This window comes from Salmo salar, chromosome 12 (assembly GCF_965601325.2).
Source record: "Salmo salar chromosome 12, fSalSal1, whole genome shotgun sequence".
Lineage (NCBI taxonomy): Eukaryota > Metazoa > Chordata > Actinopteri > Salmoniformes > Salmonidae > Salmo > Salmo salar.
In genome coordinates, this window is record NC_138302.1 from 61,437,313 (window position 1) to 61,574,058 (window position 136,746).

The 136,746-nt window shown below is 43.8% G+C and overlaps 4 protein-coding genes across 7 annotated transcripts in view; 3 read left to right on the top strand and 1 right to left on the bottom strand.

Annotated features, from left to right (window-relative positions):
- Window positions 1-978, bottom strand: part of LOC106565506 (uncharacterized) — a 3,557-nt gene extending 2,579 nt beyond the window's left edge. Inside the window, exon 1 of the mRNA XM_014132724.3 lies at window positions 796-978. Within this exon, the coding sequence (XP_013988199.2) occupies window positions 796-915 (120 nt within the window). The 5' untranslated portion in view covers window positions 916-978. The remainder of the gene's footprint in view (window positions 1-795) is intronic.
- A 48,147-nt stretch (window positions 979-49,125) lies between these two features.
- Window positions 49,126-51,768, top strand: LOC106565372 (cysteinyl leukotriene receptor 1; the record flags this gene model as incomplete). Its single annotated transcript, XM_014132408.3, has 1 exon — window positions 49,126-51,768. A coding segment is annotated over one exon (798 nt), but the record flags the coding sequence as incomplete, so codon positions are not given.
- Window positions 51,769-60,753: 8,985 nt separating this feature from the next.
- Window positions 60,754-112,487, top strand: cita (citron rho-interacting serine/threonine kinase a). 3 transcript variants are annotated; one of them, XM_082959174.1, is made up of 47 exons: window positions 60,754-61,197; window positions 61,467-61,608; window positions 63,074-63,249; window positions 63,536-63,634; window positions 65,609-65,751; window positions 66,033-66,126; window positions 66,390-66,596; window positions 66,864-67,017; window positions 69,044-69,233; window positions 75,525-75,630; window positions 76,218-76,361; window positions 76,705-76,824; window positions 83,021-83,191; window positions 83,275-83,328; window positions 83,545-83,598; window positions 84,347-84,487; window positions 84,817-84,942; window positions 85,390-85,485; window positions 85,737-85,853; window positions 87,411-87,520; window positions 89,019-89,193; window positions 91,554-91,751; window positions 91,905-91,958; window positions 92,089-92,286; window positions 93,616-93,809; window positions 94,058-94,193; window positions 94,382-94,486; window positions 94,750-94,890; window positions 95,161-95,268; window positions 95,480-95,678; window positions 96,515-96,679; window positions 96,776-96,799; window positions 100,516-100,653; window positions 100,947-101,127; window positions 101,346-101,437; window positions 101,641-101,745; window positions 102,269-102,438; window positions 103,501-103,581; window positions 103,884-104,019; window positions 104,487-104,626; window positions 104,855-105,056; window positions 105,228-105,356; window positions 106,883-106,963; window positions 107,102-107,180; window positions 107,277-107,447; window positions 109,384-109,774; window positions 110,486-112,487. In XM_082959174.1, exons 1-47 carry the CDS (start codon window positions 61,105-61,107, stop codon window positions 110,507-110,509), a joined length of 6,354 nt encoding a protein of 2,117 aa, XP_082815300.1. In that variant the 5' UTR covers window positions 60,754-61,104; the 3' UTR covers window positions 110,510-112,487. The 3 variants fall into 3 exon arrangements, with proteins under 3 accessions (XP_082815300.1, XP_082815301.1, XP_082815302.1); XM_082959175.1 differs by lacking the exon at window positions 96,776-96,799; XM_082959176.1 differs by lacking the exons at window positions 109,384-109,774; window positions 110,486-112,487 and adding an exon at window positions 107,631-108,044.
- A 4,104-nt stretch (window positions 112,488-116,591) lies between these two features.
- mlrv (Myosin regulatory light chain 2, ventricular/cardiac muscle isoform) lies at window positions 116,592-119,859 on the top strand. Of its 2 annotated transcripts, NM_001141371.1 has the most exon segments (8): window positions 116,637-116,697; window positions 117,225-117,314; window positions 118,121-118,196; window positions 118,321-118,425; window positions 118,647-118,725; window positions 118,834-118,882; window positions 119,147-119,278; window positions 119,334-119,858. In NM_001141371.1, coding segments are annotated over 7 exon segments (507 nt in total). In that variant the 5' UTR covers window positions 116,637-116,694; the 3' UTR covers window positions 119,252-119,278; window positions 119,334-119,858.
- The last annotated feature ends 16,887 nt before the right edge of the window (window positions 119,860-136,746 follow it).

Consider the following 136,746-nt stretch of genomic DNA (forward strand, 5'->3'; position numbering starts at 1 on the left):
AAGCATTACAGAAAATTGTTACACTTGCTTTTTGTGTATGTTCTGTGTGTCTCTACTGTCCCGGGCCAAAAACACATCCGGTACTCTATCTAGTATCTATGTGTTACTGTATACACACAATCATTAAGCATTATGTTATGGGTAGGAAAGGTAAAGCTTCCTCGTGATTCTATTTACATGCCATCTCAACAGGGGAGAGAGGGAAGCATTGAATAATAGATGACATGCAGCTTTCACCCTGTAGAGATGTATGTAAACAATGGCCCTCCAATTAGCGTAAGAGGATTTAGGCCTCATTCCGGGTTAATGAAGAGAGGAAGTGTATAGGGGACAAAGGAGGCAAGAGGAAAAAGTAGCAAACCCACAGGGGGATTTGTGGTCATCTGAAACATCATCCAATCAATTAGAAAACTACTGATACAATTCAGACATCGAGCATGTGCCATTCTCAGTGTTAACCAGGCAGATGTGTGTAGAATGTAGACAGTTGCAATTAAATATGGGTATCAGAGTATTTGAAGGGAACCTGCACAAGGACTTCATAACACAACATTCATAATATAAACAGAATGCATTCATAAGTAGAAGATATTACACAAAATATAGTGAAATATACCGGTACATCAACTTTTAATGCTTATGTCAACAACTGCAAGTTGATATTTCTGTTATGTCGGAGTAATATCACTAATACTGCAATTAGCATCCACTTCAACTCCACTACATTACTCTTAACCTGTCTATGTGGTTTGTCCCGGCTGTTACCAGTATATTACTATATGTCCTGGTTCTTACCGGTCTGGGGTGGGGGTTATTTCTGCGGTGGGCTGAGGTTGGTCTTGGTCGAGTTGGTTTCCCTCGTCCAGGTGAGCTGAACTCCTCTGTGTATGTGCTGATTTGGAGCTGGAGAGACATGATCTCCCCGGGAGCCCCAGTTGCAATACAGTACCTCTCCTACAAAGAGCTATCTGAATCTCAACCTTTCCAACCCAAGCTGAATCCTCCCTCTCTCTGTCATCTGCTTACTCCTCCCTTGCATTATTTCTTTCCATTACCTCTATCCCTCTACCTCCCTCTCTAGTTTGCCCTCTTTTCATTTATCTTCAAGATATACTGTTGTAGTATGTCTCTGTCATGAACAATCCTTTTAACTGCACTCAATGCTGAGATCATTTGCAACAGGACAATAGTTGGAAAGGAGCAATACAAATGTAGGATCTTAATTTGAGCCAGTTTGCTGCAGCATGAAAATAATCCTGCAGCAACAGGAAATGTGAATTATTATGTGGATTATAATTCATGGACATTTTTGTAGGGGTTGAAAATCAAGTATGAAATCTCAGTGGAAATGACCATTTTTTAAACCTCAAATACACTACAAGTTTAAAATGTCCTGCATTGCAGGAAAGTTATCCTGCAACATGGTGATCAAATTCAGTGGTGGAAAAAGTACCTAATTGTCATACTTGAGTAGAATTGAAGATACCTTAATAGAAAATGACTTTGTGTTTAGTGAGTCTGTCAGATCAGAGGCAGTAGGGATGACCAGGGATGTTCTCTTGAGAAGTGCGTGAATTGGATGATTTGACCTGTCCTGCTAAGCATTCTAAATTAAATGACTACTTTTGGATGTCAGGGAAAATGTATGGAGTAAAAATTACATTATTTTCTTCAGGATTGTAGTGAAGTAAAAGTAAAAGTTGTCCAAAATCAAATAGTAAAGTACAGATACCCCAAAACACAACTTAAGTAGTACTTGAAAGTAGTTTTACTTAAGTACTTTACACCACTGATGAAAGTAAGATCCTGCCTCTGTAGGCTAATGTGTTGGGTTAGATATTCAGTAAAAAAAAATCTAACACGCGGTCATGTGTTGAATCCTTTGAATCCTTTCAACTTTCTACTGCAAGCACATTGTAGAGTTGGTGCCTCAACCTCCCTTATACTGTATGTGGCAGTTGTGAGATGAGCAGCACCCAAGCCAGGAGGAACCAAAGCACTTCTCTCTCTCTCTTTCTCTCTCTCTCTCTCTGAAATCTGAGCAGCCTTCCTTCAACTCTCACAGCTCACTGGCGTTGTCTGTCACCCAATGGTCTCTCACCCAATGGCCTGTCACTCAATGGCCCCTGCTTAGATCTCAACCAAGGTTCACCTCTCTACAGTCACCGTTCTTCACATTCATCTATTATTCAGCCAGCGGCTGCAGGGTGTCTTTGTGTCCCCACTGCACCCCTCTGACATGGTCTTTCCAGGTCATTTTCCCCAGAGTGACAGGATCGGGGTAGCCAATTACAATCCAGTCAAAGCAGACAGGTGCACAATGGTGCCAGAACCCGGAAGGTAGTCATGATGAATCTGTTGGACTCTTACAAACAAATTTCAGTTCAATGTACTCTAAAAGCATGAGGATCCACTCAGGTTATATCTCAAATGTAGTGACCCAAGATTTTTCAGAGATATACGGTGACTTCAGAAAGTATTCGTACCCCTTTACTTATTCCACATTTTGTTGTGTTACAGCCTGAATTCAAAAAGGATAAATATACAGTACCAGTCAAAAGTTTGGACACACCTACTCATTCAAGGATTTTTCTTAAATTTTACTATTTTATACATTGTAGAATAATAGTGAAGACATCAAAACTATGAAATAACAAAATACTTTATTTTATATTTGAGATTCTTCAAAGTAGCCACCCTTTGCCTTGATGACAGCTCTGCACACTCTTGGCATTCTCTCAACCAGCTTCACATGGAATGCTTTTCCAACAGTTTTGAAGGAGTTCCCACATATGCTGAGCACTTGTTGGCTGCTTTTCCTTCACTCTGCGGCCTCCCATAGTACAAAAGTCTATCCTATTATATTCTGTGCAATAAATAAATATTCCAAACATAGTCTGGGACAGTTGTGGGATGCGATAGATCCCAAATTAATACAACCACTAGCATCAAAAAAACTTTTTTACGCAATGTGGCTGACGCAACAGATCAGAACGTTTAGCTTAAAATGTTGATAAACAATTAGGCTATTTCTTCACATTATAAGTGCATTAATGCACACATGGTCAAATCAAATCAAATGTATTTGTCACATACACATGGTTAGCAGGTGTTAATGCAAGTGTAGCGAAATGCTTGTGCTTCTAGTTCCGACTATGCAGTAATATCTAACAAGTAATCTACCAATTCCACAACAACTACCTTGTACACACAAGTGTAAAGGAATGAATACGAATATGTACATAAAAATATATAAATGTGTGATGGCCGAACGGCATAGGCAAGATGTAATAGATGGTATGGAGTACAGTATATACATATGAGATGAATATTTTAGGGTATGAAAACATATAAAGCAGCATTGTTTAAGGTGGCTAGTGATACCTTACATCAGGATGGCAAGATGCAGTAGATGGTATAGAGTACAGTATATACATATGAGATGAGTAATGTAGGTTATGAAAACATTATATAAAGTGGCATTGTTTAAAGTGGCTAGTGATACATCTAATTACATCAAGATGGCAAGATGCAGTAGATGGTATGGCGTACAGTATATACATATGAGATGAATAATGTAGGTTATGTAAACATTATCTAATATAAATATAATAAAGTGGCAAGTGATAAATTGATTACATCAATTTCCCATTATTAAAGTGGCTTGAGTTGAGTCAGTATGTTGGCAGCAGCCACTCAATGTTAGTGATGGCTGTTTAACAGTCTGATGGCCTTGAGATAGAAGTTGTTTTTCAGTCTCTCGGTTCCAGCTTTGATGCACCTCTACTGACCTCGCCTTCTGGATGTTAGCGGGGTGAACTGGCAGTGGCTCGGGTGGTTGCTGTCCTCGATGATCTTTTTGGCCTTCCTGTGACATCGGGTGGTGTAGGTGTCCTGGAGGGCAGGTAGTTTGCACCCGGTGATGCGTTGTGCAGACCTCACTACCCTCTGGAGAGCCTTCCGGTTATGGGCGGAGCAGCTGCCGTACCAGGCGGTGATACAGCCCGACAGGATGCTCTCGATTGTGCATCTGTAAAAGTTTGAGTGTTTTTGGTGACAAGCCGAATTTCTTCAGCCTCCTGAGGTTGAAGAGGCGCTGCTGCGCCTTCTTCACCACGCTGTCTGTGTGGGTGGACCATTTCAGTTTGTCCGTGATGTGTACGCTGAGGAACTTAAAACTCTCCATCCTCTCCACTACTGTCCCGTTGATGTGGATAGGGGGGTGCTCCCTCTGCTGTTTCCTGAAGTCCACGATCATCTCTTTTGTTTTGTTGACATTGAGTGCGAGGTTATTTTCCTGACACCATACTCCGAGGCCCCTCACCTCCTCCCTGTAGGCCGTCTGGTCGTTGTTGGTAATCAAGCCTACCACTGTAGTGTCATCTGCAAACTTGATGATTGAGTTGGACGCGTGGCCACGCAGTCGTGGGTGAACAGGGAGTACAGAAGAGGGCTGAGAACGCACCCTTTTGGGGACCCAGTGTTGAGGATCAGCGGGGTGGAGATGTTGTTACCTACCCTCACCACCTGGGGGCGGCCCGTCAGGAAGTCCAGGACCCAGTTGCACAGGGCGGGGTCGAGACCCAGGGTCTCGAGCTTAATGACGAGTTTGGAGGGTACTATGGTGTTAAATGCTGAGCTGTAATCGATGAACAACATTCTTACATAGGTATTCCTCTTGTCCAGATGGGTTAGGGTAGTGTGCAGTGTGATGGCAATTGCGTCGTCTGTGGACCTATTGGGTCGGTAAGCAAATTGGAGTGGGTCTAGGGTGTCAGGTAGGGTGGAGGTGATATGGTCCTTGACTAGTCTCTCAAAGCACTTCATGATGACGGAAGTGAGTGCTACAGGGCCGTAGTCATTTAGCTCAGTTACCTTAGCTTTCTTGGGAACAGGAACAATGGTGGCCCTCTTGAAGCATGTGGGGACAGCAGACTGGGATAAGGATTGATTGAATATGTCTGTAAACACACCAGCCAGCTGGTCTGCGCATGCTCTGAGGATGCGGCCGTGGATGCCGTCTGGGCCTGCAGCCTTGCGAGGGTTAACACGTTTAAATGTTTTACTCACGTTGGCTGCAGTGAAGGAGAGCCCGCAGGTTTTGATAGTGGGCCATGTTAGTGGCACTGTATTGTCCTCAAAGCGAGAAAAAAAGTTGTTTAGTCTGTCTGGGAGCAAGGCATTGTGATCCGCGACGGGTCAGATTTTTCTTTTGTAGTCCGTGATTGACTGTAGACCCTGCCACATACCTCTCGTGCCTGAGCCGTTGAATTGCGACTCCATTTTGTCTCTGTACTGACGCTTAGCTTGTTTGATTGCCTTGCGGAGGGAATAGCTACACTGTTTATATTCGGTCATGTTTCCGGTCACTTTGCCCTGATTAAAAGCAGTGGTTCGCGCGTTCAGTTTTGCTCGAATGCTGCCATCAATCCATGGTTTCTGGTTGGGGAATGTTTTAATAGACGCTGTTGGTACGACATCACCGATGCACTTGTTAATGATCTCGCACACCGAGTCAGCGTATTCGTCAATGTTGTTGTTCGCAGCAATGCGGAACATATCCCAGTCCACGTGATCAAAGCAATCTTGAAGCGTCGAATCCTATTGGTCAGACCAGCGTTGAACGGACCTGAGGGCGGGAGCTTCCTGTTTTAGCTTCTGTCTATAGGCTGGGAGCAACAAAATGGAGTCGTGGTCAGCTTTTCCAAAGGGAGGGCGGGGGAGGGCCTTATATGCGTCGCGGAAGTTTGAATAACAGTGGTCTAGGGTTTTGCTCGCCCTGGTAGCACATCCGGTATGCTGATAGAATTTGGGGAGCCTTGTTTTCAGATTAGCTTTGTTAAAATCCCCGGCTACAATAAATGCAGCCTCAGGATATGTGCTTTCCAGTTTACATAGAGTCCAATGAAGTTCTTTCAGGGCCGTCGATGTGTCTGCTTGGGGGAGGATATACACGGCTGTGATTATGATCGAAGAGAATTATCTTGGTAGATAATGTGGTCGGCATTTGATAGTGAGGAATTCTAAATCAGGTGAACAAAATGAGTTGAGTTCCTGTATGTTGTTATGATCATGCCACGTCTCGTTAATCATAAGGCATTCACCCCCACCCTTCTTCTACCAGAGAGATGCTTGTTTCTGTCGGCGCGATGCGTGAAGAAACCAGGTGGCTGTACCGACTCAGATAGCGTGTCTCGAGTGAGCCATATTTCCGTGAAACAAAGAACGTTACAGTCTCGGATGTCTCTCTGGAATGCTACCCTTGCTCGGATTTCGTCTACCTTGTTGTCAAGAGACTGGACATTGCCGAGTAGTATGCTCAGGAGCAGTGCGCGATGTGCCCGTCTACGGAGCCTGACCAGAAGACCGCTCCATCTGCCCCTTCTTCTACGACGTCGTTTTTGGTCGCCTGCTGGGATCCGATCCATTGTCCTGGGTGGTGGGCCAAACAGAGGATCCGCTTCGGGAAAGCCGTATTTCTGGTCGTAATGTTGGTGAGTTGACATTGCTCTTATATCCAATAGTAGTAAGCTATAAGCGTAAATGTTCCATTAGCGGAGAACACCATTATCAAAAGTGACCGAAATTAACAATTATGCTGATTAATGTGCTTAATTTTAAGAAGTTATTTGGCCACTTTAGTTGTGATACAAACCTTATAAAACATAAAAGCCTATGGGCTAGGCTACATGAGGTGTGCGACAATAATTTGAAAAAGTTGCCCAAAAAAAGGCATTGTTTCTTATGCTGGGTATCATTCATGGGTATCATGCTGGGTATCATGGGCAGCAGGAAGCCTAGTGGTTAGAGCGTTGGACTTGCAAGATCAAATCGCCGAGCTAACCAGGTAAATATCTGTCATTCTGCCACTGAACAAGGCAGTTAACCCACTGTTCCAAGGCTGTCATTGAAAATAAGAATTTGCTCTTAACTGACTTGCCTAGTTAAATAAAGGTAAAAAAATAAAAGTTCACAAGTGAGAATATATACAGTTGAAGTCAGAAGTTTACATACACTTAGGTTGGGTCATTAAAACTTGTTTTTCAACCACTCCACAAATTTCTTGTAAACAAACTATAGTTTTGGCAAGTCAGTTAGGACATCTACTTTGTGCATGACACAAGTAATTTTTCCAACAATTGTTTACAGACAGATTATTTCACTTATAATTCACTGTATCACAATTCCATTGGGTCAGAAATGTACATACACTAAGTTGATTGTGCCTTTAAACAGCTTGGAAAATTACAGAAAATGATGTCATGGCTTTAGAAGCTTCTGATAGGCTAATTGACATCCTTTGAGTCAATTGGACGTGTACATGTGGATCTATTTCAAGGCCTACCTTCAAACTCAGTGCCTCTTTGCTTGACATCATGGGAAAATCAAAATAAAATCAGCCAAGTCCTCAGACAAACATTGTAGACCTCCACACATCTGGTTCATCCTTGGGAGCAATTTCCAAACGCCTGAAGGTACCACGTTCATCTGTACAAACAATAGTATGCAAGTATAAACACCATGGGACCACGCAGCCGTCACACCACTCAGGAAGGAGATGCGTTCTGTCTCCTAGAAATGAAGGTACTTTGTTGCGAAAAGTGCAAATCAATCCCAAAACTACAGCAAAGGACCTTGTGAAGATGCTGGAGGAAACAGGTTCAAAAGTATCTATATCCACAGTACAATGAGTCCTATATCGACATAACCTGAAAGGCCGCTCAGCAAGGAAGAAGCCACTGCTCCAAATCTGCCATAAAAAAGCCAGACCACGGTTTGCAACTGCACATGGGGACAAAGATTGTACTTTTTGGAGAAATGTCCTCTGGTCTGATGAAACAAAAATAGAACTGTTTGGCCATAATGACCATCATTGTGTTTGGAGGGGAAAAGGAGGAAGCTTGCAAGCCGAAGAACACCATCCCAACTGTGAAGCACGGGGGTGGCAGCATCATGTTGTGGGGGTGCTTTGCTTGCATGGCTGTGTGCTCGATTGTATACACCGGTCAGCAACGGGTGTGGCTGAAATAGCCGAACCCACTACTCTGAAGGGGTGTGTATATATATATATATATATATATATATATATATATATATATATATATATATATATATATATATATATACAGTGCCTTGCGAAAGTATTCGCCCCCCTTGAACTTTTCGACCTTTTGCCACATTTCAGGCTTCAAACATAAAGATATAAAACTGTAATTTTTTGTGAAGAATCAACAACAAGTGGGACACAATCATGAAGTGGAACGAAATTTATTGGATATTTCAAACTTTTTTAACAAATAAAAAACTGAAAAATTGGCCGTGCAAAATTATTCATCCCCCTTAAGTTAATACTTTGTAGCGCCACCTTTTGCTGCGATTACAACTGTAAGTCGCTTGGGGTATGTCTCTATATGTTTTGCACATCGAGAGACTGACATTTTTGCCCATTCCTCCTTGCAAAACAGCTCGAGCTCAGTGAGGTTGAAAATTTAACCAGGCACAGCTCATCACCCATCTAATACCATCCCTACCGTGAAGCATGGTGGTGGCAGTATCTTGGACAGCTCAAAACAGATTCTGAGACAGTTCTGGGAGGATAGATCCAAAATTCATACAACCACTATACCTTTTTTTGTATACGTTTTTTTTTTAGCAAGGCTGATGCAACAGATCAGAATGTTTAGCTTAAAATGTTGATTGACTATTATTTCTTCACACGGCAGTAGGCTACCTGCGAATGTTCCAAAATGCATTTAGAGGAACACACCATTCTAAAAAGCGCATTGCAAATGCGAACTGTTTCATTTGACAGAGATGAAAAAAATCTGTTCGAATTTTAGAAAGACGGGAGCTCGAAAGATGCAACAACTAGCATGGGTTGCTAATATAACTGGGATTGTGTTTTGGCTGTTAGACAATGAAAGAAAGTTTATTTGAAAACCAATAGTCCTGTGTCATGCCAACAGTAAAGCATCCTGAGACCATTCAGGATGCTTTACTGTTGGCATGACACAGGACTGATGGTAGCGCTCACCTTGTCTTCTCCAGACAATCTTTTTTCCGGATGCCCCAAACAATCAGAAAGGGGATTCATCAGAGAAAATGACTTTACCCCAGTCCTCAGCAGTCCAATCCCTGTACCTTTTGCAGAATATCAGTCTGTCCCTGATGTTTTTCCTGGAGAGAAGTGGCTTCTTTGCTGCCCTTCTTGACACCAGGCCATCCTCCAAAAGTATTTTCCTCACTGTGCGTGCAGATGCACTCACACCTGCCTGCTGCCATTCCTGAGCAAGCTCTGTACTGGTGGTGCCCCAATCCCGCAGCTGAATTAACTTTAGGAGGCGGTTCTGGCGCTTGCTGGACTTTCTTGGGCGCCCTGAAGCCTTCTTCACAACCATTGAACCACTCTCCTTGAAGTTCTTGATGATCCAATAAATGGTTGATTTAGGTGCAATCTTACTGCCAGCAATATCCTTGCCTGTGAAGCCCTTTTTGTGCAAAGCAATGATGACGGCACGTGTTTCCTTGCAGGTAACCATGGTTGACAGAGGAAGAACAATGATTCCAAGCACCACCCTCATTTTGAAGCTTCCAGTCTGTTGTTCAAACTCAATCAGCATGACAGAGTGCTCTTCAGCCTTGTCCTCGTCAACACTCACCTGTGTTAACGAGAGAATCACTGACATGATGTCAGCTGGTCCTTTTGTGGCAGGGCTGAAATGCAGTGGAAATGTTTTTGGGGGATTCAGTTCATTTGCATGGCAAAGAGGGACTTTGCAATTAATTGCAATTCATCTGATCACTCTTCATAACATTCTGGAGTATATGCAAGTTGCCATCATAGTGTCATTCTCCAAACCTTTGGCCACGACTGTACATACACATATGCATACATATACACATATATACATACACATACCTATATAGATATAGATACTTTTTTTAGAATATACCTTTATTATTCCCAGCAAACCCTACCACCCAATTGGAGAAAACTTATTAACAATAACACTTAGGCTTCTACCTTCAGTTTATACATCTGATACACATTTTACAGACACAAGCTATTTTACAATAGTTAGATTTTGTTTGTTTTTAGTCCTTCCTCTATTTCTGATGTCCATCCAGTTTGATTTATATTTGTAACTGTGCTATTTCACAAAATTTCTGAACCTATATACATTTTACAGACCCCGTATGTTTTACATTGGTTATCTTATTAGTCCCACCCTTCAGCTCCATTCAATCCCTCCCATCTATCTCTCAACACCATCCATTTTGGATTTCTATTTGCCATATATTTTTCAACTGTGCTGTGATGCTTCACAAAAGTACTGAACCTTTCTATTCTCATAGCTTCTACAGATTGTAAACTAAAAATAAACATTTTTGCTAAAATAATTATTAGTTCTGCTATCTGCAGCGTTAGTTCTAGGCAAATGTTGCAATTCTTCAGCCATTCCTGGACCTGTGACCAAAAACGAGCTACATATGTACAATACCAAAATAAATGATCTAATGACTCTGCCTCCTCACAGCAAAATCTGCTGAGCTGGGAAGATTGAATCTCCCATATATATAACATTCTATTGGTTGCAAGAATTTTGTATAGTAATTTCAATTGAAAAATTTGACGTTTTGAATCCGGCGTTGTTTTGCGTATCAATTCATAAACCATGTGCCATGGAATGGGTACATCAAAAATCTCTTCCCAACTATTTTGCAATTTATATGACACATCTGTCAGTTTTTTGGTCATTAAATGAAATTGGTATATGTTTTTATTTATCACACTTTTCTTTAACCATTTATGTTCTTTATTACAGGGCCAACATACAAGTTCCTTACTTTTTTCCCCTTCTACTTACCTCTTCCATTTTTGTGGTAATGCTGCAATTAGTTGGTTGTAATTTTTGGTAGAGCAGACATTTCCATATGTCTGTGTTAGCTGCATGTGTGACATAACTCCACCAGTCCTATTTATGATATCATTCACAAAAATTATACCTTTTTTAAACATTTCTTTGAAAAATCCGTTTTTTAGCAATTAGCATATTTGAGTTTAAACACAATATTTGTTGTATTATTTGTTCTGTCTTTTCAGGTGAATTAAACTGAAATTGCAACCAACTTTCTAAGGCTTGTTTAAAAAATAACAATATTTTGGAAATTATTTCCTTTTCAAACAACTGAAAGTGAGCAGGTGTAATCTGAATAAAGGGAAAAAGGCCATTCTTCAACATAGGATGAGACATTCCTACCAATTTACTAGAGAACAATTTTATATTTTTGTTCATATAATTTAAAAAGCAGGTCACTAGGTGTAGGCAAAACCATAAGCAAATAGGTAAACTGTGATATGACTAAAGAGTTAATCAGGGTGATTTTTCCACAAATAGACAGGTACTTTCCATGGTAGCAAGATCTTGTCTATTTTTGCTAACCTTCTATAGAAATGTATTGGAGTGAGATCATTTCTTTCTTTTGGGATTTGTATACCGAGTATGTCCAGATCTCCATCAGACCATTTAATTGGTAAACTACACAGTAATGTAAAATATGCATTTTTTTGTGATCCAATACGTAAAATACACACTTATCATAATTTGGTTTTAATCCAGAGAGGATAGCAAAAGTATCTAGATCCTCTATGAGGCCGTGGAGAGATTCTAATTGTGGTTTTAAAAGAAAACATGAATCATCAGCGTACAATGACGCCTTCGTTTTTAAGTCACGGATTTCTAATCCCTTAATATTATTGTTTGATCTAATTTTAACAGCTAACTTGTCGATGGCAATAATAAATAGATATGCCGATAGTGGACAACCTTGTTTTACTCCTCTAGATAGTTTAAAACTTTCTGAGATGTAGCCATTATTTACTATTTTACACCTAGGGTTACTATACATAACTTTAACCCATTTTATAAGAGATTCCCCAAAATTGAAATATTCTAGGCATTTATATATAAACTCCAGTCGTACTTTATCAAAAGCCTTTTCAAAATCAGCTATGAAAACCAGGCCTGGTGTCCCCAATATTTCATAGTATTCTATTGTTTCCAGTACTTGTCTTATATTATCTCCAATGTATCGTCCATGTAAAAAACCTGTCTGATTAGGATGAATAATATTTGACAATACTTTTTTAATTCTATGCGCCAAGCATTTTGCTAGGATTTTTGCATCACAACACTGAAGTGTAAGAGGTCTCCAATTTTTTTAATGGACTGGATCTTTATATATACCACTTGGGTCCTGTTTCAGTAATAATGATATCAGACCTTGTTGCGTGTCTGATAATCTACCATTTATATAGGAGTGGTTAAAACATGCTAATAATGGTGTGGCCGCTGCCACTCTAACCTGGTGGTCCCAGCGCGCACGACCCACGTGGAGTTCCAGGTCTCCGGCAGCCTCTGGAACTGCCGGTCTGCGGCCAACAAGGCAGAGTTCATCTCAGCCTATGCTACCCTCCAGTCCCTCGACTTCTTGGCGCTGACGGAAACATGGATTACCACAGATAACACTGCTACTCCTACTGCTCTCTCCTCGTCTGCCCACGTGTTCTCGCACACCCCGAGAGATTCTGGTCAGCGGGGTGGTGGCACTGAGATCCTCATCTCTCCCAAGTGGACATTCTCTCTTTCTCCCCTGACCCATCTGTCTATCGCCTCCTTTGAACTCCATGCTGTCACAGTTACCAGCCCATTCAAGCTTAACATCCGCCCTCCAGGTTCCCTTGGAGAGTTCATCAATGAGCTTGACGCCTTGATAAGCTCCTTTCCTGAGGATGGCTCACCTCTCACAGTTCTGGGTGACTTTAACCTCCCCACGTCTACCTTTGACTCATTCCTCTCTGCCACCTTCTTTCCACTCCTCTCCTCTTTTGACCTCACCCTCTCACCTTCCCCCCTACTCACAAGGCAGGCAATACGCTTGACCTCATCTTTACTAGATGCTGTTCTTCCACTAATCTCATTGCAACTCCCCTCCAAGTCTCCGACCACTACCTTGTATCCTTTTCCCTCTCGCTCTCATCCAACACTTCTCACTCTGCCCCTACTCGGATGGTATTGCGCCGTCCCAACCTTCGCTCTCTCTCTCCCGCTACTCTCTCCTCTTCCATCCTATCATCTCTTCCCTCTGCTCAAACCTTCTCCAACCTATCTCCTGATTCTGCCTCCTCAACCCTCCTCTCCTCCCTTTCTGCATCCTTTGACTCTCTATGTCCCCTATCCTCCAGGCCGGCTCGGTCCTCCCCTCCTGCTCCGTGGCTCGACGACTCATTGCGAGCTCACAGAACAGGGCTCCGGGCAGCCGAGCGGAAATGGAGGAAAACTCGCCTCCCTGCGGACCTGGCATCCTTTCACTCCCTCCTCTCTACATTTTCCTCTTCTGTCTCTGCTGCTAAAGCCACTTTCTACCACTCTAAATTCCAAGCATCTGCCTCTAACCCTAGGAAGCTCTTTGCCACCTTCTCCTCCCTCCTGAATCCTCCTCCCCCTCCCCCCCTCCTCCCTCTCTGCGGATGACTTCATCAACCATTTTGAAAAGAAGGTCGACGACATCCGATCCTCGTTTGCTAAGTCAAACGACACCGCTGGTCCTGCTCACACTTCCCTACCCTGTGCTTTGACCTCTTTCTCCCCTCTCTCTCCAGATGAAATCTTGCGTCTTGTGACGGCCGGCCACCCAACAACCTGCCCGCTTGACCCTATCCCCTCCTCTCTTCTCCAGACCATTTCCGGAGACCTTCTCCCTTACCTCACCTCGCTCATCAACTCATCCTTGACCGCTGGCTACGTCCCTTCCATCTTCAAGAGAGCGAGAGTTGCACCCCTTCTGAAAAAACCTACACTCGATCCCTCCGATGTCAACAACTACAGACCAGTATTCCTTCTTTCTTTTCTCTCCAAAACTCTTGAACGTGCCGTCCTTGGCCAGCTCTCCTGCCATCTCTCTCAGAATGACCTTCTTGATCCAAATCAGTCAGGTTTCAAGACTGGTCATTCAACTGAGACTGCTCTTCTCTGTGTCACGGAGGCTCTCCGCACTGCTAAAGCTAACTCTCTCTCCTCTGCTCTCATCCTTCTAGACCTATCTGCTGCCTTTGATACTGTGAACCATCAGATCCTCCTCTCCACCCTCTCCGACTTGGGCATCTCCGGCGCGGCCCACGCTTGGATTGCGTCCTACCTGACAGGTCGCTCCTACCAGGTGGCGTGGCGAGAATCTGTCTCCGCACCACGTGCTCTCACCACTGGTGTCCCCCAGGGCTCTGTTCTAGGCCCTCTCCTATTCTCGCTATACACCAAGTCATTTGGCTCTGTCATATCCTCACATGGTCTCTCCTATCATTGCTATGCAGACGACACACAATTCATCTTCTCCTTTCCCCCTTCTGATAACCAGGTGGCGAATCGCATCTCTGCATGTCTGGCAGACATATCAGTGTGGATGACGGATCACCACCTCAAGCTGAACCTCAGCAAGACGGAGCTGCTCTTCCTCCCGGGGAAGGACTGCCCGTTCCATGATCTCGCCATCACGGTTGACAACTCCATTGTGTCCTCCTCCCAGAGTGCTAAGAACCTTGGCGTGACCCTGGACAACACCCTGTCGTTCTCCACTAACATCAAGGCGGTGACCCGATCCTGTAGGTTCATGCTCTACAACATTCGCAGAGTACGACCCTGCCTCACACAGGAAGCGGCGCAGGTCCTAATCCAGGCACTTGTCATCTCCCGTCTGGATTACTGCAACTCGCTGTTGGCTGGGCTCCCTGCCTGTGCTACAACTCATCCAGAACGCCGCAGCCCGTCTGGTGTTCAACCTTCCCAAGTTTTCTCACGTCACCCCGCTCCTCCGCTCTCTCCACTGGCTTCCAGTTGAAGCTCGCATCCGCTACAAGATCATGGTGCTTGCCTACGGAGCTGTGAGGGGAACGGCACCTCCGTACCTTCAGGCTCTGATCAGGCCCTACACCCAAACAAGGGCACTGCGTTCATCCACCTCTGGCCTGCTCGCCTCCCTACCTCTGAGGAAGCACAGTTCCCGCTCAGCCCAGTCAAAACTGTTTGCTGCTCTGGCACCCCAATGGTGGAACAAGCTCCCTCACGACGCCAGGACAGCGGAGTCAATCACCACCTTCCGGAGACACCTGAAACCCCACCTCTTCAAGGAATACCTAGGATAGCATAAAGTAATCCTTCTAACCCCCCCCCCCCCCCCCCCTTAAAAGATTTAGATGCACTATTGTAAAGTGGTTGTTCCACTGGATATCATAAGGTGAATGCACCAATTTGTAAGTCGCTCTGGATAAGAGCGTCTGCTAAATGACTTAAATGTAAATGTAATGGTCCTCTGAGTATATCAAAAAAAGTTTTGTATACTTCCACTGGTATGCCATCCAGCCCTGGAGTTTTCCCAGCCTTAAAGGCTTTAATTGCATCAAGAAGTTCCTCCTCTGTAATTTGGTCTTCACATGAGTCTTTCTGTAAGGATGTTAATTTTACATTATTATTAGGAAAAACATCCATACAATTAGTTTCAGTTAGTGGAGATGGAGGAGACTGAAATGAAAACATATTCTTAAAGTTCTTTACTCTCTTTCAAAATATCATTTGGTGAATCATGCATGACTGCATCATTTGTAACAAGTTTCAATACATTTTTTGGTAGCATTTCTATATTGAAAATTGAAAAAGAATTTGGTGCATTTTTCCCCATATTCCATCCAGTTCGCTTTATTTTTATAATATATTACACTGGATCTTTCTTGAATAAGTTCCTCCATTTCTTTTTGTTTTTCCTCTAAATTATTCTGTGCCTCTATGGTACAGTTTGTATTGCTATCTAACTGTACTGTTAGTCCTTCAATTTCCTTTGTTAATATGGACTCTTGATCTAAATTGCTTTTGTTTTATAGATGAGTACTGAATTGCATGGCCTCTAAAGGCACATTTAAAAGTGTCCCATACAATAAGGGGATCTGCTGTACCTATGTTATGTCTGAAAAAGTCAGTTATAAATTCTTCTGTCCTAGTTCTAAACAATGTATCATCTAGTAGGCTTTGATTCAATTTCAAATATCCTCACCCACGTGAAAATTCTGGAATAGTAATATATATGCCAATTATGTGATGATCTGACCACATTCTGTCCCCTATCAACACTTTTTAAACTTTTGGTGCCAGAGAGAATGGCATAAGAAAGTAGTCAAGACAATTAACTTGATTAAGCCTCCGCCATGTATATCTCATTGGCTCAGGGTATTTAAGTCCCCATATATCCACTAATTCCAATATATCCATGACATTCATGATTTCCTTAAGTGCCTGAGGGTGATAGTTTGTAGTGTGATTTCCTTTCCGGTCCACAGAGGTATTTAAGACCATATTAAAATCTCCCACCATAATAATAGAGTCTAGTGTTGCTTGTAGAGTTGATACATTCTTATATATATTTTCAAAGAAGCTTGGATCATCACTATTTGGACCGTATAGGTTAATAAGCCATATCTGTTTGTCCAATAACATATTTAAAATAATCCATCTACCTTGATGATCTGTTTGGACAATTTGCACATTTGGATCAAAATTACTGTTAATTAAAACCATCACCCCTTTTGAATTTCTTTGCCCATGGGAGAAATATATTTCACCCCCCTCCTCAGTCCTTTTTCCACAAAACTTCATCTAAAATTGTTGAATGAGTTTCCTGTAAACAATATATATTACATTCCTTCTCTTTTAGCCAGGTAAATACTGATCTTATTATCTGCTAAGCCATTACAATTGTAACTGGCTATACTTATTCCACCACTTACCATAATGAGAAACAACTTTCAATTCTATTTATCAAAATGTATGTTTGTAAATGTACCATTAAAAAGTAACATGATGATTGAGTGTCTCTATAGCTGTACCCTGATATTTGTAAACCTCCAATTGGTCCCCACTATTCCACCCGCTAAAAGCCCTCCTCATCCCGAGTTGGGTTGTCATCCCAATGCCTGGCAGATCACCCCCGACCCCCCGTATCCCATAGCCCTGAAAAGACTGGGATCCATTCTTCGAAAAGAGCACACAGTGCCATTTACAGAACAGAAGTAGATCAACCGCCAAATGCATTTCCATCACCCTCAGCTCGATTTGTATTATATGTAGCCATCAAAATATATATATATATATTTTTTAAATCCTGTATCTTATTTTCCATAATTAGGTATTCATAATTGTAGTAATGTAGGCAATTTATGCAAAGGATTTGACATTTTTCTATTGATGAACCACCAACTGAATTTTGCTCTGCCCGGACTACCCATGAAGTACCCAGTTATGTGCATTTTACCAGTAGGCCTATGGTCTCATGAGTCTTCTCACATACCCCCTGTGGATAGGCCAAGTGTCACAGGCATCATAGAGAACAGACCAAGGCGTAGCGTGTTGAGTGCTCATCCTTTTATTTTAAATGGAAGCACTTCACAAAGAAAAAAACAGACGACAGCCAAACAGTTCTGTCAGGTATACAAACATACTAAACAGAAAGCAACCACCCACAAAACCCAAAGGAAAACAGGCTGCCTAAGTATGGCTTCCAATCAGAGACAACGAAAGACACCTGCCTCTGATTGGAAACCATACTCGGCCACACATGGAAAATGAAACATAGAAACAGAAAACTAGAACAAATTCCCCTAGCAACAAACCAACCCCAAAACACACAAAACAACCCCCCTGCCACGCCCTGACCATTCTACTATGGCAAAATGACCCTTTTCACTGGTCAGGACATGACACCAAGTCACCTCACGGTCCTGGGAACCACTGACCTAGGCTACACTTTGAGATGTAGACTAATTATTTATGTACAGGTAACTGTCAAAATAAAGGAAACACCATAATTAGCTATTAATATTTGTAGTAATGGCAGGCAATTTATGCAAAGGATTTTACCTCTCACCAGTCTCGCCATTAGCAAAATTACATTATCGCAAGCAATTATTATATTAGCAAACAATTATTGTGAATCATCCTATATTGTCCCCAACATCTTTTACTCCTTCGCAACAGTTGTGGGATATGCACATACACCCACACACTCATACACACTCAACCCTTTCCCCCCACACAACCATAGGCTCACATTCTCAACAGTTGCACCATTCCAGAGCCCAACTCAAGAAAGGTCTTGATTTACGAATGCATATACAGTTGCAGCTGTATGAGAAGGCCTGCAAGACTGTGCAAAAAAATGGCCAGAAATGGAGAGATTTTATTAACCATTGTCACGTCCTAGATGATGGAGGTCAAATGTACACCTTTTCCCTGAAACACCCACAACACGGTCCCCTGTATTGACCATATCCCAAGCATCTCCATGCAGTCAGACTTTGATTTTGTGCCACCAGGGCCACCATAATATACCCCTCTCTGAATGTCTGAGTGTGACCCCCTCCGCATGGGTTACTGCAGCTAGTGTTGCCAGCACGGCCACTGCCTGGGTGGGGGAGCAGCTTTGAGAATTTCCTTGTATAGTATGCTCTCCCTTTAGGGGGCTTTGGCTTTGCAGGACCAACCCTGCCAAGCAGGCTCAGAATCTTGACGGGGCAGTGCTGCTCTAGGTCTCTGACCGCATTTTGGCTGCATACAGACCGCTTACAGCAGGTTCATAAAACAGTTAGGGACTTCTCCTTAGTATCTGGGTCTTTCAGGTGGGTGTCTAGGGTATAGGGTTGTGGACCGTTCCATCAATATAGGATCATAAATAAATACATTCAATACATAATTGATTTAAAAAATGTAGTTCCCCATGATAGGACAATAAATAAATAAAATGTATAATTTATTTTAAAACAGTTCCATCATGATAGGACAATAAATAAATAAATAAATAAATAAATAAATAAGACGTAGAATTCATTTTAAAAAAGTATATCCATCATCTGAACTACATTGAAAGCTCTCTCACACCCCCGCTCACAGCAATACATTGGTTCTGGGATATGCAACCATTTCCTTTCTCACTCAACGCCACACTTTCCCAAACATAAAAAAACACACACCACACATACTGTGCCTTCTGTTTACTGAGTTTTTATTTTCACCATGTTGGATTAGTGCTTTTGTGTTTCAATTAGTTATATTTGAAGATATATAGAAAAGCTATATTTTTTATTGTATTATTACAATCCATAACCGGGCTAGAATTGTGTTTCATTATTTTCCTCGTCTATAAGAACTTTGTAATTTTTAAAATAGCCATGGAGTAGTCTTTTTGTCTCTGAACAATGGTTATCAATATATAGTTTATCGACGACGAGAGCTACTCATTTACCTTTTAATCTATTTTCCTTGAAAATTGGATACAGAACTTTACGCCGTTCTGCAATTTCCTTCGGGAACTGGTCATTTATGCCAATTTTGATCCCAGCAAGTCTTTTACCGAGGCTTTTAACCATTATTTTATCTTTAAAGGAAGCAAATTTGGCAACGATTGGGCATTCATACCTCTGCCCTCTCTGTCCGAAGCGGTAAACACGTTCGAGTTGAATTTTGTCGATAGCTTCGCGTGGAATCAGAAGCGCTGTAAGGAGGAACTCTCTAACTACAGATTCAGGAACTTCTCCTTCTTTCTCTTGGATATCTGTAAGTACCAGATTCTCTCTTATGGATCTAGTCTGTATGTCAAGTAAGGCTTCTCTCAGAATGGTGTTCTCCTTTTTAAGTTCATTCACTTCGGTTTCAATCTTATTGACTATCCCTTTTAGCTTGTTTGTTTCTTTCTCCAATGTCGCAGCTTTTTCATCACTCATCTCGAGGCTTGCCTTCAACTCTTTTATATCCTTACTGACTAATTCAAGAATACCCAGTTTGTTATTTATTGATTTTAAGAGATCGGTGTTGACCTTCACCATTCCCGGTGGTGAAAATATTAAATCGTCTTCGTCACATTTTCGTTTTGAAATCGGTTCCCCTGTCTTACTCTCCGTCATGTTTGGGTGTTGCTTATTTTCGTAATATTTGTCGATAAATTTCTCTAGTCTTAACTTTTTTGGATGGGGCAGCATTCTGAATTTTGGATGAAAAGTGTGCCCAAAGTAAACTGTCTGCTACTCAGGCCCAGAAGCTAGGATATGGTAGATTTGGATAGAAAACACTCAAAGGTTTCTAGAACTGTTAAAATAATGTCTGTGAGGATAACAGAACTTATTTGGCAGGCGAAACCCCGAGGACAAACCATCCAGGAATTTCTTCTTTGAGGTAACTTTGTTTTCAATAGGTTTTCTATGGGAACCTAGATTTCAGTTCCTATTGCTTCCACTAGATGTCAACACTCTTTAGAAATTGGTTGATGTTTTTCTTTAGAGAAATGAAGAAGTACGGCTGTTCAGAACGAGGGTCCAGCCTAGTGCTCTCTAATGTTTTGATGCGCGCTCCAGGTCACGCGCTTCACGTTGTTTTTATCGGTATTGAACACAGTTTATCCCGTCTTAAATTTGATCGATTATTTACGTTTTAAAATACCTAAAGGTGGATTAGGAAAGTTGTTTGAAATGTTTGGACAGCATTTACAGGTAACTTATTAGATATTTTGTAGTCATGCTGGGCGAGTTGGAACCGGTGTTTTTCTGAATCAAACGCGCCAAATAAATTGACATTTTGGAGATATAACGAAGGAATTAATCGAACAAAAGGACCATTTGTGATGTTTATGGGACATATTGGAGTGCCAACAGAAGAAGTTCTTCAAAGGTAAGGCATGAATTATATTGTTATTTCTGAGTTTTGTGTTGCGCCTGGCTGGTTGAAATCTAATTTTCATGTGTTGGTATGCTGGGCACTGTCCTCAGATAATCGCATGGTTTGCTTTCGCCGTAAAGCCTTTTTGAAATCTGACACAGTGGCTAGATTAACAAGAAGTTAAGCTTTAATTTGGTGCATTGCACTTGTGAATGTATGAAAGTTAAATATTTAGAATAATTTTGGGGGAATTTCACGCTCTGCAATTTCACCGGATGTTGTCGAAACGTTCCGCTAGTGGAACCCCTATCCGTAACAGGTTTTAAGATTTGTTTTGTGTTATTATCCAGATTGAAGGTTATCACCCACCAGATTGTGTAGTGCTAATATATAGTCTAACTTGCCGATATTGAATATTACGTTTTTATCTTGAGGTGCTCTACATAACTACGTTCAGCCCGCCATTACCTGCACACCATTTTTGAGAAATAAGGTTTTTGTGCCTATGGAACATATCAGGGATTTATTTTTCTTCATGAAATATGGGGCCAACACTTTACATGTTGCATTTATATTTTCGTTCAGTGTACTTTTCATCCCTCATTTACTCAAGTGTTTCCTTTATTTTGTCAGTTACCTGAACATTTATGCAAAATAGATTATTATTCCAATGTTGGCCTTTTAAAATTTCTGGCTCAGTTGACAGACCCATTTATATATTTCAGTAGTACTATTATTAGCCTTTTAAAACACTGTGAATGACCTAGGTCCTAGAGTAGACATGTTGGCATATCAACAAATATTGTGTGTGTAGGGGGTGTGTGTGTGTGTGTGTGTGTGTGTGCATGTGTTTGTGCCTATGTTTGTGTTGCTTTACAGTTCCCGCTGTTCCATAACGTGTTTTTTTAATCTTTTTTTCAAATCTAATTTCACTGCTTGCATCAATTACATAGAGTTCCATGTGGTCATTGCTCTATGTATACTGTACGCCTCCCATAGTCTGGTCGTGACAGCACGCCGCCCCCCCCCCCCCCCCCCAAAGGTGCGGACTCCGGCCGCAAAACCGGAAAACAAATGGTGAGGGTGGGGGGGGGGGGGTGATTAGTGTTGGTGGTGGCCATGGACCCAGGCTGAACACTGTGCCTGGGCTGGACCTCGGTGTCAAGGAAGGCTCCTGCCATGGAGCGGGACTGGACACCAGATCTGGACTGGACATCAGTGCAGAGGAAGGCTCCTGCCATGGAGTAGGACTGGACGCCGTATCTGGACTGAGCACCGGTGCAGGAGAATGCTCCGGCCTTGGAGCTGGACTGGATGCCGTGCCTGGACTGGGCATCGGCGCAGGCTCCCACCATGGGCGGGACTGGACGCTGTGCCTGGACTGGGCACCAACACAGAAGAAGACTCTGGCCTTGGAGCTGGACTGGACGCCGTGCTTAGACTGGGCATCAGCGCAGGGGAAGGCTCCAGCCATGGAGCTGGTGGTTCCGGAACGTTGACCGTCGCAGGAGGTTCCGGACTGTGGACCGTCTCAGGAGGTTCCAGACTGTGGACCGTCTCAGGAGGTTCCGGACTGTGGACCGTCTCAGGAGGTTCCGGACTGTGGACCGTCTCAGGAGGTTCCGGACTGTGGACCGTCGCCGGAAGCTCTGGACTGGGGACCGTCGCCGGAAGCTCTGGACTGGGGACCGTCGCCTGAAGCTCTGGACTGGGAAGGCGCACTGGAGGCCTGATGCGTGTGGCCGGCACAGGTGGCACCGGACTGGTGACACGCACCTCAGGGCGAGTGCGAGGAGCAGGCACAGGACGCACCGGACTGGGAAGGCGCACTGGAGGCCTAGTGCGTGGAGCCGGCACAGGTGGCACCGGACTGGTGACACGCACCTCAGGGCGAGTGCGGGGAGCAGGCACAGGACGCACCGGACTGGGGACAGGCACTTTAGGGAGAGTGCGAGGAGGAGACATATGACGTACCGGACTGGAGAGGCACACTTGAGGCCAGAAGCGTGGAACCGGCACAGGTTGCACCAGACTGCTAACCGGATCCTCTGGTCGGATGTTGAGCAGAACACACTTGCACAACATCTCTCTCATCTCACTCTCTCCCAACTTCGCCATTGCCTCCCTGACGGTCTCTGGCTCTTCCCTCTGCTCAGTCGCCAGCTCCATGTGCCCCCCCCCCCCCAAAAAAAAAACCTTGGGGTTGTCCTTGTGCTTTCTGTAGCCTTGAACCCTGTCGTCGTCGCTGTCCTCCATTATCTCCTTCCGATGTCCAGAAATCCTTCACCTGGTGAACACGCTGCTTGGTCCTGGTTAGATGGGATATTCTGCCACGTTCGTTGGAATAAATATCGGACCAAGGTGCAGCGTGATATGGTTTCCATATATTTAATATTAGAAATGCACAAAACAACAAATAAAGAACAAAACAAACAACGAACCGTAACTAAGAGGTGCTACGTGCACTAACTCAAAACAATATCCCATAAAACACAGGTGGAAAAATTGCGTCTTAAATATGATTCCCAATTAGAGACAATGATAACCAGCTGCCTCTAATTGGGAACCATATCAAGCACACCAACCTAGAAATATAAAAACTAGAATACCCACATAGAAATAATAAACTAGAATACAACATAGACATCCATAGACTAAATCACCCCCTAGTCACACCCTGACCTACTATACCATAGAGAAACAATGGTTCTCTATGGTCAGGGCGTGACACCTGTAGGACCTGCCTTGTTGATAGTGTGTTAAGAAGGCAGAGTAGCGCTTTATTATGGACATAATTCTCCTCATCTTAGCTACTATTGTATCAATATGTTTTGACCATGACAGTTTATAATCCAGGGTTACTCCAAGAAGTTTAGCCATCTGAACTTGCTCAATTTCCACATTATTTATTACAAGATTTAGTTGAGGTTTAGGGTTAAGTGAATGTTTTGTCCCAAATACAATGCTTTTAGTTTTAGAAATATTTAGGTCTAAATTATTCCTTGCCACCCACTCTAAACTAACTGCAACTCTTTGTTAAGTGTTGCAGTCATTTCAGTCGCTATAGTAGCTGATGTGTATATTGTTGAGTCATCCGCATACATAGACACTCTGGCTTTACTCAAAGTGGACCTTCTTTCTCAGGCTGCATATGTTAATATGGGCTATTTTTAGCACTTTTCTGGGTTGCTTGATTGTTTTTAATGCTTTACTGGGAAGCGTATCAGAAGTAGACTTACTCATGTTATTTATATTGGCGCTGATAGCACAGGGTGAGCTAGACAAGTGGTCTTCCTACTAGGGCACACTGCCTCAGTGCTAACAGTGTAACTCTGGTTCATAGGCTCATGATTACTGCATACAATAGTGTTTCCCAGAGTTACACTGTTAGCACAGAGGCGGTGTGCCCTAGTAGGAAGATCACTTTGTGCAGCTCACCCTGCACTATCAGCAGAAGTATTCAATGCAATTAGGGGAACATAAATTAAGTTACTTACATTGTGTTTGCCAATGCCCCTAGGATCATGTACATTTGATGCAGCATCATGACGACTCATTGTCACAATGGTAGGGATTAAGTTCGCTGGTCTTGGATCATTGAACAGTCATTGTTTCAACTCAGCCTTGAAATACGTGGACAGAGTCCAGGAGCCAAGATGATTTGGATTGACCCTGTCAGTATCTTCTGTTTCCAGAAGGTGTCAACCTTATCTATACAAGTGTGTTGATGGGTGAGAGATGGGTGAGAGAGAGAATTTTTATTTAATACATTTTGACTAACACAACAAAATGTGGAATAAGTTAAGGGGAATGAATACTTTCTGAATGCACTGTGCTGTACATAGAGAGATAGTTACACACCCGGGTTAATTTGACCTCTCTTTTATGGATCATTTGTCCTTTAATGCACAATACTCTCACAAACTCCCGATCTCTTGCACTCTAGCACCCATCTCATGCTGGAGCCTACAAGTCTGGAGTCATAGCCTATGATATCTTGATCATTATCTCACCTAGGCGTTATTACCCCTAATTAGTTGCCAGCTGCCCAATAACAATGGCACAGGGCTCAGCTCAATAGTAAGTCCTTAGCCCAAGGGTTCACATTAAATAAACACCAAAACACACTTATCTTACTTTTCCAAAGAACACTGACACATTTCCCACCAACTGGCCAGAGGCAGGAATGACAGTCAAAAATTGTTAAGTCAGTATCTTTACACGTCTCCCTCGCTCTCCCTCTCTCTGTATATATTTGCATATGACAAACAAAGCACAGATGGTTTCTAATATCTTATCTGCATACTTTGTTATTTGACAAACAGGGCAGACTGAACAGAGAGAGGTGTGTCGGTGAGTTGGTAATCAGCCCAGTAGTTATACTGGTTTGGTTCCATGGAACTCATGCAAGAACAAAGAATCACTTGAAATGTGCATGAACAGTGCACAAACTATTTAAACCCACACTAACCCAACCCCCAACGTGTCTAGTGAGAGGAGAATTTTAATGGCGACATCATTTCTACTACTGGACTCCGAAGACTCCAAATGTGTGTAGTGAGAGGAAAGGGACTTGTAACATTAATCCAGTACTGTAAGATCTAATAACACAGCAAAGATCAACATAACTTTTTTCTGATGTCCCGCAGAGGGTGTACAGCAGAATCCAGCAGCATGCGATACTGACAGAATGACAGGTGAGTGAGTGAAACTCCTTCACACAGAACTGTTTAAAAACAGAAGCCACAGGGAATCAGGGGCTGGTGCAGACCTGACCTGACAAGCTCATACCTGCTTCTGCATCAATGGAAGCTGGGTGCATTTTTATCCAATTATGGACCAGTTAGGGAATTTTGACTGATTGTGAAATGTTCAATGTGCTTCCCGGCAAGAGCTGTGTCAGTCAAATCAAATCAAAGTTTATTTGTCACGTGCGCTGAATACAACAGACAGGCTATATACAGTGGCGAGGCTATAAAAGTAGCGAGGCTACATACAGACACCGGTTAGTCAGGCTGATTGAGGTAGTATGTACATGTAGATATGGTTAAAGTGACTATGCATATATGATGAACAGAGAGTAGCAGTAGCGTAAAAGAGGGGTTGGCGGGTGGTGGGTGGCGGGACACAATGCAGATAGCCCGGTTAGCCAATGTGCGGGAGCATTGGTTGGTCGGCCCAATTGAGGTAGTATGTACATGAATGTAAAGTTAAAGTGACTATGCATATATGATAAACAGAGAGTAGCAGGAGCGTAAAAAGAGGGGTTGGGGGGGCACACAATGCAAATAGCCACTTGATTACCTGTTCAGGAGTCTTATGGCTTGGGGGTAAAGTTAAACCCTATGCAACCTGGCCTCAGGGCAATTTGTATGTTTTGGAACGTAAATGTGTGTCCCTTCAATTCGTATGATGTATTACATTACCAGACGGAGGTACACAACTTTACACTCCAAAGGGTACATCTGTTTAAAACTTCTTCAGGATCGGTGTCCCGTCCACGGGACGGTTGAGCTAACGTAGGCTAATGCGATCAGCATGAGGTGGTAAGAAACAAGAACATTTCCCAGGAAATAGACATCTCATATTCGCAGAAAGCTTCAATTATTGTTAATCTAACTGCACTGTCCAATTTACAGTAGCTATTACAGTGAAATAACATCATGCTATTGTTTGAGGAGAGTGCACAGTTTTGAGCTTGAAAAGTTATTAATAAACCAATTAGGCACATTAGGCAGTCTTGACCCAAAATTTTGAACAGCAATGCAATGGTTCATTGGATCAGTCAAAAAAAAATGCACATACATTGCTGCTATCTAGTGGCCAAAATCTAAATTGCAACTGGCCTGGAATAATACATTATGGCCTTTCTCTTGCATTTCAAAGACGATGTCATTTTAGGCGAAAATTGAAAAGACAGGGCGAATCCTTAATGTGGCCAGCTTGGCCTATGGCAGGGGTCCCCACCTACAGTACATCCAGCCACAGGACAATTTTTTCTTGAGCGTATGGTCGGTGCCGGAACATAATAAATAATTTGTGCACTGAAAATTGATCGCAAAAAGTCAGATAATGTATTTGACAAAAACATTGAAACATAATTTCAAATCTTGATTAAATTACATCTCTTTTTAGGCGTGGGAATACTGGGATCACTTTGAGCTGATTTCCCAGATAAGTATTTATTTTTGCTCTAACATTTTTTTATTTAACCTTTATTGAACTAGGCAAGTCAGTTAAGAACAAATTCTTATTTTCAATGACATCCTAGGAACAATGGGTTAACTGCCTTGTTCAGGGGCAGAAATACAGATTTTTACTTTGTCAGCTCGGGAATTCGATCTAGCAACCTTTCGGTTACTGGCCAAACGCTCTCACCACTAGGCTACCTACCTCCTGACTTGTGGGACCAAATAAAATCACCCGCGGTCCACCTGTTGAAAACCCCTGCCCTATGGGCTGGTACTACAATGAATTAGCTCTTGTGAAATTTAGGGACAGTTTCCCTGACACAGATTAAAGGGGAGTGTCACGCCCTGATCTGTTTCACATATGTTGTGCTCGTCTCCACCCCCACCAGGTGTCTCCCATTTGTCCCCTGTGTATTTATACCGGTGTTTTCTGTTTGTCTGTTGCCAGTTCGTTTTGTCCCATCAAGTTCTACCAGCGTGTTCCCGTGTTTCCTGTGCTCTAGTTTTTGCTTTTTCTAGTCTTCCCAGTTCTGACCTTTCTGCCTGTCTTGGCCCTGAACCTGCCTGCCGTCCTGTATCTACCTGACTCTGATTTGGATTATGGCCCTTTGCCTGCCTTGACCTACTGATTGCCTGCCCATTCTACTGTAATAAACTCTGAGACTCATACTATCCGCCTCCTGTGTCTGCATCTGAGTCTTAGCCTGAGCCGTGATAGTACAAACTGGCCATGACTGAGCCAGCAGACTCGGACCAGCTCCGCATCGCTATCACCATCATCTCCTCCCATGGAGCCACCATTGGAAGACACGAGGAGTTACTTCACAACCTTATGGAAGGATTCCAGACATTGGTGGAATGCCACAACGTGCTGTCCATACATTGCTGGAGCAAGTCCAGGGATTGTCTACTAGGCACCCAGCCACTACCGTAATTCCCCTGACTCTCAGCAACCCTGCCACCAGGCTTCTTCCCAGCCTATCCCGGTGTCCCGAGAACCTCGCTTACTTCCTCCGGAGTGCTACACTGGAGATTCTGGAACCTGCCAGGCTTTTCTCTCCTAGTGCTGCCTCCTCATTGATCTGCAGCCTTCTTCGTTCCCCTCGGACCAATCGAAGATAGTGTAACTCATAACGCTGATGTCCGGGAGGGCTCTTGCCTGGACTACGACGGTGTGGTAGCAACAATCCACCGTTTGCCTCAGTCTGGAGGAGTTTGTGGCGGAGGTACAAAAAGTGTTCGATTTTCCATTGTCTGGGAGAGAGGCTGCTTGTAAGCTACTCCAAATACGTCAAGACTCCTGTAGTGTGGCAGACTACATGGTGGATTTTCGCACGTTGACATCTGAGAGTGCCTGGAACCCAGAAGCCCTGTTCGACACATTTTTCTTAGATTATCAGAGGTGATTAAAGACGAGCTCGCCCATGGAGGGAGCGGCCCATGGACCTTAAAGGGAGCTGCCCATGGACCTCGACTCCCTCATAACCTTGACCAACCAGATCGATGGCCGGCTACGGGAACGTAGGAGGGAGAGGGAGTCTGTTCCTCGATTTCCACCTTGTCTCTGCGGAATCGCGGAAATCCCAGAAGTTTACACTTCCGAGTGAATCCAATGTCTCCCGAGTTCTCTCGGAAATCACAGAGGGTGCCGACTCGCCTCCTCTGGAGCCAATGCAACTTGGCAGAGCTAGATTGTCTGAACACCAAGAGCTGTCTATATTGTGGGACTACAGATCATTACGTTTCTATCTGTCCTGTAAAAATACCCGGCTCATCAGGAGGTATGAGTATGCTGGTGGGCATTACGGAGAATGTCCAGTCTCCCCTTACTTGTAACACTCCATGCCATCCTGCTGTGGGGTGAACAGTCCAAATCTCTCCGGGTACTCATTGACTCTGGGGCCGAGAACAGTTTTATGGATGCTACCCTGGTGTCAGAGTTGGGAATCCCCACTCAAACCCTCTCCATTCCCATGGACGTCAGAGCGCTGGATGGGCGTTCTATTGGCAGAATCACCCACAACATGGTTCCTATCAACCTGTGAGTGTCAGGCAACCACAGCAAGTCAATCCAGTTTCTACTTATCGAATCCCCTCAGGTACCCGTTGTGTTGGGGTTTTCATGGCTCCAGAGACACAATCCCCTTGTGGACTGGACTGGAGCCCATTCTGCCACGCGCATTGAATGAAGTAGGCGCAACCTGTCCCGGGACATCTTGCTGCGAGCTCGGGTAAAGCCTCTGGTGTCACTGCCATTCCCGCAGAATACCAGGACCTCCAGGAGGTTTTCAGCAAGGTCCGTAACACCTCACTTCCTCCGCATCGGCCCTATGACTGCGCCATCGACCTTTTCACGGGCATTACACCACCGGGGGGGGGGGGGGGATTTATTCACTGTTGGGTCCGGAGTCCACCTGTGGTAAATTCAATTGATTGGACATGATTTGGAAAGGCACACACCTGTCTATATAAGGTCCCACAATTGACAGTGCATGTCAGAGCATAAACCAAGCCATGAGGTCAAAGGAATTGTCCGTATAGCTCCTCCGAGACAGGATTGTGTCGAGGCACAGATCTGGGGAAGGGTACCAAAGACTTTCTGCAGCCTTGAAGGTCCCCAAGAACACAGTGGCCTCCATCATTCTTAAGTGGAAGAAGTTTGGAACCACCAATACTCTTCCTAGAGCTGGCTGCCCGGCCAAACTGAGCAATCGGAGGAGAAGGGCCTTGGTCAGGGAGGTGACCAAGAACTCGATGGTCACTCTGACAGAGCACCAGAGTTCCTCTGTGGAGATGGGAGAACCTTCCAGAAGGACAACCATCTCTGCAGCACGCCACCAATCAGGCCTTTATGGTAGAGTGGCCAGACGGAATCCACTCCTCAGTTAAAGGCACATGACAGCCTGCTTGGAGTTTGCCAAAAGGCACCTAAAGGACTCTCAGACCATGAGAAACAAGATTCTCTGGTCTGATGAAACCAAGATTGAAGTCTTTGACCTGAATGCCAAGCGTCACATCTGGAGGAAACCTGGCACCATCCCTACGGGGAAGCATGGTGGTGGCAGCATCCGATGTGGGAATGTTTTTCAGCAGCAGGGACTGGGAGAATAGTCAGGATCTAGGCAAAGATGAACGGAGCAAAGTACAGAGAGATCCTTGATGAAAACCTGCTCCAGAGCGCTCAGGAAATCAGACTGGGGCAAAGGTTCACCTTCCAACAGGACAATGACCCTAAGCACACAGCTAAGACAATACAGGAGTGGTTTTGGAACAAGTCTCTGAATGTCTTTGAGTGGCCCAATCAAAGCCCGGACTCGAACCCGATCAAACATCTTTGGAGAGACCTGAAAATAGCTGTGCAGCAATGCTCCACAGCCAACCTGACAGAGCTTGAGGGAATCTGCAGAGCGGAATGGGAGAAACTCCCCAAATACAGGTGTGCCAAGCTTGTAGCGTCATACCCAAGAAGAATCCAGGTTTTAATCGCTGCCAAAGGTTCTTCAACAATGTACTGAGTAAAGGGTCTGAATACTTATGTAAATTGATATTCCGTTGTTTGTTTTTTTTTGCTTAAATTTATGGAGTATTGTGTGTAGATTTAGTGGGGGGGAAATAATTTAATACATTTTAGAATAAGGCTGTAACGTAAAATAAAATGTGGGAAAAGTCAAGGGGTCTGAATACTTTCCGAATGCACTTTATAGGCTGTAGTATTTCTTTTCAGCAGAGTGCTGTTTGACTGTCGTACTGCATATAGTGTGTTCTTGTTATTGTTAACATAGCATTTGGCTCAGGCAGGCAGGTATAACCACTCATTTGCCCGTGGTTTGTAACATTTGCATGAGCGAACGCCTGCCTGACCAAAACAACATAACTCCTGTTCACCTGAGGAAGCTTATTCCAAAGTAACTGTCTAGTGCAATTTTGGACTGTACCTATAATCTGGTTTATTTAGGTAGGTAGACTATGGCCCTGTCATGAAAATAACACATTCAGTACCTTTACTGTGGCCTAGGCACGTGTGGAAATCTGCAAGAATTGGAGAGATGTAAGCATTTTGGTAATAACTCCACGTTTCTCTAACAGTTAAATAACATAACAGTTAATAACATAGAAATGATGATGATTTCAAATTGTGGTCAATGGTCATGACACCAATGACGAAGATTGTGATGATGGTGATCGCAATGATGATAATGGGGCGATGGTGGTGATGAAGATGGTGATAATGATGATGATGAGGATTATGGTTAAAATCAGGGCTCAATATGAGCGGGTATGTGGAGGGATGCCATAATAAAAAGGGGGAAAAGCATACCTCTTGTTTTGAAGTGGAAAAAATTTATCCTTATTATATACTGAACAAAAATATTAACACAACATGCAACAATTTCAAAGATTTTACAAAGTTACAGTTCATAGAAGGAAATCAGTCAATTGAAATGGATTCATTAGGCCCTAATCTATGGATTTCACATGACTGGGCAGGGGTGCAGCCATGGGTGGGCCTGGGAGAGCATAGGCCCACCATCTTGGGGGCCAGATCCACCCACTGGGGAGCCAGGCCCAACCAATCAGAATGAGTGTTTTCCCACCAAAGGGCTTTATTTCGTGACAATATTTATAGAATAAAGTGGCAATATTTAGAGAATAAAGTCTAAATTACAAAAATAAAGTGCCAATATTTCTAAAATAAAGATGAAATTTAATTTTGAGAATTACCTAAACATTTTGAGAATAAAGTTGCAGTTATATTTCAAGATTAAAGTAGGGGGTTTGGTTAATTAAGGATCGGACCCTTTTTTTAAATGTTCTCCTAAAATGAAATACCAAAATCTAATTGCCTGTAGCTCAGGACCTGAAGCAAGGATATGCATGTTCTTGATATCATTTGAAACTAAATTCTTAGAATTTTGTGGAAATGTGAAATTAATGTAGGAGAATATAACACATCAAATCTGGTAAAAGATAATACAAACAAAAAACATGCGTTTGGAATTGTATTTATTTTTCATCTGCTGCCATCTGCTGCCATAATGTATTATTGCAGTTTAGGCACAATTTAGATTTTGGTCACTAGATGGCAGCAGTGTGTGCGCAAAGTTTCAGATTGATCCAATGAAGCATTTTAATACCGGACAATATTTTGTATCAAGTATGCCCAAATGTGCCAAATTGGTAAATTGATACATTTTCAAGTACATAACTATAGAGAACATGCCAAAATTATATGGTAATACAACATTTAAGTTGACATACTCCCAGGAATGTCATACATGATGGATCATTAGCTTATACACTAACTTTCACACATCTAGATGGACGGGTGTGATGGGTGTGGAGCCAGACACAGCAGGGGTCAAACTTTGGAACCAAGTTCCTACATTTGAATAAAAACATTTATTTTATCAAACAAACTATAATACATTTTATCTCTGGGACACTAAGGATGACAAATCAGAGCAAGATTACTGAATGTAAGTTCATTCAGTACAGAAATAAAGGTGAAATAAATAAAAAATTAAGTTAAAAACATGATTTACCTTCAGAGGTGAATGTACCAAACCAATTGCCGTGATAAAAGTGTTTTGTTGTTGTGCACTTTCCTCAAACAATAGCATTGTATTTTTTCACTGTAATAGCTACTGGAAATTGGACAGTGCCGTTAGATTAACAAGAATGTAAGCTTTCTGCCCATATAAGACATGTCTACAGTTAAAGTCGGAACTTTACATACACCTTAGCCAAATACATTTAAAACCTCTTGCATCTAGACGTTCCGCTAGCGGAACACCTCGCCAAATATCCAATGGAAGAACGTGGCGCGAAATACAAATACCTCAAAAATGCAATAATTTAAATTTTTCAACCATACGACTATTTTACACCATTTGAAAGATAAGACTCTCGTTAATCCAACCACATTGTCCGATTTCAAAAAGGCTTTACAGCGAAAGCAAAACATTAGATTATGTTAGGAGAGTACACAACCAAAAATAATCACACAGCCATTTTCAAAGCAAGCATATATGTCACAAAAACCCAAAACACAGCTAAATTCAGCACTAACCTTTGATGATCTTCATCAGATGACACTCCTAGGACATTATGTTATACAATACATGCATGTTTTGTTCAATCAAGTTCATATTTATATAAAAAAACAGCTTTTTACATTAGCATGTGATGTTCAGAACTAGCATTCCCACCCAAAACTTCCGGTGAATTTACTAAATTACTCATCATAAACGTTGACAAAATACATAACAATTCTTTTAAGAATTATAGATACAGAACTCCTTTATGCATTCGCTATGTCAGATAAAAAAAATAGCTTTTTGGCAAAAGCACATTTTGCAATATTCTGAGTACATAGCTCAGCCATCACAGGCTAGCTATTCAGACACCCGCCAACTTCGGGGCTCATTAAAGTCAGAATTACTATTAGAAAAATTGTATTACCTTTGCTGTTCTTCGTCAGAATGCACTCCCAGGACTGCTACTTCCACAACAAACGTTGTTTTTGTTCCAAATAATCCATAGTTATGTCCAAATACCCCCGTTTTGTTTGTGCGTTCAGGTCACTATCCAAAGGGTAATGCACGAGTGCATTTCCAGACAAAAAAATTCAAAATGTTCCATTACTGTACTTAGAAGCATGTCAAACGCTGTTTAAAAACAATTTTTATGCTATGTTTCTCTTAAAATAGTGATAATATTCCAACCGGACAATGCTGTATTCATTCAAAGAGGAAAATAAAAAATGACGTGATCTCGTGACTGCGCATCTCCAATCTCTTTGTCACCAGGCAGTCCACTGACAAACTATGCTCCTGTTATCTGCCCAGAGACAGGAGACGCCTCAATCCACTTTCTGAACGCTTTAGAGAGCCAATGGAAGCCTTAGAAAGTGTCACGTAACAGCTCAGATTCTGTAGTTTTGATAGAGAAGCAACAAAAGGACTACAAATTCGCAGACAGGCCACTTCCTGCTTGGAATCTTCTCAGGTTTTTGCCTGCCATATGAGTTCTGTTATACTCACAGACACCATTCAAACAGTTTTAGAAACGTTAGAGTGTTTTATAGAGTAGTAACCAGTTTAAATCGGGTACGGTTTTTATCCGGCCGTGAAAATACTGCCCCTTATCCCAGACAGGTTAAACTCAGTTTTTCACAATTCCTGACATTTAATCCTAGTAAAACTTCCCTGTCTTAGATCAGTTAGGATCACCACTTTATTTTAGGAATGTGAAATATCAGAATAATAGTTGAGAGAATGATTTATTTCAGCTTTTATTTCTATCACATTCCCAGTGGGTCAGAAGTTTACATACACTCAATTAGTATTTGGTAGCATTGCCTTTAAATTGCTTAACTTGGGTCAAAAGTTTTGGGTAGCCTTCCACAAGCTTCCCACAATAAGTTGGGTGAATTTTGGCCTATTCCTCCTGACAGAGCTGGTGTAACTGAGTTAGGTTTGTAAGCCTCCTTGCTCGCACACGCCTTTTCAGTTCTGCCCACAATTGTTCTATAGGATTGAGGTCAGGGCTTTGTGATGGCGACTCCAATACCTTGACTTTGTTGTCCTTAAGCCATTTTGCCACAACTTTGGAATTATGCTTGGGGTCATTGTCCATTTGGAAGACCCATTTGCGACCAAGCTTTAACTTCCTGACTGATGTCTTGATATGTTGCTTCAATATATCCACATAATTTTCCTTCCTCATGATGTAGTCTATTTTGTGAAGTGCACCAGTCCCTCCTGCAGCAAAGCACCCCCACAACATGATGCTGCCACCCCCGTGCTTCACAGTTGGGATGGTGTTCTTCGGCTCCCCCTTTTTCCTCCAAACATAATGATGATCATTATGGCCAAACAGTTCTATTTTGGTTTCATCAGACCAGAGGACATTTCTCCAAAAAGTACAATCTTTGTCCCCATGTGCAGTTGCAAACCGTAGTCTGGCTTTTTTATGGCGGTTTTAGAGCAGTGGTTTCTTCCATGCTGAGCATCCTTTCAGGTTATGTCGGTATAGAACTCGTTTTACTGTGTCTATAGATAGGTACTTTTGTACCCGTTTCCTCCAGCATCTTCACAAGGTCCTTTGCTGTTGTTCTGGGATTGATTTGCACTTTTCGCACCAAAGTACGTTCATCTGTAGGAGCGGTATGACGGCTGCGGGGTCCCATGGTATTTATACTTGTGCACTATTGTTTGTACAGATGAACGTGGTACCTTCAGGCATTTGGAAATTGCTCCCAAGGATGAACCAGACTTGTGGAGGTATACAATTGTTTTTCTGAGGTCTTGGCTGATTTCCTTTGATTTTCCCATGATGTCAAGCAACGAGGCACTGAGTTTGAAGGTAGGCCTTGACATACATCTACAGGTACACCTCCAATTGACTCAAAGGATTTGTAAGTCGCTCTGGATAAGAGCGTCTGCTAAATGACTTAAATGTAAATGTAAAAAATTAGCCTATCAGAAGCTTCTAAAGCATGACATCATTTTCTGGAATTTTCAAGCTGGTTAGAGGTACAGTCAACTTAGTGTATGTAAACTTCTGTCCCACTGGAATTGTGATACAGTGAATAATTAGTGAAATAATCTGTCTGTAAAGAATTGTTGGAAAAATTACTTGTGTCATGCACAAAGTAAATGTCCTAAACGACTTGCCAAAACTATAGTTTATTAACAAGACATTTGCGGAGTGGTTGAAAAATGAGTTTTTATGACTCCAACTTAAGTGTATGTAAACTTCCAACTTCAACTGTACATGATAAGTCTATAGCTGTAAGGCACCAGTTTCGGGCAATCTACTGGGATGACCTATGGACCTCTGTGAAGAAACTGGTGAGTACTGTAGCTGTAGAGTCAAAATGCCTAAGAGTACCTTTTCAACTTTACTAAGGCTGGTATTTTGTTCGGGCCCTTAAGTGATCCGAGCATAAATCCTTATTAAATGTTCCGTTGTACGTGTGTGTTTGTGCTTACACAAGCGCACATACCAAGGGAAGGAAACCAAGTATCCGGGTAGGCTGCAACTTGTTCAGAATGACTCTGTAAGAATTTGAGGTCAGTAAGAATTTAGAATTTATGTCGACCTCAAGACGTGTTAAGGGGACCTGTAGTAGTTTTAGAACACGTCAATGTGTCTTACACCATTGTAGTGGTGATAGGTATGAAGGAGTTTATTTCATAGCTATGTCATCCACAGAGGAGCTAACTTCACAACGGAAGTACTCTATAAGCACTGAACCAGTCATACGTGGTGTGATCATGGTTCATGACTAATAACTTTCCTCCTGAATGGAGGGTTCCATTTATTAGTGGCATGTGTGTTGACCATCAGAAGAGTGTTCTGGAGATTCCCTTACACGTGTTGCAATCTGAGTGACTACTAACTCTGTCACTGTTATCAATAGCAATTTGACTTGTGAGGTCTCTAACCTTCTTTCTGATTGTGGCTGGACTGACTGTGCTGGCATTGGTACTGGTACTCAAGGGGACAAGTTGTCCTACCGATTTTTCAAAACCCTTTATTAGATCATCAAACAATGAATCAATTAGTGCATGACAAGTTAAGCATTCCTCCAGGACTATTTCCAAGTATGGCAGTTTAGAGTTGCGTTTAGTGGACATATTCCCCACAAAGTGGAGTGGTTGTTCGCAACGACGTGATGTGCCATTTCCCTTTTCTCAAAATGTTTCTCGCTTTAGTTCTTCATGTAGTGGAACTTCTAGAGAACATTGGTCTACGTTTTGATCATCCTTTAACCCTTTGTTACCCTTGTGCTCTGACAGTGTGTGGGTTGGGTGGAGGAACGTTGCGAACCGGTCATTTGCAGCGGTAGTCGTTTCGATGGCTTCGTACTTTACAGTTATTTCGACCGCAGTGGTTATTGGAGTCATGGTTTCGTGGTAGAAACCATTGTTGTGCATCATCCCTCAACACTCCAATACCTGATAATGCACCCTCTAACTGGAGTGAGTGCTCCTGGTCAAACTTCAAAACCGAGATGTCAGGGCACTTAGCGTGCCGATCTTTTGATGCCTCAGTGTGGGTTGTAGGGCCCAAGTAATTAATGAAGGTAGGATACATGTTCAACAGAAACATTTGTTTGAATGGTAACAGCTGTTCCATTCCTGTTTCAGTGAGTAGGCCAAAGTAAGCTGAACAAAGCCTATGATAGTAAGCTTATGGGTGTTCATTCCGAGCTTGTTTGACAGTGTTAGCCAGTGAGCTATCGTGTTTGCGAGTCGCAGAACCACTGAATTCTAATTTCAATGCTGTGGCAAGGTTAGCGTAGTCGTTTAGCATGTGTTGCTGTTGTAGACGAACTAACCTCGTCATGTGTCTATTCGACTTTCACTTCAACAGGTAAACCCTGTCAGAACCCGTAGCGTTCGGGTATCCAATGCCTCCTCTATGTCAGCTAGGAACGTCTCAGTATCGTTTGGCTGACCTGGAATGGGGTCAAAGGTGGGGAAATTTTTGACGAGTTTATCAAGGCATTCTGCGACAAGCGGGTGGAAAGGGTTGGCTTCATCCGGTGGGGAAATTGGGGACGAAAAGCCAAGAGGAGAAGCCAAGCTTTGGCTTTGTTGGCAAAAATGTGCCATATTACTCAGTGCCGAATGGCCAAGAGGAGAAGACTGAGGGACACGAGGGAGGCAAAATATGAAACCTTCTATCGTCTTCACTCCTTTGAATACCGGGCTCTGATTGCTTGGTTGGGTAGTCACGCTGCAGCATGTGACCATTCTGGAATTCCACCAGATTGTACCTAAGGGTGGTATTCTGCTGCATTGCATTAGAGTACTGATTTTGGACACGTGAGTGTCGCAATTGCTCCTTTCGGTCTCATACTTATCTGTCATGGTTTGCAGATAGAGGTCTTGAGTACGGAGCGAGAGATTCAGTGATGAGATTTTCTCCCTTTGCTTAGAAATAAATATTTCCATCTTCATCACTTAAGTTCTCTCCTCATTCATTTGGTTAGCGACTTCAATGAGTCCTGCTGTTTTGTCATCCAACTTAGTTATTGTGTTCATTAACTGACCGTCTTTGCTTTGCAGCATTTGGAGTAGAACATTGTTACTTTGAGTAACGTTCAACAAAACTGCCTGCATGTTATCACATTTCGTGCTCCTCTTTGTAGATAACTCGACAGATTTATCTAGTTTGGAGTAGACTACATCGTATTTAGTTTTGGCTAAATCGAGTTATTCCTATAGAAAACTATTTTGTTGAAGATTTTGTGCTCGTTCATCATCATAAGTATTTGCAGTTACTTTTAATTGTTCCGATTTCAAACGCAGTTCCTCCGCTTGCAGAATGTTTTAATTTCCTGCTTTTGTCAATAGTTGCTCGGTTCTCTCCACCTGTCCCTTCATGTCAGCCATGTCTTGCATGTGTTTCTGCTGAGCACTGCGGTACTGGACCAATGCCAATCTGTGATGGCGATACACAAGGGCTAAAGTGGAGAGAACCGTTACAAAGCCTGCGTTTGATGGTTGATTTTGGAGAACGTTGTTCGCAATTTCTGCTGTTTTTCCACTAATGGCATAATTAGGCTTTGTATCGCTGCTGAGGTCAGAGATCAATCCATTTATGGGTGAGGGTTCACTAATTAGCGGGGGAGTGGGGACTACCCCCTCTGATAGCTTGCACATTATTAGAACATTAAAAAAAAAATTGGGTTTTAGAATACGATACAAAGACAATTTTAATCTCTTTATAGACGTTAATGAACTATCACTACTGTATCCGTAATGTGGGAGTTGAACGTGAATGAATTTGCAAAAGCAAATTGAATTGATTAATCAATGATAATGGTTAATCATACCTGGATAGGCTATCTGGGAATTCAACTTTAATTAACCTGAAAGCGTTGCTTCATCTAGGTTAATATGGAAAAGTTTAAAATGTCTCATTTACTTGGAAGAACCCGAAAAGGTATTTGACAATTTAACTTATTAAAATAAATGAGAAGATTACATACAATCAATTGAGATTGGCTGAATTATCATAAGTGTAAATCGTAGTTCAAACGTTAGGGTACATTCACCACTAGGGTTACTTATTCATAAAGCCAAAGCCACATGGGATTCCCGTGAAGGCGGGACTTCCTTCAGTACTGGGTAGTACTGAATAAGCTTTGCAAAAGCAAATTTGATTGATTAATCAATGTTAATGATAAATCAAACCTGTATAGGCTATTTGGGAATTAAACTTGAATTAACCTGATAGCGTTGCTGCATCAAGGTTAATGTGGAAAAGTTTAAATTGTCTCATTTGTAGAAACCAATCAATTTGGATAATATTTCAAATGTCCATTTGAAAAAGGTAAGTCTGGCAATTTTACTTATTAGTTCAATTGAATGAGACATCGATATCCAATCAGTTGAGACTGGCTGGATATCATAAGTAACCACTTGTTAAATGTGATACACATTGGGTGTCACCTAAATAAGTGTGTAAAAAAAATGTACTGGCGATTCTTCACCCCCAGGGGTCACTGATCGCAGAAAGCTGAAATCAAACGGAAGTACAAAGGGGCGGGACTTCCGTCGCCCAAGACGGAGGAATTTCAACATGACACAGGAAAAACAAAATGGCTGCTCTTCCTTTAATAGCTTAGCATCTCGTGTAAGCTAATTCTACTTTGTACACTTTCAAGCATAACATAGGACCCCCTTAAACAAGGAAACAGTTTTACTATTAATCATCTTACGTTCAAACCTTTTTCGGCATTCTTCTTTGCTAGCACTAAGTTACCGGAACTCACTGTAATTTTAGGAAAAAGATACGCCTGTGTCCTACCCACGATACTGAAAACGTGGGGAACTGAGAATTATCGCTTGGTCAGCTAATATCTCCTCAAATTTCAATCAGCTGGCTCTGTGTCCTTGCTTGAGAAATTAATAATGACCGAGTATACCCGGTTCTGAAACGCGGGAGACAGAAATAGTACGTTTGGCCCAACGCGTCTATTTCTCAAATTTCTATAATTATCTAGACTGTTATCCAAGTACCAGAAATGTAATCACTAACTTTATCAACTCATAAAACACTCTGATGTCATCAGATACGCGACACCGGGACAATTTCTATGGTCAAACACACACAACCAATAATTCCTGTCTAAAACTCCAATGCTGTATCACATAATCTGGGTGTATAATGCAATCTGCTTTTCAATTTTATATTTACATTTAAGTAATTTAGCAGACGCTCTTATCCAGAGCGACTTACAAATTGGTGCATTCACCTTATGATATCCAGTGGAACAACCACTTTACAATAGTGCATGTAAATCTTTTAGGGGGGGGGGGGGGTTAGAAGGATTACTATATCCTATCCTAGGTATTCCTTAAAGAGGTGGGGTTTCAGGTGTCTCTGGAAGGTGGCGATTGACTCCACTGTCCTGGCGTCGTGAGGGAGCTTGTTCCACCATAGGGGTGCCAGAGCAGCGAACAGTTTTGACTGGGCTGAGCAGGAACTGTGCTTCCTCAGAGGTAGGGGGGCCAGCAGGCCAGAGGTGGATGAACACAGTGCCCTCGTTTGGGTGTAGGGACTGATCAGAGCCTGGAGGTACGGAGGTGCCGTTCCCCTCACAGCTCCGTAGGCAAGCACCATGGTCTTGTAGCGGATGCGAGCTTCAACTGGAAGCCAGTGGAGAGAGCGGAGGAGCGGGGTGACGTGAGAGAACTTGGGACGGTTGAACACCAGACGGGCTGCGGCGTTCTGGATGAGTTGTAGGGGTTTAATGGCACAGGCAGGGAGCCCAGGCTGAATCAAAATAAATGCCTCATTCCATCTGTCACGCCCTGACCTGAGAGAGATGTTTTATTTCTCTATTTTGTTAGGTCAGGGTGTGGGGTGGGCATTCTAGGTGTTATATTTCTATGTTGTCTTTTTCTTTGATTGGCCTAGTATGGTTTCCAATCAGAGGCAGCTGTCTATTGTTGTCTCTGATTGGGAATCATACTTAGGCAGCCCTTTTTCCCTCCTTCAGTGTGGGATCTTGTTTTTGTACAGCTCAGTTTAGCCTGCAGAACGTGACGTTCGTTTTCTGTTGTTTATTGTTTTGATTTAGTGTTCTGAGTTCAAATACATTTATCATGAGCACTCACCACGCTGCACCTTGGTCTCCTCATTACGACGATCATCAGAGAAGATCCCACCACCAAGAGACCAAGCAGCGTGGTCTGGAGCAATGGACCTGGGAAGACACCCAGGAGGTAATGGCATCCTGGTCTATTGAGGAGATGAGGAGGAGTATATGCAGGGTTTTGGAGGAATTAGTGGCAGGAGAAAAGCGCCTCCCATGGGAACAGGTGGAGGCAGCGAGAGCACGGCAACGAGGGAAGCACGAGAGGCAGCCCCCCCAAAAATGTTTGGGGGGGCACACGGGGAGATTGGCAGAGGCAGGTTGGAGACCTGAGCCAACTCCTCATGCTTACCATGGGGAGCGAGTGACTGAGCAAGCACCGTGTTATGCGGTGATGCGCACTGTGTCGCCAGTGCACATTCACAGCCCGGTGCGCTCTGTGCCTGCCCCACGTACCAGGCCTCCAGTGAGTCTATCCAGCCTGGTACGCCCTGTGCCTGCTCCTCGCACTTGCCCTGAGGTGCGTGTCACCAGTCTGGTGCCACCTGTGCCAGCCCCACGCATCAGGTCTCTAGTGCGCCAGCCCAGTCCGGTGTCTCCTGTTCCTGCTCCTCACACTGAGGTGCGTGTTACCAGTCTGGTGCCACCTGTGCCAGCCCCACGCATCAGGTCTCTAGTGTGCCTGCCCAGTCCGGTGTGTCCTGTTCCTGCTCCTCGCACTCGCCCTGAGGTGCGTGTTACCAGTCTGGTGCCACCTGTGCCAGCCCCACGCATCAGGCCTCCAGTGCGCCTTCCCAGTCCAGAGCTTCCGGCGACAGTTCCCAGTCCAGAGCTTCTGGCGACGTCCCCCAGTCCGGAGCCTCCAGCGACGTTCCCCAGTCCGGTGAAACATTTACATTTACATTTACGTCATTTAGCAGACACCTGTTCCAGCTCCACGTAAGAAGCCTCCAGTGATGATCCATGGTCCGAAGCCTCCAGTGATGATCCATGGCACGAAGCCTCCAGTGATGATCCATGGCCCGGAGCCTGTAGTGATGATCCATAGCACGGAGCCTGTAGTGATGATCCATGGCACAAAGCCTCCAGTGATAATCCATGGCCCGGAGCCTGTAGGGATGATCCATGGCCCGGAGCCTGTAGGGATGATCCATGGCCCGGAGCCTGTAGGGATAATCCATGGCCCGAAGCCTCCAGTGATGATCCATGGCGCGGAGCCTGCATCGACGGTCCCCAGCCCGGAACCTCCTGAGGCGGCCCGCAGTCCGGAACCTCCTGAGGCGGCCCGCAGTCCGGAACCTCCTGAGGCGGCCCGCAGTCCGGAACCTCCTGAGGCGGCCCGCAGTCCGGAACCTCCTGAGGCGGCCCGCAGTCCGGAGCCTCCTGAGACGGCCCAGAGCCTCCTGAGACGGCCCGCAGCCCGGAGCCGCCTGAGACGGCCCGCAGCCCAGAGCCTCCAGCAGCGGCCCGCAGTACAGAGCCTCCGGCGATGATCTACGGTCTAGTTCCTCTGACAACGATCCACGGTCCGGTGGCACAAAAGTGGAGGGATCAGTGGGCGGAGCGGGGGCTACGCCCCGAACCGGAGCCGCCACCATGGGTAGATGCCCACCCAGACCCTCCCCTATAGGTTCAGGTTTGCGGCCGGGAGTCCGCACCTTTGGGGGGGGTACTGTCACGCCCTGACCTGAGAGAGACGTTTTATTTCTCTATTTTGTTAGGTCAGGGTAGGCATTCTAGGTGTTATATTTCTATGTTGTCTTTTTCTTTGATTGGCCTAGTATGGTTTCCATTCAGAGGCAGCTGTCTATCGTTGTCTCTGATTGGGAATCATACTTAGGCAGCCCTTTTTCCCTCCTTCAGTGTGGGATCTTGTTTTTGTACAGCTCAGTTTAGCCTGCAGAACGTGACGTTTGTTTTCTGTTTATTGTTTTGATTTAGTGTTCTGAGTTCAAATAAATGTATCATGAGCACTCACCACACTGCACCTTGGTCTCCTCATTACGACGATCGTCACACTATCTTAGATTCCTCGCACGGGGCGTCAAAATGTCGTGTCTGTGAGTATCATTAAATGTGAAGACTGTTATTTTATAAAATCAATTCTCTGTGTAATTATTATTACATGAATAAACTAATCATGCAAACTCTAATTAACTAGGAAGTTGGGGCATCATGGGAAAATGTTTATAGAGACTTTATTTCCCGAATTGACTTTTCAGATATTTCCATATCTCATCGAGTCCAGTCTTGTATTAATGTATTATTACCTCATCAGTTCTCATTACTGAATGTCGCAATGGTTATCTGCACAAACCCGAGCATAAATTATGAATCAGCGATATACGAATTGGCTTAATTATTTATTTACTAACTAAATCACAGAAATACAGGAAACACACACACACAATTAGTTCATACATTGAGCATTACATGATACAAAGAAAAGGTCCCTAGTGGATGAAACCGATATGACGGCTTGGTAGACAAAGGAAGAGGGGTGTGGAGCGCTCAAGAGCGGGAAACTCATAGCTGATAACTACACTCATAGACATTGCTAATACCTTACATGAACGACCACTCATTCGAGAAAAAAAATGACATTCACTTGTCTATGTCTTGTCTCTCTCTGGTCACCGGTCCGTCTGCTGGAGAGTCAGTCGACAGAAAGTCTCTGGTTGCGTTCCCCAGGAGTCACAGTCCGTCATAGTTGTTATAATGGATACTTCAGAGTACCATTCGGAACTGTTCTTAGATCGGATACCAGACTAAAGTACTTAAACAGCTGCAGTCTGCATAATTGTTCTTTAGTTTGTAGATTTCTTTGCCATTTCAACGTGGGAATGATCTCCACGTTCGCTGTCTTGTCCTTTGGTAGAGTTGTTGTGCCAAGCATTCCAACATGTAGCTACCGCTTCATATTTTCTTGTCTTAGAAATTAACCCATTTGCAACTGTAGCTTACACCGTGGTCTGGTGTGAATTGAGTCACGGGGGCTTTTATACTTTGGTAGAAAAGGGCAGTCTCATGTTTGTGCCCACCTGGGCGTGGCTACTGTGCATAAGTTACCATAAAACAATCAATTCTCATTTAGAAGACTAAATCACATTGTTATCTTTTCAAAAGTATTCTTATACTTATTCATCTTATACAACCTTCAGATGTAAACCTGACAGCTGGGAAATGTACACTTTAAAATATATAGTTATGCGTGTTTCCTGTCCTTCATGAGATCACCAAATGAAACACACTCAACATGATTGTCACTTAAGTGTCCACGGACCCTTCCCACATTCTCAAAAATATAAATATTGTTTAATTCTCCAATTATGGGGATCAGGAGTTTTGGGAAGAAGACTGTCTTGGGAAGAAGACCTTCCCTGTGGCTCAGTTGGTAGAGCATGGTGTTTGCAACGCCAGCATGGTGTGTGCAACGCCAGGGTTGTGGATTCGATTCCCACGGGGGGCCAGTATAATTTTTTTTATTTTTTATTAATTAATAAAAAATGCATGAAATGAAAATGAAATGTATGCATTCACTACTGTAAGTCGCTCTGGATAAGAGCGTCTGCTAAATGACTAAAATGTAAATGTAAATGTCTTTGTTCTCCATAGGCTCTCTCCCTCCATACTCCAAGGCAGCGAAGAGAGAGAGTTTATAGAAGGAATTTATGACCGTTGTAAAACCTGAGGGGGAGGCACAATATACACCCCAAAAGGGCCACGTTGTGATACCTGTTTGAACGAGTGTATTAGATAATTAAATTGACCCTTACAAAAAAGATTGCGGTTTTGAAACCGCAGTGAAAGTGCAGTAACGGCAGTCGACGGCGCTATTTAATTAATAACTGCAGTTATACTGCACTCGAACTGCAGTTATACTGCACTCGAACTGCAGTTATACTGCACTCGAACTGCAGTTATGTTGCACTGCAAAATTACTGCAGTAAAAAAACAGTATTGTTTTGGACACAGTATTTGCACCATACTGCAGTTATACTGCACTCTAACTGCAGTTATACTGTAGTGTACTGCAGTTCCTATATACTGCACTCTGACAGCAATCTTTTTCATAAGGGTATGGACATTTGTTTGTTTTGACCCTACTTTTTACAATCCACACACACTGCTGCATGAATACACACGCAATCTGCCCATCTCTACCTATGTATGTAAGCACGGTTCCTCCTGAAAATAATCTGTGGACCTTTTCCAGGTCCTAATACTTATAATAATATAGTTATTATTTGCTAAAAGAGCAACGATTTCCTTCTTACTAAAGCCAAGTATAGTTTAACCCGGTCATCATTCAAACTCTGACAGAGCTCCAGAATTTCTCTGTGGAGATGGGAGAAACTTCCAGATGGACAACCATCTCTGCATCACGCCACCAAACAGGCCATTATGGTAAAGTGGCCAGACGGAAGCCACTCATCAGTAAAAAGCACATGACAGTCCGCTTGGAGTTTGCTAAAAGACACCTAAAGGACTCTCAGAAACATGATTCTCTGGTCTGATGAAACCAAGATTGAACTCTTTGGCCTGAAAGCCAAGCGTCACGTCTGGAGGAAACCTGGCACCATCCCTACGGTGAAGCATGGTGGTGGCAGCATCCGATGTGGGAATGTTTTTCAGCAGCAGAGGCTGGGTGACTAGTCAGGATCGAGGGAAAGATGAACGAAGCAAAGTACAGAGAGATCCTTGATGAAAACCTGCTCCAGAGGGCATAGGACCTCAGACTGGGGTGAAGGTTCACCTCCAACAGGAAAACGACCCTAAGCACACAGCCAAGACAACGCAGGAGTGGCTTTGGGACAAGTCTCTGAATGTCCCTTAGTGGCCCAGCCAGAGCCCGGACTTGAACCCGATCAAACATCTCTGGAGAGACCTGAAAATGGCTGTGCAGCAACGCTCCCCATCCAACCTGACAGAGCTTGAGAGGATCTGCAGAGAAGAATGGGAGAAACTCCCCAAATACAGGTATGCCAAGCTGGTAGCATCAAACCAAAGAAGACTCCAGGCTGTAAACACTGCAAAAGGTGCTTAAACAAAGTACTGAGTAAAGGGTCTGAATACTTATGTAAATGTGATAGATTTTTTTTATATACATTTGCAAAAAGTTCTAAACAGTTTTTGTTTTGTCATTATGGAGTATTGCGTATAGATTGATGAGGGGGAAAACAATTTAGTACGTTTTAGAATAAGGCTGTAATGTAACAAAATGTGGAAAAAGTCAAGTGGTTGCATGTCATTATTCTCAAAATATTACCACTTTATTCTTTAAATATTGCCACTTTATTCTGTAAATATTGCCCCTTTATTCAGCAAATTTTATTTCGACCTTATTGTCGAAATATTGCCACTTTATTCTCAAAATATTGCCACTTTTTGAAAGTATTGGCATGCAAAAAATTATCATCCTTGTACCACCATCCCTCGCTGTTTTTTGTTTTTTCACTTGGCCCTAATACTCTTCTGCAGACCAACACTTTCCATATTTTTGTAGAGTTTATGAAGCAATCTATAATGACGTTGTAACGACTGTCGTAGAGAAAGGACCAAGATGCAGCGTGGCACGTGTTCATGATTTTTTATTTGAATCCAACAAACACTCGAACAAAAATAACAAAGGGAAAACGAAAGCGCACAGTTCTGTCAGGTACAGAAAACTAAACAGAAAACAACTACCCACAAACACAGGTGGGAAAAGGCTGCCTAAGTATGATTCCTAATCTGAGACAACGATAGACAGCTGCCTCTGATTAGGAACCATACTCGGCCCAAAACAAAGAAATACAAAACATAGAATGCCCACCCCACACCCTGACCTAACAAAATAGAGAAATAAACCATCTCTCTCAGGTCAGGGCGTGACAGACGTGTAACTCCGCAACACTTTGGGCTAAAAACGAGCTTTACATTTCACAAGAAAGACAGGATTCCGATGCACATGTGGATATATTTGGTTCATTGACATTGAGGCTGAGCTACGACCTTCTAAAGTCGAGGAGACAAAACAATTGACTGTGCGCGGGAAGTAATCTAATGCGTGACTGTCGCCATCAATTGAGCTAATCACTTTTTGAAAAAGATGTTTAACTAAATTAATACTTGACGGTTGAAATAAATTAGGCTAAAATATATTTGTTAGTGAAATAACATTTGTAAAAAATAGTATAGACTTTTTCCCCCATACTTATTGTCATGAAATTACTTACCTAACTGAAAAGATTTGGCGTGGGTCCTCAGATCCTCAAAAAGTTCCACAGCTGCACGATCGAGAGCATCACGACTGGTTGCATCACTGCCTGGTATGGCAACTGCTTGGCCTCCGACCACAAGGCACTACAGAGCATAGTACATCACCGGGGCCAAGCTTCCTGCCATCCAGGACCTCTATACCAGGCGGTGTCAGAGGAAGGCCCTAAAAATGGTCAAAGATTCCAGCCACAGTCATAGACTGTTTTCTCTGCTACCGCACGGCAAACGGTACCGGAGCACCAAGTATAGGTCTAAAATGGCTTCTTAACAGCTTCAAATGTCTACCCAGACCATTTCCATTGCCCCCCCCACCCCCTTTTTTACGCTGCTGCTACTCTCTGTTTATTAACTATGCATAGTCACTTTAATAACTCTACCTACATGTACATATTACCTCAATTACCTCGACTAACCGGTGCCCCCGCACATTTACTCTGTACCGGTACCCCTGTATATAGCCTCGGTACTGTTATTTTACTGCTGCTCTTCAATTATTTGTAACTTTTTTACTTATCTATTTTTAACTTAATTTTCTTAAAACTGCATTGTTGTTTAAGGGCTTGTAAGTAAGAATTTCACTGTCAGGTCTACACCTGTTGTATTCGACACGTGACAAATACAGTTTGATTTGAAAAGATGTTATGAGTCATGTTACACTACGTAGAATTACAGGAAAGTTTCTTCAAAACAACAAAGAATTTCTACATATTTCTACAATAATTAAAGCAGGCCCAAATACAGGCTCCGGTCAACATTCATGCCTCCAACCTTGACCATGCAACAGCAGTCTTGCCCCCAACCTTGAGTTCACACACACATCTTTAACTTATTTGGTCTTTCACACTAGCTAGTGTAAGTCAGTGGAACAATTCTTATTCCCTACAATGGGCTAAATATAGGGTAATTAGTGTGTTTGTGTTCTGGAAGAACACTACTGTTGTTTTCCATACATCTTTTATTCCACTTCTTCACAGTTTTGCCGGTGCAACTAGGCCTACTTATTTGAAGTCTGATATGCCAGTAGTTGTCTTTGAAAAAACATTTAATGACGGTATGCATTTTTGTAGGCATTTTCATATCAGCTATGTCCTGGACATTGTTGATTGTAAGTCATAAAACATTTGAAAAGAACATATTGAAATTCCCCTTGCCTCAAGTATCTTTTTTTGTGGCTTTGCTATTTTCTAACACTGAACATAGCATACCCCTTCTTAACATTTAACAAGTTGACCCCTGGTTATGATAGTGATAATAATGTGTCTGTGTCTCTCCCCAGCTCCGTGTCTTGAAACTTCCCACTGGCTTGACTCCACCCTTCCACCAGTGACCCTTTCCCTTAGCAACCACACGGCAACGGCATTGACTAGCAACCAGTCCTGTAGCGGTGATGATGAGGTCTTTAAGTACAGAGCCTACACCGTCACCTATCTACTTGTGTTCCCTATAGCATTGCTTTTCAACAGCGGAGCGCTGTTCGTGTTCCTGCGACTGAAGCCCAAACGCTCTCCCTCTTCCATTTTCATGACCAACCTTGCCCTATCAGACGCATGCTTCTCCCTTACCCTGCCGTTTCGATTGGCCTACTACCTCAGGGGCGCTCACTGGGACCTCCCTGATTGGCTGTGCCGACTCTGTGTGTTCTGCTTCTACCTCAACCTCTACACCAGGTACGCATGTGCACACACTGCAAAACAGCTGTTCACTAAAAAACACAAACACACACACACACAGTTATTATAATGTGAGGTGACCCTGCTTGCCTAGAAAGGCACCTAACTAATAAGCTATATTATTATTTCCTTATAGCATTCTCTTCCTGACTGGACTGAGCGTGCTCCGTTGGTTGGCCGTGCTGAAGCCTCTTCATCATCGAGCCTTGACCACGCCCCACCGAGCTTCATTGGCCTGTTTGGGCATCTGGCTGTTTGTGGGTGGAACTTCGGTACCCTTCCTATTTTCGGGGACCAGGGTGAGGGCTGGACTAACACGCTGTTTCGAGCCCCATAACTCCGCCTCCTGGAAGAGGATCTTCATTCTCAACTACGTGGGCGTGACATTCGGCTTCCTGATCCCATTCGTCACCATCCTTGGTTGCTACGGCAGCATCATCCGCCGACTGACAGCTACAGCCATAAGCCAGAAGCTACAGACAGGGAGCCTGAAGCGTAGCCAGGGGAGACGTCGTCGCCAGTCTCTGCGTCTAGTCGCCATGGTGATCTGCACATTTCTGCTGTGCTTCCTGCCCTATCACGTGGCTCGCTCGATGCACCTGCACGCGGTGGTGAGCGGGTGGGGCTGCGTTGTTACTGCAACACAGCAGCGGGTGTTGGTGGTGACGCTGTGTCTGGCAGCGGCCAACAGCGTGCTGAACCCTCTGTTGTACTACTGTGCCGGGGAGTCCTTCAGAATGACCATACGCAACGCCTCGTCACAACGACGGTTCCGCTCCTCCCTCACTCAGGGCAGCTTGCTGTACTCTCACAGGAAGAGGAGTATTCCATCAATGACTTCAAAACCCACAATGCTAGACACACCCCTCGCTCAACCCCTAACCCTTCCTGAGTCCATACCAGACACACTCAGCCCTGTGAACGACAGTCCATAAAGGGTTCAAAACCTCCCCAGAATCAGAGACACTTTTCTGCATGTGTAAAATGGAGCCCTGAGGCCTGAACCAGAAACACACACACACCGAAGACTGAACCCTAACATCCTCTAGGAACATAAGACACTAAAGGTTGCTACTGTACAAGCTCCACTCTGTTGATCTACATGCGTGCATGCACGTGGGTGGAGTTGGATTCTTGGAGTGGCAGAAACATTTTGGTAACATGATATCCTCGCCGGTCCCAATTACATTCACAAGGGGACGATAGAAACGTTTTTTTATTTGTGTATTTTAATTTTGTAAACAACAAGGAAGAGTCACCTTCCCTTGCTAATAGTAGCCACCCATTACCTAGCTGGCAGCCTGGCTGGCTGGCTTTAGCCTGGCTAAAAACATAGCAAGCTAGCCTTTTTAGCTTTCTCATCTTCATGTGAAATAAATCAGAAAAAGTCACATGGCTAGCTAGTTGGCTACTGTCATGACTGTCCTGTGAGGATCACAAAGGGTCAGATCAGCTTGGCAATGGTTGACAATAACCAGACATTATCTCACCCACAGAAGAGGTGAGGAGGGAACTGGGCCGGTTTGACAGTTCACAACCTGTTGTAAATTACAGGAGAAGGGGGGGGGGGCTCGTTCTCCCCCTCCAGTAAAATCCACGAGAGGAATGTCTTTGTTAACAGGCTTTTCCTGCAGAAACTCTAACAGGGTCAAAAGTGGATATGGGAACAATAATTCTAACATAAGAATGTGGGGAATGGTCAGTGGGGAGCTATAGGAAACTAATGTCATATTGGTTTTGATTTTGTGATGTAGTTAAAAATGATATGGACGAAATACTGTAACTTGGAAAGTATATCCCCTTTATCTGTCAAGTTTCCATCCAATACGTTGTGCAAATAATATGAAAAGATGAAAGTATTTTTGTTAAGATAGGGACATGATTTTAAGAGCGATAATAGAAAATAGTTTTACATAACTTTGTGCATAGTAAGTAGCCACGCCCCAAGTGAGGTCAGAGAGCATGTCAGACTGACAGAACCGTCCACTTTGGCCAGAGGGCATAAAAGGACTGCCAACAGAGATTAACATTAGACTAGGAAAGACAGGGAGTTGCAGGCCACATCTAAAGTGGTTTAAACGTTGAATCTCAGAGACCAGGAAATGTGAGGCGGGAGCTACATGTTTGAAATGGTTGCAACTTTGAACCTCAATACGAGGTGAAGAAATAAACTCACCTTCCTTTAGACCAGAGAGATGGCGTGCTGCAGCTCATTTCTATTGTGGTGCGAATCCTGAATACCATCACGAGGGGGAAAACAAACTCCCCTCTCAGACAATCACTGAGACAGCTGATTAGCTATCTTGAGTCAAATATCTAGAAAAGCAAATCTAAGTGAGACTATCCTACTACGCTCATCACCAATGGGACCTGTCAACATGGCTGGCTAGCTATCTTCCAGAGTGAACAACAGTAGAAGAGGGGGAAAGGGGAAATCCCTTTCGGACAATCAGAGCCATACAGCTTGCAGCTGAAAAACCAACAACCTTCCTAAGGAAGGCTGGTTCCGACCGAACAAAGGCTCTCACATGTAAATACATTCACGATTTCTTGTTCAAAATGGGCAGCGGTTCGTGTGCAAACTATATTATTGCTGTGAGAATAGTTCTGAAATGTATCGACGATATGTGTCTTTTTCTCTCCCTCTCTCTCCCTCTCCATGTCGCTGTGTAAAAAGCCACCATATTGTAAAAGTCCACTAGGGACCTTTGTCTCATGTATTAAGTGTGTATGTTATCCTGTTATTATTTAGTTAACTAGTAAATAAATAATTAAACCAATTTGTGTAGTACTGAATCATGAGTAAGGCTGGGGTTTTTGCAGTTGCATGAGCTTACGAATTATGATATGATAAGATGCCCTGCTCTGTTTCACCTGTCTTTATGATTGTCTCCACCCCCCCTCCAGGTGTCGCCCATATTCCCCATTATCCCCTGTGTTCGTCTTGTTTATTCAAGCCTACCAGCGTTTTGTGTCTCAGCTCCTGCTTTTCCAGTTTCTCTTTTTTTCGTCCTCCTGGTTTTTGACCCTTGCCTGTCCTGACTCTGTACCCGCCCGCCTGACCACTCTGCCTGTCCCTGACCCTGAGCCTGCCTGTCGTCCTGTACCTTGGCCTCTACTCTGGATTTTCAAACCCCTGCCTGCCTTGACCTGTCGTTTGCCTGCCCCTGTTACAATAAACATTGTTACTTCACACAGTCTGCACTTGGGTCTTACCTTGGTACCTGATATATACCTTAGAGTTGAATTGTGGAGATGGTAACTGTTTAAACAACCTCTTCTGTGGTGCCTCAAATCCTAATGAGTTCGTTGTTACATGATTCACTTAATCGGGTAACAATTAAACATAGTTAGTGGATTAAATAAATAAATCATCAGATTAATGAACGTATAGTCACAACACTACAGCAGGTTCTACCATTTCACAATAGCCTGTAATCACTAGTTATTACTTCTAAACAAAATACATTTTTGGGTGGATTCTTGTTATCTTCTCATTTGTGGTGAAAGCAAAAGAAGGGTCTCTTGTCCTCCCTTGCTTGCAAGTTTGCTAAACACTGCAAGCTAGCTAACCTTTTAACTTCCCATATATCCATGTGAAATAACCAGATTTATAATGAAACATATGCCCTGGCAAATATTCTTATACAATGAGTGTACAAAATACCTGCTTTTTCCATGACATAGACTGACCAGGGGAATCCAGGTGAAACTATGATCCCTTATTGATGTAATTTGTTAAATCCACTTCAATCAGTGTAGATGAAGGGGAGGAGACAGGTTAATGAAAGATTTTTAGGCCTTGAGACAATTGAGACATGGATTGTGTATGTTTGCCATTCAGGGGGTGAATGTGGAAGACCAAATATTTAAGTGTCTTTGAACGGGGTATGGCAGCAGGTGCCAGGTGCACCGGTTTGTGTCAAGAAATGCAGCGCAGGGGCCTCTAGCGTAGCACAGTGGTCTAAGGTACTGCATCGCAGTGCTAGAGGCGTCACTACAGACCCGGGTTTGATCCCAGGCTGTGTCACAACCGGACGTGATCGGGAGTCCCATAGGGCGGGTCACAACTGGCCCAGTGTCGTCCTGGTTAGGGGAGGGTTTGGCCGGGGGGGGGGGCTCATCGCTCATCGCACTCTAGCGACTCCTTGCGGCGGGCCGGGCGCCTGCAGACTGATTTTGGTTGTCAGTTGAACGGTATTTCCTCAGACACATTGGTGCGTCTGGCTTCCGGATTAAGCGGGCGGTTTTTAGGAAGTGCAGTTTGGCGGGTCATGTTTCGGAGGACTAATGATTCAACCTTTGCCTCCAGAGCCTGCTGGAGAGTTGCAGAGATTTGCAGAGAGTTGCAGAGTATTCACACTCATCAGTTTCCCATGTGTATCAAGAATAGATATTCTAAAATCTGCTTAAAACAATATGAGCATTTTCCCACCTGAGACGTGTTTCCATCAAACAGATTTTTGTGGATAAAAAGTTGTGTACGCGTGATGGTAGTGCAGATAAAAATAACTTTTGCTGTTAAATTCCCATGTACCGAATGAAAAATTCTAGTTAAATGGCTTTCCATTGCATTTTCAACTATACTGATGGTCACAGAAACTGTTGCGTTATATAGCAAATGTGCCCACTTTGGTCTTGGAACATGCGCTTTAGTCAACAGCTCGCAGATACAGTGCGGGTAGACTACCTATATAATAAGATTATTATGGATAAGAGTGATATTATTTGCATTTGTCAAACTTTAGCCAAGCATCAATCATCATGACACCAGAATAGGAGCATCAAGCTCATCACCTTGCACATTCACTACCCTCTGAAGTTCATCATAACTTATTTAATCTGTAACCTACATACAATTAGGTTGAAGTCATTCAAATTTGTTTTCCAACCACTCCACACATTTCTTGTAAACAAACTATAGTTTTGGCAAGTCAGTTAGGACATCTACTTTGTGCATGACACAAGTAATTTTTCCAAAAATTGTTTACAGGCAGATTATTTCACTTATAATTCACTGTATCACAATTCCAGTGGGTCAGAAGTTTCCATACACTAGGTTGACTGTGCCTTTAAACAGCTTGGAAAATTCCAGAAAATTATGTCATGACTTCAGAAGCTTCTGATAGGCTAATCGACATCATTTGAGTCAATTGGAGGTGTACCTGTAGATGTATTTCAAGGCCTACCTTCAAACTCAGTGCCTCTTTGCTTGACATCATGGGAAAATCAAAATAAATCAGCCAAGACCTCAGAAACAAAATTGTAGACCTCCACAAGTCTGGTTCATCCTTGGGAGCAATTTCCAAACGCCTGAAGGTACCACGTTCATCTGTACAAACAATAGTACGCAAGTATAAACACCATGGGACCACGCAGCCGTCATACATCAGCTGATATCTCAAAGTGCTGTACAGAAACCCAGCCTAAAACCCCAAACAGCAAGCAAAGCATGTGAAAGAAGCACGGTGGCTAGGAAAAACTCCCTAGGGAAAACTCCCTAGAAAGGCCAAAAACCTAGGAAGAAACCTAGAGAGGAACCAGGCTATGAGGGGTGGCCAGTCCCCTTCTGGCTGTGCAGGGTGGATATTATAACAGAACATGGTCAAGATGTTAAAATGTTCATAAATGACCAGCATGGTCAAATAATAATAATCATAGTAGTTGTCGAGGGTGCAACAAGCACGTCCGGTGAACAGGTCAGGGTTCCATAGCCGCAGGCAGAACAGTTGAAGCTGGAGCAGCAGCACGGCCAGGTGGACTGGGGACAGCAAGGAGTCATCATACCAGGTAGTCCTGAGGCATGGAGATGAACGTACTTTGGTGTGAAAAGTGCAAATCAATCCCAGAACAACAGCAAAGGACCCTTTGAAGATGCTGGAGGAAACAGGTGCAAAAGTGTCTATATCCACAGTAAAACGAGTCCTATATCAACATAACCTGAAAGGTCGCTCAGCAAGGGAGAAGCCACTGCTCCAAAACCGACATAAAAAAGCCAGACTACAGATTGCAGCTGCACATGGGGACAAAGATCGTACTTTTTGGAGAAATGTCCACTGGACTGATGAAACAAAAATAGAACTGTTTGGCCATAATGACCATCTTTATGTTTGGAGGAAAAAGGGGGAGGCTTGCAAGCCGAAGAACACCATCCCAACTGTGAAGCACGGGGGTGGCAGCATCAGGATGTGGGGGTGCTTTGCTGCAGGAGGGGCTGGTGCACTTCACAAAGTAGATGGCATCATGAAGAAAGAAAATTATGTGGATATGTTGAAGCAACATCTCAAGACATAGGTCAGGAAGTTAAAGCTTGGTCGCAAATGGGGCTTCCAAATGGACAATGACTTAAGCATATTTCCAAAGTTGTGGCAAAATGGCTTAAGGACAACAAAGTCAAGGTATTGGAGTGGCCAAGCCCTGACCTCAGTCCTATAGAAATTTTGTGGACAGAACTGAAAAAGTGTGTGCGAACAAGGAGGCCTACAATCCTGACTCAGTTACACCAGCTCTGTCAGGAGGAATGGGCCAAAATTCACCCAACTTATTGTGGGAAGCTTGTGGAAGGTTCCCAAAATGTTTGACCCAAGTTAAACAATTTAAAGGCGATGCTACCAAATACTAATTGAGTGTATGTAAACTTCTGACCCACTGGGAATCTAATGAAATAAATAATTCTCTCTACTATTATTCTGACATTTCACATTCTTAAAATAAAGTGGTGATCCTAACTGACCTAATAACCGACCTAAAATGGGGAATTTTTACTAGGATTAAATGTCAGGAATTGTGAAAAACTGAGTTTAAATGTATTTGGCTAAGGTGTATGTAAACTTCCAACTTCAACTGTACATGCAGCTTCTCTTCTGTCATTATATGTAGCCCTAGAAGACTAAATAAACCCTTGCTCACCAGAATAATATCATAAATCGATCAAATTAATGCTTAAATTACAGTTTTTTTTTCATGTTTTTGATTTAACCTTTATTTAACTAGGCAAGTCAGTTAAGAACAAATTCTTATTTACAATGACGGGCTACCAAAAGACAAAATGCCTCCTGCAGAGACGGCGGCTGGTATTAAAAATAAAAATGTACGACAAAACACACATTATGACAAGAGAGACCACAGCACTACATAAAGACAGACCTAAGTCAACAACATCGCATGGCAGCAACACATGACAACACAGCATGGTAGCAACAACACATGACAACAACATGGTAGCAACACAACATAGCAGCAGCACAACATAGTAGCAGCACAAAGCATGGTACAAACATTATTGGGCACAGACAACAGTGCAAAGGCAAGAAGGTAGAGACAACAATACATCACACGAAGCAGCCTCAACTGTCAGTAAGAGTGTCCATGATTGAGTCTTTGAATGAAGAGATCTTTAGTAACCACAGAGAGTCAGGACACCAGTTTTAACGTCCCATCCAAAAGTCAGCACCGTATACGGCCAGTGCAATGTCCCCTTAACTGTCCTGGGATCTCCTTAGACCAAAAGAGAGTGCCCCCTCCTGGACCTCCAACACACTTGCAGCAGCATCTGGTCTTTCATCCTGGGACCGACCAGGAGAGACTCTGCTTAGCTTCAGAGGTAAGACAGCAGTGGGATGCAGCATCCCTTCAACAGGTGATTGATGCATTCATATGCCGCAGATTGTGGCATTGTTGACAAGTTAGCTATTTTAATGTGGGGATATCGTTTGTTCCTGATTCACTTACATTACTCTAAGCTCCGAAAAAAAATCTGTAAAGTTCTGTCATCTCTGCTTTTTTCGTGGAGCAAAGACGTTTAGGGAGCAAGGAGAAAATGTGCAAAATGTCAGTTTGACCAGTTGTAAGGAAATAGAAAGCTGTGAAAACAACCCAACATGTTTCTGATGAGATTTTAGTTTGGCTTGGATGCATATTTTATGTGATTGAAAAACTATCAGCTTTTATGATGCTGATCAAGGTGACACATTTACAGATGGTACCTAATTGCTAATTCGCATGAAATAAATACAATTTCTCCAATCCTGTTCCCGCGTCAAAATGTAGCCTACATTTGGTGTGTGATTTTACCGCAATGAATGCTTAATTCTGCATGAGTTAATATTAAGGCTATGTGAGAGGTTATAGACCTAGAGTCAGTGTCCAGATTTCAGTTTCCATTTAACCCATCTGAACAGTAGGCTACAGTTCCCTTGACGTGCCATAGGCCTATTTGAAGTGACTGTCAAATTTGTATAGCACCTCATCACACATAACATAGCCTGCACTGCTATCATCCCATTTTACCACTTCACCAAATTATTTCACCCAAACATTACTTTTCTGGCCCTCCCTTCTCTTTATTTTTTCAGTGTGTCAAATCGGAGGGCCTGTTGTTCGGACCTCTGGCAGTCTCTATGAGGGTGCCACAGGGTTGTATCCTCAGGCCGACTCTTTTCTCTGTATACATCAATGATGTCGCTCTTGCTGCTGGTGATTCTCTGATCCACTACGCAGACGACACCATTCTGTATACTTCTGGCCATTCTTTGGACACTGTGTTAACTAACCTCCAGACGAGCTTCAATGCCATACAACTCTCCCTCCGTGGCCTCCAACTGCTCTTAAATGCAAGTAAAACTAAATCCATGCTCTTCAACCGATCACTGCCCACACCTGCCTGCCCGCCCAGCATCACTACTGTGGACGGTTCTGACTTAGGTATTTGTAGTTGTCCACATATTCTAGGTGTCTGGTTGGACTGTAAACTCTCCTTGCAGACTCACATTAAGCATCTCCAATCCAAAATTACATCTAAAATCAGCTTCCTATTTCACAACAAAGCATCCTTCACTCACGCTGCCAAACATATCCTTGTAAAACTGACTATCCTACTGATCCTCGACTTCGGCGATGTCATTTACAAAATAGCCTCCAACACTCTACTCAGCAAATTGGATGCAGTCTATCACAGTGCCATCCATTTTGTCACCAAAGCCCCATATACTACCCACCACTGCGACCTGTATGCTCTCGTTGTCTGGCCCTCGCTTCATATTCCTCGCCAAACCCACTGGCTCCAGGTCATCTATAAGTCACTAGGTAAAGCCCCGCCTTATCTCAGCTCACTGGTCACAATAGCAGCATCCACCCGTAGCACGCGCTCCAGCAAGTATATTTCACTGATCACCCCCAAAGCCAATTCCTACTTCGGCCGCCTTTTCTTCCAGTTCTCTGATGCCAATGACTAGAACGAACTGCACAAATCACTGAAGCTGGAGACTCATATCTCCCTCACTAACTTTAAGCACCAGCTGTCAGAGCAGCTCACAGATCACTGCACCTGTACTTAGCCCATCTGTAAATAGCCCATCCAACTACCTCCTTCCCACACTGTTATCTATTTATTTGTTTTTGATCCTTTGCACCCAAGTATCTCTACTTGTACACTCATCTTCTGCACATCTATCACTCCAGTGTATAATTGCTATATTGTAATTATTTCCCCACTATGGCCTATTTATTGCCTTACCTCCGTTATCCTACCTCATTTGTACACACTGTATATAGACTATGTTTGTTTATTCCATGTGTAACTCTGTTGTTGTTTGTGTTGCACTGCTTTGCTTTATCTTGGCCAGGTCGCAGTTGTAAATGAGAACTTGTTCTTAACTAGCCTACCTGGTTGAATAAAGGTGAAATAAATAACGCAAAAAAATATATATAAAATAAATAAATCAACTCTCCATTTCGCAGCTTTCCTCTTATTGAATTCAACTCCGACATTGTTATTTTTGCCTTCGTGAATCAACGTTAACTTTTTCCACACCAGTTAAACATTAGTAATTGAGTATTCGAACAGACGTCAAAGCTCAATCTTTAACCAGAGATCATTTTTTGGATAGCATATCCTAGCTTCTGTGCCCGAGTAGCAGGCAGTTTAATTTGGGCATGTTATTCATCTGAATTTCCGAATACTGCCCCCTGTCACCAAGAAGTTAATTGGGATTGAGAATTTTGATAACAAGAGACAATTACAGTATTTTCTTTGTCTTCTCTTTTCAGCAATAACCATTTTCTTTCTAAACCATGTTTTTCCTACGATTGTATTTTGAAATATTGCAATAGGCCTAGCCTAGACCAATTTAATTGTTTTTCACTGACCTCTGCAACTCAACAATCAACTATTTGGTTGGCTATTTGCCGTGCGCTGCCCAAATTCCTCGTTTAAAACAATCCACACCTAATTTTTTTGAAGATGCTACTGATCCTGTGGCCAAATCATGCTCTCTGGTATGGGCGGATTGGCAATGTGGCAATGTTGACAAATGCCAGATGGGCCAGATTCGGACCATCTTTTTGTTGGGTGGGCTGGTCGAAATTTACACAATTTATTATTATTATTTTTATTTAAAGGGACACCACTGGTGGCCATGGGCCTGGTAATGATTTTTGTGCAATTTCTCAGTTGTTATAATAACATACACTGAGTATACAAAACATTAAGAACACCTGCTCTTTCCATGACATAGACTGATCAGGTGAATCCAGGTGAAAGCTATGATCCCTTATTGATCCACTTAAATCAGTGTAGATGATGGGGAAGGGACAGGATAAAGAAGGATTTTTAAGCCTTGAGATAATTGAGACATGGATTGTGTATGTGTGCCATTCAGAGGGTGAATGGGCAAGACAAAAGATTTACGTGCCTTTGAACGGGGTATGGTAGTAGCTGCCAGGCACACCGGTTGTGTCAAGAGCAAGCAACTCTACTGGGTTTTTCACGCTCAACAGTTTCCTGTATGTATCAAGAATGGTCCACCACCCAAAGGACATCTAGCCAACTTGACACAACTGTGGGGAGCATTGGAGTCAACATGGAACAGCATCCCTGAGGAAAGCTTTCAACTTCTTGTCCATGCCCCAACGAATTGGAAAAAACTGCATCAAAGACAGTCAAAAAAAATTATAATAATAAGGAACAAGGTTTTGATATCTAGGAGATATAAGAAAGCTCAGGAAATATTAACAGTTTTTTTACACATATTTAACCCCTTATTTTTGTTGGCACAAAACTACCTCCATATTAGTTTGTAGCTCCAAGTGTGAGCAACTTGTGATACTTGTGGGGTTCATAGAGCAAAACGGAGAACAGCAATGTGTTCGTGTGAGTCTCCCCTGTCTATAGAGTGTGTAGGCCAAACAGTTCGGATGCTACAGGCGTTTAAGTAAGAAGCAGGAGCATAACTTTGGCTTCATTCTTTTTTTTAAATCCAGTCGGATAAACACTCCAAACAGCCTACCCAACCGCTCAGAGGCGTCAGCATGGTCTAAAGCACACTGTTGTCTTGGTTTGTATCACATTCCAATTATAAAACTTGGGGGGACAAAAATTATATTTCAGAATGTGGGGGGGCAATTTAGGGATTTTTAAATAATTGTTATTATTTATTAGACTGACTTTTTTTAATAGTAAATGACTCACTCATGTAAAAGTCACCCTGTACAATACTAGCCTACTTGAGTAAAAGTCAAAGGATCTGGTTTTAAATGTAATTAAGTAGGCTACTGTGGTGGGGAAAGTACTCAATTTTCATACTTAATTAAAAGTAAATGCTATACATCAAATTCCAGTTAAAGCAAGCTAGTCTTTCGAACACCAGCCTCTACATCCCTGTGTGGTCAAGTGAATCGCGCGTCAGCCAAGTAAGGAGGGTGGGACTAGACGCCCTTGATCCAATGAACGAGCACTGTGAGAGCGTGATGCGATGACGTAATGAGGCGAACAGAACGCGCAAAATTCGAAAGTGGACCGGAAGTAAAAACAACCGCAAGTCCACAGACAGCAGGAGGATCCTAATGTTTTCTTTTTTTAAAGTATATTGTCCGTTGACTAAGTTTTAGATAGGCTACATTACGTTTTTATTATATGTACGTACTAGGTTGGAAAGTTCATTCGTATTCTATCTCTGTTGGTTTGCTTGCAATGCATGTGTTGAATTATACAGGGCAAGATAGCTAGTTGACTGGCTGTTATTGCTGCTCATAGCTAACGTACAAGCTGGTTTTGTGATTCTAAAACTGTTCCTGCTGTGTCAATCGCTGTTGGATTAGGAAAGAGTCAAGACGTCGGTATGTTTAAATTCAAATATCAAGGGAGCGTGAAAGATCTGGCGTCTCTCGATCCAATGACCAGTCGCTGCTCCCGCCTCAACCACCTACTGCAGGTGAATATTACTGTCTTGTGTAACGTTAGCTAACGTTACTTGATGTACTGCCTTATAGATGGGCTAGTAAGAGAGAATAATCAAAACAGTAAAAATACATACTCCTAATCATTTGGTTATAAACTAACTAGCGACTAATATAGCTACTTAGCTAATTAGCTCAACAGTTAAATGCGGATAAAGGTTCAGCAAGGGCTGAGATGGTGGTTGGCAAGCCTCGTTGAATTGATGAATGATTCGTGTATGCCCCTGTTGCTTTAACACTACAGGGAAAGATATCCAACCATGGCCTACAGGGTGGGGTGAATGTGACGAGGGAGGAGCTGTTGGACGCTCTGCTCCTTCTCTACCAGGAGTGCTCTTCCCCAGACTTGATGAAGATAGAATATGTGGCCAACTTTGTCAACAAGTGTAAGCATTTGATTTGCATCTATCCTTTACTACTGAAGCGTTTTAGCAGTAAAGGATACCATTTTATTCCACTCCTATGTTTAATAGGGATGGGTATTTTACATGTTTTGACTGATGGAGTACTTGCATGTAAAACAAATTTGTGCATTTATCTATAGGCCTATGCCAACAGTGTGCAACAATGCCTAATTTATCGTAACCATTACAGATAACATGGCCCATATATATTCAGCAAGTGCCATTTAATATTCATTTATTGAAACCATAATATCAACTGGTTATATCATTTTGTGGAACACAATCTTCAGAACCTCAGCAGTGGCGTTTGCTTGTAGAAGTCTATTGCTGTGTAATAGCCTTGCTTTGTTAATTTAGCAGACAATACACTCTTATTTCCCGAGCCTTTATCACAGTTAATTTTATAGAAAAAAAACAATTTCTGTAATATAACAGAATAAAATAGAACCTCCTATTTTTCCCAAGTGAAACAATTAGACAGAACAATTAGACCGTGCTAAGGGATGCACATCTCACGTCTGGAACAGTTATTCTCAAAGAGTGATCATTTGAAACAGGGCTCAATTTGGCGAGTTGAAATACTTTTTTTCAGGATTACAAACCAAGATCTGTCTTTTCGACATACAGGCGTTCAATTTAGTTTGTCCTGCCTCTTCTTTGGAATTTTCTAAATGGATTAACAATTCCACATTGAACTCTGCATGGTGGTGAATTATGGCCACGACATCTGTTTGGTGAGTAAGCCTATGCTTAATGATTCTGATGAAAATTGCGTTTTTGTCTTAATCAAACTAATGTTTTTGCGTATTTTCAGTTTCGAACCTGTCTCTGTTTAGGGGGGTTATAGGTTAAGCTAACCAATTCTAAATGGAACTAGCAGTTCGCCAAGGAGCCTAAGCGGATAATAGATAGGACGCAATTAGTCCAAACCTGCAGCTCGTGGTTGGAACACATATTTTCCTACTTCATTCAACAAGTCCATTTTGAATTTGTGAACTGTCATCATTTGGCAAGGAATGTAGCTTGTGTATCCCATCAGTTAGATAATGTTTTTAAAGGCATTGATTTCTGTAGGCCTAACGGGAGCTTGTGTGCTCACTCAGCACATGTGTGTGTAAGGAGCGGTCAGAACGCAGTTGAGTGAATTAGACACTGAGAGGAAAGGGAATTTAAGGAGAAGAACTTGCGATGCTTGGCTTGATTTATTTTTTGTTGTGCCCCCGCAAATGTACATGTACAAATGGAACACTAGAGTCAAAGCAAGTTAATGTTGTCTTCTAGGCGAAGTTACACTTGCCCGTTCGGGCAACCACAAAGCGCATTGCGCAAAATAGTTTGACAGTATTTGTTGAAAAAAATGATCTCTGGTTAAAGATTGAGCTTTGACGTCTGTTCGAATACTCAATTACTAATGTTTAACTGGTGTATATGTGTGTGTGACTCTCAGACTCTGAGGTGGTGTCAGAGTTACATGAGTTGCAGCCTGGGTTGCGGGACTTTGAGAAGCGCGGGGTGGTTGGACGTGGCCGCTTTGCTGAAGTACAGGTGGTCCGAGAGAGATCCACAGGAGATGTGTGTGCCTTGAAGGTCATGGAGAAGGCAGGCCTGCGCTCCAAAGAAAATGTAAGCTACACAATTTTTCATTCGGGTCCAAAAAGAGTTATTAATTGTGGGGGCTATCCTCACTTCCACGTAAGTCATAGAATTTTCACTCAGTCATGCATCAATGTCGAAGAGAGACTGTGAAATTCAACTTAAATGGAAGTAAGTATTCACCTTTGACTGAGGAGTCAATCTGTGAAAACTGTACCATGTTTAGAAAATATCTGTTGTTTGTGGTTTCCTGAAATGTACTTGACAGGCAGGTGCATTCCATTCCTCTGTAACTGACGTTCTATTCCTCCCTCAGGTGTTCTATGAGGAGGAGAGGAGGATACTGGCTCTGAGCTGCAGCCCCTGGATCCCACGGCTCCTGTACGCCTTCCAGGACAAAGACAATGTCTACCTGGTAACAGTATTGAAATGCATAGCTTATGGCCTATGAGTTATTTGTTGCGTTATTGACACTACAATGCAAGATCAATATTCAACACAATTTGTCAAAATCTATAGATATTACTAGTGAGAATGCCCCTAAGACAACGCTGAAAATGATGGCCATGGCCACTCGTCTGTCTCGCTCGAAAACATTCCGTCGCCCTTGCTTTCACAGAAATGTCTCGTTAAAAACAAGTCAATTTGGCCAGGAACAAATCAGATTCCAGATTGTTTAGGGGTCAGTACAGCGGTGGGCAATCTATGGCCCTTGGGCCGAACGCGGCCTGTTTTGTACTTCAATATGGCCTGGGACCCTATATTTATATCTGTAGTTAATTGAATTGATCATGGCATTGCGCTCTGTCAATCCAAATGGAACCCGGGTTGCTATTCAATTTTCTTACATAGTCTTATACCTCTCCACTGCTATCCATCAGATGTCCAATAGATGGCGTCATGTACCATATTCTGTATTGGGCTGATAAACAGTACTATAGATTTTCAAAGCATGTTATCGATGCATAGTGTTTGCGGGGTATGGATGCTGCCATGTCTTCCTTTTCATAACAAAAACAAGAATCTAAACCAAATGCATGCATAAATAGCATCTATAGACCTTATTAGGCCGTCATTGTAAATAGGAATTTGTTCTTAACTGACTTGCGTAGCTAAATAAAAAGAAATAGTCAAATTGGTTTTGATCAAACCCTTCATTGGTTTAATTTTCGTTCCTTTGCAGCCTTCTTTGAGCCAAATGGTCTGACCATAGTGAAAAAGCTATCTTTATTGGGGGCAATTGTCCCTACTATGGCACAGTAATAGAATCCATGCGTAATTAAGTAACAATGTGAATGAAAATGCCTTTAATGCCACTATTACAATTTTGTGGCCTGTAATTCAATTTCTAAATCCCAAATGTGTCCCTTCAGCCAAAAAGTTGCCATTTTATGTTTGTTCCCACTTTACCTAATCAGTACAATTGTGTGTTTCCTTCACTGTACTCCGTTTAGTGCTGGAACGCTCTGTCCAATTCTTCCTGGAAATTTAATGGGAGTAGAATATCCAAAACAAATGCCAAGTGAGCAATGCATTGCTGCTCGGAAAGCGAACTGACTGTCTTAAATTAGAAATTAGTTATTTTCCATGTCTGCTTCAGCTCAGTCAGCCCCCACTCCCAGCTCTGATCTCTGCCCACACTTCCATACTGAGCCCAGTGAAAATACAAAGAATCCATCTCTACCCAAGTGTCAGACTGCTCCAAACTGTCTCTCAGTACCCTGTTGCTAGGTAACCTCTTTAGAATGCTGCTGTTCATTCAGACTCCCCGACCATTCATGCGCTGCGGTATGCTCCTCGTTGCTGAACTTTTAACACCCCTACTGGTAGCTGCTGCCTTTATTGCTTCCTGTTTATATTTAGAATGCATGGAACAACGGCAGCACTGTTAGAATTAATTAGAAACTGTTGCTTTGTTATTTTCTACTCCATATATATATATATATATATATAGCCATGTTATTTTTACTTATTATTTATAGTTGTTATTCGCCGTGTATTTATTCCTCACTATTTCTATTTTTTATAACATTTGTATCTTTAACTCTGTATTGTTGGAAATGGACCTGCAAGTAAGAATTTCACTTTTAGTCTACAGCTGTTGTCTACAAAGCATGTGACAAGTATTTCAAATCTGATTTACAGACACATTTTGGAGCTCTTGGTGGTTTAATATGGGACCAATGACCATAGAAACTGTGTTGTCTGCAATGTGGCGTGGTGATACTTCTGTCTTTTTTCGCAGGGTTTAAAATAAGCACCAAATGAATGAAGCTGTTTGGACAGGCTGTTGCAAGACAGCTTCCTGTCTGTCTGATAACATGATTGTCACGTTACTATGCACATGGCTGTGTTTGTGTTTAATTTCCGTGTGTGTGTGTGTTGATAGGCGATGGATTACCTCCCGGGTGGGGACCTGATGGCCCTGATGAACAGATATGAGGAGCAGTTTGATGAGGCCATGGCCCAGTTTTACCTGGCCGAACTAGTGGAGGCCATCCATGCTGTGCATCAGATGGGTTTTGTCCACAGGTGACTTCCACATTTCACACTTTTAATACACTCAAATGTGCTGCACACCTCTGTACCGCTAATGTGAATCCCCAGAATAACAACGTGACTAGTAGTGTCAATGTTCATATACGGTTAATACACCACAGATATAAGAGCAAAATCATTCTCGCTCTTTGTAAGATCTCTCACCTGGGTTTAGGTCAAATTGTTTTGTCTGGTCTCGCTCCTCCTTGTCCTTCTGTTCCCATTCGCTTTCTCCTGCATTCTCTCACATCCTCCTCGCATCTTTCCTGTTGCAGAGACGTCAAACCAGAGAATGTGCTCATTGACCGCACTGGGCACATCAAGCTGGCAGACTTTGGTTCAGCTGCCAAGCTCACTGCTAATAAAAAGGTAACGCTCACACAGAATGAATATAGTGAAGAGGATTTCTTATTTTTCCTATTGAATGTGTGAGAAGGTTGTGCCGCAAAAAAATAATAAAAAAAAGACTAAATTGCTGGCTCCAAGGAAACATGTGAAACCTGTGCAAGGGATGGATTACTACTCAAACATTGGGTTATAACATAATGCAATAGCAGTTATAACCTCCACATAATAACTTTAATTTAGAGATTATTAATGAGGTGAGAGTAACTGAGATGGCTGTTTTGCAGGTGTTTACCCCCAAGGTACCTGTCGGGACGCCGGACTACCTGTCCCCTGAGGTGTTGGGGGCTATGAACGGGGGGTCCCAGTGTAGCTACGGCCTGGAGTGTGACTGGTGGTCACTAGGGATCATCGCCTACGAGATGATCTACATGAAGTCTCCATTCACCGATGGCACCACCACCAAGACCACCCACAATATCATGAACTTCCAGGTAAGGTCCCATTATTATATCTAATACCTACTGTCTGATACTTCTTGCACTGGTCTGGAAGTCTGTAAAAAGGTATGGAATAATAAAGAACTGATATCCTGGAGAAGTAGGTCATTTGTATTTTGAATCTGTAAAATTGATGGATATAAAAATGCTTTGAAAGAAGTGATAGAGCTGGGTTGACAACCTTAGCTGCCACAGAGTTATCTGAATTCTATGTTTAAGACCGTTATGACTCTGCATTCTGTCCCTATCGTTTCCTCCCAGCGTTTTCTGAGGTTCCCCCAGGATCCAAAGGCCAGTAAGCACTTTGTAGACCTGGTTCAGAGTCTACTCTGTGGAGCGCAGGAGCGGCTAGGCTTTGAGGAGCTCCGTTGTCACCCCTTCTTCTCCGCTGTAGACTGGAACAACCTGAGACAAGGTAAGCCCTGGCCCCCTCCTAACTGACCAGGGTCCTATTCATTAGCCACCAAAAGGAAAACAAATGAACTTGTCCAATAAGACACACTTATTTTCATTTTCCATTTGCGAAATGTTTTCAAACTTAACCGTTGAGTGCCCTGATGGATACGACCCTGGTTATAAGCTGATCATGGTCCTCTCACCTCAGCCTTGTTTATGAATGTGTGTCTTACATCTGTTAAGTGTTGCAAGGTAGAGAAGAACCATTTGAAGAAAAACTAGGGTTTGATTTGGTTTAAAGGGATAGTTCACTCAAACTTAAAGCTGGCATGGTTTTCCACTTAGCTTGGTTGTTGATTCACTAAGACAGTTTTTGGATATACAGTATATTTTGCTTACCTCAGTAAATGGCTTGTAGAGCTCTTTCTTATTGATCGATGGAATGCACACACTTGAAATACAGCACTCAAGTGCTTTTCATGCTTCACTATACTACTAAAGGAAACAAATATTGTACACAGTACACTATGTACAGCGTAATGTGTACACACACACACACACACACACACACACACACACACACACACACACAGCTGCTGATCTCTCCTCAACATCCCCCCTCTGGACTAAGCTGGCCTCCTGCCAGACCGTAGCGAATCTCATTATCTCACAACTACTGATGCCGCTACTACTGTGTGTCTGTGTCTGTGTGTCTGTGTGATCCCCAGGAGAGCAGGGAAAAGGCTGGACATAAAGCCTGACACTAGGATGAGGGAATATATTAATGAGAGAAACGCTTGTGTGTTACAGCTCAGAATCACTCAATAGCATTGACACGTGATGAGAATGTCATGAGAAGAGTGCAAGAGCCTTTGATTGACCAGATATGTGAAATTGCCTCATTGATGCTCACAATATCAGATTGTTTTCAGGGTAAATGGATGAACGTCTGGAATTAGAATTACTGTGGACTATTCTATTTCTGGAAGAGGATTTACTGGAATATCTTTCCTTTCATGGAAGAGCTGTGATTTGTGGACCCTGATTGAAAGAAAGTTGTTGCTGAATTCTGTAAGAAATGGAGTCCCCTGTCCAAGTACTTGATCATAGAGCTCCTTTGTTTCATTGACATTAAAACACAGCATCAGGATGTTTTGGCACAGCGGTCTAAGGCACTGCAGCTCAGTGCTAGAGGCAGACACCCTGGTTCGAAACCCAGTCTATCACAACCGGTCCGTGATTGGGAATCCCATAGGGCGGCGCACAATTGGCCCAGCGTCGTTCGGGTTTGGCCGGTGTAGGTCGTCATTGTAAATAAGAATTTGTTCCTAACTAACTTGCCTAGTTAAATACAGGTACAATAAAAAAAAATGTGGCCTGGGTGGCTATTCACCCCCCTAGCTTAATGGGCTATTTGTCAAATGTGCTGATCAAAGGAACATTAGTGAATCCAAATACTGCCTCTGCTTTAAAATGCTCTTAAAGACTACCATAAGATGGTGTGCGTCTTAAATGTGTGTGCGTGTGTGCGTGTGCGTGTGTGTGTGTGTGTGTGTGTGCGCGTGTGTGTGCGCGTGTGTGTGTGTGTGTGTGTGTGTGTGTGTGTGTGTGTGTGTGTGTGTGTGTGTGTGTGTGTGTGCAAATGTATGAGGCTGGGCTTGTTAATGGTTGAGTGAGTGCAGATAGAGCGCTAGGCTATAGGGCTGTGCTTTGGCGGCTATGGCTCCAGCTGATTAGTCCGAGCTGCTGCAGTGAGAGAGAGGGAGACGCTACAACGTATGTATGGGAGGGAGGGAGGGAGGGAGGCAGGGGAGAGCAATTTATGAGTGTGTGTGTGTGTGTGGTGTGTGTGTGTGTGTGTGTGTGTGTGTGTGTGTGTGTAAGAGAGTGTGCGAGTTGCTGCGCTACAGCCACGTCGCATGTTTCTTCTCCTCACTTCCCCCGTTTTTTTTTGTTGTATCTGTTGACTCTTTCCCGGCGTCTCTCTCTCGCTCATTCACTCTCTCTCCCTCGTTCGTTCTTTTCTCCCTCCCCTCCTCCCGCAGCCCTCCCTCCCTTCGTGCCGACGCTCCGCGCCGAAGATGATACCTCCAATTTCGAGGAGCCTCCGGAGAAGCCTCGGCCCCGGCGAGCGGATGCCCAGCGAGACCCCCCGCGGCCGGGCTTCCAGGGCCAGGACCTGCCCTTTCTAGGCTGGTTCTTCAGCAGGGCGTTGACAGCGCTGGCCAAGTCTGAGTAAGTACTGTACCTTGACCTGCATCTGTCAGCCGAACCCCTCTCTGCTTGATAGGCGTCATTCACAGGTGGTGTCAGGACTGATCTGCCTTGAGTAACGCCACGGCAACGCTCCCCAGGTATCATCCAACCATGTCTTTCTATATGCTGCCTGAGTCTATAGGCTATTTTTTTTTCCTGCAGTGGCAGTGCTTGGCTGGTGGCTCTATTATGGGCTTGGTGGCTATGTGCTGTGTCAGACGGAATGAGGGGAACTCCGCTCTCTCCTGTCTCGTTGGATACAAGCCCCGCTTTCATGCGTTCATCCAGTCGTAAACACAGACCGGATTCTGACTGTTTTCACCATTGAAAACAGAGCTCTCTGATTGAGAAAGGTTGGGATGAAGAATGAGATGAGAGGTTTGTCGTCTACCTCTGACTGCTGTGGAGATCAGACACACCAGAGCTGAATGGTAGGAGAACGTAGCTTGCTGATGTTATTGGACTATCAGAGCTGGTTGGTATTCCGGTGAGTTTGTCGATGGCGTGCGCTGCTGTGAGGTGGAGGAGACCCTCCCCTCTCTCCCCTCCTCAGTTGTGTGCATGTTATGGCGCTCTGCCTTTGTTATTGCCGCGCAGTGTATAATGGCTTTGCCAAATTAACAGCGGTGTGGTTTGGTTGGTAATTGACTCAACTAGTCAGTGGCTTGCTGATTCCCTAATAATGTTGCCCCTGGTTAATTTCTAGCACTGACTGTTCCCTGTGGCAGGTTAATTGCAGAATCTGTGGGTGATGGTGCAGAAAAGGAACAGGAAGAAGAAAAGGCTCACAAAAAATATGAAACAAAAGGCAGATTAGATTAGTCAGAGAAAGGAGTGATGCAGATTGGTGGAGAGAATGTATTTCTATGGAAACGAGGATGTTTTTTTGACCCATCTCTGTATGTTTCTCTCTCTTTCTCGCATTCTCGCTCTCTCTCCTCCCTATTTTACATTCATATATTTTATTTTCTCTCCCATGATGCTGCATCTCCCTAAGAAACGGTGATCTGTTTTTGGTTTTATTTTTTGCGCTGCTTTTAATGGTACCAAACAAGCAGAGCAAACAAGACACAGAAGCTGATTGTGTTAACATATGAGGGCTTGTTGTATATTAAACTGCTCATTAAGCCCAATTAGGGAAAAATGCAGAGCAATCCAGGCAAATGGTCATTTGTTTAGCATAGTGGAAGCAGATGGGAGCTCCTGTAGCTGACAAGTGCTAACATGTAACCACACAGAGCCTGCCCAGCCATCCGTCCTGGCTATCTATGAAAATGCAGCCAGCGCTGGCTGTTGATCTATGATCTCTGCACAGTGTGATGGAGGCAGTGATGCCCATCATGTGTGTTTTGCTGTTCGCCAGCCACCGTCTCTCCCAGGGGCATTGTGATGATGAGGGAAGTATGTTGCTCAGTACGCCCTCAAGGAAAACTGGTGCTGATTTTTGTGGATGCATGTTGTCATGTACCTGTGTTTTTGGCATTTCAATGTATCAGTCCGTTTCAATCTGTACTCATGTAATGGGGGTCCTGAGCGCTCTAGGAAATGTGCTGTTGTGTTTACATTGCAATTTTTCTCATGGTTTGTTTGTCGGACCATATGTCGTTACGTAAACGATTCTCTGTGATAGCTAGACATTGACTTGTTGCGGATAAAAGGCTGTGCTTGATGACGTAGTGGACATGAAAATAACTTTTGCGGCAAAATTCCTATGTACCAACTACAAGTTAAATGGGTTACCATCGAATTTTCAATTCAGATGGTTTTGTCACGCAGAAAGTATTCAGACCCCTTGACTTTTCACAAAAAATGGATTACATAGTTTTTCCCCTCATCAATCTACACACAATACCCCATAATGACAAAGCAAAAAAACATATATTTTTGAAATTTTTGCAAATGTATTGAATAAAAAAAATATATATATCACATTTACATAAGTATTCAGACGTTTTACTCGGTACTTTGTTGAAGCACCTTTGGCAGTGATTACATCCTTGAGTGTTCTTGGGTATGATGCTTCAAGCTTGACACACCTGTATTTGGGAAGTTTCTCCCATTCTTCTCTGCAGATCCTCTCAAGCTCTGTCAGGTTGAATGGGTAAGGTCGCTGCACAGCTATTTTCAGGTGTCTCCAGAGATGTTCGATCGGGTTCAAGTCTGGGCTCTGGCTGGGCCACTCAAGGACATTCAAAGACTTGTCCCGAAGCCAATCCTGCGTTGTCCTGGCTGTATGCTTAGGGTTGTTGTCCTGTTAGAAGGTGAACCTTCGCCCCAGTCTGAGGTCCTGAGCGCTCTGGAGCAGGTTTTCGGATCTCTCTGTACTTTGCTTCGTTCATCTTTCCCTCGCTCTGGACTAGTCTCCTCATCCCTTCCGCTGAAGAACTCCCCACAGCACAATACTGTCACCATCATGCTTCACCGTAGGGATGGTGCCAGGTTTCCTCAAGACGTGATGCTTGGCATTCAAGCCAAAGAGTTCAATCTTGGTTTCACCAGAACAGAGAATCTTCTTTCTAGTGGTCTGAGAGTCCTCCAACCGGTCTGTCGTGTTACTGAGGAATGGCTTTAGTCTTGCCGGTCTACAATAAAGGTCTGATTGGTGGAGTGCTGCAGAGATAGTTGTCCTTCTGGAAGGTTCTCCCATCTCGACAGAGGAACTCTGGAGCCCTGTCAGAGTGACCATCGGGTTCTTGGTCAACTCCCTGACCAAGGCTCTTTTCCCCCCCGTTGCTCAGTTTGGCCAGGCGGCCAGCTCTAGGAAGAGTCCTGGTGGTTCCAAACTTCTTCCATTTAAGAATGATGGAGGCCACTGTGTTCTTTGGGACCTTTTTTTTGGTACCCTTCCCCATATCTGTGCCTATACACACTTCTATCTCGGGGCGATACGGACAATTCCTTCTACTTGGTCTTGGCACGTGCGTTCTAGCCAACAGCTTGCAGATACAGTACAGGTAGCCTACATGATGATATTTTTATGAACTAAAACGTTTGACAAACTGCAGCCAAGGATCAATTATCATGTCATCAGAATAAGACCATTGATTTTTATTGGAAAGGAGAATCAAGTTCATCACCTTGCACTTTCACCTCTCTGTGAAAAGTGTAGCCTAATAAACTGCATGGACCACACAACATGCAGTGCTTTCAGAAAGTATTCGCACAACTTTTCCACATTTTGTTCTTACAAAGTGGGATAATTTTTTTTAATTCTGTACAGGCTTCCTTCGTTTCACTTAGGTTTAGGTTAGTATTGTGGAGTAACTACAATGTTGTTGATCCATCCTCAGTTTTCTCCTATCACAGCCATTAACTGTTTTAAAGTCACCATTGGCCTCATGGTAAAATCCATGAGCAATGTCCTTCCTCTCCGGCAACTAAGTTAAGGACGCCTGTATTTCTAGTGACTGGGTGATTTGATACACCATCCAAAGTGTATTTAATAACTTCACCCTTAGGTGCCCTTTTTTGAGGCATTGGAAAACCTCCCTTGTCTTTGTGGTGTTATTGCACAGAGTCCATGCAAAGTGTTAATTAAAAAACTCCTGAACTTATTTAGGCTTGCCATAACAAAGGGGTTGAATACTTTTTGACTGAAGACATTTTAGCTTTTATTTTTTAAATTACAATAAATAAAAAAACAATTCCACTTTGACATTATGGGGTATTGTGTGTAGGCCAGTGACACAAAGTCTCAATTAATGTTTAATTCAGGCTGGAACACAACAAATTGTGGAAAAGGTCACACAGTACCGGTCAAAGTTTTAGAACACCTCTCATTTAAGGGCTTTTCTTTATTTTTATTATTTTCTACATTGTATAATAATAGTTCAAACGTCAACACTATGAAATCACACATATGAAATCATGTAGTAACCAAAAAAGTGTTATAAAATATATTTTGATTTGTTTATTTGTTTTTTCAAATAGCCACTCTTTGCCTTGATGACAGCTTTGCACATTCTTGGCATTCTCTCAACCAGCTTCATGAGGTAGTCACCAGGAATGCATTTCAATTAACAGATGTTCCTTCTTAGAAGTTAATTTGTGGAATTTCTTTCCTTCTTTATGCGTTTGAGCCAATCAGTTGTGTTGTGATAAGGTAGGGGGGTATACAGAAGATGGCCCTATTTGGTGAAAGACCAAGTCCGGATTATGGCAAGAACACCTCAAATAAGCAAAGTTAAACGACAGTCCATCATTACTTTAAGACATGAAGGTCAGTCAATACGGAAAATTTCAAGAACTTTGAAAGTTTCTTCAAGTGCAGTTGCAAAAACCATCAAGCGCTATTATGAAACTGGCTCTCATGAGGACCGCCACAGGAATGGAAGACCCAGAGTTACCTCTGCTGCAGAGGATTAGTTCATTAGTTACCAGCCTTAGAAATTGCAGCCAAAATAAATGCTTCACAGAGTTCAAGTAACATACACATCTCAACCTCATCTGTTCAGAGGAGACTGTGTGAATCAGGCCTTCATGTTCAATTGCTGCAAAGAAACCACTACTAAAGGACACCATTAAGAAGAGGAGACTTGCTTGGGCCAAGAAACACGAGCATTGGACATTAGACCAGTGGAAATTTGTCCTTTGGTCTCAAGTCCAAATGTGAGTTTTTTTGGTTCCAACCGCCGTGTCATTTGTGAGGCGCGGTGTGGGTGAACGGATGATCTCCGCATGTGTATTTCCCACCATAAAGCATGGAGGAGGAGGTGTTATGGTGTGGGGGTGCTTTTCTGGTAACACTGTCTGATTTATTTAGAATTCAAGACGCACTTAACCAGCATGACTACCACAGCATTCTGCAGCGATACGCCATCCCATCTGGTTTTGGCTTAGTGGGACTATCATTTGTTTTTCAACAGGACAATGACCCAACACAACTCCAGGCTGTGTAAGGGCTATTTTACCAAGAAGGAGAGTGATGGTGTGCTGCATCAGATGACCTGGCCTCCACAATCCCCCGACCTCATCCAAATTGAGATGGTTTGGGATGACTCGAACCGCAGAGTGAAGACTGTTCAAAAATCATTCCAGTTGAAGCTGGTTGAGAGAATGCCAAGAGTGTGCAAAGTGGTCATCAAGGCAAAGGGTGGCTATTTTGAAGAAACTGAAAAATAAAATATATTTTGATTTGTTTAACACTTTTTTTGGTTACTGCATGATTCCATATGTGTTCATAGTTTTGATGTCTTCACTATTTCTACAATGTAGAAAATAGTAAAATAAAGAAAAACCCTTGAATGACTAGGTGTTCTAAAACTTTTGACCGGTAGTGTAGATCTTAACTTGTCTACATTTGGCAAGTTTACCAACAAATGTGTGCTTTCCATCAGGCCTGTCGTGACATTTTTTTTTATCCGACATGTACTTTACTTGCATAAAACGGTTGGATGGAAACCTGTTTACTCACAGCTTTTATATAGTAAGCGGGGAAATACATTCTGTAACAGGAAATACAAATGGTTCTAACATAATCCTTTTTGATGAAAGCTATAAAAACACATTTTCCGTCAGAGCTGGCCAGAAAAGTGACATGTGAACAATGGATCAATACCCCTGTGCATTTCGTGAGATTTACACACAGCACTTCATTTCTATGATATAGCCTACTGTATCTGTAGTGGTGAAGGAATGACACTGTGAGCAAGATTAGCCTTCAATTTTAAAATATAGCTTGAAGAGGTAGGCCTAAACATCATGTGCTTACTCATTTGACAACAAAAACATAGGCTTCATTGTTTTGGGGGTTATGATCATAACGTCAGACTTTTTTCACTTGTTTTTTTTTTAAGTGGATTGTTCCATCATACAAATTCAAGCGGTTGATTTATTGTAACTTCCCTTTAATATCTTAATTAATATCTTGATTACTATGTTAATCATCCCTCCATCTTATTACCACAAACTAAGCTTCTAAGCATGAGGATTGACTTCAAAGTCATTGTCTGCCAAATCCAATTTAACTTTTCAGTTTGACTCAGCGTAGTCAAGATGGACAGTCATTGTACCAAATTATTTTGAGAAGAGAAATGCTTTGAGTTAAATGGTATTAAAGATGTGTTTATTGTTGAGCTTGAATGGCAGTCATGTAATAGCCTAGTCGATGGCCTATAGTCTGGATTGAATAAACAATTAAATGCCAGTTAGAATCCGACACATTTGTCAAACTCATAGAGCACAACCCTTTGCATTCAACTCAAAATGAGATGTGAATGTTTTGTCAAAGAATGGTGCATTGAATGTGTTCTCCCATATGCCTTGTCCCAGGTCAGTGGCTTCAGGCCTCAACTCTCCTGCCAAAACCAACTCCATGGAGAAAAAGCTTCATATTAAAAACAAAGAACTTCAAGAAACTCAAGACAAATGTCACAAGGTAATGTGCTGCTTAATTTTTTTTCTTATTTTATTTTCCTGGAAATGGGCCACATGTAAATGATTCTGAATGGTGGTCTATATCTATAGTCTCCAGTTACTATTTAACCTGAATGTAAACAAATCTTCACACTCCAACAGTATTCCCCTTCTCAGATGAGTTGTTTGCACACACTGATTTTTAATTGATGATCTTTTTGAAATATCTCATTGGAATCAGAGAGAATTAGGAGGTTGTCGTGGAGCTATAATGTCTATACGTTAACGTAGCATATACATGGCATACTCTCTAGATGGATATTGCTTTGAGTGCTTTAATAACCAATATAGTCAAAAATCTGCTTTTTAACCCAATTCATTACTGTTAAATAATTATGTATTGATTACCAGATGGGGCAGGAGATCTCTCGTGACATTTACCGTGACATGGGGCAAACGTTGAGCTCCTTTTGAGTGACTATCTCGTCTCATTTGACAAAATGTGTACAACTCTGAGAAATAAACATTTCTATATAGAACTCTGAAAAATAAACCTTTGAGTCACGGTATAATATCTAGCTTCGGTGTCCCTTGTGGCTTCCTTCCTAGATGGAGCAGGAGATCTCTAGGTTTCAGCGCAAGATGACTGACCTGGAGTCAGTTCTGCACCAAAAGGATGTGGAGCTCAAAGCCTCTGAGACCCAGAGGACCATCCTGGAGCAGGACCTGGCCACCTACATCACTGAGTGCAGCGTGAGTACTTAATGCTGTGTCCATCCAAAACTATCCTTACGGTTACAGCCATTTTTCTAGAAAAGAAATGTGTTGAAACTCTGTGTTAAAATATCTAGTTGCATATCTACACATAGTTGAGTGCATATTGGACAGTGGAGTATCTCGTACACCCGTTTCTACATTACAACCTTGTTAATGCGTCCCATATAGTTTAGTATATGCATGACTGATGATAATGTGGTGTCGTCATGCATTTCTCCATTTGATTAGAGTACACCTACCGCATTATAGGGTGATATATTTGAATGCGTTGTGATTTATTTACTGTGTGTGTGTGTTATTTGTGCGTGTGTTTCAACAGAGCTTAAAGCGCAGCCTGGAGGCAGCCCGTGTGGAGGTGTCTCAGGAGGATGACAAGGCTCTGCAGCTGCTGCATGACATCAGAGAGCAGAGCAGCAAGCTGCAGGAGATCAAGGAGCAGGTAGAATCACACTTCAACTTCACTTCATCAACCCCTTCCTTACCAGTGAACCGCATGCTTACTGAGTTTTCACCCCAAGGCCCGCACGTATCAAGCATGCGAGAGCAGGGCTCTACAGTGCAACAATTTTACTTGCATATGCTCCTAAATATTTTGCTGTGCGGCATGGAATTTCATTTAAGAAGCTATGTTTAATATCTCAAATATTTTTCAGTGTGCGCCTACATCTTTCAACGTAGCTGCACACATGTTCCTTGTAAAAACAAGTAGAGCCCTGCAGAGTATGAGTTGGATCAGGCCAGGATGTAAAAGGGCATAACTGAACTTTGATACATACAGCACCAAACCTACTAACTAACCCTCTGCCTTTCTGAGTTGTATGCATCACACAACTAAAGTTGTGTCCCAAACTCAAGACATGTCCTCTAGAGGTTCTAGTAAGGGAAACACCATTTTGTAGACTTTCCCAAAATCTAGAACACATGCAATTCACTCCTATGTCTATGATCAGGACTCTTGCATTTCAGGGAAGTTAGGAACCAATATACACAGGCAGTTAGGAAAGCGAAGGCTAGCTTTTTCAAACAGAAATTTGCATCCTGTAGCACAAACTCCAAAAAGTTCTGGGACACTGTAAAGTCCATGGAGAATAAGAGCACCTCCTCCCAGCTGCCCACTGCACTGAGGCTAGGAAACACTGTCACCACTGATAAATCCACAATAATTGAGAATTTCAATAAGCATTTCTCTAAGGCTGGCCAAGCTTTGCGCCTGGCTACCCCTACCCCGATCAACAGCCCTGCACCCTCCACAGCAACTTGCCCAAGCCTCCCCCATTTCTCCTTCACCCAAATTCAGATAGCAGATGTTCTGAAAGAGTTGCAAAATCTGGACCCCTACAGATCAGCTGGGCTAGACAATCTGGACCCTCTCTTTTTAAAATGATCTGCCACAATTGTTGCAACCCCTATTACTAGCCTGTTCAACCTCTCTTTCGTATCGTCTGAGATCCCCAAAGATTGGAAAGCTGCCGCGGTCATCCCCATCTTCAAAGGGCGAGACACTCTAGACCCAAACTGTTACAGACCTATATCTGTCCTACCCTGCCTTTCTAAGGTCTTCGAAAGCCAAGTTAACAAACAGATCACCGACCATTTTGAATCCCACCGTACCTTCTCCGCTATGCAATCTGGTTCCCGAGCTGGTCATGGGTGCACCTCAGCCACGCTCAAGGTCCTTAACGATATCATAACCGCCATTGATAAAAGACAATACTGTGCAGCCGTATTCATCGACCTGGCCAAGGCTTTCGACTCTGTCAATCACCGCATTCTTATCGGCAGACTCAACAGCCGTGGCTTCTCAAATGACTGCCTCGCCTGGTTCACCAATTACTTCTCAGACAGAGTTCAGTGTGTCAAATTGGAGGGGCTGTTGTCCGGACCTCTAGCAGTCTCTATGGGGGTGCCACAGGATTCAATTCTTGGGCTGGCTCTTTTCTCTGAATACATCAATGATGTTGCTCTTGCTGCTGGTGATTCTCTGATCCACCTCTACGCGGACGACACCATTCTGTATACTTCTGGTCCTTCTTTGGACACTGTGTTAACTCACCTCCAGACGAGCTTCAATGCAATACAACTCTCCTTCCGTGGCCTCCAACTGCTCTTAAATGCAAGTAAAACTAAATGCATGCTCTTCAACCAATCGCTGCCAGCACCTGCCGGCCTGTCCAGCATCACAACTGTGGACGGTTCTGACTTAGAATATGTGGACAACTACAAACTCACACTAAGCATCTCCAATCCAAAATTAAATCTAGAATCGGCTTCCTATTTTGCAACAAAGCATCCTTCACTCATGCTGCCAAACATACCCTTGTAAAACTGACTATCCTACCGATCCTTAACTTCGGCGATGTCATTTACAAAATAGCCTCCAACACTCTACTCAGCAAACTGGATGCTGTCATTCACAGTGCCATCCGTTTTGTCACCAAAGCCCCATATACTACCCACCACTGCGAGCTGTATGCTCTCATTGGCTGGCCCTCGCTTCATATTCTTTGCCAAACCCACTGGCTCCAGGTCATCTATAAGTCTTTGCTAGGTAAAGCCCCACCTTATCTCAGCTCACTGGTCACCATAGCAGCACCCACCCGTAGCACGCGCTCCAGCAGGTATATTTCACTGGTCACCCCAAAGCCAATTCCTCCTTTGGCCGCCTTTCCCTCCAGTTCTCTGCCGCCAATGACTGGAACGAATTGCAAAAATCACTGAAGCTAGAGACTCATACAGTGAGGGAAAAAAGTATTTGATCCCCTGCTGATTTTGTACGTTTGCCCACTGACAAAGAAATGATCAGTCTATAATTTTAATGGTAGGTTTATTTGAACAGTGAGAGACAGAATAACAACAAAAAATCCAGAAAAACTCATGTCAAAAATGTTATAAAATGATTTGCATTTTAATGAGGGAAAGAAGTATTTCACCCCTCTGCAAAACATGACTTAGTACTTGGTGGCAAAACCCTTGTTGGCAATCAGAGGCCAGACGTTTCTTGTAGTTGGCCACCAGGTTTGCACACATCTCAGGAGGGATTTTGTCCCACTCCTCTTTGCAGATCTTCTCCAAGTCATTAAGGTTCCGAGGCTGACGTTTGGCAACTCGAACCTTCAGCTCCCTCCACAGATTTTCTATGGGATTAAGGTCTGGAGACTGGCTAGGCCACTCCAGGACCTTAATGTGCTTCTTCTTGAGCCACTCCTTTGTTGCCTTGGCCGTGTGTTTTGGGTCATTGTCATGCTGGAATACCCATCCACGACCCATTTTCAATGCCCTGGCTGAGGGAAGGAGGTTCTCACCCAAGATTTGACAGTACATGGCCCCGTCCATCGTCCCTTTGATGCTGTAAATTGTCCTGTCCCCTTAGCAGAAAAACACCCCCAAAGCATAATGTTTCCACCTCCGTATTTGACGGTGGGGATGGTGCTCTTGGGGTCAAAGGCAGCATTCCTCCTCCTCCAAACACGGCGAGTTGAGTTGATGCCAAAGAGCTCCATTTTGGTCTCATCTGACCACAACACTCACCCAGTTGTCCTCTGAATCATTCAGATGTTCATTGGCAAACTTCAGACGGGCATGTATATGTGCTTTTTGAGCAGGGGGACCTTGCAGGCGCTGCAGGATTTCAGTCCTTCACGGCGTAGTGTGTTACCAATTGTTTTCTTGGTGACTATGGTCCCAGCTGCCTTGAGATCATTGACAAGATCCTCCTGTGTAGTTCTGGGCTGATTCCTCACCGTTCTCATGATCATTGCAACTCCACGAGGTGAGATCTTGCATGGAGCCCCAGGCCGAGGGAGATTGACAGTTCTTTTGTGTTTCTTCCTTTTGCGAATAATCGCACCAACTGTTGTCACCTTCTCACCAAGCTGCTTGGCGATGGTCTTGTAGCCCATTCCAGCCTTGTGTAGGTCTACAATCTTGTCCCTGACATCCTTGGAGAGCTCTTTGGTCTTGGCCATGGTGGAGAGTTTGGAATCTGATTGATTGCTTCTGTGGACAGGTGTCTTTTATACAGGTAACAAGCTGAGATTAGGAGCACTCCATTTAAGAGTGTGCTCCTAATCTCAGCTCGTTACCTGTATAAAAGACACCTGGGAGCCAGAAATCTTTCTGATTGAGAGGGGGTCAAATACTTATTTCCCTCATTAAAATCTAAATCAATTTATAACATTTTTACATGCGTTTTTCTGGATTTTTTTGTTGTTATTCTGTCTCTCACTGTTCAAATAAACCTACCATTAAAATTATAGACTGATCATTTCTTTGTCAGTGGGCAAATGTACAAAATTAGCAGGGGATCAAATACTTTTTTCCCTCACTGTATCTCCCTCACTAACTTTAAGCATCAGCTGTCAGAGCAGCTCACAGATCATTGCACCTGTAAATTACCTATCAAACTACCTCATCCCCATATTGTTATTTATTTTTTGGCTCCTTTGCACTCCAGTATCTGTACTTGCACATTCATCTTCTGCACATCTATCACTCCAGAGTTGAATTGCTGTATTGTAATTACTTCGTCACTACGGCCTATTTATTGCCTTACTTCCCTAATCTTACCTCATTTGCACACATTGTATATAGATTGTTTTCAATTTTGTTATTGACTGTACGTTTGTTGATTCCATGTGTAACTCTGTGTTGTTGTTTGTGTCGCACTGCTTTGCTTTATCTTGGCCAGGTCGCAGTTGTAAATGAGAACTTGTTCTCAACTTGCCTACCTGGTTAAATAAAGGTGAAATAAATAAAAAATCATGCAAGCACTGAATGGTCAGTGAGCACCTTAGTTCATTGTGTAGCCTGGGCCTAGCCAGTGCAGTGTTACTTTTCCACTCTTCCATCTCTCTCATATCTACATTGTAAGGTCATCAGGACATCATCATACAGAATCCCTTTTCATATTTGCAATACATAATGCATATTTTTTTATTTAACCATTTAACTAGGCAAGTCATTTAAGAGCAAATTCTTACTTTACAATGACGGCCTACACCGGCCAAACCCTCCCCTAACCTGGACGACACTGGGCCAATTTTGTGCTGCCCTATGGGACTCCCGTTCACAGCCGGTTGGGATATAGCCCAGGATCAAACCAGGGTCTGTAGTCACTCCTCTAGCACTGAAATGCAGTGCCTTACACCGCTGCGCCACTCGGGAGCTGGATGTGCTCTTAGTACAGTATATGTGCTCTTTAATACAGTATATTATTGCACTCATCACTAACTGTACAGTATCGTTGTCTTTATTATTACCTTATGCTTTGACCCTTCACGTAAATACTGGTCGACAAATGACGCTCATACACACACACTTTGTCATGGAGAGTATGGCTTTATTATGCGGTCCTTTGTAGTAGAGCTGGGAATTTCCATGGACCTCACAATATTATCATGACACTTAGGTGCCGATACAATATGTATTGCGACTCTCACGATTTTATATGTTTTGGGATTCGATACTGTGATTTTATTGCGATTCGATGTTCTAAACATCTTGCCAACCATATGTCTGCTGCAGAGGGATGAGAGAACACGTTTTGATCAGTCATGAAAATTAAAGCTCTGAAAACAAATTGACTCCGAGTTTTGGTAAAGGTACAGCCAACTTGCAAAAATAATATTGTGACATTGTCAAAACGATACGATATATCGTAAAAAATAATATCCAGATATGCAACTGTATTGATTTATGTATTCCCCCCCACCCCACCCCATCACTACTTTGTAGCTCAGTTGGTAGAGCATGGCGCTTGTAATGCTAGGGTAATGGGTCCGATTCCCGGGACACCCATATGTAAAATGTTGCACGCGTGACTGTAAGTCGCTATGGATAAATGTGTCTGCTAAATGGAATGTGTTATATTTATAACTGTGTGTCCCTTTTAAACAAAGATACAAGGAGACACACACACACAAAATCCTTTGTAGAAACTAGCCTGGCGTAGCTCTGCATTCTCTAACTCTCTGGTCTGGTGGGAATCTCTGGGTGATTGTCTGTGGTCTAGGAGCCAGTGATTGGTCTAGGAGCCAATGATTGATGCCCTCTGAGGCAGGCAGCAGTGTGAGAGAGTGTTCCACACCCACAGTAGGGATCAGCAGGCTTAGCAAGCCTCTCTTTGTCTGTGATTCATCCTCTCCACATGCTCATATACTATAGAGCGGCAGGTAAGAGGCTTTTAACCCCACCATCTCAATGAGAGGCTCATTCTACTGCTGTTAGTACAACAAGCCAGCTCTTGTCGGATATTATCAACAATATTATTAGAAGCGGGTATGTGTGAATCATGAATGGAGAAGACTAAAGAGGATTTTTATTTTGACGGTGTGATGATTATAAGGATGATGTTTTCCGTCCTGAAGAGTGGATGTCATTATAGTAATTATAAAACCTTAAAATCCTCAACGACAACTCCGCAGAAATGATGAGCCAGTCACACACATACACACATTCATGAGAATTTAATTCCCAGGGGCCCAGAATATGTTCATCCTGGCCTGCATACAGTATAATGCTCTTGAACTACATTTTATTTTCCCTGTGCCACAGGAGTATAATGCCTAGCTAGAGGAGACAGACACAGACACACACACACCCTGAACCCTTGTCTCTCTCTGTGCACCCTGCTGTAGGAGTACCATGCCCAGCTGGAGGAGATGCAGGTCACCATCCGGCAGCTGGAGGAGGACTTGTCTGCCGCCAGGCGCCGTAGTGACCTGTACGAGTCAGAGCTCCGAGACTCCCGGAACACCAGCGAGGAGCTCAAGAGGAAGGCTGTGGACTACCAGCAGAGGATCCAGAAGGTGTGTGAATACTGCATAGGACCTCCATGGAGGTGAATAAAGGTGCAGTCTGAATGCTAACATGTCGGATTTCTGTCCCCAAGGCGAAGGAGCAGGGTAAAGCTGAGGTGGAGGAGCTCCTTTCCAAACTGGAGAAGGTATGCCCTCCTGTCCATGGGTGAACTGTGTTGTGGATTACTTTTCAAAAATCTTTGGGTGTCAAATCGTCGTTTTGTATAGTCCCACAGAGAATGAAATGGAAAATATCAATAATTGATGTATTGCCTTGCACTGATGCATTTTGGTCCTGTAATTAATAGATCAGTTTCACACATTGGCATTACAGTCAGCTAATCTTTCATACTGTTTTTCAGACCAATGCTGAACAGCAAGTGAAAATCCTGGAACTCCAAGACAAACTCTCCAAGGTATATTTTCTAAAGTACAGAGCACACACGCACACACACACACACACACACACACACACACACACACACACACACACACACACACACACACACACACACACACAGGGATCCTGGATGTCACCGTAGAATAGCTTAGTGAGCCCAAATGAATGCTTAGTCATCAGCTGTCACCACTGTGGTCCAATAGGTACATACAGTTGAAGTCGGAAGTTAACATACACTTAGGTTGGTGTCATTAACTTGTTTTTCAACCACTCCACAAATTTCTTGTTAACAAACTATACTTTTGGCAAGTCGGTTAGGACATCTACCATCTAAACTTCTGATCCACTTGGAATGTGATGAAATAAGTAAAAGCTGAAATAAATCATTCTCTCTACCATCATTCTGACATTTCACAATCTTAAAATGAAGTGGTGATCCTAACTGACCTAAGACAGGGAATTCTTACTAGGATTAAATGTCAGGAATTGTGAAAAACTGAGTTTAAATGTATTTGGCTAAGGTGTATGTAAACTTCCGACTTCAACTGTAGCTTTGAATAGCTTCTGATGTAATCAGTCATTGACATTCACAGTTCACTGATGTTGTGGGTACAAACGTTTCTTGGCTAAATGGCAGTGCCATTTATTTATATTGTGTCATGCCCTTGCTGCCTGTGTTCTTGGGAATAAAAAGACATGAATCCTAAATGGGCTTTGTTGTCTCCACACAATGTCTAATTTGACCCTTGACCCCCCCCCCCCAGGCGGTGAAAGCCAGTACAGAAGCCACAGAGCTGCTGCAGAACATCCGGCAGGCTAAAGAACGTCTGGAGCAGGAGCTTGAGCGGCTGCGCGGAAAGGCCGACCCCAGCGACACCCTCCGACGACGTCTCAGAGAGACCGAGGTACGGTTGCTTGTGTGTTGTTGTGTTTATGTAAAAAAATATATATATAATAATGTTTTGAGTTGTAATGATTTATTGCGTTACATCCATGTACTGTATTTCAGTCACAGGAGGTTGGTGGCACCTTAACTGGGGAGGACGGGCTCGTGTTTATGGCTGGAGCGGAATTAGTGGAATGGTATCAAACACATGGTTTCTATGCGCTTGATGCTATTCCATTCGCTCCGTCCCAGCCATTATTATGAGCCGTCCTCCCCTCAGCAGCCTCCACTGATTTCAGTGTTGTCGACTGTCATCTGGGTATTAAGAACTTGTTGTGTGTCCTGCAGGAGGGCAGGAAGACCCTGGAGAACCAGGTGAAGCGTCTGGAGATGGTGGAGCGACGAGAGAACAAGCTGAAGGATGACATCCAGACTAAATCCCAGCAGATCCAGCAGATGGCTGATAAGATCCTGGTGAGAGCCAAGGGATAAGTCCCCTCTTAATACCCTGACCCCCCCCCCCTCCACTCCTCTATCCCTCTCTATACTACCTTTATCCTAGAGCATAGATTAACGCATACACACATAGGGAATGTCCTGCTTGCTGCCCCATGGCATGCACACACCCATTTCTCTCACTTTGGATGTCCCGCCTGCCGTCACGAGCCACGAAGAAACCACGGCTCACACAGGCGACGTCTTTCCTGACGCGCACCGGCCCGGGCTGCATGCCAACATGAACGGCCACCGCTACCACCGTGTCATGGATAAACAGCTCTTCCAAGCAAGTGTCTCTGTCATGGACTGCGTGACAGCGTGGATAGTGCTTTCATCCATATTTTGTTGTTTCCTTTCATGTTCATTTTGTAGGTCTTTGTTGTTACCTTGCGTGGTATATGGTGTGTGTGTTTGTTTGTACAGGAGCTGGAGGAGAACTTGAGGGAGACCCAATCAACTGCCCAGCGGATGGAGGCTCACCTGGTCCAGAAGGAGAGGCTCTATGAGGACAAAATTAAGGTAGCGAGGACTTTAAGTCAGCCTGCAAATCATGGTCTCAAGGATATCTTTTTGTATTGAAAAGTGTGGCCAAGTGAGCGTACTAGTGACTTGGCTTTCTTGGTCCGCCTGAACTAGGTGTACTGTTCGATTGGGCACACCATAGCAAAACAGTTTGCAACAGAAATATATATATCTGTGTTCTTATTGGACAAGGTCATGTAGTACCTTCGCATTGCACTCAGTTTCAAAACATTTTGAACACTGCCCAGGTTCTGGAGGCCCAGATGAAGGTGGACCTGGCAGACAAGGAGAGCCTGGAGTCCAAACGGGCCCAGCACGAGGAAGAGGCCCGGGAGAAGTGTAAACTCCTCAGTGAACAAAAAGCGGTAAGGCCAATTTTCATAAGGATTAATATAAATAATACAATGTGTGGCCGACTTCTTTCTCTCTGCCAGGCTCATCAATTCTGCTCAAGCAGGGAAACTGTGCTAAAAGACCAAAAAATTAAACAAGGTGCAGCTGGAAAAGTTAACTAGCATACTTGCTTTGTACTTTTTAATTGACTGCGCTCTTTGATTGTAGCCTGTCCTTTACTATTTTGCGGCGCAAAGCTGTGTAGATTGTCCATAGAGTACGTGCAGTGTAGTACCGTCCAACACTGTTTGCTTTTGTGAGGGGGGAAATCTCTCTGCGAATATCAATGTGATGACTGCAGCTAATAGAGGAGATGGGAAAATTGTATGACTCACATAGGCTACATGTTATAGAACAGCAGTGAGCCAATTAGACTCCCAATTATGGGGCCGTGTGGGCGAGAGCCTCCGAGACTTCTGCTACAGCTTTTGTTTGTTTGAGGACAGATTCTCTGACATGTTTATGGGCTAAGTTTTTTTTGTTTGTTTGTTTTTGTTTGGCGCTCCACTCAATTTGTCGAAGGGAATGCTGTCAAGGCTGCGATTTAATTTGGAGTATTTCGTTACATGGGGTCACTGCAAAGTCCAAGCTTAAGGCTATAATCTAGTTAACGTGATAGACTTGAGTTATCTACCACTAATAGGCTTTATGATCAGAGCCAGACGACATTTTACATTGACAGAAAAAGGGTTTTTGGTCTGAATGTAACATTAGCCTATGTATTAGTTTAGCATTTCAGTACAGGGCAAGTCCACGGTAACAGAGTGACACTGAGACTCCGATTTTTCACTTTAAAATGTATGTCAAACAAAAACCAATGATTGCCAAGTTAAACGAACCATACGACTCTATACACAATGACTACCTCATCACACCGTTACCGTCGAATTGCTCTTCAGTAGCTACATTCAGAGCCATATATTTAATGATATGCTTTTATATTTAGTCCCAGTCTGAATATATGGCTCTGGCTACAGATTTCAACCACAAAAACAATGGACCGTTTCAGATGTCTGTTTTCATGGAAATGATAAACAATGAACACATCTTTTTGTGTGTGATGTACAAATGCGGTCAAATATATTGGCAACCTTGCATTTTACATTAGAGTGTAGTGGAGCAGAATGTTCTGTATTTTTCTTTTCAAAACTGGTTGGATGCCTATTTTTACCTATAGGCACCTGCAACTTACCACAGGTGAGAGAAATTTCACAGTAAACGAGAATCATTGCCTGTGCAGTTGTAAATCAAACATATATTCGCGTAAACACCCACCGTTTTCAATTTCAACTTATTTTAGAAGACTGCTAGGGTGCTGATACATTTGACCACATCTGTAAGCTGTAAGCGTGCTTATTCATAAATAGATAGAAATGACATTGCATCCATGTCTCAATTATTCACACCCTGGCACAATTTTCACATTACGTTCCCTTAAATTGAAATGGAGGGGGGGAAAAAGCCTTAAATGGGTTGTGATTTCATGGATCTAAGTCAGCCTGTTTGTGTTGCACTTCCTTTTTTTCCAGACCATCAACGCCATGGACTCCAAGATGAAGAATCTGGAGCAGCGGATCACCGAGCTCTCTGAGGCCAACAAGTTAGCCGCTAACAGTAGTATCTACACTCAGAAAAACATGTGAGTACTAACAGTAGCATCTATACCCAGAACAAAAACATGTCAGTACTGACAGTAGCATCTATACCCAGAACAAAAACATGTCAGTACTGACAGTAGCATCTATACCCAGAACAAAAACATGTCAGTACTGACAGTAGCATCTATACCCAGAACAAAAACATGTCAGTACTGACAGTAGCATCTATACCCAGAACAAAAACATGTCAGTACTGACAGTAGCATCTATACCCAGAACAAAAACATGTATATGAATAGCTTTATTTTCCCCTGAGGGAACTTCTTATTTGGAGTGGTTCAAAAGACAATAAACATAGCAGGCCACGCAGTACACCTACTAGGCACAAATCGTAGTCTCACCAGACAGACCCGCCTGAGGACAAAGTTACACAAATAATAAACAGCTAGGACAGGGCTGATAAGAAGCCCAATATCTCATTATACAATAAACATATTTCTCATACCAAAGATCCCAAACTCTGAGTGATGTTTCACATTTTTACTCAGCAAAGATGTACCAGCTGAATACATAGATTCAATACAGTGCAGTGTCCATTAATACCCTTAGCTCTCACCCCCTCCCTTCCACAAAGATGTACTTCAGTACTTTTCCATCACCCAGGATTTCTCTGTGCTCCTCCGTGCATATCACAGGCTTATCATTCAGGAGAGGCCTTGAGTTATTGGGAGTACACATTCCTGCAGTCAACTACATAATTACACTTCTCATGCACAGTGATTTAACCTAACACTCATTTCTATCTATAAGGATATATCAAAACGATATATACATACTAAGAGTATATAATTATATAAAACAGTAACTTACAATCTATCAGGACAATGCAACATTTTAAACGTTCATGTGCAATAGTGTAGGACTTCCCTTGGTTAGCGATCTCAGGCTAGCAAAACCAAAGAGTTGGTGATCTTGTAGCAGTCTGATGGTCAGACTCGCCTCCTGCAATGCATCATGTTCACAGCAACATCTATGGACAATCCATGCCCCTCAATCCACTACTGTCTCCCACGCCGACTTGTTGCCCCAGCTAGCCCCTCTCGACAGAGTAGCTAGCTAGGCTCTCTCTGCTAGTAGAAATTGCATCCTGCATGGATACCTGGGAATCAGACAAAATGCTAAAAGGTCCTTTGGTTGGCACTTTTTATGTTCTTCATTAGTTGGTACTACCACTTCTATGCACTGCACATGCATTTTTACATATATTATATGCATAAAGTCAACAAAAGACATGAGACGGAACTGACACCAGCCGTCGCCATTACAGCACCAGAAAACCAAATTTAAAAAAGACTCCACACCCAACTAAACTCCATCTCCCTCAGTTTTCTTTCAATCATATCATTCCCACCCCATCCCTTCAGAGAACCAAAGTTGCATAGGTAACCAGACAAGTTTACTGTTGTTACCCAAAGAATGCATTTTTTGGGTTGAAACCTCAATGGTCTCCCTCTCTCTGTCTGACTGTGGTTGTGGCAGGAAAGCCCAGGAGGAGATGATCTCGGAGCTGAGGCAGCAGAAGTTCTACCTAGAGTCCCAGGCGGGGAAGCTGGAGGCCCAGAACGCCAAGCTGGAGGAGCACCTTGAGAAGATGAGTCAGCAGGAGCAAAGCAAGAGGAGCCGTCTGCTGGAGCTGGAGACCAGACTCCGAGAGGTCAGAGTTGAACTGAATTGAATAAAATGTATTGATCCCCAGAGGGGAATTTGGATAAATGGGGGAGAAGCCAGGGAAGAGAAGGGCCCCCTGTATTGTACACAGTAAGACTATGGGCTGGCTTCCCACACACTGATTAAGCCGAGACTAAGAAGCATATTTGTGCTTTTGAAATTGCTTTTGTGTCTAGGGCAAAGCTTAATCAGTGTCTGGGAAACCAGCCCAAAAAGTGTTGACTTTGGCTGGCCTTTACACAAAGCTACTTGCATGCAACTTCAGTTTAAAATAATACAGTGCCTTCGGAAAATATTCAGACCCTTTTCCACATTTTCTTACGCTACAGCCTCATTCTAAAATTGATTAAATAGTATTTTTTCCCTCATCAATCTGCGCACACTACCCAATTTTTTAAAATGTATATTATTTTACCCCTTTTTCTCCCCAATTTCGTGTATCCAATTGGTAGTTACAGTCCAGTTCCATCGCTGCAACTATCGTACGGACTCGGGAGAGGCGAAGGTCGAGAGCCGTGCATCCTCAGAAACACAACCCAGTCAAGCCGCACTGCGTCTTGACACAACGCCCGCTTAACCCGGAAGCCAGCCGCACCAATGTGTCGGAGGAAGCACCGTACACCTGGCGACTGTGTCAGCGTGCATTGCGCCTGGCCTGCCACAGGAGTCGCTAGTGCGCGATGGGACAGGAACATCCCAGCCGCCCCATTGGTCTCCCGGTCGCTGCCGGCTGCACAGAGCCTGGACTCGAACCAGGTTCTCTAGTGTCACAGCTAGCACTGCAATGCAGTGCTTTAGACCACTGCGCAGAAAACAGGTTTTTAGACATTTTTGCTTATTTATTAAAAATGAAACACTGAAATATCACATTTACACAAATATTCAGACCCTTTACTCAGTACTTTGTTAAGCACCTTTGGCAGCGATTACAGCCTCGAGCCTTCTTGGGTATAACACTACAAGCTTGGCACATCTGCAGATCCTCTCAAGCTCTGTCAGGTTAGCTGGGGAGTGTTGCTGTACAGCTATTTTCAGGTCTCTCCAGAGATGTTAGATAGGGTTCAAGCCCGGGCTCTGGCTGCGCCACTCGAGGACATTCAAAGATTTGTCCTGTTGGAAGGTGAACCTTCGCCCCAGTCTGAGGTCCTGACTGGAGCAGGTTTTCGTCAAGGTTTTCATCTTCTCTATACTTTGCTCCGTTCATCTTTCCCTCGATCCTGACTAGTCTCCCAGTCCCTGCCGCTGAAAAACATCCCCACAGCACGATGCTGCCACCACCATGCTTGGGATGGTGCCAGGTTTCCTCTAGACGTGACACTTGGCATTCAGGCCAGAGAGTTCAATCTTGGTTTCATCAGACCAGAGAATCTTGTTTCTCATGGTCAGAGTCCTTTAGGTGCCTTTTTGCAAACTCCAAGCAGGCTGTCATGTGCCTTTTACTGAGGAGTGGCTTCCGTCTGGCCACTCTACCATAAAGGCCTGATTGGTGGAGTGCTGCAGAGATGGTTGTCCTTCTGGAAGGTTCTCCCATCTCCACAGAAGGACTCTTGAGTTCTGTCAGAGTGACCATCAGGTTCTTGGTCAACTCCCTGACCAAGGCCCTTCTCCCTCGATTGCTCAGTTTAGGAAGAGTCTTGGTTGTTCAAAACTTCTTCCATTTAAGAATGATGGAGGCCACTGTGGTCTTGGGGACCTTCAATGCTGCAGAAAGTTTTTGGTGTCCTTCCTGACATCTGTGCCTCGACACAATCCTGTCTCGGAGCTGTACGGACAATTCCTTCGACCTCATGGCTTGGTTTTTGCTCTGACGTGCACTGTCAACTGTGGGACCTTTTTATATAGACAGGTGTGTGTCTTTCCAAATCATGTCCAATCAATTGAATTTACCACAGGTGTACTCCAATCAAGTTGTAGAAACATCTCAATGATGATCAATGGAAACAGGATGCACCTGAACTCAATTTTGAGTCTCATAGCAAAAGGGCTGAATACTTATGCTAATAAGTTTATATATATATATATATATATATATATATATCTCAGCAAAAATGTCTAACCCGGTTTTTGCTTTGTCATTATGGGGTATTGTGTGTAGATTGCTGAGGATTTTTTATGTTTTTATCAATTTTAGAATAAGGCTGTAACGTAACAAAATGTGGAAAAAGTCAATGGTTCTGAATACTTTCCGAAGGTACTGTATATCACCTCAAGCAACTTTACTGTTCTAAAGAAACAATTCATGAAACAAGGTGCAGTTTGTTTACCCACACCCTTGTCTTATCCGATCAAATCCAAAGCAATGCCATGACCCTTTAACCTCTGACCCTTCAACCTTTTGTGTTCTAGATGGGCCTGGAGCACGAAGAGCAGAAGCTGGAGATCAAGCGCCAGGTGACGGAGTTGACATTGTCGCTGCAGGAGCGGGAGTCTCAGATTAGCGGGCTGCAGGCGGCACGCCACGCCCTGGAGAACCAGCTGCAACAGGCCAAGACCGAGCTGGAGGACACCACCGCCGAGGCCGAGGAGGAGATCACTGCCCTCAGGGTGAGAGGAAAGGACGTTCAACGAGACAAGTCAACCTGCACAGCTGTGCACACACACACACACACACACACACACACACACACACACACACACACACAACCTGTCTCATGTAAATTACACCAGAGCTCAAGACTTTTGTTTTATTTTTTTCAGGCCCACAGAGATGAAATCCAACGCAAGTTTGACGCCCTGAGAGACAGTTGCTCAGTAAGTAAAATTTGTCGGAATTCCAAATGCAGTAAATGTCAGTATAGATTAGAATGTGCGTTCAAGCAAAGCAATGATTGAATTCCGTTCAGTCGTTGCTTTTGTTCCCCACCCGCCCCACCACCACCAGGTGATCACAGATCTGGAGGAGCAGCTGACCCAGCTGAGCCAGGAGAACGCCGAGCTGAACAGACAGAACTTCTACCTGTCCAAGCAGCTGGACGAGGCCACGGACGAGACGGATGACCGCCTGCAGCTGGGACAGGACGTGGACCGCCTCCGCCGCGAAGTGGCCGACCGAGAGATGCACCTCAACAACCAGAAACAGGTGACGGACGTCTGCTCATCATTTGTTTCCTGTACCTTCCTGAATGTTTGTTAAATGTTTGTGATACGTTCCATGACTGCTTGGTCACTTAGAAATGTCCTTGTTTTGAAAGAAAAGCACATTTTTTGTCCATTTGAAATAACATCAAATTGATCAGAAATACAGTGTAGACAGTGTTAATGTTGTAAATGACTATTGTAGCTGGAAACGGCTGCTTTTATAATGGAAGATTTAAATAGGCATACAGAGGCCCATTATCAGCAACCATCACTCCTGTGTCCCAATGGCACGTTTTGTTAGCTAATCCAGGTTTATGTGAAGAGGTGACTCCGGGATGCTGGCCTTCTAGGCAGGGTTGCAAAGAAAAAGCCATATCTCAGACTGGCCAATAAAAAGAAAAGATTAAGATGTGCAAAAGAACACAGACACTGGACAGAGGAACTCTGCCTAGAGGAGTCGCCTCCTCACTGTTGATGTTGAGACTGGTGTTTTGCGGGTACTATTTCATGAAGCTGCCAGTTGAGGACTTGTGAGGCATCTGTTTCTCAAACTAGACACTCTAATGTACTTGTCCTCTTGCTCAGTTGTGCACCGGGGCCTCCCACTCCTCTTTCTATTCTGGTTAGTGCCAGTTTGCGCTGTTCTGTGAAGGGAGTTGTACACAGCGTTGTACGAGATCTTCAGTTTCTTGGCAATTTCTCACATGGAATAGCCTTCATTTCTCAGAACAAGAATAGACTGACGAGTTTCAGACGAAGTTCTTTGTTTCTGGCCATTTTGAGTCTGTAATCGAACCCACAAATTCTGACCCTCCAGATACTCAACTCGTCTAAAGAAGGCCAGTTTTATTGCTTTTTTAATCAGAACAACAGTTTTCAGCTGTGGTAACATAATTGCAAAAGGGTTTTCTAATGATCAATTAGCCTTTTAAAATGATAAACTTGGATTATCGAACACAACTTGCCGTTGGAACACAGGAGTGATGGTTGCTGGTAATGGGCCTCTGTACGCCTATGTCGATATTCCATTAAAAATCAGCCGTTTCCAGCTTCAATAGTCATTTACAACATGAACAATGTCTACTCTGCATTTCTGATCAATTTGCTGTTATTTTAATGGACAAAAAATTACCTTTTCTTCAAAAACAAGGACTTTTCTAAGTGACCCCAAACTTTTGAACGGTCGTGTAAATACACAGACACAGGCTCTGTCATAGGAAGTGACTAGTGTATCAGGTGGTTATTGCAAACGAGAACGATTACTCAACTTCTCAATGACTTACCTGGTTACCTAAAGGCAAAATCAAACAAGTGACTGGTGTGCCTGTAGAACATTGAGACTCTGAAGACGACGTGCAGCATGCTGGAGGAGCAGGTTGTGGAGCTGGAGAGTCTGAACGATGAGCTGCTGGAGAAGGAGAGACAGTGGGAGGCCTGGAGGGGAGCCCTGGAGGACGAGAAGAACCAGGCGGAGAGGAGGACCCGAGACATGCAGCGCCTGATGGACAACGAGAAGCAGAATAGGTAGACACACCCACACGCACGTCAGATTATCATACCCACGTGTCTTACACACTTCATACCTAAACACATACACACGTGCATGACACACAAACACACACAATACAGTACATACAAAGATGCTCATGTTACATTTACATATGCAAATGCCTGCACACACACAACCTGCATCACACACACACTACAAACCTGCTGCTACCCACACGCAGCTGTGCGCACACAGGGAGTGTTAAGTTTCCATGTGTGTGTAGGTTGCGTGCGGACCAGCGCAGTACCGAGTCCCGCCAGGCGGTGGAGCTAGCGGTCAGGGAGCACACGGCGGAGATCGTGGCTCTGCAGCAAGCCCTGAAAGAACAGAGACTGAAGGCCGAGAGTCTCTCTGATACGGTGAGTCTTATCTAAAGCGTGACACTAGCGACGGCAGGTCCATGGGTTTGATTCTCGCTGGGGTCACATATGTAGAAAAACAATATGTACTCACTGTACCGAATCACTTTGGATAAAAGTGTCTGCCAAATGGCATATATTATATTTTTCTACACAACCTTTGAACTTGTGGTTGTGTGGGTTGTCAGCTGAATGACCTGGAGAAGAAGCACGCCATGCTGGAGATGAACGCCCGCACCCTGCAGCAGAAACTGGAGACAGAGAGGGAGTTGAAGCAGAGGCTGATGGACGAGGTAGAGAGCACTCCGCAAACATGCACACAAACATCAATAAATACACAATATTGTATTTCATTTACCCAAAGTAAGTAAGCCTTGTCCGAGCCAGGACGGCCAATAGGGCAAGAGCCTGTCTCCTGTTTGTAGTGCGAGGCAGCTTAATGTACAAGTACACCCCTGGTCAGGACGCTAGTCCAATTTACACAAAAAGTTACAGAAAATAGCTTTTAGATTGTCCTGGACTGATGTGTGTTTGTGTGGTGACCTCCCCACCATAGCAAGGCAAGCTGCAGCAGCAGATGGACCTACAGAAGAGCCACATCTTTCGTCTGACACAGGGCCTGCAGGAGGCTCTGGACCAGACTGACCTGCTGAAGACTGAGAGGACCGACCTGGAGTACCAGCTGGAGAACATCCAGGTAACATTACACTCAGTCCCACTCAGACCGTTTTTAACACTGCTGAGCCCAGCTGTTCTCAGCTGGCCTGGGTTGTATTCATTCGGCACCAAACAGACTGAAAAAGGGGGGTACTATGTGGTCTTGTCCAGTAAGACACGCTTATTTTTGTTTTTTGAAACGTCCGCCGTAGTTGCTGGAATGGCTCAGCTCTTACAGCTAATTCCATGTGAGACGTTAGCTGGTAGCCTGATGCATTTATATTGACATTGATTCTTTCTCCTGCCACAGGCTGTTTATTCTCATGAGAAAGTCAAGATGGAGGGCACCATTTCTCAGCAGACCAAGCTGATTGACTTCCTCCAGGCCAAAATGGATCAGCCCACCAAGAAAAAGAAGGTGAGAGAACTCCGCCATGACGGCGAATGGCGCAGTCTGCATAGGGAGCAGATGGTTGTTGTTCTTCGACGGGGGGGGGGGGGGGGACAGGCTCAAACACACACACAATACATCTTATTGTTACTGCATGTGAAATGAATGCCACAGAAGTCCGTGGCTCCTTCTGAAACTCTGGGTCCCTCGAACTCGGGCTCCCTCTCTCTCCTGCCAGGGTATCTTCGGGCGGCGGCGTGATGAGCTGGCGCCCAATGGGAACGGGGCTGGGGGTTCCGGGGCCCAGGCCCAGCCAGCACTGCCCATGCAGTACAGCGACATGAAGGTTGCCCTGGAGAAGGAAAGGACACGCTGCTCAGACCTGGAGGACGCCCTGCAGAAGATGAGGATAGAGCTGAGATCACTAAGAGAAGAAGGTGGGTGGTGTCGCCAACAATCTTATTACAGGACATACACCCACATTCATAAAGCCTCTGAAAGCAGGAGTGCTTATCTAGGATCAGGTCCTCCCTGTTCATGCAATAAGGGACGGGGAGGTGTGGTATATGGCCAATATACCACGGCTAAGGTCTGTGTTGCGGAGTGCCTGGCTATAGCCCTTAGCCGTGGTATATTGGCCGTACACCACAAACCCCCGAGGTTCCTTATTCCTATTATAAACTGGTTACCAGTGTAATTAGAGCAGTAAAAATAAATGTTTTGTCATACCTGTGGTACCCGAACATCCAGGTAACATTACACTCAGATCGTTTTTAACACTGCTGAGCCCAGCTGTTCTCAGCTGGCCTGGGTCGTATTCATTCGGCACCAAACAGACTGAAAAAGGGAAGTACGCCCACATATTGGCTGACAGCCATATACCATGGCTGTCAGCCAATCAGCATTCAGGGCTCGAACCATCCAGTTTATAATATTAATTATTATCAAAAAGGCCAAACTGATCCTAGGTCAGCACTCCTGTGAGTTGTTTCTGAATCCATGCCCTGATGATTGTCATAGTGTCTGGTTCAAATCCTTGTATCCGTTCCTTGAACTTCTCACTGATCTGACATATTAGGGAGAGCAGTCCAGTGGAATGCAGACTTATTTTCACCCTGTCTTCTTCAGGGAAGTGAGGACACATTTTTGGAAGTATTTCAACAGGGTGATTTGTATATTAATGATGGAGACGATGTTCAGGAAGCAATGTTTCTGGCGTGTCGAAGTGTGCCAGGTGTAGCCAAAAGCTTAACATTTCCTCCCTCCCTCCCAGCGGCCCATTTTAAAGCCTCAGAGCACGCCCCGGCCACGCCAGCCTCCGCCCGCCAGCAGATCCTCATGTCGGCCATCGTCAAGTCCCCCGAGCGCCAGCCCAACCCCAGCAGCCTCCTGGCCCCCTCTAGCTCTGCACGATGCAAGGAGAGCTCCACGCCCGAAGGTAAGTCCCACAGCCCCTGCTCTCGGTCTGTGTGTCTCTCTCTCTCTCGCCACTTTTAGAACTCTTAATTTTCTTTCTCTCTCATTCTGCTCACAGAGAAGCGAAGGGTAACTTTTGAAAGTAAGTGTATTCCCAGTTTGAAACTGTTGTGAAGAGGTAACCATCTTCCATCTCATTGTGCTTGTTATATTCATCAAGTAAAATGTTTGTTGTATTTAAACTGAAATGCTTCCTTACGAGCCCTTTCCCAGCAATGCAGTTAAAAAGCAAGAACATTTACAAATAGATAACAATGAAATAGTAACACAATAAAATAACATTAACGAGGCTATATATAGCCTATACACAAGGCGTACCGGTACCGAGTGTACTGGTGTACGAGGTAGTTGTGGTGATTGATTGAGGTAATACTGTATGTACAGTTGAAGTCAGAAGTTTACATACACTTAGGTTGAAGTCATTAAAACTCGTTTTTCAACCACTCTACACATTTCTTGTTTACGAACTATAGTTTTGTCAAGTCGGTTAGGACATCTACTTTGTGCATGACACAAGTCATTTTTCCAACAATTGTTTACAGACAGATTATTTCACTTTTAATTCACTGTATCACAATTTGAGTGGGTAAGAATGGGTTTACATACACTAAGTTGACTGTGCCTTTAAACAGCTTGAAAATTCCAGAAAATTATGTCATGGCTTTAGAAGCTTCTGATAGGCTAATTGCCATAATTTCAGTCAATTGGAGGTGTACCCGTGGATGTATTTCAAGGCCTACCTTCAAACTCAGTGCCTCTTTGCCTGACATCATGGGAAAATCAAAGGAAATCAGCCAAGAAAAATTGTAGACCTCCACAAGTCTGGTTCATCCTTGGGAGCAATTTCCAAATGCCTGAAGGTACCACGTTCATCTGTACAAACAATAGTACGCAAGTATAAACACCATGGGACCACACTGCCGTCATACCGTCATACGCGTTCTGTCTCCTAGATGAACATACTTTGGTGCGAAAGTGCAAAGCAATCGCAGAACAACAGCAAAGGACCTTTGTGAAGATGGAGGAAACGGGTACAAAAGTATCTATATCCACAGTAAAATGAGTCCTATATCGACATAACCTGAAAGGCCACTCAGCAAGGAAGAAGCCACTCCTCCAAAACCGCCATAAAAAAGCCAGACTACTGTTTGCAACTGCACATGGGGACAAAGGTCATACTTTTTGGAGAAATGTCCTCTGGTCTGATGAAACAGAAATAGAACTGTTTGGCCATAATGACCATCATTAAGTTTGGAGGAAAAAGGGGGAGGCTTGCAAGCCGAAGAACACCATCCCAAACGTGAAGCGCGGGGGTGGTAGCATCATGTTTTGGGGGTGCTTTGCTGCAGGAGGGGCTGGTGCACTTCACAAAATAGATTGCATCATGAGGGAGGAAAATTATGTGGATATATTGAAGCAACATCTCAAGATATCAGTCAGGAAGTTAAAGCCTGGTTGCAAATGGGTCTTCCAAATGGACAATGACCCCAAGCATACTTCCAAAGTTGTGGCAAAATGGCTTAAGGACAACAAAGTCAAGGTATTGGAGTCGCCATCACAAAGCCACAAAATGAAGTGGTGATCCTAACTGACCTAAGACAATTTTTACTAGGATTACATGTCAGGAATTGTGAATAACTGAGTTTAATGTATTTGGCTCAGGTGTATGTAAACTTCCGACTTCAACTGTACATTTTGGTTTGGTGATTGATTGAAGTACTATGTACATGTAGAAAGGGGGTAAAAAGCAGAATGTCTGGGTAGCTGTCTAATTAACTGTTCAACAGTCTTATGGCTTTGGGGTAGAAGCGGTTCAGGAGCCTTTTGCTCCCAGACTTGGTACTCCGGTACCGCTTGCTGTGAGGTAGCAGAGAGAACAGACTTCAACTTGGGTGGCAGGAGTCTTTGACAATTTTTAGGGCCTTCCTCTGACACCGCCTGGTATAGAGGACATGGATGGCAGGGAGCTCAGCCCAAGTGATGTACTGGGCCGTGCACGCTACCTTCTGTAGCGCCTTGCGGTCGGATGCCGAGCAGCAGCCAGTCAAGATGCTCTCACTGGTGCAGCTGTAGAAGTTTTTGAGGATCTAAGGGCCCATCTTTTCAGCCTCCTGAGGTGGAAGAGACTTTGTCGTGCCCTCTTCACGACTGTGTTGGTGTGTTTGGACCATAAGTCCTTAGTGATGTGGACACCGAGGAACTTGAAGCTGTCTCCACTCCAGCCCCGTCGATGTGAATGGGGGCGTGTTCGGCCCTCCATTTCCGGTAGTCCACCATCTGCTCCTTTTGTCTTGCTGATGTTGAAGGAGAGGTTTTTGTCCTGGCACCACATTGCCAGGTCTCTAACCTCCTCCCTGTAGGCTGTCTCATCGTCGTTGGTGATCAGGCCTGCCACCGTTGTGTCGTTGTTAGGTACCAGTGTGCGGCAACGCAGTCGTGGGTGAACGTGAAGTACAGGAGAGTGCTAAGCACGCATCCCTGGGGGCCCCCGTGTTGAGGGTCAGCGTGGCGGATGCGTTGTTGCCTACCCTCACCACCTGGGGGCAGCCCGTCAAAGTCCAGTATCCAATTGCCGAGGGAGGTGTTTAATCCCTGGGTCCTTAGTTTAGCGATGAGCTTGGAGGGCACTATGGTGTTGAACGCTGAGTTGTAGTCAATGAACAGCATTCTTTCGTACAGTACGTGTTCCTTTTTTCCAGGTGGGAAAGTGCATTAGAGATTGCGTCATCTGTGGATCTTTTGGGGCGGTATGAGAATTGGAGTGGGTCCAGGGAGTCTGGGTTGATGGTGTTGATGTGAGCCATGACCAGCCTTTTTTGAAAGCATTTCATGGCGTCAGATGTGAGTGCTACGGGGGCGATAGTCATTTAGACAGGTTACCTTGGCGTTCTTGGGCACAGGGACTATAGTGGTCTGCTTGAAAAGTGGGTATTACAGACTGGGTCAGGGAGAGGTTGGAAATATCAGTGAAGACACCTGCCAGCTGGTCAGAGCATGCTCTAAGTACGCGTCCTGGTAATCCATCTGGCCCTGCGGCCTTGTGAACGTTGACCTGTTTAAAGGTCTTACTCACATTGGCTACGGAGAGCGTGATCATCCCCCTCCCTCCAACTGGTTCATGGGGCACATTTACAACACTAGTCTGCATCTGAGATGGATGTGATGCTGGGAGGGTTATTTACTGAAGGAACAAGTGTCTAAAATATTAGTATTTAGTAGGCAACAATATGAAGGCAAAAATGGAGAGTGCTTCAGAAGGCCCTCAGGAAAGGCTCCATGCCAGTTGGTAAACAATGTGGGGTTGGCTCTTGGCAAATGTAACCGCCATTAAGTTATATTGAAATCTGTGCCGAATGCCCTCAAAAAGCAAATGCGGTGTTGCGGTTCAGTACTTCTGGTTTACAGTTGTCAAGGCCCACCCCCTCCTGGATTAGAGCCCCAGCAGCACTTTTGACTGGAAAATAAAGTTTGTCCTTTAACCAGCCTTTCTTTCTGCAAAGGGAAGTAGATATGAAACCATCTCTTTTACAAATACTATAGTTAAAAGTACAGACACCCATTGACATTTGCATGAATCGACTCATAATCATGGTTATGTCGCTAGAACCGAAAAATATGCACGTGCAGAAAATGAATTGCTATGCCTCATATAGTACTCTCTTTGTCTTGCTGTCAAAACATTTTTGCTTTCTCTTGTCAGGAGCTTTTAAATGACACAAACCATACTCAAACTATATGCATGACCGCTGCAAAACTCACTCATTCTAGTTTTCACTCATTGTCACTGTGTTGTTGTAGAGTACGGGCGTCGCGTGAAGGAGAGGATGCACCACAACATCCCCCATCGCTTCACCGTGGGACTCAACATGAGGGCCACCAAGTGTTCTGTCTGCCTGGACACAGTGCACTTTGGACGCCAGGCCGCCACCTGCCTAGGTTAGTAGTCCTAACGGGCTTTACTGCCTTTCTTTCTCATTACTGCTACCATGAGCAATGTCCCAGACCACTGAATTATGTTCATTAACTGTGTTTCAACTATTTATTTCAATCAAACTTCCCTTTCTTGTGGTCATTATGTTGAATACATTTTATTTTTTTTATTTCCGACACTTGTGTACGGGTATGAAGATGCAATGCAACAGAGTACTTGTTTTCAGCCAGCATAACTGATGAAAATCACTCCTTCACAATACATGTATTTCCTTCTCTCTCTTCCTGGTCTTCTGTAGAGTGCAACACCCTCTGCCACCCCAAGTGCTCGCCCTGCCTCCCTGCCACGTGCGGCCTGCCGGCGGAGTACGCCACCCACTTCTCAGAGGCGTTGTGTCGGGAGAAGGCCAGCTCCCCTGCCCTGCAGCTCAAAGAGGCCACTGGCCACGTTCGCCTGGAGGGATGGATGAAACAACCCAGGTCTGTGTTCTCACAGTAGCATCTTTATTATGGACATTCTTCTGTTTTTACCTACCATACCTTGCTTTATGTAGAGCACTTTGAGAATTTGTTGGAAAGTGGTTTGAAAATGAAACGTCTTCCTCCTCCTTTTCATCTTTCTTGGGCATGAGCTCAAGGTAGGGCCCTTGACAGGGAAAATGTAACACCTCTGAATTGTAAGGTGCGTGTCTCTGTAGGAACTCCAAGCGAGGCCAGCAGGGCTGGGAGAGGAAGTACGTGGTGCTGGATGGGACCAAGGTGTCCATCTACGACGCTGAACCCAGAGAAGGTACTGCTCCTTGATTTAACTCGCCTTTTTCTTTCACCAGACTGTTTTGGCAGTGTTTATGACCCTTGGCCTCCTGGATCATATTCATTAGGCAACAGTCTGAAACAGAGCGAGTTCTACCTGGACTTGTAGCTGGCCTGGTAGCGTTGCAAAACGTTTTGCTACCGTGTGCCCGAGTAAATGTGTTTCTGGTGTGTTTCCAGACTCTCTGAAGCCAGAGGAGGAGTTTGAGCTGTGTCTTCCTGATGGAGAGGTGACCATCCACGGAGCAGTGGGAGCCTCAGAGCTCATCAACACGGCCAAGTCGGGTACAATGCACTTACAGATACTGTACACATGTAGATTAGAGTCCACCGGTGTTTGTCTTGGACAGAAATAAGTGCTGGTACTCGTTTTGTGCCGGTACTGTTTATATTTAGGTGCAGGAGCGCCACAATACTTGTGAGCTAATATTCTATAAGAGGAACAGGAGCTCAAGCAGTAGAACATTTGAGGTGCCGGTACTCAGCTCCGGTGAGCTCCTGCCCAAGTCGAGCACTGGGATCCACCTGCCTAATGCACTTGGAGATCAGAGTAGAACTTCTGTTTTCCATAAAACTCCATCTGGAACACACTAAATTAATGAACACCTGACCTCTCCCTACATCCTAACTTGTGCAAAACTACCTAAACTGATCCTATTTGGGGACTCTTTGCGGGAGTAATTGCACAGTCGTCAAGTAGCGAAATTGCTGAGCCTGCCCGCTGTTGTTTTGTATTTGAATGTGATCTGTAGTCTCTGTCCCTTCACTCTCGTATCTTGCTTCAGTCTGTGTTTCTGTCTGTGTGCAGACACCCCTTACATCCTGAAGCTGGAGTCTCACCCACACACCACCTGTTGGCCCGGCCAGTCCCTGTACTTCATGGCTCCCAGCTTCCCAGACAAGCAGCGCTGGGTGGCTGTCCTGGAGTCAGTCGTAGCCGGCAGCAGGGGCTCCAAGGACAAGGTGGAGGCTGACGCGGTGAGTGGACGTGCTTGTGTGCATATCTCGAAAGCCGTCTTCAATCTCTAGTCGGGGTTGATATTTGAAGTGTTGTTACTTTCGAGGTCTGCGCCGGAGTTCTCCTACTAGTTTACAGATGGAACCCACACTCAAACATGAGAGACCAAGACTTTCTTGGTGTTTGCCGAGAGAATAGGGTGTACTCCCACTCAATAGTATCTCTTTCTCTCCCCTTCCCACCCCTTTCCCTCTTTCTTTGTCTGCATGTTGTCCCTCTACCGTCTGTGTTTGTGGATGTTGTCAATGGTTTTATGCGTGAATACATATTTTACACACGCTGTATGTGTAAAATACACTGGGGTGTTGTTGACCACACTGTAGACAGCTGTTCCTAAAAGACAGAAGAACCTCTCCCCACTGGTCCAGGTAAAGAGCTGCACGAGCCTCTGCCTTATGCTTGGGCCCAAGCGTATGCTTTGATTGACAGAGCATGCAGTAAACACACTTACTGTATACATACCCATGCGCACACACACTACACCTTCAACATGTCAGTCACATATACAGTGCAAGCACACGCTCTCTCGACCCACATACCCACACAATGCGGCACCCATGCAGCGCATGTATGTGAGATGACGCTGCGTAGCGTAGTCCGCCGGCGTCATGCATGCACGTCCAGAGTCATGTACGCCACACCCGCCCATGCAGCCCTGCGATACAATTGATGGATTGATTGGTCCATCAATTGGTTTGTCTGGTGTACCATTTTGTTTTTGTACATTTTGATATCTTCCTGTTTTTCTTTTCTTGCGTGAAATGTATGGAAATTGGAACGTGCTACATAAGTAAAATCGTTATAGTTATTGCCCATATCCATCCCCATGTTGTCACCTGCTTCACCCCTGCAAACCACTTGCCTCTGTCACATCCACTGTGTACTGTAGGATATATGACCCTCACAACTTCCTGCATTGACATTAGTAGATACTGGGGGCTTTGTCTTGGTAAAATGCTAGGTTAGGTTTACACGTCACGATTCCTGACCTGGCCTGTGTTCCTCTCCCTCTCTGATGACAGAAACTGTTGGGTAACTCTCTGCTGAAGCTGGAAGGAGACGACCGCCTGGACATTAACTGTACCCTGCCCCTCACCGACCAGGTACGTGTGCGAGTTTTATGCAGGATTGTGTTTCACTATGCGTACAAAACCAGGAAACTTACCCAGGGAACTGGGTAAGCGATTCCCTGTAGCTCAGTTGGTAGAGCATGGTGTTTGCAACGCCAGGGTTGTGGGTTCGATTCCCACGGGGGGCCAGCACAGAATTTTTTTTAAATGAAATGTATGCATTCACTACTGTAAGTCGCTCTGGATAAGAGCGTCTGCTAAATGACTAAAATGTAAATGTAAAATGTAAATGTTACCTGAAGTTTCACATTGGCTTTCTCTCTCCCCCGTCATAGATAGTGTTGGTTGGCTCTGAGGAGGGTCTGTATGCCCTGAACGTCATTAAAAACAGCCTGACTCACATCCCAGGCCTGGCCTCCGTCTTCCAGATCCAGATTATCAAGGAGCACGACAAGCTGCTCATAATTACTGGTCAGTATTGTGGACAAACTCTGCCTACTATTATAGGCTTTAGCTTCGTGAGCTACTGGCAACATGGTCTTGAAAAAATGGACCCCATTTCCAATACCAGGTATATGCTAGTATCAAACCTGGCTTGCCTGCGGACCTACAGACTTGTGTTAGCTCCCCGAGCTAAAGCCTGAAAGAAGACATGGGCTCTGGGAGTTAAAATCTGTCTTCAGGTCTCATAATTTGCCCTTAGCTGGCTCGCCTGCTTAAATAAAGCTTAAATAAACAGGCAAGTTACTCAGCATGTGAGTGTAGTTCACTGAACCATCTCCGCTACAGTACTTGCAGTTTAGCAGTACTGTAATTTTGAATCGTGTTAGTATAGTGCAATAACTGTTGAAACAGATCACAAATGTGTTATATTGGATGGAGGATGCAGTTGGTACTGTATGTGTTTGTTGCTGATATCTGTACCATGTCCCATCCAGGAGAGGAGCGGGCCCTGTGTCTGGTGGAGATCAAGAAGGTGAAGCAGTCTCTGTCTCAGTCCCATCTCCCGGCCCAGCCAGATCTCAGCCCATACATCTTTGAGACCGTCAAGGGATGCCACCTCTTCTCCTCTGGCAAGGTGAGCCACCGATTTGCGATTCTTAACTTTTCTTCATGGATTTTTCACCTTATCGAAATAGGACGAAACAATGTTTTCTGGTGTAAAACTTTGTTTCAATCATAGCAAATTATTCAAGCACCTTTTTGTGTTGTCTGTGCCTTCCTTGAAACTGTGGACACAAACTGATTACGCTGTATTTCTGGAGTGATAGTTGTCCCGACTGTGTTGTTATTGGCCCTTGTGCAGATTGAGAATGGCACGTGTATCTGTGCCGCCATGCCCAACAAGATCACCATCCTGCGCTACAACGACAGCCTCAATAAGTTCTGTATCAGGAAAGAGATTGAGACGTCAGAGCCCTGCAGCTGTATCCACTTCACAGGCTACAGCATCATCATCGGCACCAACAAGTTCTACGAAATGGAGATGAAGCAGTACGTGCTGGAAGGTAGGTCAGCAACTCATCACACAGGATACAACATGTTCAAGGTACACTGTTATCTCGGGATAACTAGGGTGTTGTTCAATAGGCACCAAACAGACTGAAACAAGGAGAGATTACCTGGTTATTTTTTGTATAATTGGTTGATTGATTGGTGTGGGGACCTCTATCTTGCAGAGTTCCTGGATAAGAACGATGTGACGTTGGCCTCGGCCATCTTTGCGGCCTCCTCCCACAGTTTCCCCATCTCCATCATCCAGGTCACCCAGGCACCGCAGAAAGACGAGTACCTGCTCTGCTTCCACGGTCAGTCATGTTTCATACACACTTCTATAAGCCGTGCGTGTGCGTGCGTCTTTGTCTTTCTGTTAGGAAAATGTGGTGCTGGATATTTGAGAAATTCACCGGACCCATGTGCATTGGCTGCATAACCTGATTAGGAGTTTAGAATGACCGAAATCACATTTAGATTATGGTAGTTCATCTTAACAGAACATGCAACTCGAGGATGCAATGACGTGTGTCCTTCCTACCTAATTCCGATGCGCACTTTGAAGATGTTAGAATAACTGTCCACATTTCCTCAGCCAACAAGACGAGTAACGAACAGCAGTTGGCCTAGGCTATATAAAACAAATATTAAAAACCAATAAGGCTGATCCAACCGATCAGAATGTTGAGCTTGAAATGTTGATTAACTATTATTTTTTTCACATTATAAGCATAGCAATGCACACAAGGCAGTAGACTATGTGTGACTGTTCTATAATGCAATTAGCGGGAAAACACTGACAAAAGCGCACTGCACATGTGAGTGGTTAAATGTGATAGAAATGAAAATATCCGTTAGCAATTTAGAAAGAGTGGAGATCTAAAGATGCAAACACTGGAATTGGTTGCTAAAATGACTAGGATTGTGCCTTTGGCTACTGGACAATGAAAGTAAGTTGATTTGAAAAGCAATACAACATGAGAGAAATATGCTACTTGTTTCAATGGAATATGGAAGTCTTAATAAAATAATTGCCTCCAAGTTTTATGGTTGGATTTTGGCTAGGCTACTTTGAAGCAAGGTAAAACATGCCTCATAATATGAAGTAAAACATTCAATTTTCAACCAATTAAGTACATGTTTTCAAATGCATACTGCCTCCAGCTCATTGCAAAGTGATGTGTGATGCGCGGAAGCCTGCTTACTGTTTCCAATGCACTTGAATGGTGAAAGGAAGAGCGCTTCAATTACCAGTTGAGAAATAAAAGAGTAGCAGTTTTTAATCATGGCCATCAAAACTGTTAACACACGATTGCCTTTAGAATTGTTGCGCAATGATTGGGCTTACATTATAAAAGCGCGTTTCACTCCCGAAACAAATTAACTAGCTGTTTGAGGAGCTGTAGCAGCAGCTCTCCCGCTGACAGATTTTCTGCTCAAGCTAGGCTCTGTATTTGTAGGCTGTGTGCGTGTGATAATATAAATAATGACTACTCGCTCATTTAATTCCACTAAATTATGCAAATGAACTTATAGGCCGATACACATGTCCGGTCAAATGTATTTCCATCAATGAATAGGCTAAAAAGCATTTATTTCTTTTTTTATCGGCCAAAAGCTGTTTTTTTACCGTTTTAAAGGAAACCCTGGTGTGTGTGCATGAGAGATGGCGTGTGTGAGAGAGGGAGAGTCCCTATGCTGTCTTTATGATTATGTAATGACTGAGTAGTGTAGCCATGCTCTGATGACTGCTAAAAATGTCCGTTATATTCATTTCCACATAGTTTGCCATGCATACCAGCAGTATCACTTATTTCTATTGTGATGATTCCTTATCCAGAGTTTGGGGTGTTTGTGGACGCATACGGCCGCAGGAGTCGAAGTGAGGACATCAAATGGAGCCGTCTGCCTCTCTCGTTTGGTAAGTCCAAAATCATTTTAGATCTGAAACCATCGTAACAGAGTGATCCTAACAAAAGCATTGAAGAATTGCCATCTAGAAAAGTGTTATAATAACACATTATAGAGGCTTATAACACAGTGCTCCTCTCCATATCAGCCTACAGAGAACCCTACCTGTTTGTGACCTACTTCAACTCGTTGGATGTGATCGAGGTCCAGGGCCACTCTGCTCTAGGGTAAGATCACCTCACTGATCCTTTACTTAACTGCAACCCTGAGCTAGTTAGCATAACATTGTAATAAATCAATGGGGGGTATTGTGTCTTGGTCAGGGCCCACTCGTACGCTCACCTGGACATCCCCAACCCGCGCTACCTGGGCCCAGCCATCTCCTCCGGAGCCATTTACCTGGCATCGTCCTACCAGAACAAGCTCCGGGTCATCTGCTGTAAGGGCAACCTGGGACAGGAGGGGGAGCTGCAGAGGAATGGCTCTGGACGCAGGTACGTTAATATGGCTCTTTCTTCCGGGATTTAGAGCAACAATGGGGATTCTTCATTCTGTCACTGCACCTTCTGTTGGCTGAGCTGGTTAGCGGAGGCAGGATTGGGCCGGTCATGGTCACAGTGTGACTTCAGAATGACTTCCCTTCTCTCTAATTTCGCTCATTGTTTAAATTCCACCAGGAATCACTGAAGTGCACGGGGATGGTGTGGAGCTTCTCACAGGTGGCACACTTGCTGCATGGGTTGGCATACAAATGACATACAGTAGGTTGGCATACAGGTGGCATAGGTTGGCGTACAGTTGGCATAGGTTGGCGTACAGGTGGCATACAGGTGGCATAGGTTGGCATACAGTTGATATAGTTTGGCAAACAGGTGGCAAAGGTTAGCATATATAACTGGTGAACTATCTGGTGATGGTGTTCCATCTGCTACACCATCTGAGACCTGGATTAATACTAGCCTCTGTTCTTTGCAGGAGGAAGACTTCATTTTTTATTTGTAACAAAGCCTAAGTAAGGCGATTTTCTATTCAAAATGGCCCCTGTGTGATGTTATAATAAAATATTTAAAATAAAGTATGGATACTTCTTGTATTTTCTGAGACTTCCCTAAATAAACCAATCAAGCACCTGCATTAATGGAGATAATATTGCAGTGACTGTGTGTTTAGAGTTAGCTGATTTGACCACCGTACCGTATAGTGCTTTATGATGTTTAAAGAACAGTAGAGAGGGTTCATTGCTATTTTTCCTCATCTTCATCAAAAAATACAGTACAAAGACCCAATTCGAAAAAGCCATCCCAAATGTAATTGTTCAACCCTCATTCAGCCGTTATCCATACATGGAAAAGTGTTGTACTCTCTCTGCAATTTAGGGCTGAAAGATGAGTATTGATTATAATGCTAAATAATGTGTAGGTATGCCACCTCTGTGCAGATCACGTATGGAAAAAGACCAGCTACAATTTTCATATCATTGATTCCGTAATCCTCTGTGGACAATAGAATTGGAGATGTGACTTCTGGAGCTAACATGGTGACGATATGACTCAATCTCTTTAGCTCGCCATCCATTGGTGGAACCAAATGTGCAGTCAACCATGTCTCATTTTTCTCCGTTGCACTTGCTCATTCTAGTCTCCTACTGTGACAGAGTGTGGCTAACAAATGACCTGTCTGCATTATCTCCAGGGATTTCAATGAGAACTGCTTTCTCCACATCCGAAGCCGTTGCTCGCTGCAGTCATTATTTCATTTTACAGAGCTATTGAGGGTATTACACTAGCCATAGTTTTGATTGACATAAGCTTAATATGCATTTACACTGACGTTAAGAACAGCTGTTTTTTCCATGACATAGACTGACTAGGTGAATCCAGGTGAAAGCTACGATCCATTATTGATTTCACTTGTTAAATCCACTTCAATCAGTGTAGATTAAGGGGAGGAGACAGGTTAAAGACTGATTTTTAAGCCTTGAGACAATTGAGACACGGATTGTGTATGTGTGTCATTCAGAGGGTGAATGGGCAAGACAAAAGATTTAAGTGCCTTTGAACGGGGTATGGTAGTAGGTGCCAGGTGCACTGGTTTGTGTCAAGAACTGCAATGCTGCTGGCTTTTTTCATGATCAACAGTTTCCCGTGTGTATCAAGAATGGTCCACCACCCAACGGACATCCAGCAAACTTGACACAACTGTGGGAAGCATTGGAGTCAACATGGACCAGCATCCCTGTGGACCGCTTTCGACATCTTGTAGTCCATTCCCCGATGAATTAAGGCTGTTCTGACAGCAGTACACTATGTAATGCTTTCTTGACACCATCACTGATGGTCTAACAAAATGTTGACCCTGTGATCTTTGTCATGTGTTCCCCGGCCCTCTCCATCTCCACAATGGGTCTCTCCACCCCCTTTCCGTCCACAGCCCCAACAAGCGTGGGCCGCCTTCCTACAACGAGCACATCACCAAGCGCCTGGCGGCCAGCCCCGCGTTGCACAGTGACCCAGGCACGCCGCGCCGCTATCGCGAGGCCCGCACCGAGTTCCGCCGCGATAAGTCGCCCGGCCGCCCGCCGCACTCAGTGGAGAGGGAGAAGTCTCCAAGTGGCAGGATGATGATGGACCCCCGTCTGGCCAGGTCTCCAGGAAGGGCCATGGGGGGGGACCTACGCCTTGACCGCTCCCCAGGGAAGCTGATGGACCGGGACGTGAGGAGGGAGAGGTCACCCGGCCGGGGGTTCGAGGAGCAGCAGCCTGGAGTTCGTCAGAGACTCCACACCAGCTCCGGTCGCACGCCCCTCACCACGGTCAACAAGGTGAGACCGTAGACTATGTACAGAATACTTCCCAGAGTCCTATGTACTTCCCTTGCCCACATTACAGGACATAACTTGAGTGGTATTGGGTGCATTACTTTTGATCAAAGGCCTATGGTCCCATGCTGTCTTTTTTGGGGATATTTTCTATTGATATGCTGACTCACTTAAATGTATTTTTCTATAAGACGTTCCTATTCCAGTGATATTGTTACGGAACCAATAACTAGCCTATGGATATTGTTACACTCGTTAGGGGTCTTAGGCCTAGTTAACCGGTCTGTAACCTGAATGAATGTGTGCATTTATGTGAGAAATCAGTGTGCGCCTAGGTGTTGAATGTACAGCTCAGTCTCTCTCGACCTCTTGTTCGGCCAGTCCAAGCGGATTATTATTTGTTTTCGATGGTGACGAAAAAGGAAAGTGCAAACAGGCATGCCCAGACAAGATTCAAAACCAAACGAAAGGCCTCATTGCCACCAAACCAACCAGCAGCCTCACGGCTCTCCAAGCTGGCACTGACTGATCACCTCAATTGGCAGCACCTGATATGCTTATCAACCAGGCTCAGCGCTTGGATGAGATTGCTGCTGCCCCCTGGGGGAATTGTGTGGAATTGTATACTGGATAGTGGGTTTACCTATGTCCTAACACTATCCTTCACACTAACCTTATCACCTGACCTTATTTGTCTCTGATCTTTCTGTACAGGTGTGGGATCAGTCATCTGTTTGAGTGACAGCAGCGCTACATCAATCAGAAGAGTGACATCCCCAGCACAGCACATCACTCAGTTCTTACCAGGGTTAGGGAAGAGGAGCGGGGTCAGAATACTGCATCACCTAGAGAGCCCAATAGGAAAAGCAGCTAAAGCGTTGATGACCTACTGTCGATGCTGAATGTCATGTGTATGGGTTTTTACTAGAATAAATAATAACAATAATAATAATAATGTTGATATACATTAACAAATAAAAAAAAAAGTATCCAACATTTAAAGTCAGCAAGGACCAAAACAACATTTGTCACAAACACTGACAAAAACGCTTGGAATATCTGCAAAATTAAATCCTGGAAACAGCACTTACAGATGAGGCTTCAGAGTTTAGAAACACAACTAAATGTTCTCCTGGATTTGCTCTCACCCTGTGCATATCAGCTAGATCAGTGGTGGGCATCTCCTAGGGATGCAGTGTGTGCAGGCTTTTGTTACAGCCCAGCACTAACACACCTCATTCAAATAATCAACTAATCCTAGTCTTTGATTTACATCAAGTGTAATTAGGTGTGTGTGTGTTAGAGATGATATGGAATAAAGTCTACACACACACACACACACACAGAGGCCCTCTAGTATTGGTCCATCCCTGAGCTAGATGACTACAGCTGACACACTAAAACTGCGCTACCCACAATCCCCAGCACCAGCTGGCTCTCGGGCCTTTATAAATCATCACGATGCTATTTGACACTGTAAATAGGCAGACTTAGGTTTAGTCCGAAATTGTACCCTACTCCATATATAGTGCACTACTTTTGTCAAAAGTAGTACACTTTATAAAGATTAGGGTGCCATTTCAGACTGAGCCTGACTTTTTATAGATACTGAAAGGGAACCTCAAGGCTGGAAAAGCCACGTCTATTTTTGTTAAAGAGAAAAGTGATTGTTGTGTGTCCTCTTGAATGTCAAATGAATATTATTCTTTTAAAAACGTCCTTTATCAAGTGAGCATTTTGCCCTGGTCCCATCTTGTGTAATGCACTTCCACACGCAAAAGCAAACTTACATGCGGCTTGAGAAATCATTAAGCTTACAACCCACTACTTGAATATTTCTTTTTTTACCCCAATCTCCCCTTACCTTGTGTATACCCTCCAAATTGTTGTTTATGATCGATCGGCGAAGAAAATAATGTTCTTTGATTAACTGATTCTTAAGGCATGGATGTACTTAAATGAGAATGGAAAATACATATCCTATGATCTTCAACTTCATTTCAGTGAACTACATGCGATTCGACACTGGAGCATGAGCGATAAAGAAAGAAAGTTACATGTTTTAGTTAGCCTTCAATTTCCATTTTCTTTCAAATCCTCCTGAGCTACTATGAGCGACATTTTCCTACTGCTGAACACCTCTCGTGCAGCAAGAACAAATATGGTATTTTCAGTCACATAAGCCTACTCTTTATACTTTAATATATCTACTTACTTTTGATTTACTTATTCTTGATATTCAAAAAAAAAAAAAAATTTTTATTTATGTTCAACCAAATTCAGTGTAGCACTGAAAGGTCACGTAGCAAATGCTTTTGGAACAGATTGGCTTACATGTGCAATAAGAAAGCTTTTTCTCATATCCTCTATACACAGAAGCAGACATTTTTCGTTTTACTCAGCATCGGGGTGGGAGTGAACAGGGTTGTAAATCGATTTTAATTTCAGACTTGCTTACCAATTTACCATCTGCTACGTAAGTCCAACCTTCTTCTGTTTCAGATTTCAGAAACTTTGCTGGAGCAAAGTACCAGTGATGCACAGATATGAGCTAAACTTTAGATATGTGCATTTTTGCGGATTCCGTTTAGACGAGGAACATGTCGCCCTGTGCTCGTTATGAAGATATTGATGTCTTACAAATGCTAACAAAAGATGTACTAGCTTTCCATGTAGAGTTTTGGCGCACAATATTAAACATAACCACTGTCTTTAATTGCCCGCGTATATCCTGTGTGGCCTATGTGGAATCGTGCGAGCGAGAAAGAGCGATTGTGTAAGAAAGAGGGAGAAATAGATTTTGTGTGTGTGTGTGTTCATGTCCAGTGTGTTAGTGTAACAATGCACATTTGGTATTTACTAGCTGCCCCAGCCTCACTGTGACAACGCCATCCCATTCTAGAGCCACTGGCATGCAGAGCAGCAGCGGCTATTTGTGTCTTAAACTGGGAATAACTCTGAGGAGAAAGACAGCTGCCTGCCTGCCCAGGAACAATTGTTCATCTGAGGGGCGTGGGTGAGTGAGTGGCAGACAAACATGAAATGTAATCTTCATACATGTTGCTTTAACGTTTAGACGTAGACAGCTGTAATTGTCTAAATTAGGGGGAGCTTATACAGTCCTGTTTCACTGTATGTACATGTGAGTAACCTGTACAGGTGTGAAATGGAAATGTGTTTTTTTGCATATTCCACTCCCTCTGAGACACCCTCAGAGAATGAGGTCACAGCCAGGTGATCAGCCATTATCAACAGTGACCCTGGAGAAGTTAGGGTTAAGTGCCTTGACAGCTCAGGCATTCGACCTACCAACCTTTTGCTTACTGGCCCAATACCTCTAACCGCCAGGCTACCTATCTGACTTTTCGACCTCAAATAAACAAGTTACTAGAGACTCCTTCCATGCTGTGAAGGGACAGAGATTATGGCAGAAATGACGACATATGCTACTTAGACACTGGCTGAAAGTGAGAAGATTGACAATGACGAGGTGAAGAAGGCTTTCAGCACGTCAGGACCTTTATATAGACAAGCCCCCCCATCCAGACATTGTTGGGAGATTCTGCCCCTTCCCTGGCCCTAACACCCTATTCACTGATTGGCACTTTAGCACTTTCCCTTGCCAGCATGACAGAACCTGACAGGAGAGGTACTGGGTGACTTGTGAACTCTAATTGACACATTGCAAGGCGCTGTTCTCCGTCTCAACAGGGTCACACTTAAGTATTGGAACCCAGCTAATGTTGCGCTGCGGAGTTTGGAACGTGAAACTGGGTGCAAATGATTTTGAACATCTTCCTTTCCTGGTCTCCTCTCGTTAAAGAGTTTGTTCACAGAAAATACAAATTCACATGATTTTCCAGCTACCTTGGCTGCTGTTTTTAAACATGTAAAATACACACGCTTATGATACAAAGTTGCATGTTCTAAAACCGTTAGAAAGATTTATGTGAAGAGGGAGTTAACTAGCTATGACCGTTTGAGTGAAGTGTGGGCTCTGTAAATGAGTGATATGTATAGAAGCATGTGAGAGATGTAACTGGGCTTGCTCCACTGTTAACCCAGCGTGCCAGTCACACTCCTCTGACAGCGGCAGGGCTATAAATAATGGCTTAATAAGCTAATATATGTCCACACTGCCTTTCATCTTTAAAATTATTGTTTTATTGGCCTTAGACAAACAAATTAACATGTAATGACGGCATAAACACACATCTGACAAATTGAAGAGCATAGAGGTAGTGGTAGTAGCCTAGTAGAGGTAGATAGGCTACTAGCTGCCAAAAACCTTTTTCGCCGAGGTGTACTGCACTGGCCTGATTACAGAACCAGCACAGTACAATTTGGGTACTAAGTAATCGGGGCTATGCTTCTGCTAAAACCACAACCACTCAACATCTGGCTCTTAGTTCCTCTAGTTTTGTCTAGAGTGCAAAGAACCTTGGTGTGACTCTGGACAACACCCTGTCGGTCTCTGCGGATGTCAAAGCAGTGACTCACTCCTGCAGGTTTATGCTCTACAACAGGGTTCCCCAACTGGTGGCCCGCGGGTGGTTTTATTTGGCCCCCCAAGTTTTCTGAGCAAAACTATTTATTTAAATGTTTTATTATTTTCATTGTTGGACTTATAAGACTGTAAAAACATCAGGAAATGAGCTCCAAGGGATTTTAATGTAAGAAATCAGTTCCCAAGTATTCCCACGCATAATAGACACATGATCGTATACGAATGTAAGCTAGGTTTGAAATAATTGTTTTAGTCAAACATATTTGTTTGGGCTTCTTGCAGTCAATTTGCAGTCTACAAATTATTTGTAATTATATACTTGGTGATTCAAATCCTGAATGCTGATTGTCTGACAGGTGTGGTATATCAGATCGTATACCACGGGTATGACAAAACATTTATTTTTAATATGCTAATTACGTTGGTAACCAGTTTATAATAGCAATAAGGCACCTCAGGGGTTTGTGGTATATGGCCAATATACAACAGCTAAGGACTGTATCCAGGCACTCCACGTTGCATCGTGCATCAGAACAGCCCTTAGCCATGGTATATTGGCCATATACCACACCCCCTCGGCCTTATTGTTAATTATGTTCCGGTCCCCCGACCATCTGCTCAAGAAAAAAATCGTAGAGTACGACCCTACCTCATATAGGAAGCGTCGCAGGTCCTAATCCAGGCACTTGTCATCTCCCATCTGGACTACTGCAACTGTCTCCTGGCTGGGCTCCCTGTTTGTGCCATCAAACCCCTGAAATTTATCCAGAACGCTGCAGCCGGCCTGGTGTTCAACCTCTCCCATGTCACCCCGCTCCTCTGCACACTCCACTGGCTTCCAGTCGAAGCTCGCATCCACTACAAGATCATGGTACTTGCCTATGGATCAGCAAGAGGAACTGCCCCTCCCTACCTTCAGGCTATGGCCAAATCCTACACCTCAACCCGAATACTCCGTTCTGCCACCTCTGGTGTCTTGGCCCTCCCACCCCTAAGGGAGGGCAGCTCCCACTCAGCCCAGTCAAAGCTCTTCTCTGTCCTGGCGCCACAATGTTGGAACCAGCTTCCCCCTGAAACTAGGACAGCAGAGTCCCTGCCCATCTTCCAAAAACATCTGAAACCCTACCTATTGAAAGAGAGTGTTAAACAATCCCACAGCACACCCTCCTCACCCCACCTCCCACCCCCCAAAAAATATTTTAACGAACACTCCCCCCCCCCCCTTACTAGTTCTGAATTTGCTGATAGCTACTTTATTGAAGAAAAATGTACTTACTATGACTGAGATATGTGGTTGTACCACCTAGTGTAACCGATGTGAAATGGCTAGTTAGTTAGCGGTGGTGCGCGCTAATAGCGTTTCAATCGGTGACGTCACTCGCTCTGAGACTTGAAGTAGGGTTGCCCCTAGGGCCGCGGCTTTTGTGGCGCGATGGGTAACGATGCTTCGTGGGGTGTCAGTTGTTGATGTGTGCAAGGGTCCCTGGTTCGAGCCCGGGTTGGGGCGAAGAGAGGGACGGAACCTACACTGTTACACTAGCTATCTTAAGATGAATGCACTAACTATAAGTCACTCTGGATAAGAATGTGTGTTAAAATGACTAAAATGTCTGCACACACTCACGCACACAATATGGGCTGTGGATTGAACGGGCATCACCTCTGCTTTGAGGTTGTGAGGCATCACTCGCTCATACAGTCAGCAGCACTTTTAAAGCAGGGTAGGAGAGAGAGGGGAATATGCCATGTTCTCTCGGGGTAGGAAAGAGAGATTTGAGTATTGGGTTCCTTTTAAAACCCCCCTAGAGTCCGTCAGTTTAAGCTAGAGATATCTGTTTGAATGCGTCTCAATCCACTGCATCCGCCGATATCGCACGTCCACATCTGCAGTGAAGGGTGGCAGAGCTAGAGCAGTGTTTGTCAGACCATGAGACATCGTCTTCTCATGAAAACGTCTTTTACCTAAAGGAGAAATTCAATATTTTATCAAATTATTTTATTTTTATACCTAAAGGGGTCCTAAAATTCAAAATCAAATAGCTAAAAGATCCATAGTATGACCTTCCAACAATTCCATATGTCAGCTTAACCTTCAGCATGCAAGGTCCTGTTATTCTAAACCACTGTTATTCCACTCTGAGCGCTGACAATGAACTTTGGGGCAGAGGGCAATCGGGATTATTCTCTCTGTGTGTGTGTGTGTGTGTGTGTGTGTGTGTGTGTGTGTGTGTGCGTCCCCCTGTGTGTGGGTTGTCATTTACCTGTCACTTCCAAAGAAGGCATGGTTTATTTATATCGTCCAGTAGAATGGAGTGCATGTAGGCTACATAAGGCCAGACAAAGCACTCTCCATTGTTCAGTTGCATTTTGGGAGTCCCATTGTTCTGTTCATCACCCATCTCCTCCAGCTCCAGCTATGGTAAGTGCCTGTCCTGTTCTATGCCACTATGATTTCACACTATCAGCTATGTCAAGGGGGTGGTTGTAGGGGAAAGGGAATTATTAATGTTAAAACTTCGCTAAGTCCTTAGAGGAAGCAGCTATACAGGTAGATACATGTGTAGTTAGATCGATTGACGATGGTAGCTTGGATGATGATGACAACTGTTCGAATCAATAAAGGAATCTGTTAGATGTCATATTTTCTTTGATAGTGTTCTAGAAAATTAACATTTTCTATCTGTTCAGTGTGTTTCCTTCATTACATGTAAAGTATTTTAAGTTGGGCGTGATCACACCTTAAATCATAGTATCTAGTTTAGTTAGTTCAAAGCATGGTGCTGGCAAAGACCGTTCTATCCCAAACATAAGTTGTATTGTGTCGATACACTGCCGCTAGTATAAATCTGGGTAGATATGCTCCTGGAACTCCCCAGTGTGTGCAGGCTTTTGCTCCAGCCCACTATGTTTTATGGATATACCTCTCCTTTCCACCTCTCTCCAAAGGCCCCCAAGAAGGCAAAGAAGAAGTCAGCGGACTCTAACTCCAATGTGTTTTCGATTTTTGAGCAGTCTCAGATCCAAGAGTTCAAGGAGGTAATAATCTGTCTCTTCCCTTATTACCATGACGACAGTCCATCGATCACACTGCACCCTTTTCGGGTCTGGTTTGTTTGTCATCGTCCTAGTGCCCAACACATTCTGCCTCTGCTGTTCGGTCTCAATCACACTATCGGGCCAACCCAGAACTACTATGCTAGCTCAGACATTTTCATTTCACATTGTCCTTTCAAGCACAGTTCCAGCAACTATGGGGAATGTTTAACCAGGCCGCCTAATACAGCTCGGTTTGGCCCTATAGTGTGAATCAGGCATCTCTGTAAGCCTGTAGGTTTACCTGTCCCTCTGTCCATCACCTTTCATGAGTTGTCCATTTTCCACCTGTCTCTCTGCCCTTGTCATGAATTCCTGGCGTGTGGTATGAGCGGTGTCGCTCTTTAAATGATGGCCAGGCATTCAGACCATGTCATCAGTGATTAGGCAGGGCTGGGGATAGAATGGGAAATATGCCCTGGCCTGGATGCCACTCTTAAACCCCAGGGAGTAACATAGTATGAATAGAGTAACTAAGAATAAAGGCTTAGAAAAAAGGAATGTCCAGAGATCCATGTTCCAGAGAGCATCGATGGGATCGTTTTGACAAAGATTTCTGGCATGGAGATAACATGTGGTCCACTTGACCAAACACCGGAACATTGACTGATTTGATATGCAGAGTGGCTCCAACTGTAGCCCATGGAATTTACTGTCACTCTCCTCCCAACACATACACACACAGACAAACTCTAGTTACTGGAGTATTTTTCATGTCTCCCATTAAGTGTTAACCTCCATATTGACAGGCCTTCACCATCATGGACCAGAACAGAGATGGATTCATTGACAAAAATGACCTGAGGGACACCTTTGCTGCACTGGGTGGGTTGAAGATGTATTCTATTATTTATCTATTTGTTCAGTTAGGTCAGTAAGAATGTATTCCCGTTTACAATAACGACCTGGCCATAACGAAAGTACTGGTGTTTCCATGTTTCTGTAACAGGGCGACTCAACGTGAAGCAGGAGGAGATAGATGAGATGCTGAAAGAGGCGTCCGGCCCCGTCAACTTCACCATCTTCCTCACCATGTTCGGAGAGAAGCTGAAAGGTGAGGCGTGCAAACAAGGGATGCATTCAGTTGGTTAAACGTCGTGCTACATTTTGCAACAGTACTGAATGTCACTTCCTCCCAAACGTTTAACAGATGAGTTGCCTGAATCCTAATTTGAATTACATTTTCCCTCTGAATTTTGTATGTTGTACTCTTATATTGTCAACGTCTGCCTCCCATCGACTTAGTTCTAATTAGACGTCGTTTTCTCTGTGTAGGCGCTGATCCAGAGGAGACTATCCTCAATGCTTTTAAAGTATTTGACCCCGAAGGAAAAGGGGTCCTGAGGAAGGACTTGTGAGTACTCGTGTGTGTGTGTGTGTGTGTGTAAACGGATCTATAGGGTAAAAGCTTTGTGGAGATGGTTAATGTAATCCTAAACGCCTTGTTCTTGCTCGTCTTCAGTGTGACAGAGATGCTGACGACACAAGCGGACAGGTTTTCTCCTGAAGAGGTTAGAGCACAACCAAATTTACACTAAACGCAATGTAATCTATATACTGTCCACACACACATTGTACACATTGACCCATTGTACATACAACTATTGAAATACAGCAGACAAACCATTTTAAATAAACAACTCATAGCCACTCATAATCAGTAACATAACACAGTTCATGCATAAACATGTCGCGTGCTGCTTCGGAAATGTTGTGAGGTTCATGACGTGTACATCAGTGATTGAGTCACTAAATCTTCTCGCTGGTTTTCTCAGATGGAGCAGATGTTTGCAGCCTTCCCACCAGACGTGGCAGGAAATCTAGACTACAAAAACCTTGTGCACATCATCACACACGGAGAAGAGAAGGACCAGGAGTAACGAACTCACTGCTCCTCCAGCGTGTCTGTCAAAGTGATGGGTGTTTTGACCATAGATTTGTATTTCTATCGGCTGATCTATGGTCAAAACACCTATCGGCAGTCATCTATCATCTCCAGGCTCCATTCACGGTCCCGTGTGCTTTCCCCGCCCACTTACATAATCAGATCAGGTGAAGCTCCACAGTGGAAGGGGAGAAAAATGAACAGAGGGAATCTCACTGGCCTCTACCTCCTACAAAAGGCTCAAGACACTTTTCAACTGGCCTCCTTTTGTGATGCATTACGTTTGCCGCTCATCAGTAGTGGTTAAGTCAAGTGTTTTCCAAAACTGTCCTCGGTTCCCTAAGGGGTGCACGTTTTGATTTTTGCCTGTAACACTACACAGCTGATTCAAATGACCATGAGCGTGATGATTAGTTGATTATTTGAATCAGCTGTGTAGTACTAGGGCAAAAATCTAAACGTGCACCACTTGGGGTCCCGAGGACCGAGTTTGGGAAACGCTGCGTTAAGCCAAATGTCAAGCCAAATGTGTGTAAATGGTTGAATTCAGGCTACACAGCTATTATACAATCTGATCACTGTCCAATAAATCACTTTAACTCATGTCTTTTGTCGAAAAATCCTCCATTTGTTATTTCTTGCACCTTACGATAATACATTTTTATTTTGAAGCAGCTCATTTGAGAGCATAACAGCTATTAGATGCTCTTTGTTTACTTGATTGACTAATGACACATTAGAACGAATGTCATATGTTAAAAGTGACATTCTGTATCAACTCAACAAATCTAGTATATGTATCAATGGGTGTATGCTTCCTTAAATTATTAAATGAACCTCTAACAATTTGTCCAAGTTTATCACATAACTGCTGCTGCCACCCTGTGTTGTAAATCAAAAAATATAGTTTACATCGGGGGTTAATGACAATCAGTGTGGCTTGTAAATAGTGCATAAGCAGACTTTTCCTAATACAAACAGCCCACTAGGTGAGTTTGAGGTTCAATCGATCTCTTCAGTGAGGAAGAGCTTTTCAACTGGTTTATAAACTGATTCAGGGTTTTAGCTTGGTTTTGGCAAAAGTCCAGCCCAGCAGCTGAGGGTATGATGGATCCCCTAAGACTAAGAGCATGTAGCCTTCTGTGTTTAGAGAGGAGCCAGCGAGGTAGCAGAGATGGCTGTCTTCTGACATCAGACTGGCTTCAAGGTACAGAGGGGCCTGACACTGTCCAAACATGGGGTTTGGTTTGGAAAGACAAAGCCCCTGTGTTTATTTTAGTTCATGTGATGACGTGACGGGGTAACGTTACACCGCATGATGCATCAAACAGGCAGACAGTAAGCTGCCAGCAAGTGATCCCCCTAAAGCCTGTTGTTGCTCCAATGAGCTGATGCCTGGCCATGCTGGGAGACTTTGACACAGAGGTGCAAAGCCCTTAGTCACCCACTGTTTGTTATTTCATTGCCCAAAATGAGGCATCGTTCCTGGGGTGGGGGACTAGGGATAAGGGCCTAGATGAGCTGTGGTATTTCCAACGATAATGGGAACAAACCTGTTCAAAAGTGTGTGTTTGTGTAGGGCTGTTGTGGTGACCATATTACTGCAACACTGGTAGTCATGAGTCATGACCGCAGTAAAATTCCACATAACAATTGAGTCACTGTAATCTCCTTTTATGCACTCTGGACATGCTTGGGTAGTGCCCAACTTGCTAATGACCATCAGGTAAACTCAGTTTTTCACAATTCCTGACATTTAATCCCAGTAAAAATTCCTTGTCTTAAGATCTGTTAGGATCACCACTTTATTTTAAGAATGTGAAATGTCAGAATAATAGTAGAGATAATGATTTATTTCAGCTTTTATTTCTTTTGTCACATTTCCAGTGGGTCAGAAGTTTACAAACACTCAATTAGTATTTGGTAGCATTGCCTTTAAATTGTTTAACTTAAGTCAAACGTTTCAGGTAGCCTTCCACAAGCTTCCGACAAAAAGTTGGGTGAATTTTGGCCCATTCCTCCTGACAGAGCTGGTGTAACTGAGTCAGGTTTGTAGGCCTCCTTGCTCACACGCTTTTTCAGTTCTGCCCACAAATGTTCTATAGGATTGACGTCAGGGCTTTGTGATGGACACTCCAATACCTTGACTTTGTTGTCCTTAAGCCATTTTGCCACAACTTTGGAAGTATGCTTGGGATCATTGTCCATTTGGAAGACCCATTTGCGACCAAGCTTTAACTTCTTGACTGATGTCTTGAGAGGTTGCTTCAATATATCCACATTTCCTTCCTCATGATGACATCTATTTTGTGAAGTGCACCAGTCCCTCCTGCAGCAAAGCACCCCCACAACATGATGCTGCCACCCCCGTGCTTCACGGTTGGGATGGTGTTCTTCAGCTTGCAAGCCTCCCCCCTTTTCCTCCAAACATAACGATGGTCATTATGGCCAAACAGTTCTATTTTTGTTTCATCAGACCAGAGGACATTTCTCTAAAAAGTACGATTTTTGTCCCCATGTGCAGTTGCAAACCGTAGTCTGGCTTTTTTATGGTGGTTTTGGAGGAGTGGCTTCTTCCTTGCTGCGTGGCCTATCAGGTTGTGTTGATATAGGACTTGTTTTACTGTGGTTATAGATACTTTTGCTGTTGTTCTGGGATTGATTTGCACTTTTCGCACCAAAGTACGTTCATCTCTAGGATACAACGCGTCTCCTTCCTGAGCGGTATGATGGCTGCGTGGTCCCATGGTGTTTATACTTGCGTACTATTGTTTGTACAGATGAACGTGGTACCTTCAGGCGTTTGGAAATTGCTCCCAAGGATGAACCAGACTTGTGGAGGTCTACAATTGTTTTTCTGAGGTCTTGGCTGATTTCTTTTGATTTTCCCATGATGTTAAGCAAAGAGGCACTGAGTTTGAAGGTAGGCCTTGAAATACATTCACAGGTACACCTTGACTAAAATGATGTCAATTAGCCTATCAGAAGCTTCCAAAGCCATGACATAATTTTCTGGAATTTTCCAAGCTGTATAAAGGCACAGTCAACTTAGTGTATGTAAACTTCTGACCCACTGGAATTGTGATACAGTGAATTATAAGTGAAATTGTTGTAAACAATTGTTGGAAAAATTACTTGTCATGCACAAAGTAGATGTCCTAACCGACTTGCCAAAACTATAGTTTGTTAACAAGACATTGTGGAGTGGTTGAAAAACGAGTTATAATGACTCCGGGGGTCCGGTGGCGATTTTTATGAATTGTTCAGCAGTCTAATGGCTTGGGGGTAGAAGCTGTTGAGGAGCCTTTTGGTCCTAGACTTGACGCTCCGGTTCCGCTTTCCGTGTGGTAGCAGAGAAAAGAGTCTGTAACTTGGTGACTGGAGTCTCTGACAATTTTATGGGCTTTCCTCTGACACCGCTTATTATATAGGTCCTGGATGGCAGGAAGCTTGGCCTCAGTGATGTACTGGGCCATTCGCACGACCCTCTGTAGCGCCTTATGGTCAGATGCCGAGCAGTTGCCATACCAGGCGGTGATGCAACCGGTCAGGATGCTCTCGATGGTGCAGCTATATAGCCATAGGTTATTTTCATGCCAAGCAGATCTGGGACCAGGCTATCATTGTCCATCCCACTGACTGATCTGCGAGAGCTTTAGCAACATGCAACAGTTCTTTAGCAAGTAATTTAGCAACAGTCATTCTGATTGGTCTTACCTTGGTCTCAAGACAGCCAAGGTGTTCCTTCTATTTCAAATCAAATCAAATCAAATTTATTTTTATATAGCCCTTCGTACATCAGCTGATATTCTCAAAGTGCTGTACAGAAACCCAGCCTAAAACCCCAAACAGCAAGCAAAGCATGTGAAAGAAGCACGGTGGCTAGGAAAAACTCCCTAGGAAAAACTCCCTAGAAAGGCCAAAAACCTAGGAAGAAACCTAGAGAGGAACCAGGCTATGAGGGGTGGCCAGTCCTCTTCTGGCTGTGCAGGGTGGATATTATAACAGAACATGGTCAAAATGTTAAAATGTTCATAAATGACCAGCATGGTCAAATAATAATAATCATAGTAGTTGTCGAGGGTGCAACAAGCACGTCCGGTGAACAGGTCAGGGTTCCATAGCCGCAGGCAGAACAGTTGAAACTGGAGCAGCAGCATGGCCAGGTGGACTGGGGACAGCAAGGAGTCATCATACCAGGTAGTCCTGAGGCATGGTCCTAGGGCTCAGGTCCTCCGAGAGAAAGACAGAAAGAGAGAATTAGAGAGAGCATATTTAAATACACACAGGACACCGGATAAGACAAGAGAAATACTCCAGATGTAACAGACTGACCCTAGCCCCCCGGCACATAAACTACTGCAGCATAAATACTGGAGGCTGAGACAGGAGGGATCAGAAGACACTGTGGCCCCATCCGATGATACCCCCGGACAGGGCCAAACAGGCAGGATATAACCCCACCCACTTTGCCAAAGCACAGCCCCCACACCACTAGAGGGATGTCTCCAACCACCAACTTACCGTCCTAAGACAAGGCCGAGTATAGCCCACAACGATCTCCGCCATGGCACAACCCAAGGGGGGGGCGCCAACCCAGACAGGAAGACCACGTCAGTGACTCAACCCACTCAAGTGACGCACCCCTCCCATGGACGGCATGGAAGAACACCAGTAGGCCAGTGACTCAGCCCCTGTAAAAGGGTTAGAGGCAGAGAATCCCAGTGGAAAGAGGGGAACCGGCAAGGCAGAGACAGCAAGGGCGGTTCGTTGCTCCAGCCTTTCCGTTCACCTTCACACTCCTGGGCCAGACTATACTTAATCATAGGACCTACTGAAGAGATAAGTCTTCAGTAAAGACTTAAAAGTTGAGACTGAGTCTGCGTCTCTCACATTGGTAGGCAGACCATTCCATAAAAATGGAGCTCTATAGGAGAAAGCCCTACCTCCAGCCGTTTGCTTAGAAATTCTAGGGACAATTAGGAGGCCTGCGTCTTGTGACCGTAGCGTACGTGTAGGTATGTACGGCAGGACCAAATCGGAAAGATAGGTAGGAGCAAGCCCATGTAATGCTTTGTAGGTTAGCAGTAAAACCTTGAAATCAGCCCTTGCCTTAACAGGAAGCCAGTGTAGGGAGGCTAGCACTGGAGTAATATGATCAAATTTTTTGGTTCTAGTCAGGATTCTAGCAGCCGTATTTAGCACTAACTGAAGTTTATTTAGTGCTTTATCCGGGTAGCCGGAAAGTAGAGCATTGCAGTAGTCCAGCCTAGAAGTAACAAAAGCATGGATTAATTTTTCTGCGTCATTTTTGGACAGAAAATGTCTGATTTTTGCAATGTTACGTAGATGGAAAAAAGCTGTCCTTGAAACAGTCTTGATATGTTCTTCAAAAGAGAGATCAGGGTCCAGAGTAACGCCGAGGTCCTTCACAGTTTTATTTGAGACGACTGTACAACCATCCAGATTAATTGTCAGATTCAACAGAAGATCTCTTTGTTTCTTGGGACCTAGAACAAGCATCTCTGTTTTGTCCGAGTTTAAAAGTAGAAAGTTTGCAGCCATCCACTTCTTTATGTCTGAAACACAGGCTTCTAGCGAGGGCAATTTTGGGGCTTCACCATGTTTCATTGAAATGTACAGCTGTGTGTCGTCCGCATAGCAGTGAAATTTAACATTATGTTTTCGAATGACATCCCCAAGAGGTAAAATATATAGTGAAAACAATAGTGGTCCTAAAACGGAACCTTGAGGAACACCGAAATGTACAATTGATTTGTCAGAGGACAAACCATTCACAGAGACAAACTGATATCTTTCCGACAGATAAGATCTAAACCAGGCCAGAACTTGTCCATGTAGACCAATTTGGGTTTCCAATCTCTCCAAAAGAATGTGGTGATCGATGGTATCAAAAGCGGCACTAAGATCTAGGAGCACGAGGACAGATGCAGAGCCTCGGTCTGACGTCATTAAAAGGTCATTTACCACCTTCACAAGTGCAGTCTCAGTGCTATGATGGGGTCTAAAACCAGACTGAAGCGTTTCGTATACATTGTTTGTCTTCAGGAAGGCAGTGAGTTGCTGTGCAACAGCTTTTTCTAAAATTTTTGAGAGGAATGGAAGATTCGATATAGGCCGATAGTTTTTTATAATTTCTGGATCAAGATTCGGCTTTTTCAAGAGAGGCTTTATTACTGCCACTTTTAGTGAGCTTGGTACACATCCGGTGGATAGAGAGCCGTTTATTATGTTCAACATAGGAGGGCCAAGCACAGGAAGCAGCTCTTTCAGTAGTTTAGTTGGAATAGGGTCCAGTATGCAGCTTGAGGGTTTGGAGGCCATGATTATTTTCATCATTGCGTCAAGAGATATAGTACTAAAACACTTTAGTATCTCCCTTGATCGTAGGTCCTGGCAGAGTTGTGCAGACTCAGGACAATGGAGCCCTGGAGGAACACCCAGACTTAAAGAGGAGTCCGTAATTTGCTTTCTAATGATCATGATCTTTTCCTCAAAGAAGTTCAGAAATTTATTATTGCTGAAGTGAAAGCCATCCTCCATTTGCGAAGGCTGCTTTTTAGTTAGCTTTGCGACAGTATCAAAAAGAAATTTCGGATTGTTCTTATTTTCCTCAATTAAGTTGGAAAAATAGGATGATCGAGCAGCAGTAAGGGCTCTTCGATACTGCACGGTACTGTCTTTCCAAGCTAGTCGGAAGACTTCCAGTTTGGTGTGGCGCCATTTCCATTCCAATTTTCTGGAAGCTTGCTTCAGAGCTCGTGTATTTTCTGTATACCAGGGAGCTAGTTTCTTATGACAGATGTTTTTAGGGGTGCAACTGCATCTAGGGTATTGCGCAAGGTTAAATTGAGTTCCTCGGTTAGGTGGTTAACTGATTTTTGTCCTCTGACGTCCTTGGGTAGGCAGAGGCAGTCTGGAAGGGCATCAAGGAATCTTTGGGTTGTCTGAGAATTTATAGCACGACTTTTAATGCTCCTTGGTTGGGGTCTGAGCAGATTATTTGTTGCAATTGCAAACGTAATAAAATGGTGGTCCGATAGTCCAGGATTATGAGGAAAAACATTTAGATCCACAACATTTATTCCATGGGACAAAACTAGGTCCAGAGTATGACTGTGGCAGTGAGTAGGTCCAGAGACATGTTGGACAAAACCCACTGAGTCGATGATGGCTCCGAAAGCCTTTTGGAGTGGGTCTGTGGACTTTTCCATGTGAATGTTAAAGTCACCAAAAATTAGAATATTATCTGCTATGACTACAAGATCCGATAGGAATTCAGGGAACTCAGTGAGGAACACTGCATATGGCCCAGGAGGCCTATAAACAGTAGCTATAAAAAGTGAGTGAGTAGGCTGCATAGATTTCATGACTAGAAGCTCAAAAGACGAAAACGTCATTGTTGGTTTTTTTTTTTGTAAATTGAAATTTGCTATCGTAAATGTTAGCAACACCTCCGCCTTTGCCGGATGCACGGGGGGTATGGTCACTAATGTAACCAGGGGGTGAGGCCTCATTTAACACAGTAAATTCATCAGGCTTAAACCATGTTTCAGTCAGGCCAATCACATCAAGATTATTATCAGTGATTAGTTCATTGACTATAACTGCCTTGGAAGTGAGGGATCTAACATTAAGTAACCCAATTTTGAGATGTGAGGTATCACAATCTCTTTCAATAATGGCAGGAATGGAGGAGGTCTTTATACTAGTGAGATTGCTAAAGCGAACACCGCCATTTTTAATTTTGCCCAACCTAGATCGAGGCACAGACACGGTCTCAATGGGGAAAGCTGAGCTGACTACGCTGACTGTGCTAGTGGCAGACTCCACTAAGCTGGCAGGCTGGCTAACAGCCTGCTGCCTGGCCTGCACCCTATTTCATTGTGGAGCTAGAGGAGTTAGAGCCCTGTCTATGTTCGTAGGTAAGATGAGAGCACCCCTCCAGCTAGGATGGAGTCCGTCACTCCTCAACAGGCCAGGCTTGGTCCTGTTTGTGGGTGAGTCCCAGAAAGAGGGCCAATTATCTACAAATTCTATCTTTTGGGAGGGGCAGAAAACAGTTTTCAACCAGCGATTGAGTTGTGAGACTCTGCTGTAGAGCTCATCACTCCCCCTAACTGGGAGGGGGCCAGAGACAATTAATCGATGCCTACACATCTTTCTAGCTGATTTACACGCTGAAGCTATGTTGCGCTTGGTGACCTCTGACTGTTTCATCCTAACATCGTTGGTGCCGACGTGGATAACAATATCTCTATACTCTCTACACTCGCCAGTTTTAGCTTTAGCCAGCACCGTCTTTAGATTAGCCTTAACGTCGGTAGCCCTGCCCCCTGGTAAACAGTGTATGATCGCTGGATGATTAGTTTTAAGTCTAATACTGCGGGTAATGGAGTCGCCAATGACTAGGGTTTTCAATTTGTCAGAGCTAATGGTGGGAGCCGTCGGCGTCTCAGACCCCACAACGGGAGGAGTAAAGACCAGAGAAGTCTCGGCCTCCGACTCGCTTAATGGGGAGAACCGGTTGAAAGTTTCTGTCGGCTGAATAAGCGACACCGGTTGAGCATTCCTACAGCGTTTCCCTCCAGAAGCCATGAGAAAGATGTCCGGCTGCGGGGACCGTGCGAGGAGGTTTATACTAACGTTACTATCTGTACTTACTGGTGGCACAGACGCTGTTTCATCCTTTCCTACACTGAAATTACCCTTGCCTAACGATCGCGTCTGAAGCTGGGCTTGCAGCACAGCTATCCTTGCCGTAAGGCGATCGTTCTCCTGTATATTATAAGTACAACGACTGCAATTAGAAGGCATCATGTTAATGTTACTTAGCTTCGGCTGTTTGAAGTCCTGACGAACCATGTCCAGATAAAACCTCCGGGGTGAAAAAGTTGAATGAAAAAAGTTGAATGAAAAAAGTTGAGTGAGGGAAAAAGTTAAAATATACGGTAATGAAAAAGTAAAAAACCGTCATGGTATCAGAGTAAGATCGGCAACAAAAACGCACAGCAGCGTAAACAAGTCTGCAAGTTGTGACCGGATGGCAACCAGGTAACTGTCATTGTCCACGAGGAGTCGCTGGTATTGCTCATGAAGGTTTTCCTTCTTTCTCTGAATATTTTCGGGCATAATTCTGGCCTGTCTGTGACATTATTGTCTAAATAATCAAATGGTTGTCTGTTTCAAGCCACATAACATGCCTAAATCAATGACAGGCCTAAATGAATAACGGGCCATTCAGGCTACAACAAACCATTTTTCAGATGAGATAGCAGTAGTCACCAGTGGAGGCCACCTAGCCTTTGATGTTTTGGTTGGTGAATTATTATTTTTTAACTTCTCACTGTTAATTGGTATTTCACCAATGTATTCTAGTTTATATATAAAATTGAGTAACCTACTGGTAAAATATTTGCGTTATAAAAAGTAATAATGCTAGTCTGTGGGTCTTGTGCTAGCGAGGATCGAATATAAAGATCTTTAGGATATTTTAGAATACTGTAACGAAACAGGCAAGGCGCGTTATCGACTGTGCCGCAAAAGCATGCTCGAGCGGCAGAGTCGATATCCGCGTTTATAAACCCAGGGTCGTTACAATACTTTAGAACCATTTTTTAAAATTCTTAAATAATTCCATGAGGATCGCTTTGGAAGCGTTCATCAGCGTTCTATAGATTGGAGGGAATGGCGCAACACAAGATCGGGTTGATTTATTATTTAGGCCAGGGTTTCCCAGCCTACATGGACAATTCATCCATACATGGACGAGATGCATACCATTTATCTCCAATAAACAGAAATAGACATTGGTTGGAAATTGGAATTGTGTGCGTGTCACTTATCTTCTCACCAAATATTGAGCTTCCCTAAACCCAAAACAACTGGCGGAGCTCGGGGCTGCCATTTCGCTGAAAAACGAATCCCATATTGTAGCTTTAATCACAACATCCCTAGTAAAAAATCTATTTTAAAAATCGCCCACTGCCGCTAGATGGCAGACTACCGCTAAAAGTTTAAATGCACCAGCCTACTGGTAAAACTTGGAGGCTCCAGGTGGGGGCGAGCTGCGTGTCCCCATGAGTGCATTTGTCTCCTCCTCGATTGTAGCAGGCAGCAGCTAAATTGAAAACTTATTTGCTGCATTCAGATCACTGGAATTTCTGTTTTGCAGCCACGGCGTAGACAGATCTGAGCTACCAACAATCGAATCAAAGGACAACCGCCTCGGTTTGCAGAGTAGAACCGACTCCTGCTGCTACCACCATGGATGATTTAGGTACATTTGATTGTTGTTATTTCCTAGCTAGAGCTATCGAATTGTTTCCCATCTTTTCTTACTGCCAGATTACCTGGATATCGCTCGTTCCTCGGCGCACAACAAATCTGTTAATAGCCATAGCACAGGACAACAAAGGTCTCTAACGTTATAGCCAGTTATTACCCAGCTGTAGCTATCCTATTACACAGCGTGGGAATCGGCAGGTTGGAGGCCCGCCGTGGTTCCGAAATTTAGATTTTTGCCTTGGCGTCATGGAGGGAGGAATCGGCTAGACATCCAATTCGTGATTATGGTGAACTCCTGCTAGCTGTGAAGCAATGCTCCCACATGTGTTTTCAAAACCCAATCTGAACACAATGTTAGCAATGTACATGCACATTATGATTCAGCCTCTAGTTTTTAACTGCCTCGTCACATATTAGTTGATTTGCATATCAACTTTTTAATTACATGACAGATTGCCAATCGGATTTTGCGAGTCGGTATGCAGCTTTGCCCCGTGCTGACGGGCAATGCAACTAAACGATGACAGCGACTATGCATGCACTCATCTTGCAACACTCGCACTTTTCATCACGTTAGGTATCTGGTGACCGAGGTGCACACCTCTGCTACTTTACAAGTTGGGGCTTTTGTTGAACCATAAATGTATAGCCTCAGGGCTTGAAGAAATCTGTTCATTCTAGTGCTCTGCTGCCGTTTGTTTTCTTTTTGCGTCTACTTATTTAAAGAGTTCATGCTTATCTCTCAATGTAGATGTTTTATATAGAACATTTCTGTTACCTTTACTTTTATTTGTTTTACCCGTAACTGTGTGAGCATCTGGGTTTCCCCTCTGTCCTGTCCTATTTGATCTAAGCCAATTATGGGCTCCATGTATAGATGATGAGTAGGGAGTTAATTCTGGTATTTGAGGGCCGGTCATGCAGAAACACAACGCCCCCCCCCCACGCCCCCAGCCCAGTTTGGACTCGTGGGGTTCATTGTGCATGCTGTCCACAGTGTGACACCATCTGTTGTCTTACAAAATATATTAATCTGCTTTTACAATGAACGTCCTAGCTCCACACGAACTGACCAAGGCTTATGGGCAGATCAGTGTCAGCTAGCAACCTTAATGGGTTTATCAGTGAATAGTGGTGAAAACATGAATAAACTCGCCTCCCAAAATAGCTAGCCTACAATACATGCTATTGGTTCGCTGCTAACAGCATGGAATGGTTGTGCTGTTGCTTCTGTCATCATTAGGGAACCTCCACAAGTGATTAGAGAAAGCACTCCCAGTTCATAATTGTATCAGAGTCTCAAAATAGACTACAGTCTTGTGTTTACAGGTTTTGCACACCCAACTCTCACACTCATTCAGCAATGCAATACTGCAGGGGGGGGGGGGGGGGGGGGGATCGTATTTGTGGGTGTGTCTGGGTCTAGGTTTGTCTGTTGGACATGGAAACCATGAGGTTAAATTTAGTCAGTCATCTGAAAAACACATTATTGGATGGCGGGAAAAAATGCATTTAATTGGATGCTAAAAATGGTTCAGAATAACTTAACTTCAAGACAGGTAATAAACTGTTCTGTAAAAGACATATGGCTCATGCTGTTATGGTATTGATATAGGACACCATGTAATGTGAGGCCCCCTTTAAAGGTCTAATTTGATTTTGGATGTTAAAAGAATGGCCGCGCCGACACTTGCAGGACTGAGCGAAGAAGCGGCATCACATGAAATGCACGAGAACAGCATCGTACCTACTGAGTCTTTTGCCTGATTCACATACTATAGGGGACAACCTGAACCGTACTGGCTCAGATATATTCTTTTCACATTGTCCTTTCCAGCAACTATGGTGGATGCAGAACCAGGTCAGCCCACTATTGCTCCACTCGGTTTTGCCCAGTTTGACTTGGCTCAGTAGTGTGAAAAGGGTCGTAGTTTGTTTTCCACTGGAGTCGAAAGGGGCACTAACAACTTACCTATGTGACTGCGCCCACCTCAGTGGCGCAGTTGAAATCATACACATCTTCTAAATGACCAAAGGGAAATCACCCTCCCTTCCAAATGTTATCCTTAGTGTCCAAAGAAAATCGTGCCGTTGAATGTTTGTCACACTAAACCCTGTCAATATTTATGGACACACAGGTTGCGTCCCAAAAGGCACCCTATCCCCTACATATTGCACTACTTTTGACCCAAGCTCTATGGACCCTTGTCAGAAATAGTGCACTAGATAGGGAATATGTTGCCATTTGGGATGCAGACACCTTCTCCACTTATGTAGTTCAAGGGCTTCTCCTTGAAGTTCCTCCCTCAAAAATTAGAGTTGCACAATCCAGTGTGGCTTTGACTGTGCAGTGAGGGGTTGGAAATGTTGTCATAGGGATTTTGAATAGATTTGTGTGTGGGGGTTGAGAGGCACAACACACCTCAGAGAATGGAAGTTATATCTTATACTGCCCATTTCATAATAGAACCACTTGGTAATTCATGTCTTTTTTACCCTTGCTTTTTTTTTACTGAGTCCTAGTTCATCTCATGGCTGAATTAGAGTTTAGGACCAAACTTTACCAAGTAATTACTCAGTTATTTAATTGAAAAAGGACTGGTAATTGAAAAAGGACTGGTAAAGTTAAATGTTTACCGGGAAGGTTTAACCTAGGTAGGCAGAGGTATTTCATGAGAAGAGGGGCCAGCAAGTTCATCCTCGTCTCTCTCTGAAGTGCTGAGGCGGCAGCCCCCAGGTAGCCTCTCTCTCTCTCGCTCTCTCTCACACACACTTTATGGACTCTGTTGTCTATTTCTGGCACCCTCACTCAAACCACACAACCCCGACCCAGGCCGGGCTCCTATGCATAAACAAACCACACACACAAACACAGGAGGAGGATGAGAAGTGTGGTCTCAGACTGACATTCGAGCACAATCTACTTCCTACTCCTCTTAAATGTGTTTGCTGACTTGTCAGTGAGTGGATGTGAGAGGCAAAAACACACAAGACCACTCAACTAGTGTTATGTGCCATGTGTTCCACATTTTTACATTTACACTGCACAAGAATATAAACGAAACATGTAAAGTGTTGCCATGTTTCATGAGCTGAAATAAAATATCCCAGAAATGTTCCATACGCACAAAAAGCTTATTTCTCTCAAATTCTGTGCACAAATTTGTTTACATCTCTGTTAATGAACATTTTTCATTTGCCAAGATAACCCATCCGTCTAACAGGTGTGGCATATGAAGAAGTTGATTAAACAGCATGATACAGGAGACGATACAAGGCCACTCTAAAATGTGCAGTTTTGTCACACAACACAATTCCACAAATGTCTTAAGTTTTGAGGGAGTGTGCAATTGGCATGCTGACTGCAACATCGTTTTAGAGAATTTTTGGCAGTACGTCCAACCGGCCGCACAACAGCGGACCACGTGTAACTACGCCAGCCCAGGACCTCCACATCCGGCTTCTTCACCTGCGGGATCGTCTGAGACCAGCCACCTGGACAGCTGATGAAATTGTGGGTTTGCACAACTGAAGAATTTCTGCACAAACTGTCAAAAACCGTCTCAGGGAAGCCTATCTGCATACATATCTTCCTCACCAGGGTCTCGACCTGACTGCAGTACGGCGTCGGAACTGAGTTCCAAGTGGGTAAATGCTCACTTCCGATGGCCACTGGCACACTGGAGAAGTGTGCTCTTCACAGACAAATCCTGGTTTCAACTTTATCTTGCAGAAGGGCGAGCGGTTTGCTGATGTCAACGTTGTGAACAGAGTGCCCCGTGGTAGTGGTGGTGGGGTTATGGTATGGACAGGCAGGCAGGCATAAGCTACGGACAACAGACACAATTGCATTTTATCGATGGCAATTTGAAGGCACAGAGATACCGTGACGAGACCCTGAAGGCCCATTGTCGTGCCGTTCATCCGCCGCCATCACCTCATGTTTCAGCATGATATTGCACGGCCCCATGTCGCAAGGGTCATGCCGCCTTAACCAGCTGCAGCATTGGCGCTAGCACATGGACAACCAGAGCTATGACAGCACTGTGAGTTACACCTACAGGTGCAATCTCAAAAATGTATGTCCCCTGTTACCACAGTATAAAAATATGCAAACAACTGATGCACACACAATTGTCCTTACTCCCTCACTCACTGTGACTGAGTGCAAACAATACACTCAGAAAGCCCCCCCCCCCCCCCCCTCTCCGTTCAGCCTTGACAATCAATGCCTTTTAGCAGAAATCAAACTTCAAATTGTGCCTCTTAAGAAAGCACACACACACGTGCTCTATTGAAGTGATAATGCCCGAGAAGCCGGTGTTCGGAGGATATATTGGCACGGGTGTTGTTAGGCCCGAGACAAAGTCGAGCACTATGCGGTTCTGCACGATGCGTTTCTAGGACTAGGGTTATAGTGTAGGTCTACATCAACTTCCGCAGGATTCCTATGGTACACCTCACAGGAAGCTGTGTGTTCACCCCCCCCCCCCCCCCCCCCCCATGACTAGACATGAACCAACACAATCTGAATGTGAAATGGCCCCCTGCTAAATGTATATGTACTTGTGTTTTTATCAAAAGCTAAAACAGGCCAGTTTGAAGTGTCGTTGGTGCACCAAGAGGACTGGGCTGAGTGAGGTAACTCGTTGTTACCCCTAAATGACAACTGACATACAAAGACTCCTCCTGTCATCTGGTTCTAATGTTCACCATTACACTGCACAAGGGACCACTACAATAGTGTGTGTGTGTGTGTGCCAAGTGTTGATAAGATAAACTTAGGCCAACATTTTATGGGAATAGAATATGCTTGACATGGACAGTGTTTTACTGTATTTTAAAGGGCTTCTGTCTGTGTTGTGAGAGGGCTCAGTGGAATATCTTAGTTGTCACTGTCTGTTTGTCAGTCTTGGCGTATGAGGCGGAGGGAGATGGCCCGAGGGCCAATGTGTCATTTCCTCTCGTAATGCAAAGCACAGCAGCCCTGTGTCTCTGAGTCTGACTTGATCTGTGTGCCTGCCTCTGCAGCCCTATGGGTCTGACTGGGTCTGTGTGCCTCTGACCTATGTGTAGCCTTTGTCTGGGAGGCTGCATGTGACTGAGTGCTTTCTTGCGTGTGTGTGTCTGTGGTGACGCGGAAGTGACCGGGGCTAGGGAAGCACAGTGACTTGTGCTTCAGGTCCTTCTAAGACTGTTTTCCCAGGTACTATTATTCCTTGACTAAAAAGCACTTTGGAAGGAGAATCTTCATTGAAATGGTTGTTCAGTCCAGGACTAGGATTATTCTAAATCCGGGAAACAGACCCCAAACATTCCAAATATTATGTAGTCTTAACTTTAAGATTCACAAGTTCTATCCGTCACTTGTGGGAAAATGTGGTTCTGTCTAAATGTGGCCATGCCCATATCTAAATCTTTCCTTTTCTAGTGGTAAGTGAGAAGTAGCCTATGACTGGTAAATATTCAGACCCCTTGACATTTTCCACATTTTGTTACGTTACAGCCTTATTTTAAAATGGTTTAAATAGAAGCAATCCTCCGCGATCTACACACAATACCCCATAATGACAAAGCGAGAAAAAAATAAAATAAATGGTCAATTTATCACTTGTTTAGCATTTGGTGAAGGCGCAGTTAAGCGTTAGAGGCAGAAAAGAATAGGTCTACATTTCTAACATGTTTTCACTTTGTCATTATGGGTGAGAATAATCTATTTAATCCATTTTTGAAAAAGGCTGTAACATAACAAAATGTGGAAAAAGTCAAGGGGTCTGAATACTTTCCAAAGGCACTGTAGACGTTCAACAAAGTCCTCCACTTGAAATAATCACTCAAAGTTGATGTCAGTTTTTCTGAAGTAACATCCTCTTTTTCTTCCTTTGTGGTGGTGACAATGCCTGTGAACTACGCCCAATATTTTAGGTCAGCTACAAAACAATCACATCTATGTACACTGAAACAACTACTAGTACAGACCACAAAACAATGCCGGTACAAACTTCAACCAAACACCTCTGAAGTGAACAATCGCCATAATACTGCAGCGCTACTGGACGTATGTGGAAAAGATAACCTGTCGAAGAAAATTCACACATTGAAATAGCCAAACACTTCAAAGGCCTAACTTCACTGAGGAGGAGGAGGTAACAGCTGTTTCAGAGCTAGTGAAGGGCGTGACAGGCGTTTTTAAGGCCCGACTTCATCCGTCAAACAGTACACTGTCCTCCTGTATTTCGGGGGCCAGCACAATGCAGTCCTTTTATTAGGTGTGTGTGCGTGACAGTGCGTTCATTCTTATGTGGAGTTCTAAGGAGAATGAACAACATGCGCGGACGGTGGAGAGCTTCTGTAGGTTCCAATCATCTGCCGGATCCAGTTATAAGGCGAGCTGGACCAATCCAAACTCAATTTCCAGTTGGCTCCTCTGACAACACTGATTACAGATTAGGACTATAACCCACTGCTGCAGGAGATGGGACTTCTACGTCTACGGAAACCAGGCCAACTACTGCTTAATAGAAGCCTCCCGTTCTCAGTCCGAACCCTTTCACCCTCTCACTCTCCCTCTCTGGCACTTAAACAGCACTGATTGTTTTCCAGCTAATGATGTGGCCTGGCGGGATGTTTGCCTGAACTTTATGGCGTTTCAGGAGCAGTCCCCCTCCTCCTACTCTTATTGTGTCCAAGACGGAGGTTGACAAGGGCAGGCCTGTCTCAGACCCTGTGATCTACACAGGCCTCCAGAGATGAGACAGCACCGCTCAGAGCCCAGGCAGAGACGAACATCAAGTTGGTCAGTGGTCTAGTCAGCAGCCCACAACCCAAATGGACCAGTATGTCTAGACCTAGTAAAGTGTTCAGTCAAGCCTCTTGCTCGTCGTAAACAGTGTGGATTCTTATGCATCTCTGCAAATTTCGTGAAATAAGACATGGGTTGTAGTCATTCACGCAAATTCTATTCCTAGAAATGTACGCAATAGTTTGAAAACATTGCATTTGGTCTTGGTCATTTGTTTATGGATTAGAGATGAGAAGCTGAAACCAGAGTGAAGTGTGAGATTTGAGAGTAGGGTAGAGAGAACATAAGCAGGTCTCCCCCTGTGCAGCAATGTTTGATCTCTCTAGAGTTGGTACAATATCCCGGAGGATCTTTGACCTCGGTTGTGTTCATTAGGCACG

Bases quoted from the DNA above. Each gene is read 5' to 3' on its own strand.
- cita (XM_082959174.1), top strand. From the start codon at position 61,105: ATGTTTAAATTCAAATATCAAGGGAGCGTGAAAGATCTGGCGTCTCTC. The intron at 76,362-76,704 runs GTGAGTACTTAA...GTGTTTCAACAG, and splicing joins CCTACATCACTGAGTGCAGC to AGCTTAAAGCGCAGCCTGGA. The intron at 101,128-101,345 runs GTCTGTGTTCTC...GTGTCTCTGTAG, and splicing joins GGATGGATGAAACAACCCAG to GAACTCCAAGCGAGGCCAGC.
- mlrv (XM_014132280.2), top strand. The intron at 118,426-118,646 runs GTGAGGCGTGCA...TTCTCTGTGTAG, and splicing joins GTTCGGAGAGAAGCTGAAAG to GCGCTGATCCAGAGGAGACT. The intron at 118,726-118,833 runs GTGAGTACTCGT...GCTCGTCTTCAG, and splicing joins GGGGTCCTGAGGAAGGACTT to TGTGACAGAGATGCTGACGA.